The following is a 144,179-nucleotide window of genomic DNA, read 5'->3' on the forward strand; positions in this document are numbered from 1 at the left end:
CTTGGGTCTCAAAACAAACTAACACTCTAGTCAGCATGTCGCAATTATGTCATCAACGTAAACTTAGAATTCTTCTAACATGCTTGCGCTTGAAAAAAAACAAAAAAAAAACGTGCGAAACGGGAGCTGCTTGAAAGAAAAATAAATGAGAAATTTTTGTGACTTTTTGTTAATGTTCATAATGTTATCAAAGCGCGATGTTTCTCTCATCGTAGTTGTTGATGTTACATTTAGAAACACTTTATATGCCTTAGTTTAGATTAAACTATGATTTAACGTTCAAGGTTCTGCAGTTCTGCTTCGAACTGGCTCTAAACGACTGTGTGTGGCTCTGACTTCGAATTGGGACAGTTCTTCCGACGTGAGCCGATGAGCTGATTTTTTTTCGCGATAGTTTTCTGACAGTTTACTAGTTTCAATTCTGCTGAATTGACTGCGCTATAGACATGTAGCACCAGCGCGACTAAACCAGGTGTGCCGTTTGTTTCATCGGACTGGGAATGTGCGTCATTTACGTGCGTGTTTTGTGCCCACTTGTGTTTCCTATATCGTATCGTACACAACTAATGTGCCTCTTCATACGCCCATTTTATACGATACACATGTTGCACTTGTAATCGCGTTTGTTAATTTCCATGGCTCGCTTACACATTTCGAAGTCTATGCATTCATTAAGCTCTTCTCATTGTCGCTTGTGCTTTGTTTCCCTTTTAGATATAACGTCTAATGGGGGAGCCTCCTAAAGTGACGGGACTGTCCCCAGTTGAGGGGCCCCCGGGAACTAAAGTTACCATTCGAGGTGAAAACTTGGGCTTGGATCAAAATGATCTTCTGAGTGAGTTTCACGTGGTTCTTTGTCACCTTTCATTGAAAAAAAAATATAAAAATCAGCATAGGAGGCTGCCTTAAACATTAAATACTCACTTTTTCCTCCTGCAGGTGTTACTATATGCGGGGTTGATTGTTCTATGTACTCCGAGTGGAAATCTTCAAGCAAGATAGTGACGCGGACAAGAGTTTGCACAGGACGAGGTGAGGTGGTTGTCACTACAAGGTCTGGAGGTGTCGGAACGTGCACCGTAAATTTTCGCGGTATACTGGAGGTTATAGGTAAGTACTCAATTTATATTTAGTAACTCAATGCATTGCTGCCGTGTCGTCTCTTGAATTCTTTCGCATTGTCTGTACGTGTTTATGGTCAGCTTAGTGTTTGACAAGTAGCCCTTGACTCGTATGCAAGAAGGTGAAACTGCATTAAAATACACATGCGGCCAGCGTTGTGCGAGCTTCCTTATTGCATTGTAGGTCTACCCAGGCTAATAACTGCTCATAGAAGGTTAAGGTGAATTGACATTGTAAAATGTGCAACCCCACTGTGCCAAGTGGTCAGTGTTCAGCCCGAATTCTCCTGGAGAATTCATTTAATATTCTCCTGGGAAATATCATCAGGAATTCTCCTGGGAAATATCATTTAATGTTTGCAAATACACAAGGAAAGAGGAAAGAACTGACACACAAATTCGTTCTGGTGTCTGTGTGTTTGTGCTGTATTACAAGGCAAACACACAACAACTTACCCAAATAATGCTTGTTGACGAGGACGATTTTCTCAGTGGTGGAAACATTTACTTGTGGTACTATAGCTGCTGTGGGCTGGATTTGAAACACGCCTTCTCACTGCCTTCAGTCTGTTCCAGTAAAGTTAGCATACATCGTCCGCATCTTTGTAGAAGTAATCACATAACTTGTTAAAGGGCCTCTTGGAGGAATTCTAAATTGGAGGTGAGTCAAGAAAGTGTACTTCTGCAATAGCAAAGCAGCCACTCTTATTGTGAAAGAGCCTGTTTGCTACATTCAGGAATGAAGCCTTAGCGCATACCATACAAAACTTTTCCCCTCTTATTCCTGTTTTCTGCACCAAGATTTTCCTTGAGCCTTTTCAAAATTGAGCTTTCAGGCTTCACTTATCAATACCCTGATTAGATTACAGGGCATGTGCTAGTGTGTTACTCTTGATAAATTTTTGCCATCTTTGTTTTTTTCAAAGGGTATCAAATCTCAGTACACAATTGTTTTTTACATTTCATCTCAATTAAAATGTACCTTTCATGGCCCAGAGTGAACCCACAATCTTTAACCATTAAGCAGCTGAGACAGGTTTTTTTGCTACTCGTTCCCATGCAGGGTACCATGTACTGTAAAATCCCAATTATAGTTCATTTTAAGGCATGAAAAAAAAAAGACAATCACAAAAGAGGACATGGGACAGTGCCTCTCTGTGTTTGGCCTCTTTTACGATTGTGTGTTTTTTTCATGCCCTAAAATCAGTTATGAATGTATACCAACTCACCCAGCAAAAAGTTCTCTTATGACGAAAAATTTTGAGCAAGATCCCCCCCCTCCCCCACTGCGTTGAAGGATACTCCAACAAAGTTTATATGAGGGAGCCTTGCTTTGTCATGGATCAAAATTTAAGATAGCAGCGGAAAAGCTGTAAAGAATTGAGAATGCGCTTCTATGCTTCTAATGAAATGTTTTATTGAATACACATGCCACGGCCGCTGGATAAAAAACAAAGTGCGGCGTGCTGTGTCGCGTCGCAGTCAATGGGCGAGGGCATCTGGGCAGAGTTGACAGTTTCGGTCTCTTTTTTTTTTTTTTTTTTTCGAGGAGGGCACTGACGTTCCTCCTATCAAAGCGGGCGGCACTTCGTGTTTCAATGCGGGTCATGAGGATTTGTGCTTGACCGTGTGCTTTCTCTTGGTTTTTTTGTGTGCGCGTGTGCAGATGCTTTTTTTAGCAGTGTGATGCAACGAGTCTGTTGTGCTGCTGTGTGTGCCTCTGTGCAAGTTGAACGCGAAAAGAGACGCTAGCTTGCAGAACCACGAATTCTCCGAAAATCTACAGCATCATGAAGCCTGGCTGACCAATAATTCCGGCTAAGGACTGTCAGGGAGTGGGAGAATGTCATTGCTCCCGTATGTAAAGTAGACGCCAGTGCGTGCAGCATTTGGGTTGCCCCAGGAATCATGAGCGTTTGTGTGCTTTGTCAGGTGGTTTGTTTGTACATGACCACTGCTTTGTGTGACCGTGTGTGTGGGCAGCTAGACACATGTTTTCTGTGTTAGAGTGTGGTGTTTATTTTGCGTGTGTTTGTAGAAGATGGTGTTTTCTAGCAGTGTGATCCCACGAAGCTATTGTGTTCCGCTGTGCAAATAGAATGCAAAAAGAGACGCTACCTTGCAGTACAGTAAATTCCCACGCAATCTACAGTGTTGGGAGCAAGTGGAAGCCGAGTGAGTGGTCGGTAGTGTGCTTCATGTATTTTACTAAGAATGACTATAAAAGAACTTGAAGATTAGCCTTTGCATCCAATGGCGGTCCCTACTGTGTTTCGCGGTTATCCGCACTACCTGCAAAAGAACAACACTCAGCCCAGGCAATGCTGGTGAATGGATCCAGCTGATGACGAAATTAATAATGCAATTGACGCGCAACTGATTTGTCAACTGAGTCATATTTACTAACCTACCCCACCCGCCATAGTTGCCATATTGCCTGTAACAGTGACGCAGAACAAAATCTAATTTCTGAATAAAGGGCGTCCGGGCCCTTTGGCCACTCTCCTCAGTGCTTGCATAGCTTACTGCTTCGTCTTGAAGGAAGAAGTAAACCTACTAACAATTATTTTTGCAATAGCACACTTATTTCCAGTTCAGGTAAAGCAAATGGGCACATCAGGTAAAGTAAACAGGCAGCATTCATTGTGGCCTATATTCTACAAATTATTGGCCTTCCTAGGGCAAACCGTTCACATATGTGGTGCAATAGGTACTCCTAAAAACGAACAAAAATTGAACCAGTGATGCGCAGCTACGAAACACGCTATTTACGGCCTACTGTTCTGCATATAAATGCATGTGAAAGCATTTATTCTGGGAGGAGCAGTGGCGCCAGAGCGGGCGCGAGGTGAACTAGGCCCATTCTGCCGCTTTGGCGGGATGCACCAGGCCACACTTTGTTTTTCATCCAGTGGCCGTGCACATGCATTCAGTTCTTTTATCTGCGCTCGTCAGGCGAGTGAAAATGGTGGGAGGAAAGAAGGGGCCACATATCTGAAATCTCTCTCTCTCAAAAAAAAAGGAGGGGTTGCTTGCTTTTGGTTTTACAGTAGACATTTTCATATCAACATGAAACACTGCATCTCAGTTTTTGTTTATGTTTTGTTACTTTCTCAACAACTTCCTGGACACCCATGATTTCTTGGTGGTTAGCATGTCAGGATGTCAAAGTTGTGTTAATTTAGATGCTTATTTTCGGTTTGGTTTTTGTAGGTCCAACAGTCGAGTCAGCCATTTGGGTGGATGAGTCGCACATGTTCTCTGATGTGTTTGGCCGAAAAGGTCATCCTGCATCTCCTGCACAGCTGCACCCTGAGGACCCGCTTGGCATCTCAGATGAGTCCGTGTTAGTGCTGATTTTTGATAATTAATTATCAATGGCAGCAACCCTGCTAAAAGGTCTACATTTAGTAAGTGGCTCCATAAAGATTTGTGCTCAGAGAAAAAAAATTCCACCAAGTAAGCTTCACATTATGTTTCCCGAAATTTAGTGAATGTACGGCCTTGTCGTGTTTTTTTTTTAGCTAAGAGTATAAAATAATTAGTCTTTCTTTTTTGGCAATACAGTAATAATTTCTGAAGGCATTAAATCTTGTAGCACAGTTACGTGCAACTTTGCCATGTAAACACATTGCTTCATATAAAACAACAAAAGCATAAATGCATGTATGTACACACACAAGCACTCTCGCTGTTCACCTTATGGGACTTGCACCTGTTGTATATTTTACTGACTTACCCAAGAATCAAATTTATGGGTCAGCATTTTAAGATGTGATGTAGAAAATAATTAATTTCTCCCCATTTGTCTTTGCCATTTGCACTGTAGTAGTTATATATATCACCGCTCATCTGCTTAGTATCCTTACAAAATGATTCCATGGCATTTAAGAACATTACTTCAAATTCCTGAAATCTGGCTGCTGTCAAGCAACAGTACATGGAAGAACAAGACACGTAGCTCATTGTAAACAGGATGAGTGCTGACATCGACGTCTTTGCTTAAGATGTCTTGGGTAAATTATGGCAGCAAAAGTGATACTAATATCACAAGACACCTAAAAATATGTCATGCACTACAGACTGTGACAGTTCTGATGTCATCTCATAAAAAAAAGGGGGGGTGGGGGGGTGTTCCGAGATTGCATTGTAGAAATGTTGGATGAGTGATTTGGTTTGTTTGAATACCACAGCCAGTTTTGTTGCTTTCTATTGCATATTCATATGAACTAACCAGTATTCACCCTCCACGGTATTCTATATTTTGTTTCATATTTGAGTTTTAATATGTCACTCAAGTTATTCACTCAATCCGACCATCTTTTTGTCCCACTTGTAGTTTGGGAATAAAATTTGCTGTGTATTTTGACAAGAACAGCTAGAACAGCCGTGTTCATCGTATCTCTAGCACGAATGATCTTGCGATCATTACGTGAACACGCGAGACAATCCATGCAAGCCTCTCTACAGCATAGCCATGGCGGTCAGAGGTTTCACATGCAATGAAACTGAAGCACTGATAGCACAACAATCACCTGAGACGTCAGTAATACAGTTTAACACGCGCAGCCTTCGTAGACACTACGATGACGTTCTTGACTTCATCTCGTTAACCGAGCACAATTTTTCAATCATATATTTATCGGAGACGTGGTTATCAGACAGTAACGGTGATATGTATGACATGCCCGGCTATACAACTGAGTATTGCAACCGCGATTCTCAGTGTGGCGGTGGGTCTGCCATTCTTGCCAAATCTTCTTTTTCATACAAACGTCATTCGGACATATCGCTTACAAACATTCTATGTGAACCGGTATGGCTAGAATTCGACCGCAATTTCATGCCATTGAATAACGCTAACACAATTGTGGCCTCAATTTACCGTTCACCCTCATCTTCCTATTCTGAATTTTGCTGTCAACTTGAAAAAATCCTACACGTATTAAGTTTCAAAAATAAACATACCATATGTGGTGACATGAACGTAAACATTATTGATCTAAATAACCAATTTTGCTTTGAATATGTGTGCTGCTTCCTAGGTTTCGGGCTTACTTCCACAATCAATTCTCTTACTCGATTCGACTTGTCTGGTTCAGACACCTTAATTGATCATATTTTGAAGAACATAATGTACTACACAGCCGGGGTTATCGACTATGCATTTACTGATCACTACCCCATCTTCTTGCTATTGGGCTCTCAAGATCTCAACCGGAACTTAGAGAGCACTAAATCATCCTTTGACGCTTTGAAATTCGTCGAAATGATCAAAGCCATTGATTGGACTTTTGTTACAGAGGAAAAATGTGGGGAAAAGGCTTTTAATTTATTTTCTACTAAAATCTCCTCGTGCACCACCCAGTGCACGTCTGTTAGCACAGTCACGCAATGGTACCGTTTTCCAAGGATCAGCAAGGCATTATTGCGATCGATTACAAAGAAAAATAAAGTTAATAAAAAAGTCGGAAGTCAACCATGGAATAACGCCCTCAAACTGCGGTTCTTTCCGGAAGTATTCCAATCTAATATCTTCCCCACTAAAGCGTGCTAAGCGCCTCTACTATGAAAATGAAATAACTAAGAATGGTAATGACTGCAGAAAAAACTGGCAGTTAATTAAACAGTTTCTCAACAGTGATGACAACCAACCCTCTGTGAAGAAAATAACAAAAAATGGCAACACCCTCACTGATCCTTGTGATATAACGAATGCGTTTAGTGACCATTTTGGTGATCCTGCTCACTCGCAAACAGACGTGCCATTGCTTCCTGTACCGCGTTGTGATCGGTCTTTCTATTTGTTCCCCACATCGGCAGATGAAGTTTTTCAGCTCATTTCATCGCTAAAAACAACTGGCCCAGGATCAGATTCCATCCATCCATCCAGAATAAAACTAGTATCAAAATAAGTATCACCTATTCTAGCAGAAATTATCAACAAACTGTTCAAAGATGGTACATTTCCGAACTCGCTTAAGGAATGAAGAATAACCCCTGTTTTCAAAAAAAGGCACTCATGAATGTATTGACAATTATCGGCCCATATGCGTTTTACCATTTTTAAGTAAAATAATCAAAAAACTTTTGTACTCAAGGCTTGTGTCTTACTTAAATGTAACCTATTAACCTCACGCCAGTTTGGTTTTCGACCCGGTTATTTCACAGAGCTTGCACTTCTTTATCTTACTGATCTAATTGAAGTAGCCATCGACAAGGGCTTACTTTTTGGGGCTGTTTTTATTGACCTTACTAAAGCATTTGATACAATTAACCACTCAATCCTGCTGCACAAACTTGAATCCTTTGGTATTTCTGGCCCTCTCCTTGAACTCGTTCGGTGTTATTTAAGCGATCCATGTCAAATAGTGCAAATTAACAGTCACCTTTCTTCCACAAAAATAATTAACAGGGGTGGTCCTCAGGGTTCGATTCTTGGTCCTCTACTTTTCTTGTTATTTATTAATGATTTGCTTAGTGTGCTTCAAGGCTCTAAATATCTGTTATATGCGGATGATACGACTATATTTACGTCCAGAAGCAATCCGATCGCACTTGAAAATGCACAAAACAAGGACTTTATCAGCATTCTCCAGTGGTGCTTGAATAATCAATTGTAAATCAATGCTACAAAAACAACATTTATGGAATTTTTTCCCGACAGAAAATGGTTACCTTGCCTCTTTCGATTGTATTAAATCATCACACAATACCTGCTTCTGATAGCACTCGGTTTCTAGGCGTCATCTTGGATAAACATAGGAAGTTCCATGCTCATGCGCAGTCTCTTCTTAAAAAGGTTTCTTTCGGTATTCATGTTATTCTGAAAGCACGACCATACTTTCCACGACACGTTATCCTGTCACTATACTATTCTTACATTCACAACCACCTTTCATGTTGCTTATGATCTTGGGGAAACACGTACAACACACATCTTGATAATCTACAACGCCTCCAAAACCAAGCGGTGCGGCTAATGACGTTCAGTCCGTACCTTTTTCGCTCCGTCCCTCTATACGTTGACCTAAACATACTTCCCCTTAATGAATTATTTACTTTAAAATTAGCAGTCATCATGTTTCGCTTTATTCATCGCGATGTGTGTATAGAAAGTTTCTTACCTCAATTTTCGACTAATAATAATAGAAATCGGTTCTCTGTGTGTGAGAATTCCCATTTACCTAAAGCTCCCACAAACTATGGGAAAATGACTGCTAGATTTGCTGGTGTGTCCGTGTGGAACTCAATTCCTTTTGAAATTAAACAATCTTTCACGACAAGCTCATTTTGCCGACGAACCAAAATGCACTTAATCACTGAACTAATTAGAACATGTTAGATATAGGTGCAATTAGAAAATTGAAATTGGTTCATTTTTTTTAACTTTCTGCTTGTTTTACACTGCTTTGATGAATTGTTCGTTATATGAGTAATAACAGTGTCGCTGCTCCTATAGAGTAATTGGAGATGTACACCACCTCTAAAAAAAATGTAGTTTTATGTATGGTTTAGTTCTGCTTTTCTAATTATTGTAGACTTGTTGTTTATCTTCGTATTTTTGAAAATTGAGTAAAGTGTTTTCATTTATTTTGTTCTCACTGCACATTGTATTTAGAACTTTGTCACAACGCCAATTGTCTGCTGCATATTATGCATCATCTTATTCACAATGTGTTAGGAGGTCCCCCCGACAGCTTTTACTCTCGGACCTCCTCATGTACTCTGCTTATCTGTTCATTTATATGTATGCTTACCCTTCAATAAACTTCAAACTTCAGAAGATGGTGCTCATGTATTCAAAACCAGGATATTCTGGATGTGTATGCATTCGGTCGGTCTCTTTTCACCATGAATCTGGCAATGACTGCTCACTTACTCTTGTACAATACTTGAATGTTTGACATTATTCTGTGTTAACCGTTTTGATATTAACTGCAAATTTTTTTGACTACTATTGTTATTCAGTTCAAATAATTCAAATATTTGTTGATTGGAGAATGAATATATGGTTCCTAGGTGTTAGTATGTGTTGACTGTAGAGATACAGCAGTTCAAACTTATGAGTAACACTATACAAACTGCAGGCCTCTAAAGAAACTGAATTTGGGGTTCAGACGTGCAGACTGAAATTGATCAGACTGTTCCAATACTTACATTGCAAGGACTGCACTCCTTAATTTTTGGTTGCATTCATAGAGCAAAACTAAGCAATGATAAAGAAATCCCTGGTTTGTATGCTTTCCTTGGAGGAGTGCCTCATGGCTCATGTCTTTTTTCCTGGGGAAAGATTAGATATTTGTATCTAGCAGTACTATACTGAATCAAAAGAACCCAAATCGTGGGGCATAATAATTCATTGCACACTAAGAAAATGAAATTTCTCAAGAATTTCCAGTAGGGGTTTCTTCATGTGGGGTATTTACATGTTACGTGCATGGTCCTTCATTCTACTAAAAAATCTATTGTGGGTTAGTATTTCTTGCTGAAAAAATTGGTATAAACGTGGCTATCAGTGGTGTCTATAGTAGACATTTATGACGGGGTGTGTTTGCTCTTTGGCCACTCTTGACACTTGTGCTATTCAAATTTCGACATTATTTTACTTGCATGATCTTTCCACTGGAGCAAGTTGCATTATTGCAACACCACATGCTTTGATACAATAAATTATTTCAAATGGCGGAATGTGGAGTTCTTCATCAGATACTTCATTTAACATGAGTCACAAAATTTGCATTAAAAACTATCAATATTTGTTCTACTCTCCATTAAGCAGTCTTAACGTTTTGACATCTTCTAATGCCCATCATTTCATAGCATTGAAATCAACTGCTGGAACCATTAGTTTATGAGCATGATGTGACAAAAATCAAGGCTGACAGCTTATTTTGAGAAACGACTTTTTCAATGCATAGCATTTCTTAGCAAACTTGGGTGCGTTTCACTGTATCTGTCTGTCTGTCCGTCCATCCTTCTGTCCTCCTATGACTTTTAGCTCTCCTGGTTGATTGGATAATGGGATATATACCAAAATTGGCATAGCATAACATGACTATATGATGAGCATGAGTAACTATCTAGTCATAACATGAAAATCATGACATGTCTGTCTTGAATGTCATGGTCTTGGTGCTTTTGCGGTGGTTTCGCTTGCATTACATATCGCGAAACCAGTATGGTGTGGCTTGACTGCATGGCAAACATAACTGATAGGCCCTCACGTGGAAATGATGACATGCGTGTCATGTGAGGACATGACTGCATGCCACGTTCATGATGGCCTCGTGGCCGTTTCGCCAGCTTCACATAAAGCAAATTCCGTATTATTGAGATAGCAATTATACGGACAATCGTCTGCATTTCGCCGTCGACGTCGCCATCACTAACCGTATATGTATACATATATATATTTATATGGAAACACAAGGAAGAAAAATAATCCAGAAAAAGACTCCGGCGCATGGGATCGAACTTAGGACCTCTGAAACGTGAGTTCGAAGCGGTAGCCACTGAGCCATTGAGGAGCTTGTCCTTCAACGTTCGAATGGCAAGCTATTTATGTCTACCACTTAACACTGATGACGGGCATCTCGGGGGGGTGTGTGCAAACTATTGCTATTGTGTTTTCAGCATTACCAGCAAGATGGAACAATGAGCACGTATTGCCACATTGTCACAACACTGCGGCGCGTGCTTTCATCTCTCACATGTACTTTAGCCCTCAAATAGGAGGGGGTGGACGCTCGCTCGAGCACCTTTATCTCGTGGTGAGAAGGATCATACGTCTTGGCTTGCCTTGGTTTTTCACCAGAAGGATTCTGTTGTAGTTACTGGGCGCACAAAGGTCACTGCAATTGTTACTCTGTCTCCGTTTGTGAAAAGAGCTCGCTTTTCAGACACGGCGAAGTAATATCTGAAATGCTTATTCGTATTCATCTGTAGCTGTGATTAAATTTCTTGCATCATTTGTGCGTGAGAAACATGGGGCACGTTTAGATCTGCTTGCCATTCTGCACGGGAGCTTCCAATTTGTTGCTGTCATGTTCATTGATGGATATGTGGAGTTGAACGTCCCAAAACTACCATACGATTATGAGAGACGCCGTAGTTGAGGGCTCCAGAAATTTCGACCACCTGGGCTTCTTTAACATGCACCCAAATCTGAGTGTACGAGCCTACAACATTTCCGCCTCCATCGGAAATGCAGCCGCCGCAGCAGGGATTCGATCCCGCGACCTGCGGGTCAGCAGCCGACTACTTTAGCCACTAAACCACCGCGGCGGGGCACTATCGCATTCATTGCTGTGTCTTTGTGGCAAAGCTGCGATGTTTTTTTTTACGTGACGTGTATGGATGATGTGACTGGTGCAAACATGAAATTCATGACATGCATGTGAATGTGAAAACATGACTACATGCCAAGCTCAAGACTCGCTCGCGGTTGTTTCGCTAGCTTCATATATGTCAAATTTGGTATTACATGACGTGAGTGGATGACGAATGTGTATGACTGGTGCAAACATGATAATTATGACATGCGCGTCATGTAACCACATGACTACATGCCGCACTCGTAATGCACTTGCGCCCATTGTCCTAGCTTTACATATACCAAATTCACTATCACGTGACGTGAATGGATGATGAAAGTATATGACTGGTGCAATCATGATAATCATGATATGCGTGTCATGTGGGAACTTGACTACATGCGAAGCTCACGATGCGCTCGCTGTCGTTTCGCTTGCTTCACATGTCAAATTTGGTATTACATGGTGTGAGTGGATGGCAAATGTGTATAACTGGTGCAAACATGATAATCATGATATGTGTGTCATGTAAGAACATGACTACATGCCACGCTCATGATGCACTTGCGGCCGTTTCGCTAGCTTCACATATACAAAATTTGGTATTATGTGACATGAATAAATGACCCGTCCAAACATGATAATCATGACTTACGTGTCATGTAAAACATGACTACATGCTACTCTACATGAATAAATGACCCGTCCAAACATGATAATCATGACTTACGTGTCATGTAAAACATGACTACATGCTACACTTGTAGCGTGCTCGCAGCCATTTTGCTAGCTTCACATACACCGAATTTGGTATTACGGTGTTATATTATATACATAATACCGTAATTTGGTAATACGGTATCAGTCAGTCAGTCAAGAACTTTAATATATGGTCCTGAGGAGTTTAAGCCACCAGGGTGCCCACGTGGGACATCCTAGCAGCCGCTACCGTAGGCGACGCCCGAGTCGGGGCTGGAACGTGGTGGCGTTCCGCCAGTTCTTGGGCCCTCTGGACTGCCTTAAGTTGGTTTCGGAGATTGGGGCTCCTGAGTGCCTCCTCCCAGTCGGACTCACTGGTGAGAGGTCCCTGAGGTAACGCGGGACATTGCCAGAGCATGTGCGCGAGTGAACAGTACACTTCTGTGCAATCTGGGCACTGTGGTATTATATTATATTATATACCAAATTTAGTATTTCGTATTATTAATGGACGACTTGGCACAAATGCCAGGTGGAAACACGATAATAATGGCGTGGAAGTCACATACGGCATAATTTACGTCCACGTCGTAACGTTGTGATTGATTTTAATGTGAGAATTCAACCTTTCTCATTTGTGCTTCGCATATCATCGATTACCACTGTGTTGGGATCTACCAATTTTTTCTCGCATCTATGCCAAACAATACCATTGTATTGCCATCATTGAAAAGCTTTGTATTGCCTTTCCTTTATATTTACAGTTCTGATATTCCTTCAAACTCACATCAGGTAGTGGGCCATACTCACGAACTTTAGTCCATAAAGGGCTGGTCTAGTGAAGTTTGTAGTGGGGAGAATGAACAAAATGGCACCTCACACAGAAATTTAAAAGAGCACGTTTTTCATATCTCACGTATGTGAATCATTGCTGGTGATGATTTGGCGTCCGTCAGAATTCGAGAAACATATTGATACTGATCTCTAGAATGACTCTTTGGATGCCAATTCTGTGATGTAGATTTTCAGCCATGGTTATGTTTCAACACACGGTGACCGAATGAGTGCCTCATGAAAAAAAAAAAGAAGCTTAAGACCAGTCCCACTCACATGAACGAAGTGATATTAATTGCAAAAAGCCAGTAGATAATACGAGTACCATTAAGCAATGTTGCAAATATTTTATACCTTGTGAAGCCACATGCCACGAGTTTAAAACTCCTGGCTTAAGTACTAATATACTCTAAAAGGGGACCATTTAAATAATAATAAATGGTGATCTTATTTTTCAGAAAACGGTTCCCAGAGGAAGAGCTGAGACAGCTGTTCCCCGAAGGTATGTCTTCGTCATTGTTGTTTGGTATTTTAACAAAATCTTAACTATTGTAAGGCTTATAACGTAAATGCAGTACTATGTGTTTTCTTGAATTGGTTTCGTTATTTGAACATCATCATTAGTATGTTCTTTTTAATGACTGCTGTGCCTGTTAATGTAGAAGCGTCTGCATACTGTATCGATTGTGTGCGTTCAGTTAGAGCAATTTTGGTCAGACTATCTCCAGTTTATTGACGTGTGGTGTGGCAGTACATTGTGCACACTACCCTTACACGGGGGGGGGGGGGGGGGGCAGTGTGTGATAGCTGTGTTGCTATTGTGTGGTGACTCTCAGTTGCACATGGCTGCAGGTGCCCGAGATTGCATTGTAAAGCACAAAGCTTTAATATACTGTGCCAGAAAACTCTAACACAGAAGACTGTTGGATTGGGCGATTTGATACAACATGATTACGAGTGCAAATCAGCACAACTGACAGCTGGGGACAGAACAGAGTGCTGAGAAGAGAGGACACGGCACTTTTTGTCCTCTCTCTTCTGTCTCCTCCTGCTGGTTGTTGCTGATTTGCATTCATAATCTGACACAGAAAGCATCTGTTAGGCTTTAGTTTATTTATAGGTATCTGTCTTTACCTGCAGAATGGTTAGATGATGCTCTGCTTGTCCTAGTCACCTTTACTGCTTAGCTGCATGTCTCAGCTTATCTTACTGATTAAACATTACTGGCAAACTTGATAATCTTTGCTCCTTCCATATAGAAAAATATCCTTTGGCCCCATAATTTTCTTGTCCTTGCACTCATGCAGCATATAGGAGCTTCGTGCGTCGGTATGGTGGCGCCACTGCTTGGCTTGCAGCTTGGGTAATGCGGAGAAAGCGGTTGCAGACTCTCCTAGCCCTCATAGAATTGCATGCATGCATTCTGAATTAAATTTGCGCATCCATTGTGAAAAAACAAGCAAGTGCCACCTCTCGAAAGTTTTTCACACCAACAAGACTGTTCTCCTCGCTTTCATCATCTTGGCATGCTCCAAGTTAACCCCTCTTTCAATTTTTAAAAAATTTCTTTTGGTTTACATCGGAGCGCGCTCTGTGCTCGTTGCAGTGTTCCCAAGATGATTGGCGGCTCATTGCTTTCGTCGCGGTCGCGTCTTCTTTGCACATTACAACATTAAAATTGTATAAAGGTCATAGCCACACATCAAACGATAAGACCTGGTTTCGCTCAGGTGCCATCACATCAATGGAAATGCTTCAGATGCTTCAGATGTGCACTTCTGTTTGTTGGTTGCTGTGCAATATGGCCTTCTACAAGACCACGGTTTTGCTTGACAGTTAATTGTGTGTGTGCTGTAGACCCGTGTGCACAGATTTGGGTGCACGTTGAAGAATCCAGGTGGTAGAAATTTCTAGAGCCCTCCACTACGGCATCTCTCATAATCGTATAGTAGTTTTAGGACGTTAAACCCCACATATCAATAGAATCAAATGTGTGTGTAGCTCTCATCTTCATAGCAGTTTGTTAACCCAAGGAGGAAAACAGGTGCTACATCTTGGGTACCACTGGAATGACAGCATTGTTTGCAGCATTATTGTACGTGCACGATTGTGCTACAATTGAAATACCACGCTCGGCTCAGTGCGTCTACTTGACATCAGTGTGCGGTAACAGGTGCGTTGTTATCATTGTTGCGTTGGTTGATATTGAATCGCAATTGGAATACTCTATTTTCAAAGGTGAGTGAGCCTGTAAGTCGCCCTTCTATATGCTCGTTATCCCACAAACATTAATTCTGGAATCGCATGTCATGTGGAGGATTTTCACCTACCAGAGGAGGATCTAGCTTACGATGTATACATACTACGCGCGGGTGCATTTCTATTTATATTTGAATAATGCGACGGGTGCAAACTTTGTGTATAAACCTCAGTATTTCGTGTTGCTGAACTTGAAATGCATTTGATAGAGAATTATGGCTTCAACGGTGTTAGTGATTAGATTTTAAGAAGTACGTGATTGTAATACAGTTTAAAGTTCTTCATGATTTTTCTATGGTTTGTGAAATAGAAAAAATTGTGAATGTTTGTTACTCATAGTCTCTAGTTCTTTCATACATTAATATGCATCTGTGACGCATGTTACAATGTTACTTGGCTTTCCCTTTGTTGTTTTTATTCATAATTAGCTCTGACGAAGTTGAAGGTGCTGGACGAAGCTGAAAATATGTCTTTTGTGCATTTCCTAAGCATGCATACAACCATTATCTGCATTGTTGTTGTACTGTTCAGTGTGTTCAATGAAACAAGAAGACCTTTCTAGATTGCAAGAGCTTTCATTTTGCTTGTGTTAGCTGTATTTAATGCATGCACGTTAAAAACACATGCATTACACTGCACTCACGCACAGCAATAAAAAAGGGCCCCGTAATTTTCGATCAGATAAAAAAGAACCATCATTGTAACAAACATCATGGCTATCTAAGCAGTGCCGCCAGGGAAAATATCAAATCAGAATATAAGGTCAATTAAAAAAATACGCCTAGTAGTCAGCACTTTGCACAAAGTTGAGCAACGTGATCTGCTTTTCGCCACTGTTCGCCGTTGGTGGTGCCACTAGTACTGCTCAAAGCAGCAGCGCATGAGGCAAATAGGGAATCTTGCATTCTGATATTATTGGGAAATGTGGTTTATTTTTCTGTATATAATTACCCTGTATTGTTACATGTTTGTGGGCTGCCGCAGTGGTGCTTGACTGTTGACCCGTAGGATGGAGGTTCGATCGTAGCCCTGGCAGTCGAATTTTAATGGAGGCAAAATGCATGAGGCCCACATAATTAGATTTAGGTGCAGATTGTAAAGAGCCCTGGGTGGTTCAAATTTATGGAGCCCTCCACTGCAGCATTTCTCATAGCCCAAGTCACTTTGGGACATTAAACCCCATAAACCAAACAGCCAACAAAGTTTGTGCAAACTAGGTTTTACGTGGCAAACATCAGATGTTTGTGATACATAACCGAATCAAGTCAATAATGACCATGTATTACGGCTGTCCTTTTGAAATGTGAGGGGGAAAAGAGGGGGGCATACACCACGATGAATGTTTGTTAAAACGAGTTACACTGAGACCTTTCCAATTATTTTTACTATTTTTACATGCTTATAGGTTCAGGAAACCTGCTTTCTGAGAACTTCAATCCTGCATGCTACCTCCTGGAGAATTACAACAGCACGAGGTAAGGCTAGGCCTTTGGGTGCTTCGCTCTATGGTCTTGTTTACAGTATGGTGGTGGTTTATTCCAGTGTTGTTGCCTCTGTTGCTATGGGCTGCTGTTTTATAGTTTTGCATTCAAATGCAGGCAATAATGTTCTCATGGCTCTGAAATGTGGTTGTGCATTATTGTTACACACAGTGAAAGGGTCAGTTGTGCTGTGCTGCTTATTTGTGGTATATGCTTAGAAAGCAGTTACAAAGGTCTTTATAGCAGTTAATGTACCACTGGCCTAAGTTAGCAGCTGCAAGCTCTTTGCAGGTATCGCAAATGCAGTAGTTGAAATTATGATAAAATTTGTACGTCATGTACACTTTCTGAAGGAGAAACAGTGGAAACTCAGTTTTATTACTCTGACCTTGGCATTTCAGTTTCAGTGACTTGAAAGCTGGGCTGCAAAGCCTAAAGCGGAAAGTTGGCCAGCTACAAGAAGGTCCATCATCATTTCTGAAGTCGAATGTGAATTCCATTGTTGTTTGCCTAGATGTACTTCATGGTGGGTGCCTTAAAATTATATGGATTGAATTAAAACTGTCTGTCTGTGAACCATGAGTTTTCATGGCTTTTTTTTTTTTAAACTTTTGTCACTGAAATCATTAGAACTTCAGAAGGCCATGGAGAAGGATAAGCAAGAGATGGGGTCTGACTTGACTGAAAAGCTTTACGAAGCTGTCACAAGTGAGTATTACGTTGGGTTTCGGTTTGCTTTAATGTCTATTGATGTAATGTTTTCAATTTTAATTCATATTTTGATTTGGTAATGTTTTCCTAATATTTCAATTAAAGGATCCAAGAATGAGGCAGAAAACATCTTTGAATCCATTTTGGCCAGAAAAGATCAAGCAGATTCAACACGCAATGCCCTAGGAATCTTGCAAAAGTTTAGGTTTCTTTTTAACCTTCCCGTCACCATTGAGAAGAACATCCAAAAGGTATGCTGGCTCAGCTTTTTTCTGTATTTTTGTTTGTCTAAAATGGCCAGGACTTGTGGATATAAGTTGAAATGTCCAACATCACACTGATGTACTGATATTGTGGGTCATAGTCACTGTTTTTTTTACTTTAAACTTAACTTTTTTCGATTTTTGTTGTGAACAAAAACTCGCCTAAAGAAATAAAAATACAGTTTTGAAAAAAATAACACACTAATCTAAAGTTGATTTTGTGCTTCTGCTTAACATCCCTTTAGCGTTAGAGATAGTTGGTTATAACTATCGTGCGAGACTTATGTTAAGTATTTAGCTTTACTTTAAACTTAACTTTTTTCGATTTTTGTTGTGAACAGAAACTTGCCTAAAGAAATAAAAATAAAGTTTTGAAAAAAATAACACACTAATCTAAAGTTGATTTTGTGCTTCTGCTTAACATCCCTTTAGCGTTAGAGATGGTTGGTTATAACTATCATGCGAGACTTATGTTAAGTATTTAGCTTCTGTTTGGACTCATGGCATACTCATAGTACATATGGTGGGCAAGTTGCATTACATCACATCAAGCCTACCTACCTATATGCTGTACTACTAAATTGCCATTTAATATCCAGAGACCCAGGCTGGGTTTTTTCAAACTGTTATTATACTCCATTTGAGAAGTTCCCTTCAGCACTATGAAGGCTACAGGCCCCCTAGCCAATAAGGAGAGTGAGTAGCCCTTCCACATCTATTTTCATCAACGTTGCGTAATCTGCTCAGCACTTCTCTGGCATCTGCTCACGTGTATAGGACGAGTGAAACAGACAGCATCACCGAAAAAAAAAAAAAGTGACTGGACCCATCGCAGTTCGTGCTCTTTGCTTTGAATTTATCAAGTCGTAATCGTGCACTGTGTGATGTGCAAGTTACAAACTGATGCTTGTATTTGATTTTAATCAGTGTCGGAACATAATGAAAAAAAAAAAAACAGCAATATTTTTGACCCGAATGAAAAGTTAACCAGAACGTTATTTGTTATTTTGTTCCAGAGTAAAAACTAAATATATTTTATCGTTTTCGGTTCGTGGGAAGACTTCGTGAAACAGAAAAACCGAGGTCATGCAGCGTAAATATCAAGGCATAACTTAGGGTACAGAAGCTGTGCGCATCGCAGACAGATATTTTAAAGTAAAGGTGTTGAATTATAGCGGAAAACTAATAAAGTCGCAACCAGAGCTGTTTGTATTATTACAAGTGGACTTTCCTGTGTCTCTCTCACAGGCCGTCGTGGAGAGGGCATTATCGGCGGCGCAGTTTGCTTGATCAGAACAGCGGTCGTGCATATCAGTGGACAGGCTTCTTCTAAGATCATGCTCACACTCTTGACACAAACATTGAGCCTGCTCTATAAATTTCTAATTTGCTTTTTAGAAAATTACCCACTATAACTTAAAAAAGCACTAGTTTGTGTTATTTGGTTACAAATTGATGGTGCAGTCTGCCTCAGTGGATCAGTGGCTGCGGTGCTCGGTTGCTGACACGACACCCTGCCCCTGACACACAAGGCAGTCTTTGCAGAAAAGCAGAGCCTGTGTCTGCTTTCAATCGTCTGCAAGTCAAGAATGCAGTTCTTTTCTTTAAGTCATCTAAAAGCAATTAATTATTCTTAGCTTTACTGCACAAAGTGAAGCTTTGTGCTTCGCATCACTCGCTTTTTCAAAGAGAGGCATTGGTATGTCTCATGGTACCATAAACGTGGTAGCGTTTACTAAATGTGTGTTAACAAAGTTGGACAAATAAAAACACTGTAATTGTCCTACCTCTATTGTAAGCAAAGCATGATTGCATACCTTCTGCATCGAACAGCGGCAATTCATCGCCAGCATCACTTTTGATCGTGAAGCAGCACCGAAAGCTTGTAGAATTGTATTTCTAATGAGTTTTCAGTCATGTTTGAGCATCTAAATATGCAGCAGTTGTTTCTCAACGCCGTTGAAGGCTGTCACAATTGTAAAATTGCAATAGAAAGATGGAAGTATCACAGAAACTACAGTGCTCGCCTAGATGCTCACGAGAACACTGCTCACTCGAGTGCACTTACACTTCTGAGCTGAAGTGGCAGGTGGCGTCACCCGCGCTTTGCGCAGCATTTATTGTTTCATTTCCTGCTGGTGCAATGCTTCCTCGCTGATTTTTTCAGCTAGTTCAGATGGGACGTGACAGAACAAACCACGCTCGACTGCATTTCAAGTATCGCAGCGTCTCGGATAAATCAACATGTTAGGTTGAGAACTGCCAGCACGTTGTGTCAGGCGACCATGGTGGAAACCTGGAGCGTCATTTGCAGCGGCAAGTGTACAACAACATTCTGGCCGACAAGGCTAGCTCTACAAAGCCTTCTGTGTCAGACGAGGCGGAAGGCTGTCCAGTAGCAAAGCTCAGGCAATGGAATATACAGAGCATTTTTCAACCCACATCTTTAAAGTGTGTTTCGCTGGAAACAACAGAGGACAGCATTATGAATAGTTGCATTGAGCTAGTCACATAAAATGGTCTGCCATTTTGGCCATTTGATGACTCCGGCTTTTGCAAAATAATTGATCCTGTCCTAAAAGTGCTCAGTGCTAAGCGAGCCATCACATTTGAGTCTGTTAAGGACCGGATCCAGGAACAAGCCAAAAGCAAGAGAGAAGAAATTTCGCAGACGCTGAGGAAATGGATGTTTTCTTTGAAAATTGACTGCGCATTGTGACTTGACAGGGCTCTGCTTGGCATCAACGTATGATATGCTTAAAAAGGAAACCTAATTCTTCAACCACTGGACATAAAGGAGCTTTTGCTAGGCACACTGCTGAGTATCAGGGGAAAAACACTCTGTCACGCTATGGCCTCAGTGTCACCCAAGTGTGCAATGTCGCAACTGACAATGGTGCAAACGTGCTAAAGGCTGCTCGTCTTCTCGGTGAAACAGACTATGAAACCAGGGCTTCTAGTTTAGACAAGAAGGTTGATGTGGCTACCTATAATTTGCACAGTGTAGCTCTCTACTGGACGATTCAGAGGATGCGGAGCGCCTTGGTTTTGATGGGGCAGATTTCAAGTTTGGTGTAAGATGTGCTGCGCACGCTCTGCAGCTGGCTGTTAGCAACGCTATAAAGGACACGAGTGTCAACACCCTTATCGCACAATGTCGTACACTTGTCAAAAACCTCCGTGCACAAAGTGCGATGAGTTTGATAAGGAAGCTAGGGCTAAGGAAGCCTATTTATTTTATTTCCAGGTACTGTTGGCCGATTGGGCCGTTACATGAAATGGCAAGGCACATCTTATACAAGCCACAATGTGTCATAACATATAAACAGTGGACAAAATCTGAAATAACAACTATCATGTCAAACATATACATACAGGGGAAAAAGAGTACAAAAATTTTACGCCATTATAATTTTCTGTACCACCTACATTATCCATACATTACATCATCTTCTGCTGAACATTAAGACTCACAATATTAAATTCTACATGTCACATGAAATTTGTGTGATTCGGTACATTCAATCATTAATTAAGAAAAAGAGCTAGCATTCATGAAGATTTACTTAGAAAATATTCTGTAGTTTTGAATTCAATTTCACAATTACACACAGCCTCTCATAAATCGTTTCTCTCTTTTATGATTCTAGGAAAATAAGAGTATGCATACGTGTTTACACGAGATTTGGGGATTCGAAAGTTGCTGCAGTAGTCACTTCGTAGGTTCTGGACGTGTTGCGGAACGAGGTGCTGTACTACATCAAAATTAAATGTATTTCGAGAAGGCAAAAACAAGAATTTTAGTTTGGCTGTACAACGGCGTTCCAAAAGGGTGGAGAAGTTTAGTTGCTGCAGTATCTCTGTCACACAACCAGTTCAAAAGTATCTTGAAAGATTAAATCTAGCCGCTCTTTGTACTTGCTCAACTTTATTGATTAGTCCTTTCTGATAAGGGTCCCATATGATACTTGCATATTCTAATGTAGGTCTTACTGTTGCTGAATGCGCTGTTAACTTTACTGGTGCTGGAGTGAGCTTTCATTTGCGACCTAAGAACTATGGCTTTTTTTCAGGGGTTGAACAAACATTATTGATATGTTGAGTCCAGTAGGTCTTTAGATATTGTCACTCCCAAGTATTCAACTTTGTTAACGGTGTATAGTACAGTAGTACTTAGTTGATAATCAAAATAGAGGATGTGCTTAACCTTGTTTGTGATGCGTACAAGTTTTTTCTTTATTTAGCTGCATTTTCCAAGTTGCACACCACTGTTCATTAGACGTTAGCGTATCGCTGAGAATTTCGTGAGCACTGTGTGTATATATTTCCTGATAAATTAAATAATCACCCACGAATAGTCACACAGCAATATCGTCACTCATATCGGAACAAATGTCATTAATATAAATGAGAAATAATACTGGTACAAGGACAGAACCTTGGGGTACACCAGAACTTAATGTTAAACGATCTGACTGGTGGCCGTTTATGTCCACTTACTGTGTCCTGCATGACAGATATGACCTCATTGAGTTCACTATATTGCTATTTATTCCAAGCTGTTTAAGATTAATAGCTCGTTATGGGGAACGCTATCAAAGACTTTTGAGAAGTCAAGGCATATTGCATCAATCTGTTTTTCGTTATGTATGGCCTTTGAGGAGTTGTGAATGGTTTAAACAAGCTGCGTTACAGTTCACAGTTTTTACCAGAAGCCATGTTAGTTGGAATGTTGTGCTTTCATGTTTTTCTAGATACTTATATATTGATTTCGATATAATGTGCTCATGGAGGTTGCAGCAGACGCAAGTTAAATTAGTCGATAATTTTCAATAATATGCTTACGTCCATTTTTGTGTATTGGAATAACTTTTGCAACAAGCCAGTTGTCTGGAACCTGTTTTGTTGCAAGGATGCACTAAAGATAATTTCCAAGTACCGAGCAACCCATTCAGCGTATTTCCGCAAAAATGCATTTAGAATTCCATCTGGACCGACAGATTTTTGTTCTTTAATGTTTAGAAGTAACGACAGTATACCTTCATAGCTGATTTGTACGTACAATTCTGGCATATCTGACACGTGTGAAAATGATGTAAGTGTAGCAGGAATAGTACAGCTAGAAACATTTCAAGACAGACTGGAAGAACTTATTATGGTAGGAGGCAATCTTTGAACAGTCGGTTATGGCTTCATCATGAGCAACAGTGCTGTATTGACTTGGAGCGGCTTGTGACAAGTGACGGCAAAACTTTTGCGGAGAAGACACCATGAAGTCCATAAGTGTGTACTCATAATATTTCTTTTGACCAAGCTTCATTCGCAGTTGTGCGGATAGGGCAGTTATCTTTTCAGGATTTTTCGCTTTCTTTTGCCTTCTTATTTTTCGCTTTGGATGAATAATCTCTCGTGTTATCCAAGGATTACGCTTATTTCTTCTCTTTTTTCGTAGTGGTATGAATGAGTTAACACAGTGCAAGATGATGGTTTTGAATCTTGCCCACAAAGCATTGACGTCATCGTAAAAACTCAAACTGTCTAGATGAAACGACAAATAATCTAGAATGCTCGTATCGTCCGCTTTCGCAAAATTGGCGATGTGCACAATGGATTCTTTACATTCGCAGCACGAGCATTAGTTTTGATTTGTACAAACACAAGCTGGGGGTCTGATATGCCATCTTGAAGTTCTACCTGATGATTTTCATACTGTCCATCCAGAAATACAAAGTCCAATATGGACTGCACAGTTTTTGTTTTTCGCGTGCTTTCCTGTACTACTTGTGTAAAATGGTTAGTCAAAGCAATGTGAAACAATACTTTGTAGTCAGCTCGTTCTCATGATTCTATGTTATTTGTGTCTCAGTCAATCTCTTGCAATTATTAACCATTGGTTCCGCGCCTTTTGTTCTAAGTTGTTTTGCAGGGCCTCTAAGTAGTTTTGCAGGGCCTCTAAGTAGTTTTGCAGGGCCTCTAAGTATACGATCGATGCATTAGGCCTATTATGACTAAAGTCATAATAGGCCATAGATCACGCCTATTATGACTAAAGTAATTCCTAATTTGATTTGGCACCAAGCACTCTCGTGATTAAGGATACTATTTAACCTTACGCATTCAATATTTTCCCGTAAAATGAATGCAACGCCTCCTCCCCTAAAGTCTCGGTCATGACGTATCATCTTAAAACCTGGAGGTAATAGCTCGTAATCTTTTGTTTCTGGTCGCAGTCATGTTTCGCTAGCAATGACTACATGGTGGTCATAACTGGCTAGCACATATTCTATATCGCCAACTTTATTTGCAAGACTTCGAGCATTGAGATTTATAAGTCGAAAGTTTCTTTTCGGTAAGACGGTATCAGTTCAGTGGTCACTATCTGTCGGGGTAGACTGACTGTAAAGGTTTGGTTTTCGAGAATCGCTGTATCCTGATATGGCTATTCTTGGAATGATCCCTTACAAAAACATTGTTATCTACAGTAAGCCTGTCGCGATTCAGGTGCACTTGCAAGCCTCCTTCTTTTTCTTTCATCACAGACTTCCAGAGTAGCCTGCGCTTATTAGGGATTGCCTGACACTTTGGATGTCAACGTTGATCATGTTGACAAGGTTGGTTGAATTCAAGGACTTTGCTAAAGACTCTCTCCCTCACGACAAGACTGCCAGTTAGACTGAAAGCATGTGGGCAAAAGTAGATGTGATCACAGAACCTCTTCAGCCCACACAATAAGTCACGAAAATGCTTCAGGCAGAACAACTGACAATGGAAGATTTTTACGGCGCATGGTGGACGTGTTGCATGAAGACAGCAACATCATCATCGCCACTGGCACAGGCCCTGATTCAGTCAACGAAGAAATGAGAGGGAAATCTTTGCAGTACAGTATCTTTTGTGCTGCACTGTACATGGACCACCATTATCGCCACCTTCTGACACCTGATCAAAAGTACCGGGCGAGAATGCAGCTGTGCAAAATCTGGAAGCGCATTACAGGACTTCAGCAGAATCAATGTAGCAGCTGTAATTCAGAAAGCTCCGCTGCACCAACTTCACAGGAGTCAGAAGGTACCCTCGAGGCATTTTCGAAAATGAAGGAAGCTGTAGTTGGCACTCAATTTCATTTGACAAGTGAGTCAGGATCAGCAGACATCGCACGCTTACTGGAAATGCTGGATAAAGAGCCACGCATTCCAAAAAGCACGAATGTTTGGCATTTTGGGACGAGCGCAAAGAGCGGAAACCGGAGCTACACATGTTAGCACACGTGGCACAAGTCAGTGTGAAGAGGGCATTTACAGCATTGAAGTTTGTTTTGTCAGAGCAGTGGTGTCGCTTACTGGCGAGTACACTCGATGACCTGCTGCTTCTTAAATCGTGTGCAGCCTCTTGACGAAAATTCCGGATCCTAAATTGAGGAAAAATAAATATCAAGTCTATGTTGTAGCCTTGCTTCGAAATTTTTTGCAGCTTCCCTCATGATCAAATCGAGGCTTTATGACTTCAACACTTAATAATATACAACACTTATTAATACATTTTTGTTTGGTAGCTCATTTTTTATTTTTGAGTAAGTACTTTTAATATTAAGTATTTTATTACTTTTATTATTAAGAAAGTGTTACGAACAGTTACGGAACATGTTTTTTTTTCAAAAGAAACGAAATGCAACTTTTGTCTGTGGAACAAAACAAAAACTGGAACGAAAAGCATTTTGTTCTGACACCCTGCTTTAGATTGTGTTGATCCTACGACAGCAATGTATTTGGGACTATATTGCATGAATTCTAGCAACCATTACTGAATTCTGTGCATGTTAGGCATAGGGGACAGGTCTAAACAAACAGCTTATCTCGCAAATAACGACGTGTCTGATGCTTTGTCCTCAGCCTGAGATAGCACTAAGTGATGGCCCAATTCGCCATTTATTTGTTGCTGCCGCTGCTGTGGACGAACAGGAAGTGCAAAAACGGATAGAGCTGAGTGGTCGCGTCTGTATAGGTGCTGCCATGTTAATTTGTAACTACAGTTACGGGCGGTTGCTGATATGACAACTAAAACCACATAACATCAATGTGAAGAATAATAATTATACCATCGATCCATCTGACATAACATGTGCCAAACAAGTGCAAACCTTTTAACCCTACCAGTTGCAAGTAACTATAACTGTAACTATGTTTTGCTGTGCAAGTGTGTGGCTTTCTTGCACCTCGTAGCCTTGGTAGTGCTGGAACGGTAGTGGAGAGGTGGGGTATAAGTAGCCTTTTTCCTGACTTTTCAATTTAACTATCGGACGAAATATTTATTTCTTTGCTTATTCAATTATTTATTTATTTACTTCTTAAGTATAGTTTTACGTTCATTCTAGATAGCAATGTCTTGTAGAAATTCATCCTGTACTCCACTATCTTCTACTGTGATGACTTTTAAGATCTTCAAAATATTGTTTCCAATGTTTACCTGTTGACTTTTTATAATTATGTTGACAATAGTGCACATTATTATATTATCACATTATTAGCACTGGGCAACTTCCTATCTCCTGCTTCAGCTGAGCCACAGGACCAAGCACTATGCACAGCACTACCATGAATGTGAGCTGTTGAGAACTTGACAAACAACCACTACACAATTGTATAGCATTCTCTCTTGGTAATTTGTTTGGGGATCTGTGCCCACCAGAGACCTTGTGAATGGTGGCATCTGTACATGTTTTTCAGTGGCCAACGGCAACACTGCAATAGATGGAGAGGGTTGTGCATGTTGCAGAGTATTTGTTGCATGATATCTTATCATTCACATGCAAATTGAAAGCAAGTGTGCCAACTAGGTTAAAAGACTGGGCCATCAAAATAATTTTTTCTCTATCCCCCTCCCTTTCATGTTATTTATATTTCACCTTACTAGGGAGACTATGACATCGTTATCAATGACTACAATCGAGCAAAGTCCCTATTCCAGGACACCGAAGTGGCTGTATTTCGCAGAGGTTTGGCTGTTTATATTTGTTTAAACTTGTGTGCCATATTTATGTTGATTGAGTCATGGCTTTCTTTGTTCTTTGCTTCAGTTTTCAATGATGTGGAGCAGAGAGTTCAGAGGTTTCGCAATTCACTCATGGACAGTCTCAAGCAGCTACCAATGCCTGTTGATGAGCAGAAGCGTTTGATTAGGTGAGATTCAAGAGGATGAAACCTATAACTATGCGTTATTGTGCTGAAATCGAAGATTGGTACTCACGGTAAATTTGCTGGGCCAACTTTGAAGATGGTTTCTTTTTGAAATCAACAAATAAACAAAGGGTGGAGCCACTTGATGAACGGCTAAAGGCATTTTAGATCCAGTACGATTTTCGCAATGTAATTCAACTTTTCGTTTATCTGTTGATTGCAGTAACTTTTTAATTTCTCATGTGCTGCCTGTCTTCATGTGCATTTCACTTTTTACAGCAGAGCTATTATGGTTGAAGTTTTCCGTGTGCCATAGATAGAAAACTATCAGCTTAAACTAGCATGTGCTCTCTTCATCCCATTCTGCTTCGCTCTCAGAACATGTGCACAGATTTGTCTACCCTGAAATGCAATAACTCCGATGGGTGAGAGAATGAGTTGAAAGGGAGAAACGAAGGTAGCGAAAGAAATTCTTGGCAAGCTGAGGCTCAAAACCTTGTCCCCACAATCCAAAGGCGAGCGTTGTAACCACTTGGCAAACTAGGCACACTAGCAGAGCATAACATAGCCTTGCAAAGTATAGTATAGTGTAAACAAGGGGCTGGGAAAGAGAAGTGTGGGTTAGGAGGAGAGGAGAATAAGTGCAAAAAAAAAAAAAAGAAAGAGAAGGCAAGGCAACAGTTCAGCAAGAGAAATAGAAAAACAAAAAATGGTAAAAGAAAGGGAAGAAAAAAGAAAGACAGACACAAGGAAAAAAAAAAAAAGATGGGTAGAGAGCAAGAAAAGCCATGTATGGATTTGTCTTGCAAAGGGTGGGAAAAAGAGACCTTAGAGGGTAAAAGCCTAGCCGAAGCAAGACCAAATAGGTGCCCACCAACTCTGCTTTGACTCAGCCTGTGCGACCTAGTGCAAGCTGCATGTTTTTTTATATATACTTTTTATTGCTCATAGCAAATTACCAGTAAAGGGATGGGAGAGAGCGCCTGGAAACAAATTCGTATGACGCCTCACATTGATGTGTAAACTAAAGCTCTCTGGATGCTTTTGACAAACAAGTGGTTTTTATTATTTTTGTTTAAATATATTGTCATAATTGTTTCTTTTTGTAACATGAGTGTTTTCAGCTCCAACTAGCTTGATATCCTTCACTGTTTGTTTTCCAGTTTCCTTTTGCATTTTGGATTGGTGCTTATTCACTTTGCATACTGGATAACTGTGGGCTAAATTGATTGATTAAATTACAAGGTTTATTAGAAATGCTGTAGTTAAATGCTCTAGGGCAGTTTGGTCCAGTTTAAATTTTTTTAATGTGGACTTGATGCACTGTACACAAGCTTTTGGAATTCTTCACACACCACAATGCAGCTTAGGCATTTATGAATTGAACCTGCAACATTGATCTCAGCTGCATGAGTCCTCTATCATTGTGGCAATGGTATACACTGTACCAGGTTAATAAATTCTTTGAAACTCGAAAATTGAATTAAACCTTTCAGATGCTGCTTGATGTTTGTAGAGAAAAGCTTTATTTCATAACAAGCCACCGTAAGAGAAAAACTATATAGGACCACAGATACATGCGAAATTGTGTACAAGGTATACAGTGGTGATACAAATTAGCAGTTCATCTAATTTCAGGAAACTGTCAAGTAAGTTTTATCTTGTCAAACACATTAGGTGTATCCTTAGTTAAATAGCACTGAGCTGGCTCTGCTTCAAGCAGGATCACAAGCTTCTAGCTATATATATTCCCTTCTCTGGAAGTCGTATTCTCGCTCGAATGTTTTATGTGAACAGTGTGGGGAAATTTGTCACTTAAAAATAATTTGTGAGATAAACCGGGGCACCCTCACAGAAAGTGTGTTTCGTTAGATTGATAGCTGTTTTGTTTTGTTTGTAATCGTGCATCTCCATCTGCATGTTTAGTGCATACAAAACTAGCAGAATCAATTCCACCAGCATGATCTTGTTTGACATGACTGTAGCTGAAATATTTTTTCTTTTTTTTCTCAAGGCTCTTCTCCAGAATTCTTGTGCACATTGCTGAAATTGTTTTTACAGAGTGAAACTAAGCATGACATGACAAAAGCAGTAGTGATATTTGCGTAGCTCATTACACAGAGGTGTTGAGCCTTGCTACAAGTCACTGAGCATGTTCTTCACGACGCTCTTTATATGCTTGGGGCCATACTCAATTTCTGGCACAGAGTAGATGCTCAGTGCTTCCAGGTGTTACTACCCTATTTACTCGCCTTATAAAGATACTCGCATAATAAACGCACCCCCAACTTCAGTCGACAAAATTCGGATTTTCTTCTCCCGCATTAAGAGTGCACCCCCTACATTCATTTGCTGCAGTTTTGCCAGCTGACACCTGGCACCTCCTTGCCTGTTGGATCTTTAGTTATGTTTTTCTTTCTATCTGTGCACGGCACGTCTCCTGTTTTTTTTAATTATCCATATGCTACAGCGGGGGTTCACTAATTGCGCAAGTGTGGACATCGCAGCTAACAAGTGCAGTGAGCAAAGGTCATGAAACTGCCTGCATAAACCAATGTGTGCTTCCTGAAAAAACGAAACTTTATGCCCAATCACATGACCACGATTTTCGAGCAATGGCAACAGGATTTGCTGCTGCCATAGCTCTCGCGATGGGCCCTCTGTTGTCGTCGCGTCGCAGGCATGTCACAAGTTTCTGGAAAATCAGGAAAAATCACTTGTTGCTAGTGAATTTCCTCCTCCTCGACTATCTTCTACACTAGCCTAGGAGGGAAGATGTTTGAGGTTCGGAATGGGTCCCCTCGACTCGAGTGCACGGTGGCAGCGCGAAGGAAGAGCCGTAGTCCAGTGAAGAGATGCTTCATTGCAGCCTCAGGCTACTGCCCGAGTCCAAGCCCGAACATCCGCTCTCTCATTTCAGATTCAAACATCCTCTTTTCAACCCTCGGTTGAACAAAGGTCTTCACACAAGCCAATCACACGTGTGGGCTCGCATTGCCACAACCAATTGCAGAAACACTTTCATAATAGACACTGCATTGGTAAAAACCACGTTACCAAATACCACACGCAAAGGGATAGGTTCTCCGCGTGTGACACTCTCTCTCATGCCAGGCCGTGCTGCCTCTGTCGGCCGACTTCCGTCGGTGGCCGTTCTCACGCTCGAGCCCCGTCGGCTCTCTTTTGCTTCGTAGAAGCCTCCTTAAGAACTGTGAGTACACCGTTGGGCTCCGTGCGCTTACCAGGTGTGCATGCGACAGCGAGGCGCCCCGACATCCTAACAGCACTCGGTAATGAAGTACAGCGGGGGAGGTTATGCTCGTCTCCCTGCCGCCACTATGTCTTGGTCAGCCAAGTGGTCGCGTCCCCGCGTCATTCTCAATGGCATGCGTGCATGCCAACAATGGCTTAAACTCAGACGATGGTGCCTGACCTGCCTCTTGCCAGACGCTTTTCCGAGTAAGCCTTCTCCTTCTAATCCTGAACGGGGGCAGCCTTGACGGCTCCGCTGGTGAACTGTGCGAACAAAGAAGTCTCCTTTTTTTCCCGTGCTCGGATCTTCCGCGTTCGCTTCCGGGGAACCGATCAGCTTCGTTAGTTGACGGGACGGGAGCTGGCTACGCGCTCTGCATCAGCCGCATTATTTGCGCTACATGCAACACGCCGGTAAATGGTGCCTCATTCTAACTTTGCTCAAAAAAAGAGTGATGATTTTTGTAACATGGTAGCACCCTGATCAATGCATTGGTTGCAATTTGCTCTTCATGCTTGTTATCTGCGCGTACTTTAAGAAATGTTTTTACCATCTCTTCTCACGCGGACAGCGAGGCAGCGGGTCGTTACTCTTGTTACTGACTTGTTTTGATGCTTCGGTGGTAGCTTGCAGCAATGATGGTTACTTGCTGCAATGTCAAAGTCGTGGTCATCATGCGAAGTTGCCATGGAGTTTGCAAAGTGCATCTGTAGCATCGTAGCGCAGGCTTCCAGGCGCCCCTCGGGATCACAGCAAATAGCACTGTTGTGGTTAAACGGTTGCGAGAAATGAAAGCCATGAAATGCTTTTATGGATAGAGTGTGCGAGCGGGGCAGGGACAGCTTGCAGACGATAGCACCATAAACCACCGAAGATAGTGAAATGCAATAAAAAAGATGTTTCAAAACAGTGTACGCGTATGTCAATTGTGAAAAGTTAAGCTGCCTATTGTTTTTTTTTCTTGCATTACTGCATTTTTTGCTAATCCTAGTAAAAAAATTTCATAATTTTTACCCCACATAATCAATGCACCTCCAACTTTGCTTCGAAATTTCGAGAAAAAAAGTGCGTTCATTATGAGTGTACACGGTATTTTGTCCAGAGATATCTTTGTAATTGTTTCATAGGGGATGTAGGGAAAGGGGTTTAAATTAATGCTGAAAATGCAGAAAAAAGAAAGCATATTCAGTAACTGCACATCACAAATTAGGTATGCTGAATATTCTGCAAATGAGATAAATTGGCATTGGCTGCATGACACTCTGAACTCCACAGTTGTAACATTAACAATGGACGATTTCCTGTTGCTATTGACTTGTTTTTTTGATGCACTGTCTTGTGTCTTGTTTTTTTTTTTTTTGCCTTTTGTGTCTCAGTAAAAGCAGTATTATCTCTTAATTAAATTTTATACCTGCCTTATGCCTTTGAAGTCTACCAGTTGTAAAGCAAACAAACAAACAAACAAAAGATGAAACCCTGATCCAACCTTCAACATGTTTCTTGCTTATGATTTTAAAGCATGGAGTGTACAAACATTTGTGTGCCGTGAAATAAAATGTCTTTACAATCCCATTTAAAATTGCTGATTGAACCATAACCTATGTCATATTAAACATTCTGCAAACCTTGGGTATGTATGTTAAGAGTAATGTAATATTATTAGGATAAAACAAGTCTTCTTTTTCATAGTAGTTTCCATGCGTTTTGTTCCACTTTATCACTTCACTAAAGTAGGACTGAAATTTTGGTGAGTATGTGGGAATGTTTAAATGAATTGAACATTCTATCGTACAGAGTTCTATTCAATTCAGCAGTCTAATGGAATATCAGTGATTTGTAAATATTGTCAGTTTTCAAACATTTATGAACTTTAGACGAGTAAAAGTTTAGACCTGTTACTGATGCATACTTGGTGTTTTTGTTGCTGGTCATCAAATGTCTTGTGCTCATGTGCATGTTAGCTAGCATCACCAATGCTTTTCAATAAATGTTCACAGTTGTTAGTAGTAATTTTTGTTTTATGTTTTTTTTTGTCCCATATGCTTTATTGTGCTTCATTTTACCGAGTTACAGCATTTTTATGAATATTTAAAAATGTCAAATGCATCCAAATAGACCCAATGTTCCTATATGTGTAGTACATTTCATGCCCTCACTCAAAAATTTTAGTAATCCAGCAGAATTTAGAATATGTAGTCGAACTTGACAGGCTACAGAGTGATCACTGGCTTTACCGGAAGAGCTCTCTCTGAAGGGCTTTGTGCGTGGGAAGAATCTGTTTATTTCTTCCTGGTTATTCATTTAGTGGTTTGCCTGTGATTATTATGTATACTAGAATCTTCACATCATTTTATATTAATTTTAGAAACTGTCATTCAATATTTGAAAAACTACTTAAAGTGCATTCAATATGCGATTTGATTCACTTCTGGCACTATTGAACTTGCTTTTGATTCAGACCGTACAATAACTCTTCACAAAGCCTTAATAAGGGTAAGGGTGGTTAAAATTAATGTGTTGCCAAGTACTTTTTGAGGAGCTAGTTGGTGGTGCATCTTGAAAAGCACAAATTTAAACACCAAGCAAGAGAGACAGGAAGGAAAATACCCAAGATGTGTTCAAAGTGTGTTGCCAAGAACTGCCTGCTGATATCACGCGTGCTTGTTCGCAAAAGTGTTTAGTCGGCCGCGAAAACTGTTCCCACCGACGGTGGCATATAACCGTATCGAAATCACAGCGTTTACAGGAGAACAAAAGACCGGGGTGATATGCTGGAAAAATAGAGTTCTGTGCTGTGTGTCTGCACATTTATGGTTGATGATGGCAGAGAATGCCGCGCTATGCAGCCATTCACTTCATAGATTTTCATGAAACCTTCCTTATAAGATTGACAGGATTTCCTCCGAATGGCATATCTGACTCAATGGATCGGTGACCAGGGTGCTCTAATGCTGACCAGAAGCTCACGTGTTAAATCCCGGCCACAGTGGTCGCATTTTGATGGAGGCGAAATTGTAGAAGCCGATGTACTGGGCACTGTCAGTGCACATTAAAAAAAAAACCAGGTGGTCTTGATAAAATGGATGCTTAGGCTATTTGGTGATTTATAATCAACATATTTGCATAGCGCAGAAAAACGAGTAGTTAGTTGCTCCGCCGGGGTGGTCTAGTAGCTAAGGTACTCTGCTGCTGACCCGCAAGTCATGGGAGCGAATCTCGGCTGTGGTGGCTGCATTTTGAATGAAGGCAAAAATACTGTAGGCCCGTGTACTCGGATTTGGGTGTATGTTCAAGAATCCCAGGTGGTCGAAATTTCCGGAGCCCTCCACTACGGCGTCTTATAATTATATGGGGGTTTTGGGATGATAATCCCCACATATCAATCAATCAATCAATCAACCAATCAATCAATCAATCAAAAACGAGTAGGTACAGCATAACTAACGAAGGAAGAAACATGAACAGGAAAGAGTGATTTTTCCTCTCCATGTTTAACGAACTCGAAAGTGGCGCAAAAAGTAGTCTATCAGTAGTTTGCTGTATGTGGACGCACCTTTAAAAACGTGCACTTGGAGACCAAATCAGTTTTTCATTGTGTATTTTCATTAAAAACTGCTAACAACCTCTTTGGTGACAGCTTAGTCCTTTTTGCTGGTTAAGAGACTCTCGCTGTGTGCTCACAAGTGAATTAAACCACGTTCCCCACAAACTCGCACCGGTTAACTAAAGCGTGGTATCGCAACCAATCATCCCTGGCTAGTTGCATGCAGTAGTTCGCTTGCTCGGTTTACACCATCGCATGCCGGGTCATTTGCAGTCTAATGTATACACGTTTGTGTGTTCTCCGCACATGCTTCAGCCTGTATCATGTTCTGGTGCGGCGAGTAGCATTTTTGTTCTACACGACGAAAAGACTAATTTTGCAAGCAATGTGCAAGCATCCTCACACGATGCTGCGGTGGCGAACGACAACATATGACGTGCTTATACCGCTGTCACTCTGCGTGGTTTAAACACACGCAGCTGAGCAGCTATCTACTGGCGACTGTGTTAAGGTTGTAGGCCACGAGTCAGAATGGCATGTTTATCGCCCCTGACCACCTTGCCTTCGCTCTTAAGGTATGCTCATCTATCAAGGCACCACGGCAACTGCGGCGTTGTCATTACTGATTAACCAGTCACTACTATCACCGAAAGGCAGAACACCTTTCGCTGCACATTGTGGCATCAGCGAGTGGAGTGTCACAGTAAACTTTAAACAACAAAAGTTATCGCTTCTTGCATTTACAGCTTCTTGCGTGCGAAGGCATTGTTTTGTTAGTTGTCAGCGGTTGTAGGTGCGGAGAACGGCATCAGAAAAGTTTGCCTTGAAAAAACTGACTGAGTTTTCATGCTGCCATCTTTTTATTTTTCGCTTTACCACCATTCTGCCAGTGAAGAAATGCTTGGAAAGTGAAGAACATCGCTCGCAGCATCTGAAATCAGCGTGCGGTGCTCGTTGCGGTCTGGGATATCTTCGTCGCAAGTAAACTGCAGTGGGGCACGCGCGAGCGCCGGCCTCTCACATGTTCTAGAATGCCTGTTTTACTTTTTTTTTTCGTTTCATATGGCACCATAATTTTATCATGACCATGTCGGAAGTGTTCATTGTAACAGTAAGGGGTCTTGAAAAATGTTCTCTATATGTGGACACAGTTCCAATGGGTAGCATAGGAAAATCGTGAGCGCACTGAAATATGGTTGTTATAGTCAACAGATCGTTATATCTGGGATCAATATAAGTGGGTTCGACTAGCTGTTATAGTGTAATGATATAAGACATTCTGTATACCAGGTGTCCCAGCTAACAATGCGGTATGCAATATGTGCAAACAATATACAATACGTGCAAATATGTTGATACCAAATGGTCGAAATTTCCAGAGCTCTCCAGTATGGCGCTTCTTCGTAATCGTATTGTGATTTTGGGATGTGAAACCCCACATATTACTGTATATTATTATCCTCTGAATGGCAGGATGTTGCTTTCCACGTACAATCTTTTTCAGATACTTGATCAGCCTGGAAGTTCCTGGCAGTCCAGCATGGGACGCCGTGAGGTACAACTACAGCTGGTTGTACAATTCTGTGATAAACTGCAAGCAGAAGCACATAGCTAGCTGTGAGTGTTCTGTTTTCAGGTCTTTGTGTTCATGGCTTTCTAACCCCATTCTTGTTCCCTGCCACCAGTGGCCACTGACAGTGAAGATGAACAGCTTGTAAAGTCTCAAGACGAGTCACAGCCAAAGCAAGTGCTCTTTGTGGAAGAGGTTACAAAGCTGTTTAAGGAGCACTTATGTGATTTCTGGAAGCTGAGTCAAGCCTACTTTGCTGGAGATCTTTTTGTCTCAGAGGTATTATTCACATGATTTTTCAGGCTTCGTGCAGAAATTTCCTTTGACGATACTTTGTTCCAAGCTATTATAGAAGCTTCTCGCTGCTGCTGCAGCAGCAATTAAATTTAACAAAAACAATGCAGACTCGTCTGTAGCATAACAAAAAGCAGAGGCTTAAGAAGCCACCCAAATGCTTTGAAGGCTAATGCATTTAACTATCATATTCACAATACCCATTAAGAAATAAGCAGTGCTGTCTGTTGGAGAAGCAAGCAAACTATTTAAGGGTAACTCGCCATGCTCCATTACAAGTTTTAGTTCTGTACTGGAGTTGTAAGATGCTGTCTAGGAAGCATTTAGCCAAAAATATTCTTTAAACCAATCCATTGTTGGTTTGGAAGAAATTTAGGTGACTTGTTTCCATGCTTCAGGGGGTCAGCCTCCCAGCCAAAACAGTCTCTCTCTTCCTTTGTCTCAGCTAAAGTCTGCAAGTTGCCTAGTTGCATTCTCCCCACTGCCAGGAGCGAGAGAGGACATGATGTTCGTGTGATGAGCCCTGTCTTCTTTTTTACTTCACACACCAATTTGCTCTGCAAAGCATTTTTAATTATGGCATTGCATTGGTGGCACTCTGTGAAAGGGGCAGTAAAGAGCCCCGTGGTCCAAAAATTGTTAGGAAAGAATATGCGCAGTTTTGCAATGTTAACATATATATATATATATATATATATATATATATATATATATATATATATATATACACACACACACACTTCACTACAGGTAGAGCATCAAACGCGTTATTCGAAGGTCGCAGGTTTGGTTCCTGCCCACGGCAAGTTATCTTTTCACCCACTTTTTTTTCTTCACATTTACATTTACATTACCATTCGGTCTAATAACTTCCCCTATACTTTCCTTGGCATTCTTGTCTGTTAGATCTCATTAATATTGTGTCAAACACGGAAAAACAAGCCCTTAAGTATACACTTGCCTTTATTACGTACATACTTACATACATACAGTTAAGTCTCTGTAAATGAGACTGCTGCTTAAATAGAACTACCTCTGATATGATTGGTTTCTTATGTGTAATCTGCACTCGTTTTCATCCTTCAGTAAAAAGAACTCTTCTTAGGTGACACATACTTTTATGGTTCCTTTCGATGATCATTGCGAGTTTAGTGTATAGCTGTATTGGCAAGTCAATTCTGCGGAAGCTTGCTGTGTAGATGAAGGTTTATGAATGGGGAAAATTATCTAACCTACAGTAGCATGACAACTAACAGACAATGATGCCAAGAGAAGTATAGGGGATGACATTAAAAGTAATTGCAATGAAGAAAGAAAACGGGCGAAAATATTACTTGCGACCAGCAGGATCTGAAGCTGTGACCTTCGAATAATGCATCTGATGCTCTACCACTAAGCTACGGTAGTGGTCCCCCACCCGTCCCAATTTATAGTGTATATATGTGCATTTAAAGCGGGAGGGTCAGTCAGCGTCGCCTGTTGCCATTGCGGCGAGTGTGAAAGACTCTTGATTGTTGGCGGCATGTAGCACGTGATCTCATGATCTCATTACATGCTGGCAACTGACCAATAATCCCTCGCATACTGCCTAAAAGTATCACGTCTGCCAAAACGATACCGCTGCTATGAATTGAGGGAAGAGTTTAAATCTAAGGGCTGGCTTTTTTTTTGTTGTGTAACAAAAAAAAGTGAGCTCTTACATTTACCCTCTTTCCCTTCTGTAGCATTGAGGTACTGAAAAAGTATATCTGCCAATTCTCTTGAATCATCCGGGGGGACTCCAGAATTTCGACATAATCTCCAGATTGTACGAATGTCACCTCAAATTCCCCCCCCCCCCCTCCACTGTCTCCCAAATTTTTATGTTGCTAGGTTCGCAAATATGAAGAAGCCTTATGAATTTCCTGTGTAGCGTCGTGCTACAGTTGGATGGATCAGGTTTTTTTTTCCCAAGCAGCATTGTAACAGAAAGCGGGAAAACACTAATTCACATTTAGATTTTTTTTTTATAGTGCTTATATAGTAGGCAAAATGGAAGGTCAGAGTAAGCCTTGTGCTTTTGCCTAGGAAGATGAAAGATTTAAAAAAAATTGAGGATGTGGATTACGAAATCAGTAATATTATTTTAAAGTAGTCGGTTGCCTTTCTTTTTTTTTTTTTTCACTATCGTTTTGGTGGTGTCAAGCTGAGTTTCATTAAGTACTTCAGAATATAGTAGCACTTTTCTTAACAATAACTGCTGCCCTATCCATACTGTTATAGATCTCAATTGATTAAATTAATTTGATGGCGGTAAATGTTGGGAGCTTGTTTGACAGTCAATGTTGTATTACTGTCAGTCTATGAACCTGAATCCAAATTTTATGTGGGTCATTCTTTGGAGCTGCTCTTAAAATAATTTTTTTTTTTTTGCAGAATGTTCCAGTGAACCCCAAAGATGAAAAAGATTTCAAGGTATATATGGTGATGCGCTCTTATCATTACTTCATTTTGTAGTTTTAGTCGTGAAAAAAAAAAAAAAAACCCGGCTAATTTCACATGAATACCGAAGCATTGACAGCTGTAGCAAGGTTCAGTGTCCTACTTAGATTTTTTCTATGTTGTTCATGCTGTACACAGGTGTGACATGCTTTTTTTAGCATGCTAGGCAGTTCCTTTCATGTCCAAAGAGCAGCACAATGGCAACTACAAAACATCTTTCAGTACTCTTCTTATCAAGAGCACTGCAAGTGGTAGTGCAAAAATCACACATCATTGGCCCGCGAGATAAGGTCATCAGAAAACTGTCAGTGTTCTGTAAACTTGCAGATCATTGCATAAAAGAGGGAGTATTCGTTATATGCTCCGAAAATTCCAAATTCAATTCCACTTGCTGGGCATTTATTTATTTATTTATTTACTTAACTTTACTTCATTACACATAGTGAAGCCTCGGTTATACAAATCTCAGGAAATATCCCTAAAAAGTAAACAACCCGTTTAGACAAACTCTGTTAAAATAAGCTCTTGTTTAAGCCGAACAACATGGGAATGTTTTGTTTGGTTTCCTGTAGACTCAATGGAAAGAAAATATGCTTCAGACAAACTGCATACCCGGCGTCTTTGTTACGACGAACGCTATTAGTGACCAACGACGACGGCGATTCTGCACAATGAACATTGCAGTTTTAGTGGAACATTCAGATGAATGAGAAAAAACAAAAGGGGGGGGCTTCGGCACTTGGGCTCTAAGCAAATTGCAACCGTGAAGGGAGGAAGCGAGATAACCAGAGTAGCAAGCTGTAGAAAAGTAAGTGCATATACCTAGTATTTTTCTTACCTCTAGCCTGTATGTGGAAAATGGGCCAGCTTTATCAAGAAGAAAGCTACAAAATGCGTTCAGGAGTTTCGCTTATATAAACTAAGTGCATAGAAAAGAATTCTCTTAAGGCGAGAGGCCTAATTACTGATGTCCTCAAATCATTGTGTCCTTTTGTAATCTCCCGATGTTCTTTGGTTTTCCAACAGAAGTACAATGAAGAACAGAAGAACATGAGTTTGGCTAGAGGGAAAAATGCAAGTGAGGTGGGGCGAAGAAAAATTAAATGAAAGTGAGAACGGGAACAAAAACTGTGTGTAATAATTGCATATGAACCCGAAACCATGTTTGCAGCGTCTAGCATTCCCATAAAAGAAGTCGGAGACATTGTCAACCTGAAGTTATCGAAAAAATGTATTTCGATTAACTAGAGTTTCGTATATGTTGTATATAGTTAAACCTGCTTACAACGAACCCCCATATAACGAATTCCTCTATATAACGACTTTTTTCTATTTGCCACCGTTGCTCCATAGAAGCACATGTATTTACAACCTCTGTGTAACTAAGTGACAACGGGAGACAACCCTTATACAACGAATTTCCCCCACGGAAAATCTAGAAACTTCGACCTGGATTTCGGCATTTTGGCACGAGCTTGCATTTTCCATGGGTGCCTAGCCGCCACCAAATTGGTGGCGGCGTGCACCACGCACTAGATGAGAGAGAGCGCTCGTTATTGCGTGCAGATGAGCGCGAGGCGGGCATGCGCCCTACGAGCCACCGTTTTTACCTCTGCGGGCGCATGCACGGTAGTGCCCCTCCCCCTCGAAATCAAAAACAGAAAAAAAAAAACTACTTTTGGGTTGTCAGTGCCACGCTTTTAGTTAGCGTCATATATGTGGGGCTATGCTACATATGGAGGGCGCCTTACTGAAAATAGTTTCCCGCGGTACCCTTGTCTGTGTTGTTTGCTCTTCGTTTTCGACGCTGTGCGCAAGTGCATGGTTTCACTGCGTGTGCATGATGTGGCCCCCAACAATCTTGAGCTTTTTGTTTATTTGTTTATTTGATACCCACAGCGCCATAAGGCATCACAGTGGGGGGAATACAACATGATTACCTGCGATAGCCCCATAACGGAGCTGCAGTATTTGAAAATAAATAAATAAATAAATGACAAGACAGAACAAAAGCTCAATTTGCAGCAAGTACAGTACAGCCTATCCAGATAGTAGGAAGTACACTGAATGCACAACATAATGGAGATTGACAAAGATGTACGAAAAATGCCAGCGGGTAACATACAGAAAAACAAATACATTATGTATACCGCACAACATAACACCCGTCATCAACTGAACAATTCACTTGATTCTAACAAAGGAAGAAATTAATCACTACCAACAGGGGGAACGATCGGTGAAGGTAATAGATTCCACTGGGAAACCGTTTTAGGGAAAAAAGAATTCCTGAACGCTGCTGTCATGCATTGGTACTCCCGCACTTTGTAAATGTGATCGACTCGTTCAGACACGTAATGAGGTGGAAAGATGCAACTGTCACGAGGAATACAAGTTCGAGATAAATATACATCATGGAAAAGCTTCAGGCGCTGCTTAGCCCGGCGTGTGACCAACTGTTCCCATCCTAAAGTTTTTTTTTTTTTTAATGCAGACAATCATGTCTTCAGCGCAGAGATGTCAGATTAGTTGCAGGTGGAAACTATCCGAGACCACGGTGACAATAGATTTACAGAGGATGTTGACTTGTCACGCGCTTCTGTCTTAATCAGTGATTAGCAGATTAGTTCTGGCAACAACACGACGGCACATTGAATGTGATGCAATGAACGCCATAGCAAAAATTGTAATTCAAAGTAAGGTTGGCAGCCAACTCTTTTAGATCCAATGTCAGGGAACTGCTACAAAATGCTGGTGTGAGCAAATATGGCTGCTCCAGGGAGAAGTGCTCTTTTCACAGTCTACTTGCGTTTAATGTGCACTGTTGCTTGACGAGATAGCACGGGCGGCAGCGGTCGTGACCGGGCCTTTAAAATCGAAGTTCGCCATTGCTACTCGAGTGACACCCTCACCCCCCTCACCCGTGTTTTTTCATGCTCGTTCCAGGCTGGTGGTTTTCTTTCTGTTTGATCATTCGACGGCAGTTCTAACATGCGGGAGACATTATCTTATGCGCGCGCCTTCCAGGCGATATAGATAGGCAGACTAATTTGATCTCGGCTTCAGCAGTGCTCGCGCGCCTTTATCCGCTCATGAAGAAGTTACGATGCACGGGGGCATGTTATCAATTTAGATTTGTTACGGAACATGGCAGTGACGGCGAAAACCCGCCGGGAGTGTTGATATAATTGCTATCGCAATAACAGTTTTGCTTACAAATCTCTATATAACGAAATCCTCTTCATAACACATTTTTTCCGGAATTAATCAGTTTGGTTATATTCAGGCTTAACTGTATGTTACAGTTGTCAACCATCCAGAAATGTGCATATTTACCATGGAAGCCAGGGATGTATTGTCGGCTGCAAGACACATCAAGGAAATAAGACTCCTCAAAACAAGGAAATTCCTCTATATACCAAACTCTATTCAAGTATTGACTCTATAATGAAGGAATGATGACAACAAAAGGGAACAGCAAGCATCATTGCAGAGTAAGGCAGCACGAGATCGGCGCTCGAGCTCCTCCATCTTCCTCGTCCTGTCGCTATCTCGAATCTTTCACCTGCCCGTTTAGTTCGCCCAATAAACCTTTTTACATTTGGTGGATCGTGCTGGGTAACCACATCGCCTACAACCTGGAACTCCGATCCCGCACCCTGCCATCGACTATGCAAGTTGACGCTGCCCAACAAACAATACCTCTCGCGGCCGCTAGTTGCCCCGGCCCGGTTCATCAGCGAGACCCCCCGATCTTTGTCGGCACCGAAGACCAGGACGTCGAGGACTGGCTGTCGTCATACGAGAAAGTCAGTGGACCCAACAGGTGGGATGACGCTGCTAAGTTAGGCACTGTCAATTTTTATCTCACCGACGTGGCCAAGCTGTGGTATACGAACCTTGAAACCGAGTTTGTGAATAGGTCCGCCTTCAAGGAGGCAATATGTGCCGTTTTTGGTCGTCCTGCCTTACGGAAGTTACGCCCCTAACAACGTCTGTGCACACGGGCACAGGAGCCAGGTGAAACTTTCACATCATATATAGAAAATGTGATCGATCTCTGCTGGCGCGTCGATGCTTCCATGAGCGAGAGTGTGAAGATACAGCACATTATGAAGTGCGGCAACGATGACGTTTTCCTGATGCTTCTCGCGAAGTCTCCTAGCACTGTGGCAGAAGTAGTGAGTTTGTGCCAAAGCTATGATGAATTGCAAGGCAACGAGCTCAGAAGCGACGCTCATTCCAGACAATCCAACCAGTGACTGCACTGGACGTTATGACTGACCAGACAAACCTTCTTGCACAAATAAAAGACTTCGTGCGAGAGGAAGTGGCTCAGCAGCTTTTTCTGCTGCCTTTTGCTCAACGCCAGGAGCTCTCGCACCAACAGCCACTGCGACACCCACCACCATTGGCTCCCATGCTCCGACATGTGGTCCAGGAGCAGATTTCCGAGGCTATGCCGGTGCCCTTGCAGCAGCCCCCGTCACCGTGCCTCTTACTTACGCTGAGGCGCTAAAGTGGCAGCAGCTACACCAGTCCCCGTCGTTCCAGGGACTGCCGTATACCTCAGCCCCGACTCAGCCGTCCACCGCCTGGGTTCCTCCCATTGCCACCACAGCCTCAACTCACCCGTCTGCCGCATGGGCTGCTCCCCTCGTCGCCAATACTTGGAGAACGCGCGATAACCGGCCCATCTGTTTTGCTTGCGGCGGCGCTGGCCATATCGCCCGTTACTGCCGTCATCGCCTGCCGGGATACACAGACGCCCGGACACAGAACAGCTTCGTGGACCTTCCTCCATCCCGTCTGGAAAATTCTGACCCTCAGTCAAGCTCGTCTTCACGTGAATGTCCGCGTACTATGTCTAGTCGCTCACCTTCACCCCGTCGTCGCTCCCTGTCACCCATGCGTCGTCGGCTAGCTCCTGAACACGAGGGAAACTAACCGCCGCAGTTCAGGAGGCAAGAACTGCGCTGTCGAAATGCTCAAGTCCTCGGACATCGCGGTCGAATATTGTGGAAGTTTTTGTAGAAGGTATTCGAGCATATGCTCTAGTGGATACTGGTGCTGCCGTTTCCGTGATAGACGCTAAACTTTTCCGCAAGCTCCGAAAAGTGATGACGCCTCTTAATATGATGTCCTTGCAAACAGCGAATGGGGACCCGGTTCAGCCTGTAGCCGCCTGTACTGTCCGACTGATGATCGTGAAGGACCACTACACTGTTGAGTTTATTGTCCTTTCGTCATGCTCACACGACATCATACTTGCATGGGATTTTTTATCGCGTAACCATGCCGTTATTGATTGTGCAAGATCGGACCTTGAACTTTTCCCGTTTTACGACCAACCAACCAGCCGCATTCAGCCCGCCGTACAAAAACTCGTCGTCAAAGAAGGCACTGAAATTCCTCCGACAGCAGCTGTGTTGCTCCCCGTGTTCTGTGACGGCATTAGGAACGAAGCTGCATTCTTTGAACCATCAAGCCTCTTCCTTAGACGAAGATCACTTCTTCTGCCTTATTCAACCCTCTCTATTTCTGAAGGAAACAGTGCTCTTTGCCTCATCAATCCCCTTCCGTATCCTGTCGAACTGTTTCAAGGTGAATCTCTTGGACACGTGCATGTCATTGATAAAGAACAAATTTTTACCATGCCACCAGATTGTTCCGGTGACTACGACGCCATCAGTGCCCTCAACCCTTTCAATATACCACCTTCCGAGCTTTTCGATTCATCGATTGCCGACGGACTATCGCCATCTGAACGCTCTGAGCTCCTTCAGCTGCTCTACCAGTTTCGTGAATCCTTTGACGTTGCTCAACCTACCCTTGGCCGAACTCCCAGTTTTTTTTACTGCATCAACACAGGTTCCAACGCGCCAGTACGACAGCGACCATACTGTGTTTCCGCCACGGAACGTCAGGTTATCACCGAACAGGTTGACGATATGCTCAAGCGCGACGTTATCCGACCTTCCCAAAGTCCATGGGCATCACCTGTCGTTCTTGTTAAGAAGAAGGATGGTACAGTTCGCTTCTGCGTCGATTACAGGCGCGTAAATAAGATCACTCGCAAAGACGTATACCCTTTGCCCAGGATTGATGACGCCTTTGATTGCTTACAAGGTGACGAGTTTTTTTCATCGTTAGATTTCCGTTCGGGGTATTGGCAGGTGCCCTTAGCAGATGGTGATCGTCCAAAAACAGCCTTCGTGACACCGGACGGGCTATATGAGTTCAATGTCATGCCCTTCGGCCTCTGCAATGCGCCGGCCACATTCGAGCGCATGATGGACTCGGTTCTGCGGGGTTTGAAATGGAACATATGTCTCTGCTACCTCGACGATATCGTCGTCTGTGCACCCGATTTCGCAACACATCTTGTACGCCTGAAACATGTCCTCACGTGTCTGAAGAATGCGCAGCTCCAACTGAATCTCAAGAAATGCCACTTCGCTGCTCGGACGCTCATCATTCTCGGTCACGTCGTATCAAAGGATGGTGTTCTTCCCGACCAGGCTAAACTACGCGCTGTCGCTGAATTTCCCAAACCAACAACTGTAAAACAGTTACGCAGCTTCGTAGGATTGTGCTCCTACTTTCGTCGGTTTGTGCGCAACTTCGCCTCCATAATTGCCCTTTTGACCCAACTTTTAAACAGTGCCAACGACATCTCATCATGGTCTTCCGAATGTGATCACGCATTCACCACTCTGCCTATATTGCGCCACTATGATTTCACGGCTGCAACTGAAATCCATACAGACGCCAGCGGTGTCGGTCTCGGTGCAGTTCTCGCTCAACGCAAGCCTGGATCCCCTGAGTATGTCGTCGCCTACGCCAGCAGAACGCTCAACAAAGCTGAAGTAAACTACAGTGTTACCGAAAAAGAGTGCTTAGCCATACTTTGGGCAATTGTGAAATTTCGCCCATACTTATATGGCCGCACATTTGCTGTAGTTACAGACCATCATGCTTTATGTTGGTTGTCGTCGCTGAAGGATCCATCAGGTCGCCTTGCTCGTTGGGCTCTGCGACTTCAAGAGTATGACATCCGCGTCGTGTACCGTTCCGGCCGCCAACATGCCGATGCTCATGCGCTCTTGCGATCACCACTGTCCACTGAGGCTGCCTCTATATCTTCTATGGAACACGCGCTGTCCGCTCTTGACATCGACACAATGACCTCTGCACAGCGCGACGATCCATGGATAACTTCGCTTCTGGACGTCTTATCTGGGGTACCGACACTTCCCACCACTCGAGCAATGCGACAGCAGGCTTCGCACTTCACCATTCGAGGTGGCCTCTTGTACCGGCGCAATTACTCACCAGACGGCAGGAAGTGGCTGCTAGTTATTCCCCGAAAGCTGCGCTCTACAATCTGTGCATCATTTCACTCCGACCCACAATGCGCTCACGCCAGTGTCTTCAAGACCTACGAACGTTTAAGGAAGCGGTACTACTGGCGTGGGATGTTTACTTTTGTTCGACAGTTTATTCGCGGCTGCCACGAGTGTCAGCGATGAAAACGGCCACCGAATGCAGGAGCAGCTCCACTACAGCCGCTTGCGTGCCCTGACCACCCATTCGATCGCGTTGGAATCGACCTTTATGGATTACTGCCATTGACCACAGCAGGTAACCGGTGGGCTATCGTTGCTGTAGATCACCTGACACGGTACGCCGAAACCACTGCTCTTCCTACGGTGACCGCTCAGGACGTCGCATCTTTCATCCTCCATCGGTTTGTGTTGCGTCACGGCCCTCCTCGCGAGCTCCTCAGTGACCGGGGCCGTGTATTTCTATCCGACGTAATCCAAGCACTTCTCCATCAGTGCCATATTGTACACCGGATGAGTACTGCTTACCACCCTCAGACGAATGGCCTGACTGAGCGGTTTAATCGGACCCTGGGTGACATGCTCGCGACGCATGTGGCATCTGACCAAACGAACTGGGACCTGGTTGTTCCGTTTGCGACCTACGCGTACAACACCGCTACCCAAGTCACCTCAGGCTTTTCCCCATTCTACCTTCTATACGGACGTCAACCATCGCACACAATTGACACTTTGCTGCCATACACACCAGATGTATCTGAGTGCACGACCGTGTCTGAAGCCGCCCGTCACGCCGAAGAATGCCGCCAACTAGCGCAGTAGTTTACTGCGGCTGACCAGCAACGCCAGAAAAAAGCCCGTGATGACGACCACCCTCCTGCCACTAAGTTCGCCCCTGGAACCCTTGTATGGCTGTATGTACCACCCTGTGCACCTGGTTTGTCTACCAAGCTGCTTTCAAATTACCATGGTCCATACCGCGTGGTAGAGCGCACATCGCCCGTCAATTGCACCATTGAACCGCTTATGCCACCCGGTGACCATCGTCGGCGTGGACACGATATTGTTCACGTGGACCGCTTGAAGCCATACGTCGACCCGCTCGTTACCACCTGTTAGATCGCCAGTATGGCTTGATCTTTCTCGAAGGGGGCAATTATAATGAAGGAATGATGACAACGAAAGGGAACAGCAAGCACCATCGCAGAGTAAGGCACCACGAGATCGGCGCTCGAGCTCCTCTATCTTCCTCATTCTGTCGCTATCTCGAATCTTCCACCTGCCCGTTTGGTTCGCCCAATAAACCTCTTTACAACACTAATGTGTGCTGTGTGCCTGGCCCTTGGGACATCAAGGGTAATGTGCTAGCTCACTACGTCATGACGGCCATAACAACTCAATGAAATAATCTATTCACAACATTCTCTGCCATCGATCTAAAGCCTTTCTTATAGAATAGGCTGAGGAGCTATTCGGAGTGCATGTGGGATGCCATAACATCTGAGGCACTCCACTTAAGCCTGTGAGGCAATTGGCTATCAATAACAAGACAGACAAATCGTTTTATTCTGTCAACTGATAGCTAAGTAGTCTTGCGACGTACATCATTTTGAGTTTTGTATTTACTGGCAATGATGTTCCTATCCTCAGTAGATGTGGCGAATGGCTGACCATTCTTCTGCCTTGCTGGATTATAGTGTAAGGAGACAGATTCTCAAAACAAAAGTAATTTCCAATCAGTATATCGCCAACATATTCCTCTACATTTGGCACTGTTTTTGACTCAAGTTCGGCCATGCTTTTTAGAGAATACAATTTATTCTAATTATTGTCAAACCAGAAGATTCTCACCACCATTTTCACCAAGGGGTTGCTGTGGCAAAGCTAATTATATTAGAAAAGCACATGCCCCCATATCCTTGTGTGCACATGTCCTGTAGATACACAAATACCATTGTCAACAATCATACTTCTCAGTAATACCCCTTTGCTTTATTTATATTGCACACGCAGGTGCATAGGTAATTGCCATAATATTAGTACTAATATTATTTTACACACATCGTTACAATTCACTTTTAGGCCCCTATACAGCCATCTTCGCAGCTCTTTTCTGTCATTGGTCACATCACTCCTTACCTATTCCACAGTTTGCTGTCACTATTTGGCCAGACCAAGCCCCTGCATGACTAAATAGTACTAATTAAAATTATATAAATAATGAATTAGGTTTGGCTAGTTCTTGTTTCAAGAAAGTGCCATTGACAAAATAAAAAAACATAGCTCTTGCAGCATCAATTAGTGGCAAATAAGCAGCTACGCAGAGAAAATTATGTTTTTGTCTGTTAAAAGGGCCCTGCAACTTTTTTCAATGCTGCCGATCTGTAAGGCAAACATTATAGCGCTGTATGTGGCCTGGAATCTAGAACAATTCTTAGTCGGCTAGAAACCATTCTCTCTTCTCTTGTCAAATGATGGCACAGACATAAAAATGGCTTTGTCATTTACACAAATTCATGGATATTGACTGATTTGAGCATCATGAGCTCCGCGTTACTGCAGCCGTCATGGTGGGATGGCACGCCCACGCGATCAAACTGAAAGTGAGTTGCGCGTTCACAAAAAGAAAAGTTCTCAAGGTCATGACGCGCACGGGACCTACCTTCTTTCTTCGTGCTATTCCTTCTTGCTTAGCTTCCAGCGCTTTGGTCAGGAGGGAGGGCAGAGAAAGCAATTACAGGGTGAGACAAATCCCTAGCTCTGCTCGTACTTGACACATTTTAAAATTTTATGCAGCAGTCGATTCGTGAGGTGATAAACTCCTTCACTGAAGTCATTCCATGGTGAAGGGTTGCAAGGCCTCTTTAAGAGGCTGTGAATAAAATACAGGTGTTACAAAAACATATTTCAGATTGCCTCTCATGCAAACAAAAAATCTCTCGGAGCTTGTTTTTGTGTGGTTCACAGAAAGTTGCAAAAATTTTGGTTCTGAATAATTAAAGTTCTTTTTGTATTACTTATTACCCAAAATTAGCACCAGCCAATGAAGAGACTGCTGTAAAATTCTACTGTTCGTGCATATATACAGATTCAGTTTATCAAGAACATTATAGTAACAGTGATGTTGATGCCACAAATTATCCTGGGGTGTCCCTGTAATTGTTCTTGCTTTAGTATACTCATTGCGTGTCAAATTTCAATGATTTACTTCTTGCCTGATGGTTAAGCACAAGCATAATGATTGCTCAGGTCTTGCTATTTTCTACAGTGTCTGCCACATTTATTATATTGGAAATTTGAAATGGACTTTGCTTTCAAATGTATTATACAATTTCTTGTAATATACAGGGAATGAATATTGGTGCCTATCTAGTATAGTAATATGTTGTCTTGAGTTTCTGTTCTTTTGTTGTGTTATATTGTTCCACCAGCACAAAAATATTAAAATGAAAAGACCATACACACATTTGCGTGACATGTGTTTCTGGTTTTTCCATTTTAGGAGCAAAGCACTTTAGGCTTTGACGGAGCCCCCGTCAAAGCTTTAATGTCAGATGTTTAGTTTAGATAGTGTTAAGACCGCTAATAAACATGCAGGAAATTTTGATATTTTATGAGAGCAAGACGATTTGAATTGATGACTGCACAAAAGCAGCTGCATATTCTTCTGCATAATAGTATAAGCCAGAGCAAGTTAAGAAATTCTCCCACTGTCCACTGACAGAGCTTTCATGGAAAAGAGACTTGATGCTGCAGTCCTCGGACTGCTCAGCACAGCTGCTTAGTTCAATCAAATGTAGGGTTGTCGCAAGGGCTGTGATGGACCACCCATGCCAGCAACTAATTGCAGTAGTTCATAAATTAGAAGCAGTAAAGTTATCACATTATTAAGCTCATCATGAACCTAGGAGTTATGTGCTCGAGCATGATGACAGAGGAGTCATTGGGAATGATGAGGTCACTTGTGTTTGAGCAAGTAGGAACACGATATGTACAAACTCTGGTCAAAGTAAAGCAGGGAAAGTTTCATCGGATTAAGGGACTACAGGCACACACGTTGGAAGATGAGCTAATGGGCAGCCTGGACAGTCCATGTAGATGGCTAAAGCAGAAAGATTGGAGATGCTCTTCGTATTTGTTGACCTAAGCTTGTTTGTGGTGCTGGAGACACTAGCTCAGCCAAGGTTAAACACCTTCATTTCATGCACAATATGTGGGTAAGAGGGAGGAGCTCTATGTGCTGCTGTGCACAGGTGGGATCCTGCAGCAACTTTAGGTCACGAACTTGGCAGGCTGCTTTTCTTCAAACAGCCCTTTGAAGGGTGGCCTTTCTCATGCTGTTTTGCCAAATAGTACAAGCTTCTGTTGTTGCCTCTGATAGGTCGTGCACACATTCTTTGTTGTCTATTCACTCATAGACAACACTCTGTTTCACACATGTGACAGCAAAACCATGAATTGGAAAGATTACATCACTTTTAATTGTGTGATTTTTTTTGTTCTCTTGACAGAGATGTGTCTGTTATTTTATCATTACTAAGAACATTTTTATAGCATTCATACAGCCATCATTTAAAGTTTTGGTGTTGTGCAGGACATGCTGGGACGACTTGTAGCCAAACTGTGCTGGGAGGTGCGTGTTGCCCTACTACCACCATCACACCACTCATTGGCTGGTGTTACTCTTGGTGAGGAGTCTGAAGGGTTCAAGAGCATTTGGCCTGGCCACACTCAAGGAGAACGTCTTGGTCCATGGTTGCCTCAGTGCCTTCGCTGCATACGGTATACATTATACAAGAGCTTTGGTTTTTATGGCAAGCTCTTAGTTTTATGTTGGTTAATAGTTGATTGAAACTTCAATATGGAACATTGGCTTGAACTGGTTCTCTAACTACTTTTAAGGACAGTTTGTTGCTCTAAAACAGGGCAACGTAATCTAGTAAAGGCCACAACAAGCTTCTGTGGCAGTTGCTTAGACCACACTTAGGTGAAAAACGTTTCCCATTTTGCTTGCGAAGGTGCAATCCACTCAGTGCCATCACACTTGTTGCTGCACTCAGTATGTCTTGTATACGATATCTATCATTGAAGGAAGGAGGCTCTTGTTTAAATTTTCAAATCTGCTCACAGATGCATAGGTGCTTCCAGGGAAAGATGCTATATTCCATGATTATTTCACACCTGTGTCTACAAAGTAAAGAAGGTTACATAAACGTGCCCTGTCCATCAGAAGGTACATATCGATGCAGGAGGCCAATAAGCGCCATACAGAAGGGAATGGCAGCATTTATAAACAATCTTAAAGTATCAATTTAACCTTTTAAGCAGACAGTGGTCATATGAAATCTACAATTCTCTCGTACATCTTCCAGAAGTCCTTGTCTATTAATGAAATTACACACGATTTGAAAATCACATAAGTCGAGTTTATAAAACTGGAGATGAAAGAAGGGTTTGTAGTTATTGCCCAATGTTGCTGGCAAACATTTATGCAAGTTACTCAAAAGTATCATCATTTGAAATGTAACCAGCCATGTGAGATCTAATTCTTTTTTAGCAACTAAAGAAGGGAACTTTGGGGCGTTATCTGGGTCAGTAGAGCATGTACTCGTTATTTGTGGGTTGCAGGTTTGGTCTCTGCTAGCAGCAAGTTATCTTTTTGTCCACTTTTTATTCATTCACATTGACATCATACTTACTACATACTTTCCTTGCCTTTTTTGTCTGTTCTCATTCATTATTCAGGAATTGTGACTTGTTCATAAAAGGCTTCTTATGCAAGACAATATAGCTTACTGGCGATTTATTACATAAAAATGATCAAAACTATCTCACCAACTTCATACTCATGAGCTTTTGAAATCTCACTCTGTTGCCCATTTGGGCCTAATATAAAAGCAGTGATTCCACTCCTGCACCAACTGAACCAAACCAGATTTACTGCATCATCCTGATAATATAAATTTAAATCGCGCCAAGCAGTGCTAAAGCCGAATTTGAGATGCCAGCGCATCAAATGATGTGCAGCTTGTTGTCGAGGGCACCAAACTTGCAACCGTGTACCTAGAATTTTTTCACTGAATAAGCAGTGGTCGCATGTGCATCCCAAGTAATCCATGATGTTATGTGCCGACGCAACTTCTGATGAGCAAGTCGTCTCAACGGGAAACGCGCTCTCCACAGGGGCTCATGATATCTAGGCCAATCGGTAGCATGTAACTGTAGTGGCGATTCATCGGTGGACGTCGTCTGTTATGCCACTGCTGCTGATAGCTGATTTGAAGAATGTCACTATGCGTAATTAAAGCAATTTTTACTAATAACTGCACAAGTGCAACCCTAACGTGTGTCACATCTATTTCTGGACATTGCAATCAAATTTTTTGTGCTTCACATCCACAGAACACGTCAACGGTGGGAATGCGTTGACAGTTTTTCTCAAATATACTTTATTCATGGATCTTCACCCAGAAGAGATTTCTTGTAATTCCATCCACCAGCACAACGTCCGCGTTTGTAATCGCTCTTTTGGTAAATGCCCCTAAACGACCCTGCCTTTTCGGGTGTTCAAGTCCAAACTCAAAATTTACGTGTGCTTTTTTAAAAAAATGTCATCTCATTAATAAATGTATGCCGCCTGGTCGAAGCATCTGCAATTCGGTTTTAATACGTGCAGCTTTTAGTATGCGTTCTAGTAAGCTTTCAGTAGTGGGCCCCTCGCTGATGGCCTTGGTGTCTGAAGACCCACTGTGAAGCAGTTGGGCTATGTTACGTCTACCCCTCGCTTCCTAGGGTCAATAGCTGACAGTTAAAAAAAAAAACATCACCCTATTTTATTTCTGAATACTTTTCTGAATACAGTTTGGATTATTGCTGAAAGTTCTAAAAAATGCAGTTTTCTTTCTGCCCCTTTTGTCTTACGGGCACTGCAGAGGGTGCAGTCTTTTCTGTTTAGATGAAAGCTTAGAAAGCTTGTAGATAAAATTAGGCTTTTTATTCGGTGTTTCTTCTCATTTCAAATATACATTCTGTTTCACACGGAAAATCTTGTCATATAAGCATATGTAACAGCGCGTAAAACTAGAAGAGACGGTACTGGCAGAAAGTAAATAGCGCTCTTTACTTGCTGTTTGTGCCGTCTTTTCTACAGGGGTGAAAGCACTGCGCCAAATGCACCATGCTGCACCAAGCCGCGCCTAAACAGCGATTTGCACGTGCAATGCCAAATTTAGTCTTAGAGTTTTATCATCGACCGAGCAACATGCTTGGGTTTTATCATCGACTGAGCAACATGCGTGGGCTACACAAAGGACGCAAGCGCGTTCATATCAATCGTCGTATTTCGAATCATGCATGAATCCTGCTCCACGTGAACACAAGGCACGATTCTTGTCAAAGTAGCGTTTTCGTGCATGTCTTATTAGACAACTCATATATGTTTCAATAGCAAATCTGTTTGCTAAACTATAAATACGGCAGTGGTGTTGCAAAAAACTCGCCGCACTATTACTGAGCAACCGCCGAGCGCGTGCTGTGCTTGGCGGTTGCTTGGCAATGGTGCGGCAAGTTTTTTATCATATAAACATGAAAGAAAAAAGTAAAAATCGGTTTCACCGGCGAATTCATGACCACAATAGCAACAATTTGTAATATTGTAATGGTGATGCCGCATGCGCTTCTTTCTTTCTATTTTCGTTACCGCACCATTATGAGTGTAGTGCTGCCTTGCACAAACCGCGCCCCATAAACTGGGGACCATCTAGATAATCTGAGAACATTCCGATAAGATTACGCGCACAACGCGTACATTACAGTTTGTTCTGAAACTTACCTGGCCGCTAGCGATAACGCGAGAATCTTCAATGGCACATATATAAATTCTGACGCACTTTGCTGCTTGGCAGATTATCGACAGCCACCACTCTACGTTCGCTGCTATCAGTCTACAGCATGCATTGCTTGTAGAGTGATGTTTCGTTTTTCGGGCACAGGCTAGCCCAAATAAAAAGTTCACTCAAGAAAACAGTGGCTGCTATCTTCCGTCGACATCATGACCCCGGGACAATACGAAGGCTGACAGCTAACTCTTTTGAATCCGACATGGCAACATTCAGTACTACAAAATGCTGGTGTAAAAAAATAAGTACGTCCGCTCCAGGGAGAAATCCTCTTATCGCACAATCCCTTCTCGTTGAGAGCGCACCATGTAGAACGGTTTACGATCCGTGCGCTGATGCTTGCCAATATTTCACGCGCCAGCTATCGCTACCACGTCCCCTGATTAGAATCAAAGTTCACAGCTGTGGTTCGAGTGAGCCCCCTTTTCTCCGCGCCTTTTCATGCTCGTTCAAGACGGGCGGCACATTCCTCTCTGCTTGAGCATTCGATGGAATTTCTAACACGCGGTGAGACACTAATGCACGTGCGCTCTCTGGGCGACGGAAATCGGCTCTCTTATTTAATCTCTGCAGCTTGAGCAGCGCTCATCACCCTATCTTGCGCAATTTTACGCGCGGTACGAACCTACAATGCGCGTGGAATGGTGCCAACTTGTAGTTTATGCGGAACATTGCGGTGATGGCGAAAACCCGTCGAGTGTCCTTATATAGTTGCTATGGTTCTCGTGTCGGCTTGGGCACTTTAATGACCGGAACATATGCTTTTTACATTTATTTTTTTACAGCCCTATGGGTTTAGTATGAAGACAACTCTTATTATATAGTAGCTTATCTCTAGTCTTGAGTTGCTTTTCATGTTGAATGCGTTGTTTTAATCACATTTTGAATGTTGCAACATTTTAACATTAATTTTTTAAACTCGTCTAAGGTCTAGTAGCTGTCCAGAACGCCGCTTATGTTTTTCCTTTGAATCGCCACGCTTTCTCCTTTAATGTTGTAAAGTTTAATATACAGTAGACTCTCAATAAATGGAAATCTGTTAAACAGAACTAATGCTTAAATGGAACTAGTCTTTGCAATGCTTTGTTTCGGGCTTGTATTCTGCACCCATGTTCACCTCTCAGTAAATGGAACTCCTGTTAAATGGAGCATATTTTCTCGGTTCCTTCAGGTTCCGTTTACTGAGAGTTTACTGTATATGAATTTCAGGTAAGTCTGGTTGCTTGATCAGCATTGCATGCTTAGTAAAAACCACTGAAATTTTTGTGTTTATATGAAAGCAAAAAGTTAATTAACAGTGATGTGTGGCCCGAGAAATCTGCTCCAAGATATCGATGCTCCAAAAAACACCTTTTGCTGCTCCAGAGCTGCTCCAAAACTCCCTTTTTACTGCTCCAAAGCTGCTCCGAAATCGCATTACTCTTGCTCCCAAAGCTGCTCCATAAGACTGAAGCCTGCTTCCATCCCTATTTTTAGGTTTATGCATTGTTACGTATGTTGAAATGAACCAACTAGCCCAGCAAGCAATCATCCTTGAAATCTCGTAGCTCGTGGCATCGTGATACGGCCATGATACGGCCAGTGCAGCAGTCACGCGCTGGCACCAGTTCGCACGAGCACAGACGCTTGAGGGGTGTAGTGCTGAACGGTTGAACTGCATCGTCGGCTACGGCAGGGCGTGCTGGCCACATTGTCGGGCAGCGGGCAAATTTCATCCTTACTGCGGGAACTCGGCCGATGTCGCTCATTACATCACTATACGCCTCACTGCCATCCAAAATGAGCGCCGTCATCGCTGCCGCTAGGGACATTACGATGTATTAAGTGAAGTTGGAAGCTTCATGCGTGCATTTTGGCGCTGGTGAGTGAATTCTGCCTCATTTAATCAATGTCATTGAAGAGAAGCACGTTCAGGTCATTATCTTAATCTCCGGCATTCCTGAATTCATTCTTATTTGTTTTTGTTGTGGTGAACCCGCAAAGCTGCAAGGCAGTCATTGTAGAGTACTTCGATTTTGCTTAAGCATGAAATAAATATCGCAAGCTACGTGCTCATTATGGCCTTCTGCATCACAGTGTACTGCAGTGTGCACATAAAGAAGATATATTCGTGAACACACTCACTACTACGACGTTAACGAAAGAGCAAACACGATATGCTATCAAATATTGTTTCTAGAACGCTATTATCGCCAATTTAGGCTGATAGGTTGACATCGCACAACGTTTAGTACAGAATATCGGCCTACCCACTACGGTAGTCAAGTGGCTAAGGCACTCGGCTGCTGACCCGGAGGTTGTGGTATCCAATTCCCGCCACGGCGGCTGCAATTTTAATGGAAACAAAAATGATTTATGCCTGTGTGCTTAGCTTTAGGTGCACATTAGAGAATCTCAGCTGGTCAAAATTTCCGGAACCCTCCACTATGGCATCTCCCATAGTCATATGGTGGTTTTGGGATGTTAAACCGCAACAATTATTATTAATAATATCAGCCTAGTTCTTGTAGCAACAATGAAATCAGCAGGCTGCCCGACAATTTCCTGCTTTTTGGAGTCACACTCAGTGCTTTCAGCAGCTCAGCATGGCTTTAGGCATGGCTTTTCCACAACAACACAATTGGTTGAAATTGTTCATGACTTCGCACTAGCCATAAATACATAAATCAGTAAACGGAACCTGAAGGGATCGAAAAATTATGTTTCATTTAACCGGAGTTTACTGAGAGGTGAACATGGGTGTAGAATACAAGCCCGAAACCAAGCATTGCAGAGGAAATAGTTCCGTTTAAGCAGTAGTTTCGTTTTAGTGAGAGTCTGCTGTAATTAGTCACAAATAGATGCTGTTTTTTTAGACTTTGTGAAAGCCTTTGACAAAATTTATTATTTCAGACTACTTATTAAACATTGGCACGTATTAAAGGTGTATCCAGAGAAGCTGATTAAAATTGATTGATTGATTAAAAAACCCACAACTTTATCAATAAATAAAAGCATACCTGGGATCTTGCAAGAGGTATGTTTTTTTAATGAATAGTTCTCAAAAAAGATACCTGTCGATTCGGGTTTCCCCCCGGAATAAGTCCTGGGTTCATTATTGTTTCTTCTTTTTATCAACGACATTGGGGATGACTGTGGTGGTAAAATAAAACTATATGTAGACGATTGTGTTTTGTATAGTGAGATTAATACAACTGCTGATCAAAATGCACTAAATTTTGAGTTAGATAAAGTGATGCACTGGTGGAGGACAGGGCAGATGGCTGTGAATTGCAATAAATGTGCTGTAATGACTGTAAGTAACAAAAAACCCTTTTTTATCTACAGCTGAACCACTCATATTAGAGGCATGCTCCGGGAAGCAATTCTTGTTTCTTATATCAGATGTCTCTATAAGCAGGGTACCTCGTATGCATTTTCTGATTAATCCCTATTTTACTGTAGGCACATTGGTGTCTCTTATACCCATTTGCCTCTTACATCAGTGCCTCTTATAAAGGGGTTTGACTGTACATATACAATTGATCATAAATTATTAAATGGTGTTAATGAGTTCAAATATCTAGGTCTCATTATAACTGATAACATTCACTGGGATAGGCATATCACTGCTATCTTTATAAGGCTTAGCCTAAACTTTATTTTTTAAAGAGGTCTCTCAAGAGTGCATCTACCATTTGTAAACTCGCTACTTTCAAATCCTTAATACTGCCTATTTTAGAATATGCTAATGTTATTTGGGACTAATCACACAGATTAACACACTTAAGCTGTAAAGTGTTCAGAGTAAAGCTGTATGATTCATTTTTAAAATAGTTACCCCGCCGCAGTGGTCTAGTGGCTAAGGTACTCGGCTACTGACCCGCAGGTCGCGGGATCGAATCCCGGCTGCGGCGGCTGCTTTCTGATGAAGGCGGAAATGTTGTAGGCCTGTGTGCTCAGATTCGGGTGCATGTTAAAGAACCCCAGATGGTCGAAATTTCCAGAGCCCTTCACTACGGCGTCTCTCATAATCATATGGTGGTTTTGGGACGCTAAACCCCACATATCAATCAATTTTTAAAATAGTTATGGTCCTCTATCTATTTTTCAGTCGCTTCACCTAGCAGACTTAAAATGTATTAACGGTAAAAAATATCGCTCACCTTAAGTTCATGTCAAGGGTAAGTTATAAAGCCAAACATGTGACTATATTTAATTTTCCAGAGGATATTCTACAAAACTACAACATCCGTACTCATTGGTGCCATTTAAATACTACAAAAATGTTTTTATTTTTTTTTTCTTTGATTGCCCCGCCACGGTGGTCTAGTGGCTAAGGTACTCGGCTGTTGACCCGCAGGTTGCGGGATCAAATCCCGGCTGTGGCGGCTGCATTTCCGATGGAGGCGGAAATGTTGTAGACCCGTGTACTCAGATTTGGGTGCACGTTAAAGAACCCCAGGTGGTCAAAATTTCCGGAGCCCTCCACTACGGTGTCTCTCATAATCATATGGTGGTTTTGGGACGTTAAACCCCACAAATCAATCATCAATTTTTTCCCCTAATCTGTAACTGAGTAGAATGAACTCGATATGCATTTAGTAACAGTAGTTGACAGTGAAAAATTTCAGGCTTTTCTTAAACTGTAACCCTGATGTATTTTGTATTATGAAAGGCTTGTCTGAATTTAATTTCACAATGTTTATTTTGAAAATCCACATTGTTATTGTCAATTGAACTAGTTTGTAATTGTGTGTGTTAAGAAACCTTGTTATAGGTTTCGTACCACCCTGATAGAACCCCTATCATAGGGGTGAGCAGTATTAAAATTAAATATATAAAAAATACTTACATAAATAAATGTGGCCAACACGCACCGCTGTCGCACACGATGTGGGTGAACACCACGCTTCTCAAGTGCCTGCGCATGTGCGAGTTGCTGTCGGGGCTTTACTGCAGTGCAGGCGGCACCACAATGCCATGCGCTCCGAGATTTCCCCCAAGTGTGAAGTAGACTGTACAGGTTGACCGCACATCTGAGAACGGGCAGTCCATGATACTCACAGGCTGCTCTATTGAATTGTAGCATCACTGCTTTTTTTATTCCAGCTTCAGTTGCTGCATTCGCTGCTGAAGGGGCAAAGTCTGGGAAATAATTTGTGTTGACTCTTCATTTGATAATAGGTGGTCCCATGGTGTTGTTGCCTTGTGTATCACCAGAATCACTATCTTCTTAGTCAATATTTTTTTATTTGCTGGGTTAAGTTGTATCACTATATTTCTATCATCCGATGAAAGTGCAGAATCAGTTTTTCTAAAATAATTTTCACTATTGATGAAGCTTTGGAATTATCATCATAGAAGAAACTTGTGTCTTAAAGTGTCCAAACTTCACAGCGAGGGGTGCACCGCTGAGAGCACTGAAATGGTTCTAGGTCAGAGCCAAGCAAGGGCTCCACCTTGTGTAAATAAAAGCATACTTCGAGTAAAATAAATGGATTCATTCTTCAGTAGATAGCTCTTTGTACATAGAAAAAATGCATGCATTACACGTTACTGTATTTACACGATTGTAAGTTGAATGATTTTATGTTAATTTGAAATACAAACTTGGGGAGGTCGACTTACAGTCGAAACAGAAACTAGTAGTGTAAGTTACGGCAGGAAAAACGAGAAATTATGAACACAGTGACACGGTTATGACACTATAGTTGTGTTCTGGCTCTATCTGTAACATACACCGCATTTTCTTGGATATAACCAGCAGTCTCAAGCTACAGTTTGCGGAAAATTGCTGAAGTATGCATCTGCCATCTGGTCACCTTACCATGGTTACCTTGTCAAATTACTTGAAGCTGTGTTACATGCTTCATTGCTTGGGATTACAACACTCTAATATAAGAAAAATAAAATTATCATTTTGCTTCAGTTCAGTCTTGTAGGGGTATATTGCACTTACTTGCCTACGGCACAAACCATGCGGTCATACTCTAGTCGCACTATCACTTGTCGATCACTTCAGACACTTGAACAATAGTATATATCTCCCATGAACATTTAGTTTAGCACATGTATTTAACAATGCTGCTTTGCTTCGTGCATGTAAAATTTTAAGTTAGCTTTCATGGCACATCCCCTTTTAGCACCAACTGGAGCAAGTCACCAGTATAGTACAGTAGACTCTCGATAATTCATACTTTCGGTTAATTCAAACAAAATTAAATTTTTTGGTCGGCCCTCTATTCTTTCAATGTATTTAAAAGCCTCTTAATTCAAACTTTATCATTCGGTTAATTCATACTTTTTGCAGTTTCATAGCAGGAAATATCTGTTGTTTTTCCACTACTATTTAAATATTTGCATTTTATATAATCCTAACAGTCTAAAAATGAAAAATAAGCACCTCTGGCCTTCAAAAAGAAAAAAAAAAGGCTTCGCTAGTAAAGAAATGTTTGCAACAAAGCACACGCATGGTAAACTGTGATGCTTGTCAACTAGTATAGAGAGCTTTGTGCTGAAGGCCCATACCTATATCAAGGAAGCAGTCTGCAATTCACGGTTTTTTTAAAAGGTCTGATCAGCAGTAAATGGCCAATAAACTTGCAGACCTTACTCCTCTGCTTTCTATTCTTTGCGTGCAGTTAGGGTTTAAAAACACTTAAAAAATTTTAAATTTAATAAAATCAATGCCTCATGATAATGTGTGGTGTCACCTCACCCGGACTCATCTAAGAACTTCTGATAATTCAAATGAAATTCAAAGGTCCCTTCAAGTTCATATTAACGAGAGTCAACTGTATATCATTCATGATTGATATGTAGTAATGTTCGATTAGATAATCAGGTTGAACCCCATAGTTCTGAACCAACAGTGTTGTGCTGTAACATGATTAACGGACTCCAACTGCACACAGGAGCAAAACTTATAGCTAAATATTGTTTATATAAGCACAAATTTTGAAAATAGTTATTTATTGGCATTTATAAGCATTTAGACACTAACATCAAGAGAAGGCATTTATAGGCACTATAAAAGCATTATATATGCACTTTTTAATCTCTAATTTATGCTTATATACCAATCTGGCACGATCTGATTTGGGTGCATGTTAAAGAACCTCAGGTGGTTAAAATTTCCGGAGCCCTCCACTACGGCATCTCTCATTATAATATGGTGGTGTCGGGATGTTAAACCACACATGAATCAATGAATTAAGGTGGCATGTTAGGAGTGCAAGAAACAAAATAGGCATTTGCCTAAATCCGGTGTAATCACGAGTGATCTGGGCCAAAAATTTTCAGACGGCCGTTGGCACCAGTATTTTAACTGTGCGCTGGAATGATGGGTAGGAGTTCCTAAAGAAGTGGTGAAATGGGGCAGTGGTTACTGCACGTTGTAGACAAGTTTTCACATATGAAGCTAAAGTCTGGACATTATACGACGCCTGCGGCATACGCGACCAAACTACGCTAGAAGTAAGTGAAGTGTCTTCGTTTCAAAAAGGAACTTGTGAGAGGCTTGACAGTTTCACCAAGCATTTTTTTACTTGAAAAATTACGTAATCTTCTTTAGAATAATAATGTGCCAGCTTTTTGTTCCAGGATATCTGTAAAATATTTAATGAAAAGCCTACTGTAACGATGTTAGCATTGGTTTTAGCCATTCCACCCTAACCAGGTTGCACCATTGGCCTTCGTTGTGTAATGGATATTCTTTCTGTCGAATTATTATAAACTTGAAGTACTAACTATTTGAAAGTCAAATGAAAGTCAAATAGAAAAATTTAGTAAGGTAACCCTTGATTGAAATTCTAAAATGTAGTTAATTAAAATTTGCAGGAAATGTTACTTGTCACTTCTGAAGCTTGAAATACCCGAGGAGTACACTGCCCTGGTTCAGCAACTTATTTTCGATCTTCGTGTGCACTCGATGTCCTGTCTATTTGGACAAGCTGCTGAAGGTAGGACAGTATTTTCCACAATTTAAGACTTATCGAGGCTCAAAACACGAATGTGCTTATGTGTTCTGTTCTTTTCCAGATGTTCGAAATCTGCTAAAATCTGAGGTCTGGCGGCTTGAACAAGATGATCGATGTGGGGGAACAACACAACTGGTAAGTTGTTGACCGATGAAAATAGGCCATAGTCTTCTCAGCAACTCCTTGTAGCCCCCTGTGTGTATCAAATAGGCCTTGGAACAACCCATTGGGGTGATCGGTGAGAAAATACATTTTACAGATTAAAGGCATTTGTGAACATGTCAGCCAAATCTTGGATCTTTGCATTGCTATAATATTTGCTTTGTTTGGAGTTGTCAAGCAGAGTATTAAGTTGAAACACCCCATTTTGAAACAGGATGATGGTGATAGTATTGTTTTTTAGACCTTGAGGAAAAGGTGCTTCAGGGTTCTTGTGTATAGGGACAGTGTTATATTTACCTAAAAGAGCATTAATTCACTGTTGTAGATGTTTGTGTTGCAGATGCCTTGTCAAGTTTAAATTTTGTAAGAACTGTTTAAAAAGTTTGGGTAGTCCAAAAGCTAGTTCTGTACATTATTCTTTACAGCCTGTGACCATAGACCAGCAATATAGAATGAATATGGGGAAAGAAACATTACTGCTGCAGAAGTTCATCAAAGACTTTAGCAGGATTAAAATTGAACTGCTTGAACATCCCAAATGCATTGGATTAGTTTGGAATTCTTCTGGTGTCTTTATTATTGATGGTGTAAAAAAAGTATGACTGCCAGAATCTAGGTAGTGAATGTAGAACGGCTAAAGTCATACTTGACTTGTACAGCATTCTTTGCATTTAGGAGTGGCATGTACTATTCTAGCTCTTGTTACAAATACTGATGAGTAGCAATCATTTTTGCTGTTATTGTAGTTGGAGACCCCAGCCTCATGCCATGGCACCACATAATGTTGCTTTTTTGCCGTTCTTACCACATTGACAATATATATATTATATATTGTGAGCATTATTTATGCGTCCCATCTTTTCATCTGTAGATACTTATCATTACCACTCCAGTTTAGGTTGTGGGACACATACTCGAGACAATAAAGGAGAGTCTTGAGGGTACTGGACGCCATCTTACAAGTGGTAGAGAGTGCTGCCTGGTTTGTGCGTCCTCTCGCTCTCACGGACATTCCCAGCGTCTTCTAGAACACATCCCTGGAGCTCCGTTCATGCCGCCGCTTAAACGACCTGGGTTCGGTAATGTCGCAAGCCGACCAGCCCAGCGAGCCAGCTTCGCTATCGCTCCCACCGCCAAGAAACCCTTCTCACCTGGTCACCAGCCCTCAAAAGGATCCTCCGCTCTTCGCAGGGCTTCAGGGTGAGGACGTTGAAGACTGGCTCGAGGAGTATGACCTCGTGAGTGCCATCAACAACTAGGATGAGCATGTGAAACTCACCCACGTTGCATTCTACTTGAGCGGCGTCGCAAAAGCGTGGTTTTTCAACAAAGCTACAGATTTTCCGACATGGCCTGTCTTTACACATCAGCTTCGCCAGATTTTTGCCAACCCGTCAGTGCGCTCGGATATCACCAAGAAGAGGCTAGGTGCATGTGTTCAACACCCTGGTGAGTCTTACACTTCTTACATCTAAGATGTTCTCGCCCTTTGCTGCCGCATCGACATATATGGCAGAAAACGACCGTGTGCGCCACCTGCTAAAAGGCATTGCGACTGTCGCTTTCAATGCGCTTGTGGTGCAGAATCCCCAGATTGTATCCAATGTTGTCGTTACCTGTCAGCGCGTTGAGGAGCTTCAGACCACTTGGGTGCAACCTGATATGTCTGATCTGAGCTCAAGTCATGACACAACACAGCTGCGTGCATTGATCCGCTCTATCATCCACGAGGAACTTCATGCACAGGCTTCACCTCGCCGCCTTGATATTCGAACGACGGCACCTGCTACTAGTTTACGCGACATCGCGAGAGAGGAACTGGCCCTGATCACTAGCTCACCAGTTCCGAGCTCACATCCAGTGCCCATACAAAGTTATGCTCACGTTGCTGCAACGACACCTGCGCCCCACCAAAGCCTGGCCTCGACTGTCACACCTGTTCCGAGCTCATATCCTGTGGCCATGCCAACTTATGCTCAGGTTGCTTCTAGGACACCTGCACCCCAGCAAAGCCCAATGCAGCTACCAGCACCCGAAGTGCATGGTTCGCTCAACTCACTCGCACCGCGACCGTCTTCCCAGCCTTACAACGCCTGGTGCACTACGCGGCCGACTTGCTTTTATTGCGGCATCCGGGGTCATATTTCAAGGTTTTGTCGACGCCATCAGCAAGACGAAAGACGAAGCTATGATGACTTTGAACGGGACGACTTCTACCCCACTGGACCATCCTATGGCCCACTGTATCAGAACAGCACATGTCGGTCACCGTCTCCACAGAATTTTGGCTCAGTTGACAGTTCCTGTTTCTCACGTCGTCGCTCACTTTCACCTATGCGGCGTTCCTCTTCTCCCCTCTAACCTTCTACTTCAATTCCCGACCGTCAACTGGAAAACTAAACAGTGCAGCTTCGGGAGGAAAAGCTGCATCTTTCGAACTGCATCAAACTCCTTCGGACCGCCCATCAAATGTTTTATTGGTGTATGTTGAAGGTATACAGACAGAGGCACTGGTAGAGACAGGCGCATCACTTTCCGTAAATCGTGCAGACTTTTGTGCCCGCTTTAAAAAAATTAAGGACGCCATACGATGCCCCTTCCCTTCGTTGCGCAGATGGAGTCCCTATTCATCCTTCAAGTGTTTGTACAGTCCGCGTTTTCATAGATGGCATCCTTCACCACATTCAGTTTCTTGTACTTTCTTTGTGCACTCACACAGTCATTTTGGGATGGGACTTAATTTTTTCGGCATCAGCTTTCCTATCGTGTCGTCAGTGAGTAACTCATATGTCAGCTACGGAGAATTCATCTGATGTCGATCCATACAGCTTCTGTTTCATTGCTGCCGCTGATTGTTTCATTTTGCCAGGAGATGAACAAATTCTCACGATCGCTTCGGATACTATAGTTAACGGTGACGTGTTTATAGCATAGCTCCATCAGTTCGCTCCAAAGCTGCGGGGGTTACCATTGCACCCGGCCTTGTGCGATTTAACGACAGTAAAGCATTGGTCACCGCCTTGAACCTAACTTCTTCGCCAGTGATGCTGCCCGAGGGCACTGCTGTGAGCTGCTTCGCTGACGGCGAGCCTTTTTCGCTGGTTCCCCTTCACGTTGAATCACCGCCTTTTGTATGCTACAACTGATATCAAGACTACCACTGTTGCTTTAAATGCTACCATAAGTCTTCACCTCACTGCCGAGCAAAAGAGAGACCTCTTAGATCTTCTCCAAAAGCACAACCTTTCGTTTGACGTACATTTCAAAGTTCTAGGTCGCACCTTCGTTGCAGAGCACAGCATCGAAACCGAAGGCAGCCCCATTGTACGCCACCGCCCATACCGTCTGTCTTCGGCGGAACGGCAAATCATTGAGGAAAACGTTGCCGACACGCTTAAACGGGATATTATTCGACCTTCATCTAGCTCTTGGTCGTCTCCTGTGGTGTTGGTCCGGAAAAAGAATGGCTCTGTTCGCTTTTGTATTGATTACAGAGCGCTCAAGAAGATCACAAAAAAAGATGTAAAAACGTTGCCACACATAGATGATGCCCTGGACTCCCTAGAAGGCGCAGAATATTTCTCTAGCCTCGACCTCCAATACCGGTATTGGCAAATACCTATGTGCGAAGCAGACAAGGACAAAACAGCGTTTGCAACACCTGACAGGCTTTACGAGTTTAACATCATGCCTTTTGGCTTATGCAACGCTCCAGCAACATTCGAGCGCATGATGGATACTGTCTTATGTGGTCTCAAGTGGAAAATCTGCTTATGTTATTTAGGCGACATCGTAATTTATTCTTCTACTTTTCCTCAGTACCTTAAGCATTTGGGCGAGGTTCCAACGTGCATTTCGAACGCTGGCTTTCAGCTCAATACAAAGAAGTGCCACTTCACTAGCACAAGCATCAAAGTATTGAGTCACCTTGTCAGCAAAGATGACGTTCGACCCGACCCCGACAAGGTTGCTGTCGTAATTAGTTTCTCACGTCTGGGCAATTGAAAACAATTGTGAAGTTTCGTGGGCCTGGCGTCTTACTTCCGCCGCTTCATTAGTCACTTTGCTGCCATTGCGGGATCATTACACAAGCTTCTGACCTCAGGAACGGCTTTCACTTGGACTGACGAATGCGAGTGTGCTTTCCTAGCCCTTAAGCATGCTTTGACATCAGACCCCGTTCTCCGTCACTTCGATGAGAGTGCACCCACTTTCCTGCACACAGATGGCAGTGGCCACGTAATCGGTGCTGTCCTCCTCCAGCGCGACGACACTTCATGTGAGCGAGTACTTGCGTATGCCAGCCGCCCACTAACACCTGCGGAGCGGAACTACTCGGTAACAGAGCAGAAATGTCTCGCTGTCGTTTGGGCTATCGAGAAATCTCAACCTTATCTGTATGGGCACCACTTCACTGTGATTACCGACCACCATGCCCTATGCTGGTTGTCCTCGCTGAAGAATTTGTCTGGGCGCCTTGGTCGCTGGGTACTCTGTTTGCAAGAGTACACTTTTGACGTTGTGTATAGGTCTGGCACACAGCATCAGGATGCCGACTCTCTCGTTGCCCTCTGCCACTTTCATCTCCAACCACGCATCCTCAGTGCCCCTCAGGTGATCAAACAGCTTCCTCTTCACTCACATTATCACCCCTGGAAGTTGCTGGGTCACTATCTTTAAACAGCAGCTCTCAGTTTGCCGCGTGCCAGCGTGACGACCTCTACTGTTACCACATGATCGGATACTTGAATGGCTCGCCTTCTCCCCCTAATGCCAGACTATGTCGTCAGCTACGGCAGTTCCAAGCAAAAGAACAATGTCCTGCAGCGCTATACTTACAATGTGGATAGGCATCGGTGGGTGCCAGTACTTCCCCGTTCGCTGCAAAATCAAGTTCTCTAAGCATTGCACGATGACCCATCAGCTGGACACTTAGGATTTCAGAAGACCTACAACCGCGTTAGGAGCCGTTTCTTCTGGCCTGGTCTTTCTACCTTTGTGGCTAATTATGTCGCTTCTTGCGCACTTTGTCAACGCTGGAAATGACCAACATGAGCTCCTGCTGGCTTATTATAACCCATTCTATGTCCCGATACACCTTTTGTCGTCGGAATAGACCTCGTCGGACCACTTCCCGTAACGCCAGCGGGCCACCGCTAGATTGTCACAGCCGTCGACCCTCTCACACGATACGCGGAGACCGCTGCACTAGCTCTGCCTCAGACGTTGCTGCCTTCTTTTTAGAAGCCATTGTGTTGCGTCATGGTGCACCTCGCACGTTGTTGAGTGACCGAGGCAAGGCCTTCCTGTCTGCAATTTTTGACGAAATTCTAAAAACTTGTGGCACAGTTTATAAGACCACATCCGCTTACCACCCGCAGACAAATGGCCTGACAGAGCGATTCCACCGGACTCTAATCGACATGATATCTATGTACATCGGACCGAACAACAATAACTTGGACAAAATCTTCCTGTTCGTAACGTTTGCACACAACACCGCTGTTCAACGAACCATTAGGTATTCACCTTTTTTCCTCGTCTACGGTCATGCGCCGACATTCACCATTGACACCTCTTTCTTCAATGTAACGACAGAAACGTCCACGACTACGCCAGAACGTTTCGTCTCCAGGTTCGCTGACACACGGCAACGTGCTCAACTCAACACGGAGGCTAGTCAACAAGACCGCAAGCAACGCTATGACAGCTTTCGTCGAGATGTCACCTCCGCCCTGGAGATGAAGTACTACTTTGGACACCTGTTTGTACACCTGGATTGTGTGAAAAGTTTCAGTCACGCTTTCTTGGACCTTGCGTTGTTTGTGAACGAACAGCTCCTGTCAATTGCCTTGTCACTCCCGTCGAGGGTTCCTCGGACTGTCATTACCGTGCCTCCGAGATAGTTCACGCCATACTTCACGCCAACCATGCGGACGGCCTCCTCGATACCTGGTAACCTGTCAGTGTTTCAAGCACTGTCCATGTATGACATCAAGGAGGCCTCCTCGGTGGTTCAACATCATTTCATTGATGCCACAGTACCAGTTCACGACTCATCACCTGCGTTCAGTTTGCCTGGGAACATCGTTCCCGTTTCCACTATTCTGACGAAAGCTCGGTTCACAAGAAACACTGTCCATGTATCCTTGGTCATGCATTCTACTACCATGAGGACTGGAGTCACTGTATCGTCCACAGATCCTGCTCCTGTCTCCCAAACCGGGGCATCCGACAATGCCGTAGAGCTACAGCACACCATCACGCAACTCTGCCTCACGACTAACGCCTTAATAGTGTCGAGCTCCAAGCTGGTCACCTGCTGCTTTGCCAACATTGCGCGTACTCAATGCCATGTTGGCTGCTGCCGCGTTGCAAAAACTTGAAGCCAGCTTACCTTAAAACCACTGCAAATTTCGGCGTTCCCTCACGGTGCTCTCAGAGCAACTGGGCTGCTTGGCATTGTCGTTCTCTGAATTTGCACCTGCCATGTCACGATCATCAGCCACCCATGAAATACTGGAGTTTTGCAACTTTCAAGACAACGCCGACAAGTGGGTAGCGAACATTAATGTTCTCGGAGCTTGCGAAGCTTGGACAGACCAACAAAAAAGGTGCGTGCCCATAGACCAAGTCTGAAATTGTGGCGAGCGGGGCGCAGGTATGGAGGCGTGAGGCAGCAGTCCTGGGCGGACTGTAGCACCAGGCTGATCGCTGGCTTTGAGCGGATTTGCTATGAACTTTCTTCCACCACCTATTCCAACCTTGCCACTACAGAGGATGAAGCTCTCGAGAGGCACCGCCTCTAGGTGCTACTGCGCAGTGCAGCTTATGGAGAATGAGCTTCCCACCCGGCCTTCATGCAAACACTTTACTCGGGCAGTTTTTTGACACTGCACTGGTGTTCGACACAGGACCTCAATGACAGGAAGCTGAAATCACATTCCCTTCCCAGGATTTGTTAAAGCGTGGCCCATGTTCATATTCCCTTGGTGACCTCGACATGCCGGCTCCACTCATACCTGGCACAGTGTCAATCGAGAAGCCGGATGAATCAAAGGTCACCATTACTAATGTGTGCGGAGATCCATCCGAGTTTAATCATCCTTGGCTTCAAATGAATTCATTGCGCAAATTCTGTGATGGCAGATTTGCTCTGAATAAGACCAAGAGGGTAGTGTTGACTACGTCTACCCAAGACAGCCATCTGAAAAATGCCAGGAGTACCTGCCTTGCCCGATGGACAAGATAGATTAGAATGCATCCAACATGCAGGTGCTCAGCGAGAAAGTTTCCTGGGATGAGCGCAAGAATGTTTTCACATCGCTATTCGCCCTGCCTGCTGGCACAATATCAGTCACTAATAAACCTGTGCTGGTCTTCAGAACCCCGGCTCCCAAAGAGTCATTTGCACCACTTGCAGAGCTGTCAGGCTATGATGAAAACTAAAAAAGCCAGCATACCGTTCATAGCGTGCAGAACTCGGCTGTAGGAAGCGATTTTACAGTTTCCCCAAACCAGCAGGTCCCTGGCGTGCTGCTCTGACATCTTCCTTTGGACATGTCGCATCCACTGTTGTGCCGCGACAACGCCAGGCCTGGCAGCCCAAAGTATGCCTTGCAGCTCGTATGATGTCGTAGCGTAGAGAAGATTAACGACTGCAATTTAGCCATAGTTGCCCACCAGACCCACTTACGGCAGATTCCCAATCAGAGTGCCAGCGGGGCCGGGACAGACCACTGCGATGCAGCCAGTGCCACCCACCAGAAGCATTGTTGTCAGAGGTGGGCGCTCGCAGTCGTGGCCGAGTGTAATGATGACAAAGCAGTGATCGGGGCATTCTTGGCTAGCGGAGAAAGGGAACGAAATAAGATTAGAACAGCGAGCCTGGGGGCGGGTGCTGTCTCTGTCTCATTATTACAATATATATATATATATATATATATATATAATTTCACGCAATTTTTGTCCTGTTCATGCTTAGTAATAAGGACTCGAGTGGAAAAATTAGTAGCAGCAGTGGCAGCCTGAGAAGTGTAGTTCAACCAACGTTTATTGTTCCGCATGGTGTTGTATCTATAGCTATATCTTGTATCTTCAGATCCGCGATACATTATGGTATGCATTGGAAGTACAGATACCTCTTGCGAGACGTATAGCAATACAGATACAAAATACCCAAAGAGTATCTAAGGTAGTATCTAAGATCCAAGTCTCTTCGATACTGCCCATATGGTGGTTTTGGGATGTTAAACCCCTCATATCAATCAGTCATCATCGATACTGCCCAGCATAACCATATCAACTTGACACCTTTCACCCAAGCACAGAACATTCCTCGATTTTCTCTTATGTTCCTGGCTCCTCTTCCCTACTAATACAAATTTGCTCTTGTTGGGGCCAACAATCCCATGTTCTGTATGAGCTTTTAAAAACTAGTAACGTATATAAACTTGTATAGCTTTAGTTTATATAAGTTTCTACATGTTACAGCCTCTTATGTTCGAGAACAGGGTCATTGAGACTCTACAGCTGGTTCGTGAGAACATTCTGGTGTCTGGGCCAAAGGAAATGGAGGTGAGGCTTGCAAAAAGTTTGCGAAAATAGTAAAGAATTGCTTTCTTTGAAGTTTCTCAATATAATTTTACACCGGTGTCACATGGCCACAATACTTAAAATGTCGCATATTTTCAAATTCATGGGGACCCCATGTAGTTATGGGAGCAGCAGACGATAAGCAGACGACCGTTGTCATCAGCACTTAGTTCAACTGTCACACTGCCGGAACACTTGAAGCACCTCAAAGAAAATTCAGTGTTAGTGTTACCAGCTTTTCGATTACGTCGCAGCATTTTATGGTTGAATGTAGAGACCTGTACATTAATTGACCGTTGTCAGGAGCGGCTGGGATACTTGAGGTGCCTAAAGTGAAATGAGATTGCCACTTCACTCCAATTGAACTGCTACGAATGGGTGCCATGAGATATAAAAGTGAAGATTAACAATCTCATGCAGCTACACAGGTTGTGCAAAGAAAGCTCTATGAAATGATGGATTTATGAAATTACTTTTGTTGAGGCACTCAAAGCTTTTGCCATTTCTGTGTTTCTTGCATTAGTAACGTTGAAGAATAAAGTCTATAAATATCATACACTCACATTTTTCAGTGACATGGAAATGTTCAGTATTATTTTGAATGTTAGAGTATGCGCATATATACCCCCAATAATTATGCTCAGCAGTCAGCAGATGTTATTAGGAAAGCAGCAGTTGTGCACTTTTCAGTGGCACTCATTTCACATTTCGCCTGGCGTAAAAAGTTGGTGACAGATAGCGTGACTGCCCACGTTACCAAGTGTCGATCATGCCTCACGTCGTAAGCAGAAGTGCAACAAGTAAGTGTAAAACGATTTACAAAGCTGCCGCTTGTAAACAAGCTAAATACAATGTAAAAAAATAGTGCCATATCAGTGGGCAAAGCTCCGGAGGTAAATCTGGTAGTGACCACTTTAGGCGCTTGCCTGCAGCTTCCCGTGCCTACACCACCTCCGTATCCGCTTGTTGCCACTTCTGTGCCCCCGCCGCTTCGCAGGCCCTCAGCTCAAGATCCGCTTCTCTTTGTGCCCGTTTCACTTGAGCTCCGCGAGTCCTCCACTCTGGGTTCACTTGGCGAGGAGCCCGTGATGCTTCTGCTGTGTGAGCCCTCGCTGTCTCTGGATCAGTGGCTTGTGCTTGATGCTGGCACTCGCGTCTCACTTTGGCTTCGCGAGCTCTCACTTCCGGGTCTTGATCAGCGAGCCTGTGGTGCAGCCGCTTTGTGAGCCCTCCACTCCATCTACCTCTTTCAATTTCCCCCTTCCCGTTCCCACGTTTAGGATAGCAAACTGGCTTTCCTGAACTGGTTAACCTCCCTATCTTTTCTTCTCTACCATTTCTTCTTTCTCTTTATTCTACTGCTGCCTTGTTTTCATTGTTGTTTATGCTAGTAGTAGTAGTAGTAGTAGTAGTAGTAGTAGTAGTAGTAGTAGTAGTAGTAGTAGTAGTAGTAGTAGTAGTAGTAGTATAGTATTGCAGCACACTTAGTGAAGACCGTCGAAACACAGCATATCAAGGAAGTAAATGATGATAAGTGGGTGCAGCACTTCATCAGCGTTATCGTCATGGCATCTAGTGGGTACCTTGCATGTGCTCGAATACGGTGAATGCCGCCAATGGACCAGCCTTGACATGAAGGATCTTCGCTCCTAAAAGAAAATGAGTTGTATAAACAACTTGTAAATCGTGTCATATGTATTCTACAAGATTTTGGGCACGCTAGCGCCACCTGGTGCACTTCATCTGATACAAGCTCGAACCAGATTAGCTTGGACCATGTAGCAGCAGTCATAAAGTTGATTGTGATCAAGAAAGCCAATCCGGATTGCCCCGATCGTGATGAAAAGTGCCCTTGAGACACCGGTGTTACATACTGTATGTAGGGATTTACGTGAGCATATAGAACTTATGACATTTTTGTCATGCTGTAGGTGTTCGAACAAATCAATGTGCAAGGAGCCATCAAACAACTTGCACAGGGTGTGCTTCTGGCCTTTGTTGAGACACTGGAGAAATGTGCCTTGAGCCCCGACCGCCTTTCACCTATGATTGATTCTATTGGGTGAGCACACAATGATTTTCCAGTACTGTGTCTTGCCATTGCTACACTTCTTTAGCTGAGAGTGGCATAGCATCTAGCCACATAATTATATCTAAGGTTTCAATCTGCTCAGTGTTCCAGGTAAAATAAATAAATGCAATGCTCTTAAGTGTATACAACCCACTTTGTGACAAGTGTAATGAGTATACATTTTATGAAAAGTGTGATGTAATTTTAGTAGTCTAATTTGCAGTTACAGCTGGTTTTATTTAATTGAACTCATTGTGCAACAGAAAGCACTGGCACTTCTTTTGCTTTTCAGGAGCCCTGTTGAAATAACGCCTCCAGGTCAACGAGCCAGGAACTGGAAACAGAAGCGAGAAGATTCTTTGACAACTCCACCATTGGTATGCTTATCATATCTACATTCTGAATGTTTGTAACCCGATTCTAAAATCTTTCCAACAGGAAAAACGGCTGCTCATAGTGCTCAGCAACTGCAGTTTCACATCTCGGGTTGCGATTCCAAGGTTACAAGAAAGCTTCAAGCGACATGGTTACCCTGACATGTCCCCTGTCATAAAGGTAATTAGTTCAAAGATGGACTGTCTGCGGCAGGCCACTTGGATTATCACGCAAACATGTTAGAGCAAACATGTTGGAAAGTTGGCATGCAAACTTGGCAATTACCGAAAACTCAACTTCAGCATCATTCATTTATTGAAATTACTTTTTTTAATACATTGGGAGCACATGGGCAGTACAGAAGGGAATGGGAAATATTGAATTCATACCATAAAGCTCTAAAACATATGAAATCACAACATGCTCTGCAAAAGCATTTTTAAAATTGCTCATATCTTCAAGGACTGCAATGAAAATTGGGAAGCAGTTCCAATCCCAATGTTTTTGACGAAATAATATAAATGCTGTTTAGCAACAATGAAGAAGGTACACTCAATTACAGTGGTCGACATGCAACAATATAAACGAACGATGAGAAAGCAACTCTTGCTTCAGATGTGGCTTATCATAATGAGCCTTGGCTAATAAGACAGGATTTTTTTACATGAAAAAATTGTGGGAAGGTATGATGCTGTTTGTGTTGATGAAACTAGAAAAGCTACATTGAAATTCTGTTTGTAAAATGCTCTAATACAAACATGTGTACCCGCCGCGGTGGTCTTGTGGCGAAGGTACTCAGCTACTGACTCGCAGGTCGCGACATCGAATGCCGGCTGCGGTGGCTGCATTTTTTATGGAGGCAGAAATGCTGTAGGCCTGTGTGCTCAGATTTGGGTGCATGTTGAACACCAGGTGGTTGAAGAACACTCCACTACGGCGTCTCTCATAATCATATGGTGGTTTTGGGACGTTATATCTTGCATATCTATCAAAACATCTGTGGAACTGTTGTTCAGTAGGTCTGCGAATAAACGAATCATGTGCTGCCAGTTTAAATGTGAGAAGAAAAGAGTGATATTCCTTCATAATTCCCATTATGTGCTATACCAAACATGTATATAGGACACTTATTTAAAAAATAATTATGGAAGGAATATTTAGCCATTGTGGTAACGTAGAAGCCATGTCAAATGTTTTTACAGAATTTCTTCGCTTTAGTAGTTGTGCCTCTTCTTTTTTTTTTTCACGATGATTCTTCTCGACAGAATGAGATTTCATCAGACTCGTAAGTTCATGATCACAACTCTGATGACGCAGTATGTATTGAGCAGTCTGTAGCAGCAATTTATTGATAAACTCCTCAGGCCTAGTAGAAGCTTTAAAGCACGTGGTTAGAATCTGTGATTTTTACTTCTTCTAAATGATGCAATGCATTTCAGATAGTCCAGTCGAGACTTATGGAACTTGACAACAAGCTGTTTCTAAAGCTTCTTGAAGCCAAGTGTGACCCCATTGTGGGGGCCATTGAGCCCAGTATGTATGCTGGTGCCTTTGACTGGAAGCGGTGTCCTGAACCTATAGGTCTGTATGAGTTGTTTTCTGACAGTAAGTGCTGTATGCTGCACTCTGTCCGTTTTATCAATTTCACACAGGCTCTTTTGACCGCAGTCAAGTTCAACCCTTATTACAGTGTAGACCACTTAAAACGTAACCGTCTCTAGTGCAGAACTGGTTACAATGCGGTCTTTTTCTATTCGTGTTCGCCTTCCCGTGGAACCCCATGCATATGCATACCGCTTACTGTACAGTCCTCTAACATGAAAGACCAATTATAATGCAGTTGTCAGAAAAATCTTTGTTACAGTCGCGGTAGCGAGTGCGCTTCTAAAAGGAGGCATGTTGGGTGCGCTGCTGGGGAGCGGGCGACGAGGTGGTTATGGAAGAGAAGGGGACGCGGATAGAATGAACAAAGGGCGGAGGGAAGAAAAAGACCGTGGCATGCTGCAAGGGCTCACCAAGGGCGGTTGCCTCGGTGACCGATAAACCATCACGCCAACGCGGATTAGCATCGCTAGCGTGGGTCCAGCTGCGCGCGACTCAACATGGCACGTCGGTCCCGTCTTCATCAACTGCGCTTAGCAGTTTCCTGTCGAGAAAAGCATTGTCGTTATCGTGCTTGCTAAAGATATTGCGTTTGCTACCACGTCCGTAAATTTAAAACCTTCTAAGGCTTCGCGACGCGAACTTTCGCCTTTCCTGCTAGTGTGCCGTCTTACGTCAGCTTGGCGGGTTTTCATTGTTGATCCCACGGACACGTACGTGAACTTCGTATCGGGCACACTGTTATTGGTTCAGTGCTTGAGTGCAGTTTTTTTCACGCTGTATATTCATGCCTTGGACAAACTTTTCGCGACAACATACCGAACGACAGGCTAGGCCTAATCGAAGTTGGTTGCGTTTCGGTAGCAGTCGCAAGCTAAGTTGCGGTTTGGTGCGGAATCAGCGGAACTCTTTGATGGGAAGGAACACATATCATTAATGAAAACGAGTGTGGCACGTGTATAGCTTGAACGGAGGTTCGCAATTCAGTAGCCACGTCTTTAAGGGGGGGACATGGGTCTTAGGGCTCTCATTTATTTTTGAACCGAATGTGACAAAAGTTGGCATGCTTACTTAGTTTGTTCTCCTGATTCTAAGAATGTAGTTTTTTCTGAAGCTTCATTAGTTAATTAAATAATCAAGATAACAATTTCTATTGTTCTTACCATAATAGATAAATAACCACCAGTCAAAAATTTATAAATAACATAGGGATCGACAGTAGAAAGCATAAGACATGCAACATAAGAAGCACTTTTTTGAATGGGTCATTATTTCTTACTTTACAGTACACTAAACTTCAAAGTCCTAAATATGGCCATTGTGTGGTCACACAAAAGACTAGTTTGAAAAACTTGCGTCAAGAGGAATCAAAATCTGCTTCCTATGTTGTGTGCTCCAAACATATAGCTTCATGCTGCAAAATAAAGTATTATGCTATCTATAATAGTTTCAGATATATCGCAGTAATTTTCATGCAGGGTGTATAAAATTGCCATTTTGAGAAAATGAAAACAAAGAATTCTAACATTTTTAACTGTGAAGATGTATTCACTTATAATTACATAGCCATTGACATATAAATGAACGCTAGAAAGCCTAAGGAGTGCAATGCTGCAAGCTGATCGCAAATTGAACAAGTACTTTTAGAATTACAGCACAGTAAAGTTAATTGCATGTAACCAAATACAGAAATTTTTATATTAAAATAAAAAAAATGAAGCTGCTCATTAAAAATAGGCTCCCAGCATTGTTTTTTGTGCACATTTAGCCGCATTGTGCAAAAACAATTACAGCTCTAGCTGTCCTAGGTCCACTTTTACCGAACAAGCAAAAGAAAGTGGTCAAAATCTGTGCTTCGTGAATAATGCTGGTAAAACTTATTCTCGCCGTTCCGAGGGAAAAATATCATGGCACACATACTTTTAGTCAGTTAATATGCACCGGGAATGTAATAGGACTGATTGTTTGTATGAGCGTGTCGTTTCTTCTAGTCCTGTAGCAAGTTGTCGTCGTGTGCTCGTCTGCCGCGAGGCCGCTTGTCAGTTCGGTGACTGTACTGACAGCGATGTGCGACAAATGTGCGTGCATCATCCACGATTCGTCGAATAACGCGGCGATGTTTTCCGGCTTGTCCAAAATAAGTTACCCGTATGTGTCGCGAACCAAAGTTGCTTCCTCGCTCATCAATTTCGAGGCTACACGAGTGCCGAGGTGTTAGTTTCCTTTTCACGTAAGACTGTCGCATTTTCGAGCGGAGATCACGATAACGTTGTGAACACGTCGTTAAAAGCAGTCTACCTGTTGCCAGTAGCCTCCATTGTGGGGGCCGCGAGCATGTTCACTGCGAGCAAATTGCCTTTCTGTTGTTGGTCGACGCGCGGCGTACTCCACTCTGACGACCCGTCGCGCAGTTCAAGGTCCTTTCGTCAGGCAGGGGGAACCACGACATTGGCGGGTTTAGCGATAAGACTGCGCTTCCGTTCCGTCACTACAAAGGTTGATATCTCTTGTAGCTTCACTTCTGCTTTTTACTTGCCGTCCTCTAACTGATGAGGCTGCAAAACACAGCCGTTCTCAGTAACGTTGTCGGCAACCAACGGGCTCGTACGTGAGTTAGGCCTACACCGGTGACTCGGCGACCGCCGTTGACGGCGTCGAGTTCGTTATCCTCGTTGTCCTGAGCCATAGCGGGGATCTTTCTGAAGTTCACAGTGAACGAACGACCGCCACACCCGCTTCACAAATTACTGTAGCATGGAACTTCTTTACTGCCGCAAGCAGTCAGTAGCACCATCACAAAATGGCGCGTGTCCGTGCGCGTCACGATGAAGCAGACCCTGAAAGCGCCCCTTGGCCAATCGGATGCCTAGGTTTGGTCACGTGCCCCAAGCAGCCAATTGAATCGCGCGCTAGTGCTTCTCGATGACGCGTTTTTGCTAAAAAACCAATGAGCAAGGTGAGCCAGCGGTGGCGGGAAATCGAAGATGTAGAACGATCCTTCCAAAGGAGACCAAGATGAACATGATAGCTCGTGTGTAACGGCAACAGTTTGGCACGGAAAAAGCGCGATTTTAGCGTTAATTTGCGCTCACATTCATCTCACAAGAATGTTATAAATTGATTTTGTGCCAGAAGTAATGACGCGAGAAGCTAGAAACTTCTCAGATAAGTGCAAAAATAGGCGCAGATTCCGAAAATGTCAGCTTCAAAAAGTCGATTTTTTGCGATTTTTGGCCTTCTAAGACCCGTGTCCCCCCTTAAATCGGGTGCTCAACACGTTTTGCGCAATGGCGGCCTTTAAAAAAGGTAGTTTTCGTTATAGTGTGGATATTCGCGACTTACGTTATAAGTGGTCTATACTGCACCTAGTCTTGATCTGAATTAGGTGCTGCTACACAGTCACTGTTAGTTATGATCGCTACATCATGATCTGGCTCTCAGATAGTGATTTGGCTTATCTCTGCACCAAACTTTATTCGAATTGGTTTCGGCCTTGTTACAGCCCATGTTACACTGGCATAAACAAAGGAGAGAAGTGGAAATTTTAAGGACTCTCATATCCTATACTTTCCTTGGCATTATTGACTTGTGGCAGATGTCAGTTTTCTTAGCTGCCATTAGTTATCATGAAATCGTGGTACGGGCATCTGAAGCACCTCTTTTGAGTGCTCATAGAATGACCTCACTATTGGACTACATTGCCTCGCAAACATCCTGTTGCAAAAATATTTTGAATCCTTCAAGTATAAGCAGGGTTCAACATTGCTATAACACCAGTTCACAGCTTTCTTTTTTCATGTTTACTGGTACACTATAGATGGTTTCGGTGTTTGTAGACAAACTGGTTCATGTCGAACGGCTTACCCTAGAAGACTTTCGGTGTGACACTTCCGTTAATGCTTTTGCAATGGTCCCGGCAGTGTTTTCGTGGTGTGTTTGAGTTTGCTGCTGTATTATTTCTGGCGCATTCTGATGTGTTTAAAGCAATGTCTAGCAGCTACACGAAGGGGCTTATTTGTGCCGGATGTTGTCCATGCACCACGGTCGATTTGTTTGCAGCAGCAGATGACGTGCTGCATGCATTGCCGGTTGCGCTATCGGAGCCAGAGCGTAATCCTGCAGTGCTTGTCTACTGGCCGTGGCTGGTTATTTTATTCACCAATAGATTATGCTAAAAGGGAACGCGTTTTTTCACTGTCGATTGATGGCACTGTAGGTGGCCGCCGCAACGCCGGCCACGTGCTCCCGTGTTCCCTTTTATAAAGGACAACAGAGTACCATGTTTATTCTTTCATTCAAAAGAAGATCATATGTTCTTTTACTGAAGGTACTAGTTGTCTGTTGAGGGGGGCTATTTGTTTAGCAGTTAAATATAGTACTGACTTGTCAGGTTTCCAATATACTAGAGCTGCTTATTATTGCAATGTAGTTCAAGCTGTGACATCAGTCCTCCCAACAAGATGGCGGTCACATGTGTGCACATTTATAATGCTGTTGTGGCGAGTTTTATTGTCTGATTCTGATTATTTTTCCCTCAGGTGTTAGTCCATACATTAAAGAGGTTCTGATGAATTTGATTGAAGTTCATGCTGAGGTAAGCTTACACTCTGATATTGCTCTTTATATCCATGCGGTTGGTTTCTTTCATTCAGAGGTTGAAGGCATTGCAGATCAATTGCAAAAAACTTTTCCTAAGTCATCTGTGGCTAAACTGGAAGGCTGTTGACTCTTGTTATGAAGGAAGCACTAAAACTATGCACAAATTTAAGTATTTGCCTCTGTGGCTCTTGCACGTTGGTCGATATGCTCAATGCGGTTTCAGCTATGTTCTCTTTATTTTGAGGTGAAAGGTGCATTCTGCAGGAGCACAACAAATGTTTTTGCAGGAGCACAACAGAAAGTTAAGCTAGTTAGTAGTCATGCATTGTAGAAAAGTTAGCTGTGCAGACAGAAGTTATGCAACGCATAGGTGTTACGTGTTTTCGTTAACTTGTGTGAGTGTCTGCACTGTTACTGTTTTTGGTTATAAATACTGCACTTGCTGGGGTATGGCTGTCTATATATAGTATGCTGGTGCTGAGTGTAAGGTCACAAGTTTGATCTGGCTGTTGCGGCTGCATTTTGGTTGGGACGGAATGCAAAATGCTCGTGTGTCATGTCTTGGATGCACCTTACCCTAGGTGATCACAAATAGTTGAGAGCTGCCCAATATGACACTCCTTATGGCACTGTGAAATTTTAGAATATTACATCTAATGTTTTTTTTAATATATCAGTGTTGTGCTTTCTAATCACCATCAACAATTGAGGCTATTTTCGGGCACTCAGACCTTTTTTTTTTTCTGGTTTGAATTGCTGTTTTTTACTTTGCAGGATGTTCGGCAGAACAAGAATATATAAAGTGTTTTTTGCTCGTACTGCACCGTATCTATTTAGGTGTAACATGTGCTTAATTATGTAATAGTTTGTGATGAATTTAACTTCAAGAAGTCAAACAGGTTTGTTATATATATATATCTATATATGCACAGATGTGCGTGTGCATGCATGTGTTTGTGAACATTTTGCTTAGCGATGATGATATGCTTACATGTCACTTTATATGTATGAATAACCTAGATAAATTTCATGTATTATATTTTTATATTGTATCTTTTGAGTACAGCGTGCAGTTATCTAATGGTATAGAGCTACATGATTTTGCACAGTGTATTGCTAACTTGCTGCCCAAAGATGATTTGAGCTCGTAGGTGTGCTCTTTCGGCTTACCTGTCATTCAGACAGCCCTTGTGCCAATATAGGTGCATCCATAGATCAAAGAGATGATGTAGATATCTTTGACATGACAGCACAGATGTAGCGTTTTGTCTTACTGGTGCACCAATATAGCGGCTATAATGTTAGTACAGTGCATTGATGGCCATGGGTAACCTGCTTCAATATTGTCGAGGCAGCTGCAGGGCTAATGGTTTTTGTGCTCAAGCCATAGTACAGGGTGATTTTTGTAGAACTTGCTTCCTTCGTCGGGCTGTAGTTTTGTTAGAATATCCAATTTTGATGCAGTTTGTAGCGAAACATTGTGAAGGGATGAAAATGTATTAAGCCATTCTGTTTTTTTTATCTGCAATGAAAAAAAAAAGAATCAGAAATAACAGATTCCAAAGTGCCACACCAGAAGGGATGGCTTGCATCTACAAAATGTTGAAAACTTTGATCACCATGTGGCATACCAAACATGACTAGTAAAGGTTTATAAAGGTTATAAATGTTTATGATCAGTTACCCTACAGCAAGTGTTGAAAATTACCGCCTTCCTGGCATAGGCATTATTTAACTTGCCACTCCATGCTGGCTGCAAGAATGCAGAACATGTTGGCAGCAATATTTAAAATTTCCCTAGAATTGTTGTCCTTTAATTCATCTAGTGTCCATGTTTTATCGTGATAGGTGCAATCCTTCAGTAAACCCCATAAGAAGAAATCTGGGGATGATGGCAAGACATGAAACTGTGCTGGCTTCAACTGTATACACTTCTTCTTGTATGAAATTTCTGTGGAATGTTGCGGCTTTTGTAATTTCTTACCTATTACCTACTTTTTTTTTCCAGAGCAGCACGTCAAACAACAAAAAAGAATGTGCTATCAAATTTTCATCTTTCCTGAGTATTTTGCTGTAAACTGCATTAAAATTTTGTAATTTATAACAAAGCTACAGCCAAATAAATAGGTCAGTTTTAAATGATTCGCTCTGTAGAACCACTGTGTTTAGTTGGGTCATAAAGAATATACCCTGCCTTACTCAAGTATCTCTTCTAATTTTGGCAGCTTCCCATGCTGGAGTGCTAAGATGAGAGCTACATTAATATCCATGCTAATAATCTCGCCATCACTTGATTATGGCAGTTTACATATTTGTGCATTTGCCTTAGCCACGGCCTGTACAAGATAATTTTTTAGCTAGAGACCGGGAAACTACTCTTTATTGTTTCACACAAACATTTTGTTTGTGTGAGACTTTATGCATATTCAAAAAACCAGATGGAGAGATGTTCCAGGTGACTTGTGCTTCCAATGCAGGTGTACACTGTTTCACCACCACTGGTTGGCCGCATTATGACGCCCTTAGTGCAATTTGTGGCAGAAGAAGTAGCTCGTATCTATGAGTGCACAGATAAGTTTACTAAGTACGGAAACATGCAGGTAAGTGTATCACTTCTGTTGCTCAATAGGGAAGCACTGCACAGTGTTATTCACTTTGCATAGCGAGAATATGTAGCCTTCTAAAATTAGTAGAAAAAACAATATATATATTTACAGCTTCCTGACTATACCTCACAGTGTTGCGTAGGTTGGAGGTGGGTAGTCATTAATTTTCATATTAAGAACAATATCCTTTTCTGAGTCCCAACATAAATAAAGCTACTAGACTTAAGTAAATGTCGTTCCTAGTGCAAAATCTGAAGCATGACGAGGGGACGGGAAGGAAACAAGAGTGCCATCTTTCCAACTAGCACAGAAACAAGTTTTTCTTTAAGAACCATCTTGGGCTATTGTGCACATGAGGCTTGTATCATGTGCCATTTGCTGCTAAAATTTATCATGCTTGTGAATGTCATCAGTTTTAAAAGGTCAACCCAAAAACTCGAATCTGGTCATTTTGTTGCTTTGTCATCAAATAAAATAACACTAGGTGAACATGGGCACAAAAAAGAAAGTGTACAACAAAGAGTATTTAATTACTACTCTAATTACTCGGCAAACTATATTCACAGTGGAACTTCACGATGGAATACGTCCTCCGGTTTCACGACGACCTGCATGTTACGACGAATCAATTTGGGTCGTGGCAAAATTCCCATAGAAATAACGTATTAAAAACCTTGGTTATATGACACAGCTTGAAACTGACCCCGCATTCTACAAGAACTTTCAGATTTCGTTCGAAAGAAAAAAAAAAAAACACCTTTACTTGAATCGAATGTCCACCAAATATTTACCAGTGCAAAATATGAACTTGTGTTTCCCTAGGTTGACGATCTTAAAAGTAGGGTAAGACTACTACTATATTGGGTAAGTAGGGTCTTCGTATAATAGAAAATTTATTCTTCTGGGAGTACTTATTCTCCTAGCAGTTCATGCGCTTCTACATACGCTTCGATTGCATGGTACGTATTCTGTATCGTTACCTAGTCGAGCTCTATCCACATAGAGTAGCTTAAGCTGGCCAAAAAGCTGATATTTTCACGTTCTTGGTCCATTGAAACTTTTCCTGGTCAACATACAGTTGAACTTCTGCTTTTGTCACACTCACAGTCACAAGATTGCGCATGCATAAGGGTGCAACACAGTCCTCAGGTTCACGGGACGCTCCCTTGCCTCTGAACACTCTCACTCTGCATTTCTACCTTCATGTCGCCACACCTATTCCTGTATTACAACGTTTATTAAGCTCAGTTAATTCCTGTTAACAAAAGCCCAGTGTTTTATCGTCCGCTTGAATCAGGCCAGTGCCTCCTTTATAACTTTCAGTGCCCGGTAAAAGCAGAAGAGAACAATGGGACTACTCCGTCGACGCGAGTGCGGTGCCTTTCCACCAGGTGCCGCTGCTTAAACAGGGTGCCGGAGTTCGCTACGTGCCGCAGCCGCCGTGGTTCTGGCTCCGCGCTCAAAATGAAACAGATTAAATACTTAATGTTCTGCGCTCAAACCTCAATATATCGTGGCTGTAATCGCTGAATTATGTTACCGAGTGTTTCAGAGATCTGGTTGCCAGCTTTCACGCACTAGCCGCAAGCGAAGAACGCCACGCTAAATGAATAGCAAAAACATGCCGCGTACGCACACACCTACATGCTTGGACATGATGTACATGAATTTCTAACGTTGACTTGCCATGCATAGTGACAGGGGCTTTTTCTCGAAGTACTTGAAAGCATCATGCTTGTCACTGACAGTGAAGGCATAGTTCACCAGCAGAGGCTGCAAAAACCAACAGATATCAGCTCCATGAGCTTAGCTCTGTGACTGTCATCCATCTCCTTGCACTTGAGCAGGTTTGAAGCACACAGTGCTGGCACAGCATACTTAACCAGGGTAGACAATGGCTTTTTTAGAGTCGGATTGTCCTTCAGAGCACGATCCGCAAATGCCCTCAGCACGTCAACGACAAACCGCAACTGGTCTGACGGGTAAAGTAGCCCACCTCGGTCCTGGCTGCGAGTGAACTGCAAGATAGGCTGATTGCTCGCTGGCTTTGTGCAGACTGCAGTGCAACTTCCACAACACGTGTGCTCGTTTATGACGTGGGCAATATAGCCCCCAACATAAACAGTTGCAGAAATCTCAGGTGATGGCAAGTGCTGAGGCAAGACTGTTGCAATGAGCCGTTGCAATACACATGCAGCTCTCTGTAGCGGAGGCGGCTGCTGTGCTAGCGAAGGAGAAGCTTCAATGAGCAGTGTGCCTGTTGACATTTTGGCACATTCTCTGTGTGCAAGGTTTGATGCCATGCTGGATGTGGCAAGTCCAGTTTTTAAAACCTTCTCCAGCCCTTGCAAAACAGAACAAACATTCAGCATGTCATTGCAGCGAGAGTACATCCGCAGTGTTCCAAACAGCGACTTGATGGCGTCACTATTAAACTTACGAGTGAGCACAAACAAGAACTTCTCCTCTGTGAGCAGGTACTTGATACAGGCAACTGTGGAATATGTGGTCAGGAGGAATGCTTCATACATTTCTTTCGTCTAAAATTTCTTTTGACTTTGACAGCTTTTTTCCAGTTCATCCAAGTACATGAGCAGCGTGACCTCGAGCCACTCCTGTCTTGTATCTTCAGCATCGTCAAACTGCCGAGTGTCAGGCCATTTTTTGTGGATGTGCTGGGTCGTATTGCTTGTATCATGCAGCACGAACCAACGATGGATGTTTTACATGAAAATGATGGTCTGGCCTGCAGCTGCGAATGATACACTCGATGTATGCCCAGCTTGGTCTCTGAGATGCTCCAGGGCTGCAGTAACATCAGGCGAGAAGACCTGAATTGTCCTTGTGACATTCATTTTTTCTATGTTATTCGGATAGACATGTTTTCGGCTGAGGTAGCGGACAGGCTTTACAACCAGGTCCTTCTGTAGGTCGTAGAGCTTCTTGATGTAGCAGGATGAGACCTCTCCTTTCGGACTAATGTCGTGGGCCAGAAACTGCGAGCGCAGGTTTTTTTTTAAATGTGGCATGGATGAAAACTTACAAAGAGGAGCCTGTTGCAGTCACAGGGATGTTCTGTCCGGTACGTAAGAAGACCATCGCCCAAAAGTGTCATGCCATTGACGTTCACTCTGTGGTTATCACTCACTAAGCGAACTACCCTGACATTACTGGCTTCTACTTTTTCAAGCACAAAAATCAACAACTAGTGAAGCTGTGGGCCTGTTAACCCCTTGGTAAAATAGTAGGCCACTGGGATGCGGTATGACGTCGAGAGTCCTGTAATTAGGAAGCAGAGTTTGCTAAGATGAAGTCCCCACCATGTGTTCCCAAAGAGACATCTGCATGCCCCACAAAGCAGTCCTACTGTTTGTTGTACTGCAGCTTTTCCCTGATCTTCATTTCGTCGACTATGAGTGAACACACCCTTGACTGTGGTACAGTCAAGCTTTCGGCTTCTACTCTAAGGCGAGCTTCGGCGAGTTTGCTGAAGCCTGTTTCTCCACTGGTGGTTCCCAAGTAGTTGCTCAAAGTCTTTCTGCAAGGAAGCTTCAAAAGCATTTCACCGCGGATGTGTTCGTACGCCCTTGTCGACAATTGCCTTAAAACTACACAATGTCGGGTTGTCTCCTCAGACCAGCTCGGCCTCTTCTTCTTGAAGTTCTTAATCTGATCAATCAAGAATAAAGCTGCAGGTTCCTTTTTTTTCGCCCTTTCCTTGATATAAGAAACATTCGCAACCAGGGCGTCCTCGTGCAGCTTTTTCAATTCCATTTTGTACTTGTCGACGGTCTGTTGCAGTCGAAGCAGCTGGCTCCTCAACTCCTTCAACTCCTTTTCTTTTCTTCTCCACTTCGCTTTTTCAGTGACAAGCACACTTGAAGTTGACCTGCTATCTACCTGGATGCCTTGATCACGCAAGTTGGCCTTCGACGATGTGTCCATCGCGCAACAATCCGACATATCCTCCGCTGCTGAAGCAACGTTGCCGCTCGCGGAGTCGCTGTGTGCCATTGTAGCACTCACTCGTTTGTCGATGCTTGCTGTATTTCGCGCTGGAGTTGATTTTGGCTGGAGATGGGGTGGGTATTCTTCAAAAACTGACAGCACAGCCCCTTTCTTTAGGCGTCGTCGCTTGCCTTCGATGAAGTCCTCTTCTTTAAAGTGGCGACTGCATACTTTGGTGTAGCATGAGGTGGTGTTCGGTGACCGCTTGTCTCGTCGTATTGCGGCAAGCCAGTGCGCTCGAACGTCTGCGTCAGCGGGTAGTTCATGAAAGGAAAGCCCTGCCGGTTTCTTTTTCTCGTCCAATTTGCACAGTGGAACACAGCAGTAGGCCATCGTAAAGCATTCTACGCACGCACTTGCCGAAAACTGTCCCACAAAATGAAGTTGCGCACCACTGAACGAGCTGCACGCAACACCCGGACGGAATGGCTGCAGCGGCACTCTGTTTACCCAGCGCCCCTAGGGGCAGTGGAGAAAAGTGGCGTTCGACGGCCCCCCGATGGCGGTGTGCCCGGCACAGATTTTTATACAGGAGGCACTGATCAGACATAAGAAAACACATTTGATTCGATTTTCTTTAATGTTGAGAATAAAGATTCACTCGCACCTCCTTCAACTAAGTAGTGCTGTCATTAGCTGGCACTGGCAAGAATAAATTAACCCACCTTCCTTGCAGAGGCATAAGCTTGGCTTATTCAGGCAGTCTGTACCTGGTTTTTGGGCAAGGCTAAGTGTCACGGCATATAATTTTACTTTTTCGATTATACAAAGGTTTTGCGTGCTCCCCTGAAAGTCCTATAATCGGGGTTGCAGTGTCATTACAAGCTCACTTGATCTTTCTAGGCTAGATACAGCTCTGGTTGCAGAACTGTTGCATAGCAGTATGGCAAATTGAATCGTACTTGCGGTCATACATATCATATCAGCTTTAGCCTTGAATGTTATCAGCTGTAGCAGTGAATGCTTGCCATTTTCTTCACTATGTACACGGTTCACTGTGATCAGTTTTTAGAGAAATATAGCATGTGTCCACATTCTAGTCCTCTTCCTCTGTAAGCTAGTTGGTCTATAAAGTCTGTCCTCTCCTGCCTTTGCGGTTTATGGTAAATAGCAGATATGAGCTAGGAAATGCACTGCTACACATAATTATTCACTTGTTCTCACAACTTTCTTCAATCTGGTAACGAGATAATATGGAAAACAATATTTAGGCTATTAGAGCAGCAATCAAACTGTGAACTAAGCATTTGTAAGCCAAGTGTTCTATTGCAGCATGGTTGCTTCATGCAAGTCAACAAATACTGCTATCATACCTTGATATAGTGACTTATTGTGTTCAGTGAAGTAACGATAGAGTTTCGTCAGTTATGTGTTACTTCAGTGGAATAGCCTACGACTACATTAATATTGAATCTATGGTATCAAATGGTTTTACTTGAGCAGGTTTTTATTTGCAGTTGTCTCAAGGTACACTATATATATTTTTGTAATAAAAATATAAGATACTGTTTCTAACCGTTTTTAGCCTTCTAATTTTTCACTTTTTTTGTCATTGCCACTTACACGTAGCACGAGAATAATAATAAAAATGAAATTTCGGGATAGTACTTGACATCTTGGGCGTGCACTTTATGCACAATCTTGCAAACAAGGCAGTCTTAACAATATTAGCATTATGTCAGGTAGTTGGTGTTAGCGTTTACAAAATGCCACTGGTTAGTCCTAACACTATTTCAATGTGCTCTGGCCAGCAGTCTGGCTTGTTGAACTGTTATCGCCGAGCCAACCTCCCGGGCTTATGTTATTACTATGGCACAAGCTGCACTGTTGCATACTGATGATGCTGCAGGGCACATGTGAGAACCATATTTTTAAATGTGTAACCTATATTAAGTAGCTTTAAAGGGGCCCTGCAACACTTTTCCATGTTGTAGATTCACCAATGGAGATTATTGGGTCACAAATTGACCCCCGCAAAAATTTTTCCCTGCAGTGCTAGCGGCGCTACAAAGATTTGTCGCATGCTGCAAAAATTTTTAGAATCCGTCTAATACAAGCAGAGTTACACATATTTGTCGCATGCTGCAATTGCATTCTCTGTTCTTTCATCCTGACAAAAGCACCAGAGCAACAAAAGCTACACAGGTAGACATGGAACAGGGGCAGAAAATGCGTTACGTGTGCCTTGTGACTTTGAGCACTTTTTCTTTTTTCTTTGATTGTGCGGCTATTCAGTGCAATCAGCACGCACGCGTGGACAAGTCACGACCTCCCGTAGTAGCCCCAGTAACGACCGAGCGCGTGCCATTCTCAAATCAGCTAATGGCTGATACGTGACTAGTGATGCAGTGATTTCTGAGTATGTAGCATCATTTGTTGAGAGAACAGAAAGCGATTTTCAGCTGACTTTGAAAGTTGTGTATTCCAGGCTGCATGCTGCTCTATAATGTTTGGTTCGTGTGTTCTCAGTAGCCGGAACCTCCAGTCGGCAGTGCTCAGGGCCCCTTCAAGTTGAACAGTAAACTCACTGTGGGAACATCATCTAAATGTCGCCTTGAGTGGATTTAGGACAGTGTACTCGGTGTTCAAAGTGTCCTCTGTGAGAACCTGAGTTTGGTCAGTAGTTTACAAGGGTAACAAGGCTACTTTCACCAAAATGCTGTAACATAGTTTCTAATTGTATTAAAAAAAAAGAAGCGGGATACTCAATATTTATTATATTCAAGTTATGAAAGTGAGCTGTTTGTGTATAATGATTAATTTGTAGCAGCATAAGTGGTTGCATCTGACTTCTCCAGCTACATCCTAATACCCAAGTGGTCTCTAAAATATCCAGGTGATTTTCATGGTAGCACTCTTTTACAAGGACGCTTCTTTCAGGCTACACTTGATCTTCGAGCACTTGAGGAAGCCGTGGATTTCTACAGAAACCAAAGTACAGGGTACGTTATATGTCTAGGATTATTTTTTTCTTGATCTTCTACCTAATTTTCAAATGCTATCTGAGCAATAATTGTGTTTCTCTGTGCTTTTAGAAATCATTTTATGATATGCAGAAACAAGTTGGACCCCTTTGGTAGCACAAGAGAAAAAGAGTAAGTACAAGCTTTTCTTATGGAAACAATGGACCTTCTCTTTTTTGCTGAGGTGCTGCTGACAGGTTGCCTTTTTCTGGTTGTTTGCAGGCTAGTGGATGAACTTCTAAAAAAATTTCGTGCTCAAATGAGGATTCAGTTGCTCTGCTTCAAGGAAGATGTTGTGGTTAGTGTGTAACATATACCACTGGCATAATTATTTATTTCTTTATTGGCAATCAATGGACGATCCTAATCAAAGACGTATTTGTAACTTGCTTAATTGCGAGAGTTCAAAGTACATAGCTAAGAAGTCGTAAATAAAGTATTTTGAGTGACATATAAGCCCCGTTCTTGTGTGTCATTCGCAGACTGACATTCATACGTCATACTTGTCACCCATGACCAGGCGTGTAGCCAGAAATTTTTTTTCGGGGAGGGGCACCACATTGATTTAGAGAGGGGCACCCCCTTATAATGGCCATATTTTGCTCTCTATGCGATGGTGAAAAAATTGGGGAGGGGGGGGGGGAACACATGCCCGTTGTGCCACCCTCTGGCTACACCCTTGCCCATGTCCCTCGTTAAAATAGATGGGATGCTGACCTTGGCAACAGTCCATGGTGCTTGCTAATGTGGAAATGATGCTCCGAAAGGGAAGTCGCATGTCTTCCATATATACATGCAGGTTCACGATAAGGGTATTGCATGCAGAAACAAAGTAAACAAGGGTGATGATGATGGAAAAACTTTATTTAATTAGCAGAAAGACCCTCCTCCCCCTTCGGGCACGGGGGGGGGGGGGGGGAGGATCCAACCTAGACGACGGCCATGATCCCGTGGGCCTTGGCAGCACCTTCGGCCTGACGTATTAAGCGGGCTTGTAGTTGAGAGTCAGGGCTGAGGAGCGCGGTATTCCATCCTCTCCCATCTGAGGATTCGCCTCTCATGGGGGCCTGCGGGCATGTCCATAGAATGTGGCTCAAGTACACCTTGTGGACTTGAGCAAAATTTGCAAAATTTGCACTTGTCCGAATGAAGTTCCGGCGTGCAGTGTTTTTTTCTTTTTTTTCTTTCCCCACACACCTCGTGATATTAAAGGGGTACTGACACAAAATTTCGGGGCCGAGATAGCCTGAGGAGTCCATTCTCATGAACATTCATATATTATCTGCAAGATATCAACAGTGAATGTAGCTTGGAAGGTATATTAAATTAATTTTGAAGTTTGCATGAGCAACCGACACTGTAGTGCTATTCCCGGCGAGATCGGGCTATATGTGGCAGCATCGTCACTGCGAATCTGTGGTTAGGCGGTCGGCAGGGTGCATACAAATACACGCAGCGGCGCTTCATTGTGTGCACTCTGAGCCGATTGTTGGTTGATAAAATGCTTTGACTACAGTTTACTGTTAATATCTATGTTCTTCGTTACTGGATGTGCACAATGCCTAGGTAATGTTAACATACCCGTGAGTAAAGTGCATTCTGCCTTTCATAGAGATGCTCGCCCTGGGTGACTCTGCATGCTTTTCCACTAAATCACGTCTTTGCTGTGTTGTTTGTAGGTAGCTAGCTTGTGTTCCGCCTACTACGCACTACACTAGCGTGACTGCACTACTTATTTACATCTTTGTCATCTGCATACTACAAAAAATAGAGGAACAAAGATTGTAGACAGTCTGCATATCTGTGCGATTCGTTCAGTGCCGCTGTTCGCACCTTATACGCATACGATTTTTTTTCGCTCATTCTGTTCACCATCAAATGGGGGACAGTCGATAAGTTTAGTCAGGAAAGCTTAGTGGCTGACGATGCTTTGCCCTGGTCGCGAGATGGAATCCCGGCTGCGGCAGCTGCATTTTCGATGGAGGGGAAAATGCCATAGGCCCATGTCCTCAGATTTGGGTGCATGTTAAAGAACCTCTGGTCGAAATTTCCGAAGCTCTCCACTACGGCTTCTCTCATAATCATATGGTGGTTTTGGGATGTTAAACCCCACATATCTATCTATCAGAAACCCAACCGAACTCTCTGTCTGTGTATTACTTACTATTTGGTAGAGCCGGAGGTCGTACACTGGTTTCGCTGGCGCGAAGTATAAAAACTGCAAAAGCCAGTCCAGCGAAGCACCAGCCAAACACTACAGAGGAAGGATTTCCGTGCTATACCCATGCTATACCCGGGCCAAACACCGCCGCCGTCGCCTTGTGGAAAGCACAATAAACGCTGTAGCGGCCAAAGTAGCGATGCCATCGGCTGCATCACTTTCATTGACATGCCAAACATGACGTTACACAGAAAGTGTTGCCAATAATTCTGGCAAGTGAGGCGAGATTTTCGAGGACATCTTTAAAATTTATTTGCAAATGATCAGTGCATCACTCAAACCTGTGATCACTCAAACACTCGCACTGACATGATCGGACAAACCACACGTTGAGAACGTTCATGGCATACGCGCGATTAGACACACAGCGTGGCTAGCAGACGACGCAAGGAGCAATCCACACTTTACCGTTTCGGCCAGTTGCCGCCAGGCGGAGACCCGAGCGAACCCCCTACTTCCCCACGTCACCACGCTACTACAGTGTACTAGAAGAGGGCAGTGGGCTTACTCCTCGGCGGAGGGTATGCGGTGGGGTGGCTCCAAAAACGTCGCCTGTGTGTGTTTTTCTCTTCGCCCAGGCGGTGGCGCTGGCATCGCCATCGGACTGTCACGGTGGATGGACGTGTTTTTTTAGCGCTCCCGATCGACTGCGCAGATAAATGGTTTTGCATGTTTTGAGCTTGTCTTTATAATTATAAGGCAGCAGGTAAAATCCCTGTAGCACTTATTTTATTGTACGGCTCTTTCGGGAGTCAGTCACCAGGTATTTATTAGTTTGTGCGTGTGTGTGTGTTTGATTTTTTTGTTGTTTTTTTCTTTTGCCACCCCGTGGGGGAGGTGCAGGTACATTCAACACGCAAATTTTTGTAGTAGAGCTTAGACTTTCTCTTTTTCGTAACGCAGGGCTCGAGTTTTGTAATTATGGAGTGAGACAAGTTATAGGGACAACAGGTGTCAGAAAGACATGGTTAAAAAGACTGTGAAGTGTTCCGGATGTGGGGTGTGTTTGAAAGTGGACCCAAGTGTAGAAGCAGATGGAGAAGAGGCTGATGCGAAGTGTAGGCAATGTGAGGTTGAGGAAAAAATGAAGAAGATGATGCTTGCCCAGAGTGACCTGCTGATGGGACTCGCCGAGCTCGAGACTGCGTTGGCGACAGAGCAAGAGAAAACGAGGGCAATGGGAGAAAGGCTGAAGTCTGCCGAGGAAGCACTAGCCAAGGTGAACAGAGGAGCGGCGTACGGAGAGAACATAGGGAACCGGCAACCAGAATGGCGGAGAAGAAAGAGCAAGCAAGTTGGGAAAAAACAGGTTCAGCCGGTTCAATTGTCGCAAGGCCCAGCTTCAGCGAAGTAGTGGTGGAGCTGGGAGGGGACAAAGCAGCCGGTGTCACAAATGCAAGTAACCCCCAGGTGCCGTATGCTCCAACCGAAAAGTCACTGCATGTGATAATCGCCGGAGACTCGAATTTAAATCGATGCACAGAAGCCATCAAAGAGAAGGTAAGAGGTGACAAGAGGGTTGCAGTAGGGGCGTTCCCAGTACGCAAGCTGGAAGCAGTCATGAGGCAAGCGAGCGCAAAACTCAAAACTACAGCTGATAGACGAAATCTTGTGATAATTTCAGGCGGTTTAAACGATGTCTTAAATGAAGATACAGCAGGACTAGCAACCACACTCGCGAAAGGCGTCGATGACATGCGCGCCACTTCTCCTTAGTAACAGGTAGTGATATGCACGATACCGGAGGTACCGGTGTGTGATAGCAACCTGCAAAGAACGGTTGTCAACGCAAACCAAGAGATATGGCGGATGAGTCGAGAGAAAGGCTTTGAGGTGGTGGAAATAAACAGAGAGATGCATAGGTGGGGTGGTTTTCAACGAGACAGAATTCACTTTGATGGGCGGCTAGGTCATGAGGTGGGTTGGCGAATTGCAGGACGCGCAGTAGTTTTTTTGGGAGGCAAGCAGGCCCTTCGGGGTGCAGGATAGCTTGTAACGAGGAAAACTACCAGGGAGACTCTTTGACAGGTGGTATGGACAGATATGATTCCAAAGTGGCACCAGTATATAAGATAGGTAGAGTCTGGGGCAGAAATAGACGTAGCCACGAGCGCCAAGCCAATTCAGACATAGGGTATATTAACATGCAGGGTGGTAGGAACAGGCTGAAGTGGGAAGAAATAGAAGAACAGCTAAGGGAGGAGAGGCCGATGGTATACGGTTTTGTAGAAACACATCTCAGGGTCATGGAACAACCTCCTAACAATGCAGACTACGCGTGGGAATATTGTAATAGAACAGAAAGCAGCAGAAAGGGGGGTGGTATTGGGGCATTCATTCATAAAAGTACAGACTGGAAAAGGGTCAAGTAAGAGTGCAAAGAACATTTATGGCTAAAAGGGAAAGTAGCAGGGCAAATGACACTCCTTCGTTTCGTGTAGTTGTGGACGGGAGCAAAGGCCAGAGAGGAAAACCAAGGAATGGTAGAGTGTATAGCAAATGACATTGAGGAATTAGGAGGAGAGTGCGAGATAATTATACTAGGAGGTATGAATGCACATATAGAAGATATAGCTGGGTATACTGACCCAACAGGCAAATGATCATTAATATATGTGAAAGGCATGATTTGATCATTTGCAACAGGACGGAGAAGTGTGAAGGGCAAATAACATGGGAGGTAGGAAGGCTGCAGTTGACGATAGATTATGCACTGATGTCACATATGATGTGTAGTAGACTCAGGGGAATGCACATAGATGAATGTGGCTCCAGAAGTCTGGATAGTGATCACAAACGTAGCAAGCTAAGTTTTGGAAGAGTAGTGAAAGTGGGAAGGAGACAAGATGAGCAACTACAGGAAAATTTTCATTCAGAAAGGCAAATTGAAATAGCCACTAAACAAATTGAGAAAGTAATCACTGAGGATAATAAAACAGTGTGAACATACACGAATCTAATTAGACTGTTTGAGCTAGAGCTTGCTAAGGCACGTGACAAGTCAGCCCTGAAAAGAAGACACAAACCCAAAAGTTGGTGGGATGACGAAGTTAAGAGAGCCATAGCAAAAAGTCAGGAAGCCTCTAGGGAACACAGACATGCTAAGCAGTGGGGTGAATCGACAGATGATGTTGAAAGAAAATGGGAAATCTTTCTGAGCTGTAGAAGGGATGTATCCCTTCTGATCAATGAAAAGATTAGAAGAAAGGGAGCTCAGTGGCTGGCAGAAGTACATAAAAAAGATAGAAAGGCAGCTGCGAAATTTTGGAACCATCTAAACTCCCTAAGAAATGAGACGAGCCTAGAGCAAAGGTTTATAACTACACCTCAAGGTGCTAGGCTAGAAGGGGACGAAGCTATTGAATATATAAGAACAAGGGTGACAGAAAAATTTCAACAAAGAAGTGCTTTATGCACCACAATAGACAAAGATGAATCAAGTGGTGCAATGGCTCCATTTTCACAACGAGAGTGGGAAAGGGCTGAGAAAAGGGTTCCTAGTAGTACATCAACAGGCCCAGATGACATTCCAATTATGCTGATCAAGACATTAGGCCCGAAGTCTAAGCAGGCTTTGAGAGAGGCAGTGAGCAAAATAATAATCGGTGGTGAAGTTCCCGATGGATGGAAACTTAGCAGGATGAGCATCATCTATAAAGGAAAGGGGGACAAAGCTGACATAAACAATTACCGTCCTATAACAGTGACATCAGTGGTCTACAAGCTGGTGATGCAGGTTATAAAGGAAAGACTGCAGGCATGGATAGAGGATGAGGGGGTGCTGGGGGAACTGCAGAATGGGTTTCGGAAACACAGGAGGTTGGAAGACAATCTGTTCTCACTGACGCGGTGCATCAAAGTACCAGAAAAGGAACACAGGCCCCTGTGGCTAGCATTTTTGGATATCATGGGAGCGTACGATAACGTGGTTCAAGAAGAATTGTGGGGAATACTGGACACACTAGGCGTGGAAGATGTAGTCACTAATCTTTTAAAGGATATCTATAAAGGTAACAAGGTAATTATAAAGTGGGAAAAACAGGTATCCAAGCCTGCAGAGGTAAAACGGGGGCTTAGGCAGGGGTGTCCCCTGTCACCCTTATTATTCATGATGTACCTACAAGAATTAGAAGCAAAATTAGAGGGAAGTGGACTGGGCTTCAACTTCTCTTTCGTCAAACAAGAAAAACTCATTGAATAGGCACTACCAGCATTGATGTACGCAGATGATATAGTGCTAATGGCCAACAACAAGGAAGATTTGCAGAGATTGGTGAACATCTGCGGTAATGAGGGAGATAGGTTAGATTTCAGATTCAGTAAGGAAAAATCAGCAGTCATGATTTCTAATGACAATGAAGGTGAGCTTGGAATACAGGAGGTCACGTAAGAGATAACAGATAAATACATATATCTGGGCGTATGGATAAGCAAAGGGGTAGATTACCTAAGGGAACACGAAATATACGTGACGACTAAAGGTAATGGGAATGCAGCGGTAATGAAAAACAGGGCACTGTGGAATTACAATAGGTATGATGATGTGAGAGGAATATGGAAAGGGGTCATGGTTCCTGGTCGGACGTTTGGCAATGCGGTCTCGTGCATGAGATCAGAAGTTCAAGCAAGATTAGTAATTAAGCAACGTGGAATAGGTAGGCTTGCCTTAGGAGCTCACGGGAATACACCAAATCAGAGAGTACAAGGTGATATGGGATGGACATCATTTGAGGGCAGGGAAGCTAGCAGCAAGATAAAGTTTGAGAAGCGATTGAGAGAAATGGGGGAGGAGCATTGGGCTAGGAAGGTGTTCAGCTACTTGAACATGAAGAATGTCGATACAAAATGGAGGAAGCGAACCAGAAAATTGACTGTAAATACTTAGAAAAGAGCAGGGGGCCAAACCAAAAAGAATTATTGGTTAAGAAAAAGGTGAAGGAAGCTGAGACAGATATGTGGAGAATTGGCATGATTAAGAAGTCCGCACTAGAGACCTATCGAACTTTTAAGCAGGAAATTACAAAGGAAATGATCTATGATAATACTCGGGGTAGTTCTCTACTGTTTGAGGCCAGGACGAGAGTATTGCGAACCAAGACATATAGGGCCAAATACAAAGGGGCAGACACGGTATGCAGTGCATGTGGAGAGAAAGAAGAAACTGCCGAACACTTGATAATGTTCTGTAAAGGGCTTCACCCTATAGTTCAGGATGATGGCGCAGAGTTTTTCAAAGCACTGGGGTTTAGGGACCGGGAGGGCAAAATAAACTTTAAGCGGGTAGACTTAACCAGAAGGAGGTTATCTGATTGGTGGCTAAAGTCAAGGCACGAGTAAAAATTAAACCCTTCACTGCAAAGTACGAATCCTCAATCTCACTATTGAAAGGAAAAAAATAAATCTAGTTTTTGGTTCATTAAGTATTACGGCTTTGTGGCACTAGCCACCGCCCGATCTAAAGGGTACAGTCATATCTATCCATCCATCCATCTATAGAACTTTGGGTGAGCGTGATGGCTGAAAGTGCTGGCCAGCTCTTACGCAGCAGCAGTTGTCGATCGACGTGCTATTGCTGTGGCCATTGTAGCGCCGAGTTTTTCCCGTCAGCTGTGAGCCGTACGCACTACTCGAGAAATCGGTATGTGCTTTAGTTCCTAAGCCATGCCGCGATATCGCTAAAACCACTGCTCCGCGCCTGGGTGCCAAACAGGTTATGTGTTCGTGAAGGGTGGGTCGAAGCTGTCGTTGTTTGGCATCCCGAAGGATGAGAACAGGCGGAAACAATGGGAGAAGAACCTGCGCAGAGCGGACAAGCCCCTAGAAGACACCAGCGCACTGTGCGAGCTTTACTTCGAGCCGCATTATGTGCTCAGAAACTATGTGCATATTATTGAGGGACATAAAGACACAATGTGAATTATGTCCTCGAGCTTAGGCAAAAGATGACCCGTATGTCTCCTGACGAGGCCTTCACCCCAGACAAGACCGTGCCCCAGACTAACCAATCTCCCTACAAGCCAGCTTATGGAATGTTTTTAGTAAGCATTCTTTAAAGTGAAAATGAAGGAGTTTGCAGTTTTTTTGCCCGACGGCATGATGGTTGCTGTAATCCGAGAGGTTATGTCAACAAGAATTGAAGCAATATTGTTTTATTCTATTTTTTCAACAAGGTGAGCCAGTTGATATCAGTGATTACATCATTGTATGCTGCTGAAGCTCTCCGGCCAGGCTCTTTGAAAGAAAAAACCCTGAAGGACTTCCTGTCGTACCTTGATCAGTGGGAAAGGCATGCCAAAGGAACTGGTGGATTTTTTAGTGACTCCACAGCAGCCGGCTTGCATGTCACCATTTCAAGCACTCTCGAGTTGCTTGCCTACTTGACATCCAAGGTTGGATACAAGTGCCTAATGACATCAAGGACCAGCCAGGGACCCACTCAAGAATTTCTTCTGAATTGCAGACAAGCTTCTGGCAATAATGATCACCCAACTCCAACACAGTTCCTAATCACTGTGAATTGCCTCTCATTTTATGGTCTGATTAGGTCTAATAGCAATGGAAACTACGAGGAGGGTACACTGGCCTCCTTGCTGGAAGTTGACTCGCTCGAATCATCAACTGATAGAGAGGAGTGCAGTCAAACTGCTGCTACCACTGCAGCTGAAGAGAAAAAAAAAACATGGTACACCAGCACAATGCTGGCCTGCAGGCTTGAGATGACCACAACCAGCACGTGGTCAGAAGGGACTCCAGGCTCATTCACCACATTTCGGGCTATCTTGCAGGAAAATGCGTTGTTAATGCTAGAACAAAATGCCAAGATTGCGTCAAGCTGCTCACCATAACCTCACCCGATGAAAGTTTTCAGCTTGCTCGGCTAACAAACTATTGTGACCGAGAAGGCCTCCTCCATCTCTCTAGTCAGCTGTACGGCTTTGTGAAGAAGCTTGGAGATATATTCACAGATTGTTTCTGCGAGAGCGAGCTGCACTCTGGCAGCATTATGGGCATGCTGGCAGTTGTTCAGCACAGTCTTTACATCAAAATTGGTTGCAGTGTGCTTGCAGCTACTCCCACAGCGAAAGTAATTAGTTTTTACGTTGTCACACGTCTTTATTTTTATGTGAAAGGATTGTACAGTGACAAAGGAGAAAAGCGGCAGAGGGCCAAGCAGCTGAAGCTGAGCCGTTGCACATGATGAAGTGAATAAAGTGTGTGTAAATCAGTTGATGAATATTGTGCTTCAGTTTTGAAAATAAGAGATTCATGTCAAGAACAGGAGCTTGTACATAGGCCTAACAGATACTGCGTAATTATAGTTATTAAAAACCCCGACAAAACTACTGTGCCATGTGCAACAAACGAATTAGAACAAAAGATATTTCAGCTACAATTTGATTTCATCATAGCAAAGGCACAGACTCAGCCAGCACGCCTGCATGTTAAAGCTCAGCTAGGAAGCGAGCGTGCACTGTTTTCTAATTATCTGGTGGAAGGCAGGGCACAATCTTGCTACAAAATTATTTTAGTTTAGGTCTACGCAGCATGTAACCGTATATCTGGTCACTGTAATAATTATAATATTTAGGGTTTAACGTCCCAAAACCACTACACGAATGTGAGAGACGCCGTAGTGGGGGGCTCTGTAAATTTCGACCATCTGGGGTTCTTTAACGTGCACTTAGATCGAAGTACACGGCTGGTCACTGTACGAAACCGTATATCTTGAGGGGTACACCGTCCAATTGGGCTCGGCGAGGTGTTATATTGGGGAAAATACGATGTGGCCTGAACAAATGTAGTGCTTGTCAGAATGTGCAAAGAACTCAAGATCCCCCGTCCCCAAGAAAAAAAAAAATAACTGCGTCGCACTAGAAAGGAGCAAGCATATCTGCATAAGCTGCCGTCAGTGTGACTTTCGGCAAAGCTATCGCACAAAAAAAAAAAAATAATGGTGAACCGAGAGCAACATACGCTCTCGGGACAGTCAAAGGGAAGTCAATACAAGCAAGTTTATTATAAATATCGAAGAAACGCGCGTCGCAACTTGTACGAGCGGCCATCGGCGAGCAGCTTCTGCAGGCGAAGCTTCCATTGAAGATGCCTGTGGTAGAGTCAAGTCTTCTTACACCGTGGGTAGAGTGTATTAGAAGTGTTGAGTGGCGAGACCGCGCCTCGCCGCCCGTCCCCTTCCGTGTTGCCAAGTGGCGGCGGCGCAGCAGTTGAATAGTACTGAAAGAGCCACCCGCCACGCGCAGGAACTGCTATGCGATTCGGCTCCTCCGGCGCGCTTTTTTGATGCAGATTTCTTCGTACCTGCCCATCATTCATGTCTAACACATGATTTCATAACCCTTGAAGTATGACACGCCAACCTACTGAATGCGAGCTCCATAAAACCCTTGACAGAGATCGAAAATTGTTTATTTTGTTGCGGTTAAACCGTTAAATTGGTTATTGCAGGTATGAAAACGATAAGAAAAAAATATGATCGGCACAGTCATGCTTTATAGCCTTTGCATTATTACACACGTTACCTGAAGTTAAATGTGCTCTTCAAATTACTTTTGTATTGTGAACACCGGTAGGAGCGCATCGCCTAAAACAGCTGGTAATGCATTGATTAAAGAAAACACGGCTTCAGAGATGTGAAAGATCGTCATTATTCGGAGCTTATCACAAGTTAGTTGCACTACATCGTAATAATGGTCCTATTTGCACGTAAACAATATTTATTATACAAAAACTTGTTTTCGTAGTCCGCTGACTTGCAGTAAAAGTAATACTTATAATTAATGGCCGATGAACCACTGCTAGAAGAAATAAAACACAGAAGAAACAGAAAGGGTATGTCTTATTCTGATGTCTTCTGTCCTGTTTTCTTTTTGTTGGTTAGACGTCTACAATATTCAGAATAACTGAGCGGATTAATTGGAAGTTAGATGCACTCAGAAACCTGTGAGATAAAAAAAATACCGTGTCAAATGCTCGCACAACCAGGAGGCCGTAAGTAGATAGGGGAGAGGAAAGGAATCTGAACCCCCAACACCACGAAATATTTCGTAATTTAACTTTTTAGGGTATACCAAAATATTCACTCGCATTTACAGTGACCCCCAATTGCCAAAGTTAGTCGTTCTGCTGCACCCTCCCCCCCCCCCCCTCCTCCTAAAAAAAAACCCTGGGTAGCTTTGCGCCAAACGTTTAGCGTGTCTCTGTACAAATGCGCACTGTAAATGCCACCTTTTCGGCAGTATGAGGTCTCAAAACTACTTCAAGTCCAACGTAGTCGGACGAAAAACGCACCGCGCAAAAATAGCGGCCGTATGGATATTGTGAGTGGGGCGTGACGTGTGACTTATGTGCGTATACTTGCGGGCTTATGTGCGTATGAATTTGCTGGGCTTACAATGGCCATACGTCAATAGAATACTTGGAAAGCAGCACAATTTAAGCTGTGAATACAAAATGAGAACTGATTACAGTGAAGTTATGAAGCGTGCATTTGGTTACAGTGAATTTACGCAGATTAACAGACGGTCTATATATACAATGGATACTTTTTATTATGTTTAAGATAACCCCGTTCACGTAGAATTTATGACTCTTAGGTACACGCTTTCCTTCAGATTGGCCTCCCGGTATTATAAGCACTTGAAGCTTACATAAAAGAAGCAGCGGAAGCGCGAAAGCACGCGGTTTAAACAGTACGAGCTTTTCAGAAAACATTATTTTTTTCCGCAACTCTGACATGACAAAACTGAGTCATCGCCGATATAAATGTTGTGACAACATTAGTTATACTCGGGTTTCTCATGAAACAATCGAGCGCATGTGGGCTCATATGAGGAACAGTGCTCTGGATATCGTAGACATTGCAGACATAGTGAGCATATGATTTATTCGCAATATTGATACTTCTCCTCTCTTTGTAGTTCGCCAATAGCCACTAATGATGTCGCGTAGCTCAAAGGGCTGCTTGAGTAAGAAGCTAGGCGGATCCGCTGAAATTACGGCTTAACGTGTTCTTTCTTTTTTGTCGGTAGGTTTTTGAAATAGTGAATGTCTTGACGCAATTTCGGCTTGCTTGCGTATTTATTCGTTCACCATGGCGCGTAGCAGGTGTGCATACACTTGTGAAGGCTCGAAAACGCATTAAACGCGTTAAAAACGAGCAATTACATGCTTCCGCGGACGCGCTCCCAATGCAGACGCTCCTGAGATCTTCAATGGATGGATGGATGGATGGATGGATATGGCTGTACCCTTTAGATCGGGCGGTGGCTAGCGCCACCAAGTCGTAATACCTAATGAACCAAAAACTATATATTTTTTTCCCCTTAAAAAGTGAGTTTGAGGATTCGTACTTTGCAGTGAAGAGTTTAATTTTCACTCGTGCCTTGACTTTAGCCACCAATCAGATAACCTCCTTCTAGTTAAGTCTACCCGCTTAAAGTCTATTTTGCCTTCCCGGTCCCTAAACCCGAGTGCTTTGAAAAACTCTACGCCATCATCCTGAACTATAGGGTGAAGCCCTTTACAGAACATTATCAAGTGTTCGGCAGTTTCTTCTTCCTCTCCACACGCACTGCATACTGTGTCTACCCCTTCGTAGTTGGCCCGATATGTCTTGGTTCGCAGTACTCCCGTCCTGGCCTCAAACAGTAGAGAACTACCCCGAGTATTATCATAGATTCTTTCCTTGGCAATTTCGTGCTTAAAAGTTCGATAGATCTCTAGTGCGGACTTCTTAATCATGCCCGTTCTCCACCATTCAGTATCATGGAACTACAGCGCCGCCGTTACTGTCACCCGCCGGAGAATCAGCCGAGATACGGCGCGGCCGCTTCGTTCACTCAACTGCCCCCTTTTAGTACACTGTACTTGTGGCGCCACCTCTCCTATGCGACACCAACTGTGTCAGAGGAGCGCCGGAGAAAGCCCACTGCCATCTTCTAGTACACTGTAACGCTACAAGGCCTACACCATAAACACGCTGCCGTCAACAATACAAGTTGTGATGACGTCATAGCTGCCATTTTCTTTTGCCGCGTTAGTTCTCAAAGTCTATATTTCTCGGTGGCTGGTTGCGAGTGCGTGGCTGTGGCGCATGCTTAGAAAGTTTTGTGTTTGGCGACATTCCAGTCCCGTTTCCTATTCGAAAGTAATTCTTGATGCGGACCGTACAGAAGTGCGTCACAGTTCTGCGTGCCGATGCGGTCAAAAGCTGCACACGCTAGGTGGTGACAGTTGCACCCAGTTTTTGGAACTTTCTCAAACCGAAACTGATTGATTATGAGGGGCCTGTAATTAATTATCCGTCACGTGCTGTAGCAAACGATGTGTCGTGTCATGACTAACAGCCCCCCAGACGTATTGCAGCAGAAAAACTTGAGGCCAAAGTTTTTGTGTCAGTGCCCCTTTAAGATTGCTAATTTTAGGCAAATTTTATTGGACTCTCAGTTAATGACATTACTGTCGTCGTTGACATACAGCTTTTATATTTAACTGCAACACTTTTGTGAGTTCAAACGGAATAATCTGAGCTATAGTGCAATAGTCCTCAGTTAAAATGGAATTTCATGCACAAAAATTTTTAGAATCCGTCAACTTACGGTAGTTGCCAGTAAATGTGCTGGAAGCTCCGCATGGAGGGGGATGATAAGGGGTGTTGTGATCGGCCCCCATGTTTTGGCCCCGCTTGGACGCAGCTGTTGTGTTCGGCGCCCGTGTCCTGGCCCCGCTCGAACGCTTGGAAGGTTTTGTTCTTTGCCGCGCTTCCTGAGGGTCGAGAAAGCGAAAGCACAGTGATTTTTTTTTTAAGTTCGTCGGCTTACCGGGCCGATGGCTTACCTGGAAAGGGCTGTTTTGCTGTCTGGGCAGAAAGGCTGGTCCCCTGTGCGTTGTTGGAGTCGTCGGAATGCACGAGTGCCGGAAGAACCGGAGTGCCTTACGAGTGTTCTTTTTCTGTGCACCATGGACTGCTCGACAGCAAGGCCTGCTCGATGAGTCATGCTTGAACCTCGCCAAACCGGAGAGATCGACTGTGCGTGTGAGCGCCGCCGCGGTGGTCTAGTGGCTGAGATACTAGGCTGCTGACCCACAGGTCGCGGGATTGAATCCCGGCTGCGGCGGCTGCACCTTCGATGAAGGCGAAAATGCTTTAGACCGTGTGCTCAGATTTGGGTGCACGTTAAAAAAAAAAAACCCCAGGTGGTCAAAATTTCCCTACACTATGGTGTCTCTCATAATCAATGGTGGTTTTGGGACGTTAAACCCCACATATCAATCAAATCTACCTGCGTGTGAGTTCAAGGTCAACGCACTGTGCCTGCTGTGCCGTGCTTTTTGTGTGTACTGTCCCCTTCTTGTAAGACGATCGGTGCGTGTCTTTCCCTTTCCTGGGAGGGGTTGTGACTACCTCTTCGTGAGCGCAGTAAAAGACGACAATCCTATTGGAGGATCCTGGACTCCATTGACTTCCCTCGCAGGGGATCTTGGGAAGACGGAGGGTATAAAACGCAAGTGCAGAGACGCTAAGGTGTGATTTTCCATTTTGTCATGTATCACGCTACCTGATCATGTAAATACTGTAAATCAACGTTTCAGTTTTCAGCTCCGTCTCCTCGGTTCATCTTCGCCCTGACCCTTCGATGGCTCCGGATGCCGAATAGTCCCCCACTCACAACAGGAGCAAGAAAATTCGACCCTTCATCAACGCGCGTCATGACCTTGAGCACTTGCTTTTCTTCCTTCAGCTGCGAAGCTGTTCATTCGTATGTCAAACACTGGTAGGTGCACTACTCACGACTCTCACCACTACGTACACTACTACTCCTGCCACTTCATTCTATTTCATTCAAGTATCACTTCATTTAACTAGCTAAAATCGTAGCAACTGCAATACTTCATGACACGAGCCCGCGCGCGTGGTCGCAGCAGCCGTGGGGGTGGCAGTGCCTGTTTTTAATAGGGATACACATAAAATGTTGGAGAAACTTCTCGCTTCTGTGACGCATGTTTTCCCGCGGTTGGTCATCGGTTTTTAAGCGTTTGTCGCGGCGGAAGGAAATGCTACAGTCTCCGTGGGCGTCGGCTCGGGGGTGCAAAAGGGCACTTGCCCCCCTCAAGCCATTCAGCACTTTCTCCAACCCAAGCTACACCAGTGCTCCCTTCCCAGCCCCCAAGCCGCAACAGAACTTAAGTTTGCTCCCCTCCACCCCTCACCCCCTCCGGCTGACGCCCATATGCATGCTGGCTGCTGCAGCAGTGAAGGCTGTCGTAACAGCATCGTCGGTCGTGACACACGGTCGACCTGGGAACCCTGAATATTGGCATCTGCAGCCACTGCCACACCCGAGCACACCTGACGCACTGCTCGACGTACTGTGGAACCAGGCAACGGGTCATTGCCACAATCCCACCGGAGTGCATGGCGCCCGACTTCACATCCTAGGCGCATCACCGGCACCGCCTGGACGATCCCAAGGCTCCAGCCATGGGCTCTAGCCGTCGGCACCAGGCTACGCGTGGCCGTGACATCCAGAACTTCAACTCGCAAAACGCTCATTAGGACTGCATTTTGGGGGCGAAGCTCCTTATGGCGTGGGTCTGTCACTCCTCTGTGTGTATGGAGTAGTACGTATAGCCACCGGTGGCACATACCCGCTCTAGAGCGGGTACAGCGGGTATGTGCCACTGGTGATGGGAGATGGCGGTTCTTGGAGTGCTCACTAGATGGACGCACGGACAGACAGACTAGAAGTCGGACGGACGCGTGGACGAATGGACGCGCGGACGGACGGACATATGCATTGATGGACGCATGGATGGACTGACGGACGCTTCGCCCCACTCATCATCATTAACTCCGTGGATATGCTGTGTTTTTTGTGCCTCCCCCCCCCTTTAGATGCGAAGCAGCTCTTTGACTAGCCTGTGTAACGCTGTCCCTCCGTCCGTACCGCGCTCCCTTGGCCGCAGGTGTGGTGGTGGTAGTGGTTAGAAGATTAGAAAAGGCACCTAATTTCTGCAACCCGGTCGGGAGCACGGCGCAGTGCCTGTGGTGCCAAGTATGTCGCGGCTTCCCTAGCAGTGGGCGCGCGTTGACGTCATTCTCCCTAGCCTGCAACCGCTCGCCGCGTGTCATCTCTTTCGCTTCACCCTCTCCATTGCTTGCAACGTTCGAACGCACATCGAGCGAACAGTCTTTCTGTGATGAAACTTACACGACACGCAACCCGCCTCCCGTATCTTGGTGGTTGAAACAAACGTTCACTCTAGAAAAGGCGACACCGAGTGTCGCTTGAAGCCGTTCTTCCAGCACCCGCGCCGACGCCCGTTTCAGCCGGGTCAACGTCGTGCGCACCACTGCTGCTTCGCGTTCCATCATGGTTCCCTTCGGGGAGATGGTCCATAACTGTTTCGTTTTGTTTTTGTTTTCTTTTCTTTTATTTAATCCCGTCTCTCCCCCTGGACCACAAAACAAATATTCGTTTGCTAGCTCATCTAGCCGTAATGCGTGCAGACGATTCTTGCCTTCGAGTGCAGTATGCTATTTAACGCTAGAAATTATTTTCAAAGCAATACTCTCTGAATGCTTTATTTCGTTTTTTTTTCATTGTCGCGTATATTATTGTATAGGTTCATGGAGGCGGACTTTCAAAACATATCTGGGACCCACAGGCATTCTACAAAAGCGAGCACTTTGAATTATAAACAATGCTAGACATGATGATCACAGCGCGCCCTTGTTTCATAAAATGCAAATAATAGCATTCGACCATTTACGAGAGCAAAAGACTGCGCTTACTGTCCATAACAACATAACAATGTGCCCTTTCATATATCGTTATTTTCTTCTTCCTCCCGCCTTACCAGACGTGCCACACTAAACAATTTCAATCTTCCACCTACTAATAATGTTTATGGACAACGATTAATACAATTTCCAGGTGTCATGATCTGGAATGATATTCCGTTCCAAATAAAAGAAAGCAAAAGGTTTTCCTGTGCGCTAAAGAAGTACTTTCTTCAAAAACATTTACAGTTACACTAGTATACGCACATTTCCTGTGATGACATATTGATTGTATATCGCACTTGACTTTCTTATGTGCCACTTTGTATTTATATTTGATGTAACGAGTAGAAATAATATATTTCATGCATATTCATGCCATGTTGCGCGGCATTGCTATTGTCCTCAGAGCGTGCTCCTAGGGCAATGGCAATATGATTCCTTTTTATGTTTTGCATCATTTTCTTTTTTGTTACGACTGAAGTGTACTATTAACAGCGGCTTTGTTTGAACATCAACCTGTTCCTTTAAATGTATATTTTATTAGACCCCATACTAGCCAGTGGCTAAGGGTCTAACAAGTGTTGTGTATTTTTATGTACTAATAAGAACTTGAACTTGAATATTCAGGGCTCTCCATGGTGGCGAAGTCGACCGATGTTCAATAATTCAACCATGTTAATGACATAACTGTAGTTGCGTGGATGTGACAGGAGCTGCCTTATGTACAGAGTTATGAAACGGCTGAGAAATTCCACGCATGCGGTCCTCGTTGCGCAAAAACAAACTGCGCTCTGATTGAACGCTGACTGCGTTGTAAGTAAACACAGGTAAACAAAGAAGTTGCGTGAAGCGGAGTCGTCCTTGCCGTTGCCTCTGTTTGAGCTCGGTGCAAAGCAAGTCGGCGTATAACTAACTGTAGATAAATCTGCTTCTCCTCGCTACGCTTCATACATGACGAACGCGTTATCGTACAAGAAACTTCGCAGTGCCAAAAACACTCCAAGAAGTGACGCATCAATACAGTGCACCATTCGCGGTAATCGCTTGCACGTCGCCGCCACCGATCACAACACGCGCTTTCTAGCCATCACTGTAGTCCGATGAAGCTAGGGTACCTTGATGCCCACGCGCTGCTCGAGGCACTCTGGAGGGAGCTAACGTCCCTAGATAAAACAAGTTTCCTTGTTTTATCTAGGGACCTGAGAGGGGGCCAAGTAGGTTTAAATAAAACATTACTTTAAGCTTTCTGGAGGAAGCAATACTGCAGCGGCACTCGCTCTCTGGATTTCGTGCCGACCGGTTGTGCCCTCGGGATCTCTGACGACAGCGCAGCTCTGGCCGACTGGGCTCGCCCTACGCCATCTCCTGACGCCGAAAAGAGCTCTCGCCGAGTGGTGCCCCGTCGTCGGACTCCTGCGACCGCGTGTCCATCTTTCCTATATTCTCCTTACTTCAGTCGTTCGCTGTCCCTGCGCCTCGCTCTCTCCTTCCTCTCTCTCTATCTCTTTACCTTTTATTCCTATCCTTTTAATCCCTTCTTTACCCCTTCCCCTCCTGAGCTACTGTTGAGGTGTCCTCCCCCTGAGAGACAGTTACGGGGCTCACTTTTCTTTTCTTTTCATTTAAAATCACTCCCCCCCAATAGTGCACTGGCACCAGTTCTCGCGACCGCCACGCGCCCGCCTCTCCGACGGAGCTTGCCACCGGAACTGCTTTTAGCTCTGAAACCGAAGCTGAGGCTGGACGCTCTAAAATCGTCTAGAAATAAATACCCGCCGCGCACTCGCGCAAACGAGATTTCAAGCCGTGATAAGTGTGTCATGACTCATATGTCACCTATCGCCAAACAACAACAACAAAAAAAACAACGTTGTTTGATTGACTGGTTGAACACATTTATTTCAAAGCAAAAGAGAGGTGAAGGGGTAGTGCCATCGAATTTCAAGGTGGATTTCCTATGTATGCAAGGACCCTGCACACGAATGGTCAGACACAGCAAACGTTTAGAGTTTAGTGCAAATTACCTACCGGTGGTCAGTCGTTGTCCTGCGCCGATTATGTACAAGAAAGAGAGCACGTATTTATGAAGAGGGAAACGACAAAAAAAAAAAACTAGGTGCATGAGTAAGGTAAACAAGGCGAATAAAGAGGGGCATAAAGAAAACGGACATATACACCGGAGGGCAGAAAGTTTACATTCTTGCTTTTCAAGGCAAGCTTGCGGTGGTCGTCGAAAATCTCCTCAGAAGAACAGAGGTTCTACAGGCCAGATGTTAGCGGAGATAAACGTCTGCTACCGTCGGATGAATGTATTTTATGCACCCGTTAGACGACGTTCGTTTCTAATTGGCTTCGTAATAGTTTTGTATCGCTTTTGTGCTGGCTCGGATTTTATTCGGTTGAAAATCAAGATATCTCTTATCATGCAAGCACTGAAGAATCGGGGTATCGAGGAAGCCTATATAAACATACTGAAGGAAATCTACAGCGGGTGCACAGCTGCCATATAGTGCTTCATGAAGAAATCCACATAATCCAAATAAATAAGTGTTTACGGCAGGGATCGAGACACGTACAATCTCTTCAATATTATACACCGCGTGTTTACAGGTGGTTTTCAGGGTCCTGGATTGGGAAGAGATAGGGAAAAGACTTAATCGAGAGTATCTTAGAAACCTGCGATTCGCTGGTGACATTGCATTGATCAGTAACCTAGGGGACGAATTACAGCTAATGAATACTGAACTGGGCAAGGAAACTAGAAAAGTGGCTTTGAAAATAAAATATGCATACAACTAAAGTAATGTGCAATAATCTCGGCAGAGAACAGCGCTTTGTATTAAAGCTACTTAGGACAGGTAGTAAGCGCAGAGCTGAACTTTGAGAGTGAAATGACTAGACGAATAAGGATCGGGAAGGAGCATGCATTCGGCAAGCACGAAATCATGAATGGGAGTCTACCACTATCCCTCAAGATGAAGGCATGTAACAGCTGCATCTATGGTACTCCTACGGAGCAGAAACATGAAGGTTACAAAGAGGGTTCAACTTAAGTTGAGGATGACGCAGCGAGTGATGGAAAGGAAAATGATAGGAGTAAACTTAAGGCACAGGAAGACAGCAGAGTGGGTTTGGGAACAAACCGGGGTTAAGGATATCATAGTTGAAATCAAGAAGAAGAAATGGACATGGGCCGGGCATGTAGCGCGCAGGCTGGGTAGCCACTGGTCGTTAAGGGTAACTGACTGGATTCCAACAGAACGAAAACGTGCGAGGGGTTAACAGAAAGTTAGGTGGGCAGATGAGATCAAGAGTTTGCGGGTATAACGTTGCTGCATGCAGCATGCACTGGACAAGGTTGATGGCGGCATTTGGGAGAGGCATTTGCCCTGCAGTGGGTGTATTCGGGTTGATGATGGAGCGCACTACTCAGATTACACAATGACGTCAATGCCAATCCGCGATGGTGGGTTGCGCCAGTTTAATAAGGATTATCAACCAGCCAGCCACCTCGAGAGAGTGGCGTATCTCTTTCTCTATGAGACTTGACTTAAAGTGTGGCATAGGCAGCTGCTATCTGACTGATTCGCGAGAAGTCCATAGTACACGCGTATCGGAAAGTTTATGCCCTTGCTTTGTATAGTATCTGGGTATTGCGTTCCAAAGCCACGATATGATTGGGAGGCAGGCCGCTTCGGAGGGCTCTGGAAATTTCCCCCGGTGTTCTTCAACGTGCACTGCTCTTCTTTAAAACAACTGTTTCTTGTGTCTATTCTTCGGCCTTTGCTCAAGACATTATGCGTTTACCGCTTGATGGCCTACTCAAAACCGATTAGTATATATGTTCTGTCACCATTTTGATTTTTTATTTGCTCTGGCTGCTCATATCCCATGCATTTATTCATTGCTACGCAAACAATTATGCAAATTGTAAGCGCACTCTTTCTGCTCAATTTCACCTTTACTAGTATTCCCCGTCCTGTGAGCGTTAGGTTTCTTGGAATGTGTCCCGCTATGGGTATGTGCCAACGTGAAAAATCATCGTCATCATTGCCAAAGGGAGCCAGACATGATTAGGCCGCATATCTACTAAATTGCTCCCCGCCGGCTCGAATCGGGTACAAAATTTGGGCCGCATGTCCGCGCCCAACGCAAGCGGTTCTGGCCCACAAGAAGTCGAGAATGCGTCGTCAGCGATCGTCGGCACTGCCCCCAACGACAGCACGGTGGACCCTTCCGTCGCATGCTCGTCGTCCGCCTGGGGGCCGACGCAGAATTGGTCGACGGCGCGGCGCGGCCACTCAGACGGACACATGATGGCTCGTGACGCTGCCACCAGCATGTCGCGCGAGAACAATGCGGCACCGAGCCGGCCGGCCACCGTGAAGCGCAAGCGCTTCGTCGACGTTGGCCAGAAGACCGTGAAGCAGATGAACGAGCTGGCGCGCTACGTGAATGCCAAGGGTCCGTGCGCCATTTGCAGGACTCCGGGAGCAGTAATCACGCTTACTCAGATCAGGAGGCGTCGGCGCAAGTTTCTGCGCTACTTGAAGAGCCACGAGGGTTCGTCGCTGTTGTGTCTATATAGGGCTAAGCTGCTCTTGAAAGGGGCGCTGGAACATGTCGGCATCCTCTGCGCAGGTCGCAAAGGAGCAACCAAAGGATCGGCGGATATTTGGCCGCCGGAGTCTACGCCACTGCTGACGCCCTCGGCCAAAGCTCAGAAATCAGTGTCCTGGGTCGAACATCCTCCTGAGGTCTGCAGCGCGTCGTACGCAGGACAGTCGTCATTAGCACTTGGGCAGTATGAGGGTGGCATAACGAGCGTGCTTGATTAATTATATTGAGACATGGCTGCAGGGACACAAGTTAACGACAAATATCCCATTTCAAGTATTATTGCAGAAAGAGAGATGCCGAAATGTACCGCCAGCAATCAAAGTGAGGTATGATAGATAGATAGATAGATAGATAGATAGATAGATAGATAGATAGATAGATAGATAGATAGATAGATGAATAGATAGGTAGATAGATAGATGAACCCCTGTGACCCTGAGGGGGATCATGGATACCACAGCTAGATGGCTCTGGGGGAGGGATAGGCAGAACAGTGTTAAGTTTAACATCGTTTCGCTGCTTCGGAAGAGCGAGAGAAATGGCGACCTCTTTCACAGCTATATAAGAATGGGATCAATGGGTAAGCTTCAAATTTACTTACACTTCAACTCATATTCTCCCTTTATGAGTGCAAGACAAAGTGAACAAAATGAATTCGGATTTACATGACTATATATTACACGAACGTTACGAGGCAACAATGCGCAGCTATGCAGCTTAGAGATTGGACTGATGCGGGAGCCCGGAAGTTAGCCTTTCTGCAGTCCAGCACATGCGTAGGCCTTTTATTGGCCCTTTTAACTTAGCACTTTTCGCTTGGCACAGACACGAAAGTTTTGTTTCAAACATCTGAGAGCGCACTGACAAGTACGGCGTGGTGCATTGGCTAATGCGGGCCCAGTGCATGCTCGGGACGCTCACCGTACAACCATGAGAGCCGCTCCACGCCTGCGAATGGGTACTGCCCTTGTTTTGAATGACGTGTTTGTGTGTTTGTGGTGTTTCTCTGCGGACCATGCAGGCACAGAGCGACGCGAGGCCTGACTATCTGACCAGTGATACTGGCGCTTTCCTGCTGTTGCTGAGCCTGGTGGCGCTCGTCATAGGCATACTGGTCATCTTCAAGGCGACCGGAAACAGCCTGAAGGAGTACCTGGGGCTCATAACGCCCGCGACGTCTGTGTCGAGTGCCCTTCCCGGTGAGCACCTTGTTTCTGGGGGATACCGTAAAGATTCCTCTTCTTCTGCTGCTAGCTGGTCCTTGTATCCCATTGCAATGGGGCGTATAACATAGATTATTAGTACGTTCGTCGTGTTTGTTGGTCGGCTATCGGGCCCTGATAATTGACTGTGCATGGTGAAACGTTTGAAGAAGCATTTACCTACACGCGTTTTTACTTCTGTTTGTTTTAATAATCAAATGTCGAGCATGCTTGGGGAGGGGGAGGGGGTGAGCTAGTATACAGCGTCGACGAAAGCAACTGAGACACTGGCTCTCGTGTTTCATGTGCTCCTGCTGTTCAATCCTATATGTTGCACTACCATTTCATTGAACGATCGTCTTACGAGATGTAAGCATGGCAGACAAACAACCGCAAGACGTAAATCATGCTTCGACGAATGTGTCTGCAGCATATACGTAACTGTTCGGAGCATGCCGCAAAAGCAGGTGAAAACACAAATGGAGGCCCACACACGGGCCATCGTCCTCAGAGGTGCCCTCGTATTCACACGCTAGCGCAGACTCGTCGCAGCGAGATTCTCGACGTCATACATACCGTTCCTGCAGCGTGCGATAGTCAGATACAACTTGAAATTCCAGAAGGAGGCCTTCTCAGATAAACTAAGCACGGCAGAGAGGGATAGAAATTGTTAATAAAAGAAATTGGCAGATCCCACGCACAATGGGAATCGATTAGATGTGAAGCACGAATGAGGAAGGTTGATATGTCACTTTAAAATCACCACAACGTTACGAGGTGGGCGTAAATTCCATCCATGACTTCCATGTCATGATTATCATTTTTGGACGTGTCATTTACCTCCGTAGTCTATTCACGTCACGTGATACCAAATTCTGTATGTCTTGAGCTAGCGAAACGGCCACGTGCGCGCTATGAGCGTAGCATGTAGTCATGTTTTGCATGACACGCCTAACATGATTATCATGTTTGGACGTGTCATTTACTTTCGTCGTCCATTCACGTCACGTACTTAATACCGAATTTGGTATATGTGCAACTAGCAAAACCGCCGCAAGCACGCTATGAGCGTACCATGTAGTCATGTTTTACATGACACTCATGTCGTATGATTATCATGTTTGGACGCGTCATTTACATTCGTCGTCCGTTCGCGTCACGTAATACCAAACTTGGTATATGTGAAGCTAGCGAGATGGTTGCGAGCGCATCATGAGCGTGGCATGTTGTCATGTTCTTACATGGCACGCATGTCATGATTATCATGTTTGTACCAGTCACAGACCTTCGTCATTCATTCACGTCCCGTAATACCAAATTCTGTATATGTGATGCTTGCGAAACGGCCACGAGCGTATCATGAGTGTGGCAAGTAGTCATGTTCTTACATGACACGCATCTTATGATTATCATGTTTGCACCAGTCACGTACCTTCGTCCTCAATTCACGTCCAGTAATACCAAATTTGGTATATGCAAAGCTAGCGAAACGACCGTGAGCGCACCATGAGCGTGGTGTGTAGTCATGACTTACATGACATGTATGTAATTATCTCCATGTTAGGGTCTGTCACTTGTGTTCGCCATGCAGCCGTGTCATACCATATCAGTTTTGCAACATGTCATGTGAACGAAAACAGCAACATCGCAAGAGCATGAAATGTAAATCATCACGTTTATGACATGCATGTCATGATTTTCATGTTATGACTAGTCACTTATGCTCGTCATACAGTCATGTAATGCCATACCAGTTTTGGTATCAATACCATTATCGAAACTGCCAGGAGAGCTAAATGTCGGAGGTGGCTGGATGACCAGACGGACGGACGGACGGATGGACGGACAGACAGACAGACAGACAGACAGATAGATAGATAGATAGATAGATAGATAGATAGATAGATAGATAGATAGATAGATAGATAGATAGATAGATAGATAGATAGATACGCTCAATGTCGCCGAAGTTCGCTAAGAAATGCTTCGCATTTAAAAGAGGAAAAGGTGAAGGTGAGAACTGTAACGGTCTATCGGTTGAGGACACCTCAACTGTAATACACTGGGGAAGGGGAAAAGAAGTGAAAGAGAGCAGTAGTGAAAGAGAGCAGCAAAAGGGCGTTGGAAAAGCGGAGTTCTACATTGCGATATCGAAGAAGAGCAGGACGGTGAGGCCAGCGCGGCGGTGTTGCTTAGCAGCCGGGTGGATGTAGGGTGTCCAAGCATGCAAACTCCTCGCTAAGCTGCTTAAGTGTTCGTGCCTGGCAGGCGGCAGCCAGTATCCTAGGGACCATATTGCAGCAACGACAGATGCACTCACGAAGGAGATGAATGTCTTGGGGAGCCCGGCAGTCGGTGTGGTTCGGCGAGCCGATCGCCTCAGTTACGTCGCTTGCGAATGCTGGTCTTCGATGCATTTTAAGAGAGCCTCTGCTTCGTGGATCGAAGCTCGCATCCTCCCTGCACTCATACAAACAGCTCATTCGTCTTAGCAGCTTTTGCAGTAGATGATTTCTCGGTTGTCACTTGACCATTTCAAGTGTATATATAACTACAATTTGCAATAAACTGCCGTAAAAACAAACAATAAACATCATGTTCGTCTATATGTCTCGTCCACACTGAAATAAAGTTAGATAATCTACTTTCGTTCTTGTTGGAGAATCTAGCGCGCAGCGCACGCGCTTGGTTGAAAAGGCACGCGCAGCCAGGCGACGGCTGCTCTCAGCCCATGGTCGTGCCCTTGTCTTCGACGTCATGTACACTGAAAAAACTAAACAAAATCTACAGGCTCTGGATTGAAAGGCGTCACGGTGGGACTATAGATGTAGCGCATTTTTGCTTTGTCATTGAGATATTACGAATGGGTGAACTTATCTGATAGAGCCGTGTATTGTTGAACTATTGGCAAATTACTCTCTTGTAAAAAAAATAAAAAACAAGTTCTGATAAGTTGCATCTGTGTCTATAGTAACGGTAAAGTTAATCATGGTTCCTGTACCAGCTTCAAAATTTCTTGATCAGTAATTAAAATAATATATCAGGTTTTACGTGCTTAAACCACGATATTATTATGAGACCCGCCATCGTGAAGCGCTCCGAAGTTTTCAACATGTGTTCCTTGATGTGCACTGGCATCATCCAGCGCCTCTAGCATTCCGCTTCCATCAAAATACGACCGCCGTGGTTGAGCCCGCCGCTGTGGTGTAAAGGCTGGTGCACACCGGCGACTAGCAGCAGTCGCGCGACCATTTGCGACTGGTCGTAAACAGTCGCAAACGGTCGCAAAGCGACTGCTTTGGCTAGTCGCTTCCTGGCCGATTTTTTAGTCGCACGACTAGGGTAGCACGACTGCAGTCGCAAAGCTGCTCGAACCAATCAGCGATGCTCAATTTTTGTTTTTGTTTTTTTGTTTTTTAACGCTGTGCGAGAACGGACGAAGACAAGAAATTCGGCTTGCTCGAGAAAGTGATTCTTAAGAGAGAAAGGAAGAGAAAAGTGAGCCCCGTAAGTGTTTGCTTCAGTGAGCGACACCTCAACAGTAGCTCACAAGGGATGGGGTTGAGGAGGGATAAAATGGGTAGGAGTAAAGGTGTAGAAAAGAGGAAGAGACGTGAGGTGGTAAGCCAGAAGGAGCGACAACAAACTGAGGGGATAGGAGAGATAGGAAAGATGGAAACACGGTCACAGGAGTCCGAGCGTGGGGCACCACTTGCGAGAGCTCTTGTCGGCGTCAGTAGATGGCGTAGAGCAAGTCCAGTTGGTCAGACTGTCGTCGAAGGTCGTCGGCGTCAGGAGGTGACGTAGGGTGCCCAGTCGGCCAGAGCTACTCTGACGCCGGAGATCGCGAGGGCACAACCGGTCGGCACGGAATTAGTACCCTAACGGAATCCAGCTCGGTTCGCTCCGTTCACTCAGCTGGCGGCGATCAGCTATCGGCGCCGGTCTCCAGAATTCTTGCTGATAACGAGATCCGGACGTGACTCTCGAAGTGTGGCAGCTTGGGCTAGTTGGTATGGCATGACGATAGTTATAGCGCGAGAACAAAATGACGACACAGAGACAAGAAGGACCTTCTTGTCTCCGTGTCGTCGTTTTGTTCTCGCGCTATAACTATCGTCGTGACTCGAGTTTCGCGACTTCCGGTCGCTCGCATGCAGCCTCTGCCGGTGTGAACATCAGTCGCTTTTTGGTCGCCAGTCGCAAATGGTCGTGCGACCGCTGCGCGAGACAGACGTGCGATTTTTTTTTTTTTTGCGATTCGGCGTGCGGTGCGACGATGCGACTTCCGGAGTGGTGACGTTTCGTGACGTATCATCGCGTCGCACCGCCGCATAGCCGGTGCGGCGAGCATCAAACCGGCCAGATATTTTCGTCGCAGCATCGCACCGCCACGTGGCAGCAGCCAATCACAGCGCGAGCATACGATTGGCGTCACGATGCTAGTGGCGCCATCTCCCTGTCGCCGCTCCCATCAACCGTGGTCCAAGGCTCCAGGCGAGTCGATGGAGCGGTGCGAGTGTGGATTTGCTGACATCGCCGACTGCGGCAGCGTGACAAACATCGAGTACATTTCCCTGGTGACGTGATATTATTCCGGACTGAATAAAGTGATGCTTGAAGTGTGCCTTTTCTGCACGACAACGCCCGTTTTGAAACCGCTAGCGAGATCGGAGATCGTGAGCAGCGCTGCAAGGTCATTTCGCAAGTAAACACAGCTACCGGTGTGTCTGCGCTGGCTCGCTTCGCTTCCACCTTTGCTCTTCACATCGATGGCATCGATAAAGTAGTAATGTATGCTAACACATTACATCCGAGCGCAATGCTTGATAGCGTTGTCAAGAACAAGCGCTCGATGACGATCTCGCGTGTGAACGGCGTAGGTGACGGCCGGCGCCCGCGATGCTAGGCCTACCTGTTGGAGTCGTGAATAATCAGCTGTTGCCGTGGTTACGACGTGCTTCTCGTTCACGAATGCGATTTATTAATTACTTTTATAGAACGAGGCGTGGCTGTGCAATGTTGTTTGTTTTGAGCCTCATTACGAGGATACCAAGTCGTTTGACCCTGCATGCCGAGGCACCGCATGGGGGCGGAGCCAGCCGCTGATAGCTCCTTTGCCCTCGTGTGTCCCGAAACGTCGCATGCGACGCCGCACGCCGCATCGCACGGAAAATCGCACGCCTTCTAGAGCATAACTTCTAGAGATAAAGTCCGACTGTGCTCGGCTGTTGAGAGGAAGGTTGCGGGTTCAATCCCGACTGCGGCGGTCACATTTCGATAGAGGTGAAGAAGCCCGTGTACTGCGCGATGTCAGGGCACGCCAAAGAGCACCACGGTCGAAATTTCAGGAACCCTGCCCTACAGCGTCTCTCGTAATCATACCGTGGTTTTGAGGCGTTAAACCACGTGTATTATTATAGTCGGGATAGAACCCGTGACCTTCGGGTCAGCACCCGAGCACTGTCACGACTACACCACTGCGAACTTTTCAAGCGTTGTGAACGTATCGGAATTACCATTTTCGAAAACGCGAGCTTGTATCACCCTCTGGCCCAGCTGAACCGCTCGTATGTAAAAGTGTGTTCACGAAAAAAAATGACAATACGGGTGATCCCATTGTGTGCGAAGCCACCGATTTGATCTGAGGGGACCTTTGCCGCCTCAGTTTCTCGAGACTCGAATTCCTTGTCATGTATTTGCGGACACTAATTTTTGCTATATCAATTAGGTATTGACACATCATTGTCGTACGAAGGTCTTCAAGAGGCGAATATCTGGGAAATACTGTATATGCAGCAATATACCCCATAAAACATGTTATAAAATTCATTGATGAGAGGTTACTACGTATCGATATATCTGTAGCCCATGTGATGTGATATACGGAGATTTGGGGACCACACCTTCTGTCCATGTATGTTATATATATATATATATATATATATATATATATATATATATATATATATATATATATATATATCCTCAGCCTGACTACGTCCACTGCAGGACAAAGGCCTCTCCCATGTTCCGCCAGTTAACCCGGTCCTGTGATTGCTGCTGCCAATTTATACCCGCAAACTTCTTAATCTCGTCTGCCCACCTAACCTTCTGTCTCCCCCTAACCCGTTTCCCTTCTCTGGGGAATCCAGTTAGTTACCCTTAATGACCAGCGGTTATCCTGTCTACGCGCTACATGCCCGGCCCATGTCCATTTCCTCTTCTTTATTTCAACTATGATATCCTTGACCCCCGTTTGTCCCCTAATCCACTCTGCTCTCTTCTTGTCTCTTAAGGTTACACCTACCATTTTTCTTTCCATTGCTCGCTGCGTCGTACTCAATTTAAGCTGAACTCTCTTTGTAAGTCTCCAGGTTTCTGCTCCGTAGCTATGTACCGGCAAGATACAGCTGTTATATACCTTCCTCTTGAGGGATAGTGGCAATCTACCTGTCATAATTTGAGAGTGCTTGCCGAATGTACTCCACCCCATTCTTATTCTTCTAGTTACTTCAATCTCGTAGTTAGGCTCTGCGGTTATTACCTGCCCTAAGTAGACATAGTCTTTTACAACTTCAAGTGCACTATTACCTATCTCGAAGCGCTGCTCCTTTCCGAGGTTGTTGTAGATTACTTTCGTTTTCTGCAGATTAATTTTAAGACCCACCTTTCTGCTCTCCTTGTCTAACTCCGTAATCATGAGTTGCAATTCGTCCCCTGAGTTACTCAGCAATGCAATGTCATCGGCGAAGCGCAGGTTACTAAGGTATTCTCCCTTAACTCTTATCCCTAACTGTTCCCATTCTAGGCTTCTGAAAACCTCCTGTAAGCACGCGGTAAATAGCATTGGGGAGATTGTGTCCCCCTGCCTTACACCCTTCTTGATTGCTATTCTGTTGCTTTCTTTATGAAGCACTATGGTAGCAGTTGATCGCCTGTAGATTTCTTCCAGAATGTTTATATATACTTCATCTACGCCCTGATTCCGCAGTGTCTGCATGACGGCTGATATTTCTACTGAATCAAACGCCTTCTCGTAATCTATGAAGGCTATGTATAGTGGTTGGTTATACTCTGAGCATTTCTCTATTACCTGATTGATAGTATGAATGTGGTCAATTGTTGAGTAGCCTGTTCGAAATCCTGCTTGTTCCTTTGGTTGATTGAATTGTAATGTTTTCTTTACTCTGTTAGCAATTACCTTTGTATATAGCTTGTATACTGCAGAGAGCAAGCTGATCGGCCTGTAATTCTTCAAGTTCTTGTCATCTCCTTTTTTATGTATTAAGATGATGTTAGCGTTCTTCCAAGACTCTGGTACCCTTCCCGTCAGGAGACACCTCGTAAACAGTGTGGCTAGTTTTTCTAACACAATCTGTCCTCCATCTTTCAGCAGATCTGATGTTACCTGATCCTCACCAGCAGCTTTGCCTCTTTGCATGCTCTCCAAAGCTTTTCTGACTTCTTCTATCATTACTGGTGGGGTGTCATCTGGGTTACTGCTAGTTCTTATAGTATTAAGGTCGTGGTTGTCTCGGCTACTGTACAGATCTCTGTAAAACTCCTCCGCTAGTTTAACTATCCTATCCATATTGGTAGTTATTTTGCCTTCTTTGTCCCTTAGTGCATACATCCGACTTTGGCCTATCCCAAGTTTCCTCTTCAATGCTTTGACACTTCCTCCGTTTTTCAGAGCGTGTTCAATTCTCTCCATGTTATACCTTCTTACATCGCATACTTTACGTCTATTAATCAACTTCGAAAGCTCTGCCAGTTCTATTTTGTCTGTTGTACTTGACACTTTCATGATTTGACACTTCTTAATTAGGTTCTTCGTTTCCTGGGAAAGCTTGCCAGTGTCCGGTCTAACTACCCTGCCTCCAACTTCCACTGCACACTCCATAATGATACTCGTCAGATTATCATTCATTGTATCCACTCTAAGGTTGGTTTCCTCACTAAGAGCCGAGTACCTGTTCTGCAGTGACACTCTGAATTCCTGTACTTTCCCTCTCAGTGATAGCTCATTGATTGGCTTCTTTCGTATCAGTTTCTGTCGTTCCTTCTTCAAGTCTAGGCGAATTCGAGACCGTGCCATTCTATGGTCACTGCATCGTACCTTGCCAACCGTTTCCACATCCTGCACGATTCCTGGGTGTGCAGTCAGTATAAAGTCTATTTCGTTCTTATTTTCGCCATTAGGGCTCCTCCATGTCCACTTGCGGTTTTCTCGTTTTCGATAGAAAGTATTCAAAATCCGCAAATTATTGCGTTCTGCGAATTCTACTAGTAGCTCTCCTCTGGCGTTTCTAGTGCCGATGCCATAATCTCCTACTGCCTGGTCTCCAGCCTGCTTCTTCCCTACCTTTGCATTAAAGTCGCCCATCACTATAGCATACTGTGTTTTTACCTTACTCATTGCCGATTCCACGTCTTAATAGAAGCTTTCAACTGAAGCGTCATCATGGCTGGATGTAGGCGCGTAAGCCTGTACTACCTTCATCTTGTATCTTTTATTCAGTTTAATTACAATACCTACCACTCTTTCATTATTGCTATAGTATTCCTCTATGTTGCCAGCTATGTTTCTGTGAATTAGGAACCCCACTCCCAGTTCTCTTCTGTCAGCCAAGCCCCGATAGCAAAAGACGTGCCCATTATGTAGCACCGTATAGGCCTCATCTGTCCTCCTAACCTCACTGAGCCCTATTATATCCCATTTAACACCCTCTAGCTCCTCAAATAGTACAGCTAGACTTCCCTCACTAGATAATGTTCTAGCGTTAAACGTTGCGAAGTTCAGGTTCCAATGGCGGCCTGTCCGAATTCAGAGATTCTCAGCACCCTCTGCTGCGTTGCAGATCTGACCGCCGCCGTGGTCAGTTGCTTCGCAGCTGCTGGGGACTGAGGGCCGTGAGTTATTTGACATATGTATGTGGGAGGTAGTGGCCAGATACTGCACCAGGGTGGCCAATCCTTCTCTGGTGAGGGAGTGCGTTCCCGGCGGTGGTTACCGGTGAGGCCGCACCTCAGGCCTCTTAATGCAGTTCCATCAACACGCGGATTTTTTTTCCGGTTGGAAACTGCGAGGCACCGGGATTTTAACCACGGACCTCTTGCATGCGAGGCGGATGCTCTAACCACTATGCCATCGCCGCACCCATATATATATATATATATATATATATATATATATATATATATATATACATATATATATATATATATATATATATATATATATATATATATATATATATATATATATATATATATATATATATATATATAAATAGAGGTGTTGTACGTCGAGAAAGGTTCAGACGCAGCTTGGTAAAATGTGCTTTATCAGGCAGGTCTGGCTAATGGTGAGCGGCGTGCGCGAGCTACTACTACAGCCACCGATCATCATCGTCTTTTTCATTACCAGCAGAGCATCCGTTATTCAGATTCATTACAATTACTCCCTGCGAATTAAGGAGCCATCCTGGCGACCTATGGACAAGTAAACACGGCAGGGTCGTAGCAGGGCTTAAGTCTCGAGACGTGGACAATTTCCTGGCCACGAGGACGTTGGTCAGAAGATGGTTCCAGTGGCTCAATGAGGTAATTCACTGGTGGCGTTTTTTGTTAGCACACGATATGGGCCGTGATACTTGGGGACCAACTTGGTAGAAAGGCCAGGTGTAGCAGAAGGGACATGCAGCCAGACGAGTGAACCTGGATCGTAGGAAGTAGTGTTATTCGATGCGTCATGGTGGTGCTTTTCGCGTCCTTGGTCTTGGGTTGTGAATGATCTTGCCAGTTGGCGGCATTCTTCAGCGTATGTAGCGGCTTGAGACAAAGTCGTGGACTCTGAGGAGTCAGGTTTGTACGAAAGAATGGTGTCCATAGTGCAAGAAGGTTCGCGTCCGTAAAGGAGGAAAAAAGGAGAGAACCGAGTAGTGCTTTGAATGGCGGTATTGTAGACGAACGTGATAAACGGGAGCACTCGGTATCCAATTGGAGTGGTCTGACGAGATATACATAGACAGCATGTCACCAAGGGTGCGGTTGAAGCGCTCTGTCATTCCGTTGGTCTGGGGATGATAGGCGCTTGTTGTGCGGTGAACGACGTGGCACTCACGCAGCAATGCTGTGATGACGTCTGACAAAAATACGCGACCACGATCGCTCAGTAACTGCCGAGGTGCTCCATGACGTAATACGATGTTGTGAAAAACGAAAGTCGCAACGTTTTTTGCTGTAGACGAGGGAAGGGATGAAGTTTCGGCATACTGCGTGAGATGGTCGACAGCAACTATGATCCAGCGGTTACCGTCAGCAGTGTTGAGAAGGGGACCATAGATATCGATGCCGACGCAGTCGAATGGTCAGGATGGGCATGGTAAGGGTAACAAGGTACCGCTGGCGTGATAAGGGGGAGTTTTTCGTCTCTGGCACGTCGAGCAGGCCCGAACGTATTGTCGTATAAAACGGTACATGCCACGCCAGTAATATCGGAGACGTATGCGAGAATAAGTCTTCAGGAAACTTGCGTGGCCACATTGGGGGTCGTCATGAAACGGGGTACAAATTTCGGATCGCAGATGACGTGGAATCACGAGTAGCCACTGACGTCCACCGGGTGCGTAGTTGCGTCGGTACAGCACGTCGTCGCGAATGGTGAAGTGCTCGACTTGCCGACGTAACGTGCGAGAACGGGGGAAGCCGTCCGCCCAGCCAGGATGTCTAGAATCGAAGCAACCCAAGGGTCCTTGCGTTGCTCAGATGGCATGTCTGCGATGGTGACGGCAGTGGCATTACAGGTCAGACTTTCGCAGCAGTCCGGGTCAGGTGGTAGGGGCGAACGGGATAGGGCGTCTGCGTCCGAATGTTTCCGGCCGGAGCGATAGACCACGCGAATATTATATTCTTGGAGGCGTAATGCCCATCGGGCGAGGCGACCGCTTGGATCCTTCAGTGACGACAACCAGCAGAGGGCGTGGTGGTCAGTCACGACGTCAAAAGGGCTCCCGTACACGTAAGGTCAAAATTTCTCTATCGCCCAAATAATGGCGAGGCATTCCTTTTCAGTGACGGAATAGTTGATTTCGGCTTTGCTAAGAGTTGGGCTTGCGTAGGCAACCACGTACTCTTGGAAGTCGTCTTTCTGCTGTGCAAGAATAGCGCCTAGCCCGACACCACTAGCGTCGGTGTGGATCTCTGTGGGTGCCGATGGGTCGTAGTGTTGCAGAATAGGCGGCGACGTGAGGAGGCGGCGCAGTTCATTGAAAGAATCATCACAGGTGGCAGACCAGGCTGAAAGGTCTCTAGAGCCGGCGAGGAGCTTGGTCAAAGGAGCGATGACCGTCACGAAATTGCGGACGAAGCGCCGGAAGTAAGAGCAAAGGCCTATGAAGCTTCGGAGCTCTTTCATGGTGGTCGGTTTGGGAAACGCTGAAACGGCTGTAAGTTTGGCAGGGTCAGGAAGAATGCAGTCTTTTGAAACCACGTGGCCAAGGATCGTAAGCTTTCGAGCGGCGAAATGGCACTTCTTCAGATTCAGTTGCAGCCCCGCGGCAGAAATACACGCGATGACTTTCTCGAGGCGGGTTAAATTGGTTGCAAAATCAGTTGAAAAGACGACAATGTCATCTAAATAACAAAGGCAAACGTTCCATTTGAGGCCTCGAATGATAAAGTCCATCATTCGCTCGAAAATAGCTGGCGCGTTGCAGAGGCCGAAGGGCATGACTGTGAATTCGTAAAGCCCGTCGGGCGTGATGAAATCTGTTTTTTCGTGATCGGCCTCTGCCATGGGTACCTGCCAGTATCCAGAGCGCAGATCTAAAGAAGAGAAAAATTCGGCTCCCTGTAGGCAGTCCAAGGCATCGTCAATGCGTGGCAGCGGATAGACGTCCTTGCGCGTGATTCGATTGAGACGTCGGTATTCCACGCAAAACCTGATGGATCCGTCCTTCTTTTTCACCAATACAACTGGAGAGGCCCAGGGACTGCTTGACGGTTCGATTATGCCACGTGTTAGCATGTCGTCAACCTGTTCATTGATGGCACGGCGTTCGGTATTTGACACACGATATGGACGCTGCCATAATGGCGTCTCCTGACCGGTATCAATACGGTGAACAACAGATGACGCTCGACCTAAGGAAGGCTGATTGTGGTCAAACGAGGCTCGAAAACGCTGGAGGAGCTTGATCAGCTGTCCCCGCTGCCCAGGCGTGAGGTTGCAATCAATGGACTTGCGGAATACATCCATAGGTTCTTTGCGTCAGTTGCGGGTGTAATGGCACAAGTCGGTAAAAATGGCTTGTCTGGATATATCGGGTCTTCGAAAATACAATTTAAGGTCTCGAGGCTTCGCAGACACTCGCCGCGTAGCAGGATGTACGGACAAGCAGAAACGTTGCACCCATAAAGTACCGCTGAACCATTGGAAAAGTTGATGACGGCAAACGGGAGGACGATGGTTCGGTGTTGCACACTAGCTATAGTTGGTTGGAACAGGAGCGTCGAGTAAGTGGCAGCAGGGGAAAACACAGGCACTAGGACGGCGGACAACGGTGCGATGCGGACGTCAGCTGCGGCAAACACTTTCGAGGGACGGTGGTGGTCGATATCAAGGCACGGATTTGTCAACGTGAGTTCAGCACGAGCGCAGTCGACGAGGGCCTGATGGGTAGAAAGGAAATTCCATCCTAGTATGACGTCGTAAGATGAACGTGGGAGAACAACAAAGTTGATGGCGTACCAAACATCTTGAATAAGAACGCGTGCTGTGCACTGAGCTGTCGGCGTGATGAAATGGGAGGTGGCTGTACGCAGAGCAAGATTCGTAAGCGGCGTTGTAGCTTTTCTCAAATCGCGACACAGTTTTTCACTAATTACAGAAACGACAGCGCCTGTGTCGACAAGTGCACGCACAGCAACACCTTCTACTAGCACACAAATTTCGTTGGTCGGACAAAGAGGAGGTCTTGGAAAGTTCGACGACAACGCAGTTCTTGCCTCCGGAACTGTGGCTGTCAGTTTTCCTCTCGAGCGGGGCTCGTGCGCCGAAGCACCGGGGAGACAGATCGGCGACGGTGTGGTAATGACCGGCGAGAATCGACAGGGCGTCGTGGGGACAATGAGTCGGTGATAGGAGAAGATGGTCGCTGGGGATTCTGGGCAGCCTGGTAATTTGCAGAATTCCCATGATCTGGAGGCTGGAAGCTGCGACGGCGACAGTAGCGTGCTATATGTCCCACGAAACCGCATGCAAAACAGATGGGTCGATTATCCAAGGTGCGCCATGGGTTAACGACAGAAGGTGCAGGGGGCGAAATGAGATGGGGTGCCGTGTATATAGGCAGCGTCGTAGGGTAGGAGGACCCGGTGCCCCGGTATGCACGAGAGACAGGTGGGGCTGGGGGTCTAGCAACGACGGCAGCGTAGGTCAGCGGCGTAGGGACAGATGGCGATAGAGGCAGTGCCTGCGTGACCTGTGTCTCAATGACCTGGCGTAGGCGTGGGTCTAACGAGGTCACTGGCGCGGATGCTTCGGCCACAAGAGAAAGCTGACGCGCAACTTCTTCACGATTGAATTGTTTGATGTGGGGCAGTAAGACAGTGTGATCAGCAGTGACGTCGTGCACGAGGGCGGAAACTTCAGCCGTATCTTCAGCGGCCCTGCGCGTCGAGACACGCTGCTTACGCAACTCGTCATACTCCTGACAGAGGTGGACAACATCGGTGACGGTCTGTGGATTCCTAGCGACGAGCATCTGGAAGGTATCGTCGTCAACTCCTTTGATGATGTGCTTGATTTTGTCACGTTCGGTTAGAGATTCATCGACGCGCTTGCAAAGAGACAAGACATCTTCAATGTAACTTGTTAAGTTCTCGTCCCTGCGCTGGACTCGACTACGGAGACGCTGTTCCGCGCGAAGCCGGCGCACGGCGGGACGACCGAGGACCGCGGCGATGGTGGTCTTGAAGGCGGATCAGTTGGTGATTTCGCCTTCGTGGTTCTTGAACCAGAGGCTGGCCACATCAGCGAGGTAAAAGCGCACGTTTGTGAGCTGGTCGCAGGCATTCCACTTGTTGGAAGCGCTTACGATTTCTTACTCGACGAGCCAGTCCTCGACGTCTTGTTCGTCATTGCCGCGAAAAATTGGTGGGTCGCGTTGTCGAGGCACGCCAGTACAGTAGACTGTCGTCGGTAAGGCAGCTTGAGAAAGGCCAGGAGCAGTCATGGTGAACGGTGAGGGTAGCGTTTGATTGCGAAGTTGCAGGTTGATGGGAACCCCGGCTCCTCCACCACTTAAAATAGAAGTGTTGTACGTCGAGAAATGTTCAGGCGCAGCTTGGTAAAATGTGCTTTATCAGGCAGGTCTGGCTAATGGCGAGCGGCGTGCGCGAGCCACCGATCATCATCGTCTTCTTCATTACCAGCAGAGCGTCCGTTATTGAGATTCATTACTATATACATACATACATACATACATACATACATACATACATACATACATACATACATACATACATACATACATACATACATACATACATACATACATACATACATACATACATACATACATACATACATACATACATACATACATACATACATACATACATACATACATACATACATACATACATACATACATACATACATACATACATACATACATACATACATACATACATACGGAGGAATGACAGACCCATGCTTGTAGTCGTATATTTCTATAGCTTTGTGTATTTACGAATGCGAGCAACAAAATAGTGCATAAATTCAGACTAGTGAAAGGTGGCTACCATTCGGTTGATGTTTCGCGTATATTACCGTCACGCAGCGCAATGCGCCGCCGGCAATATGAGGTAATATAGCCGTTACTAACTCAACTCGATTGAGCCCTTAAAGTTACTATAGTGCAAGTTCATAACAAGCTTTTCGCTGCCTCTGAGACGTATTAACACTTGCTGTTACAAACTTTTTGCTTCCATTTTTTACTAATTTTTTAGTAGAACAGAGGCGTCAGAAATCGCAACGTTTAATTAGCTAATTCCTCAAGGCATCGATGAACTTTATTCGTTTTGCATGGCGCATTATAATATTTAGTATATATTATCATCTGAGATCGACGGCTTTTGCAAAAAGCTGAGGCTACAAAACGGAAACGAATACTTTCTCAAAAGGAGGTTCATATATGTCAACTGGGTTGGGTTAATTTTCGCAAAAATGCTGAAAATAAAGTGTTTTAAATCAGTGAAAAAAGTCACAACCTTGCCAGAAAGGCGAAACAATGAACGCGATAGCAACAAATTGAAAGGTTACGCGCAGAATGGAGAGCATATCGAAACGTGCCCCGTGTTTCTCACGCACAAATGACGCATGAAACGTACTCACAGGTACAAATGCACTTGAATAAGCGTCTCACTTGTTACTTCGCTGTGTCTGAAAAGCGCGCGCTTTTCGCAAACGGAGACTGCAATGGCTGCAGTGACCTTTGTGCACCCGGAAACGACAGCATAATCGTTCCAGGTAAAACTCGAGGCCAGCCAAGACGTACGATCCTTTGCTCCTCCCCATCAAGAGATAAGTGTGCGCGAGGGAGCATCGCTCCTCTTTTCTAAGCGGGGCAAAGTACGCTTCGGAGATAAGAGCGCGTGCCGCCGCGCGATGTGGTGACGCACGCTCATTGCGACATCTTGCTGGTAATGTTGAAAACATGATACTTCCCCCCGAGATTCTCGTCAGCAGCGGTAAGTGGTAGATATAAATAGCTTGCCGTTTGAACGGTGATGGACGCGTGCTCCTCGCTGGCTCAGTGGTTAACGTCTCAGTTATTACATCATTGCACTTTGATTTTCTTGATGGATATGTAAATCCAGTTATTATTTTGCCTCGGTTGACCGTGGCGTCTGTCGCGGAATGACATTCGTGACTTCGTTCATTCTGTGAACGCGGCTCAGTTGACTGCTGTGTCTTAATCTGAAACGTGCCTTGTTACGCACCAGCACAGCGATCTTGGGTGGTGACTACACCTTTCTGAAAACCCGTCGGCTGTCTGCGAACGTTGTTTTCGTTCTTTTTGCGGCGCTCCGCGGTTGTCGCGCTTCGAGAATTGTCCGAGTCAATCGGGTTGCGGACAAGTATGACCGAAACAACGAGAGTTTGATGCCGTTGAAGAATGCATGCACTGACCCGGACCTAAAATCACCCTAAATAATGAAGCTTTTACTGTATTTCCTTTGCTTCTGACGTTCGATGTTTTTTTATGCGCCGAAATAACATTATATATAAAGCACATGATTGGGTATTGGGAATGTTGGAAAATAATTCTAGGCAGGGCGTCGACAGGCACGCACTCCTGCGTTTGCATTTTTATATCCACGATATGAACACACGCCCACAACAGCTGCCACCGCGTCGTGACTGCTTCTCTGGTTTTACGCACGAGCCACTCGGTAGGCGATCGGTCACAGTTCGTGCAAGCTCTCTCCGCGCCTGCTTGCAGGAACTGTTGATGAATAACATCATGCAAATCTCGGAAGGGTCAAATCGTGGACATGAATGACGAGAAGAGCGTAACACGCTAACGCGTTGTATCCAGAATGGTCTCGTTGGTTTATTTGGTTGATTTTCGCGCAAATTTTGCTTAAGATATCCAACAAGCACAAAATCTTGCGACCGCTTGACTGCTGCACTGGGCGTGGCACTTTGTGATTGATTGATATGTGTTGTTAGATATCGTCACATTCGTCACTATATGTAACACCGGCGATTTCGCTGAGCGCGTTGCGGTATAGAAACACACATAGGCATTTATGTGCACCCGCACAATTTAATATATTACGATACGTACTCAGCCAATTAATAGATCAACGCGCAAAATCTGAAGGCAGATGAGTGGTGCCGTTCAAAGGGAGAGTAAAATATTTAATAAATGAAGATGTCGCTGCTCGCATGTCATGCATGCAGGGCTAATTCGAGCAGGGCGTTTTAAGCATATAGATGCACCACATAAGAAGAACTTGTATTCAGAGGCACTAACTCAAATTTCAGTCTGTAGCCTACATGTTGAGAGCGTAGAAACTGGAGGAACAATCAAGTTCTTCAAATCGGAAACTGAAAGTTTCGTGACTGCATGTGGCTTGCACGATTCACACTTGATGAAGTTTCTAAAACCTCGTGTTTTTGGCACGCACAAAACCATATGGAGTCGAACATGGACATAGCCATACGAAAAGCTTTGGACAGCTTCAGTGTTCTGCCACTGAGTATCACTCGAATTGTGGTTTAGTACAATGATTGATTTCTTCTTCCATTCATAATTTACCTGTAATTTCGCCTGATGAACTTCGTGGCTCCTGTTGCTTTCAATACGTTGCGATTAGAATGCAGCCTCTATAGTTGTAAATGGCTTTTCATTACTATTTTTATTAACTATATTCTCAAGAATTGCCTTTCTAAAAATTCTTAATTATTAACGTGTAAGCGATGATACAAAGTTACTCCTATATAACTAATGTTTTATTGTACTAATCCTGTTTATACCTTAACAAAGCACAAGCTCTAACTCTAAGAAGATTGCAAACACGTACGTACATAACATCATCCACCTTACACAGAGTCGACCCGGACACACCGCCTACATGCTCCCTTTGCAACCACCCCTATTGCTATTTCGAACACATGCTTTGGCTGTGCCCTGCACAACTGAATACCCAAGAGGCTTGGCAGGAAGCCCTCAAGAGCAACGAATACAAGCAGCAACTACAGGTGGTCCAGAGGGCCCGGAACATCACTACAAGCCTTCGGCTGCCAGCGCCATCCTGGGCGGAGCCTCAAGGTTGAATTATGGGTCAGAATGGCCCTTTTTCAACATCCTCAGGATATGTTTAAATAAAGTCAATCTCTCTCTCGTACCCGCTTTTGCATTTGAGCGTCCGTGTTGCAATATGCGAAACAGTTTCAACGATAAGCGCGTTGGTGTGCCCACGTGGTCTGTCGTTCGGGGGCTTCAAGTGCACACTTGCGTTGTTACAACGCGCCTCAACTTTCTTTCGTTCATTTAATGTGGCGGAAGTTTCTTAACGCATTTCATAAAGGCGTTAAATTTTGTGGTTATAGTTTGCTGTCTAATGAATGACGTTTACGCAAAAAGGCGCCTATGCGAAATTACCTTTGCAATTTTTCTTGTTAATGTATTTTCTCTCTCTTTTATGCATCATGTAGACAATCCTTATCGCTTGCATGTGAAGGAATGCCCTATAACTAATATGGTACGACATCTGAAAAAAAAAAAGCTTTCAGAGTCCGGTCTTCGGTTGTAGCCGTTTGGGAATTGCGGATCTGTCCTATTTCTGCCTCATTGCACAACCGACGTGAAGTTGCATGGTAAATACTATTATTATGCGAAACTCAATATGCGGCGGTAGCGCGTATGTACATTGGATTTAGTTTAACAGCAACATTGTTTAAAAGCCATTTAAACATTTTGGGATGAATTTCTATTTACTGTATTCAAGAAATAATACTTTATAAGACCTAGCGAAGTGTCTTCAGTGCATAAACAAAAAAAAGAGCTTGTGCTGCAGTCAGTATTCAAAGGGATGACCTTTAAGTGACGCGACGTCATACAGCTAATTCCAACTCATGATCGTGGGTATATCATATGTGTCATATGCGCGAGCTGTGCGCGGTCGTCGCGCACTACAAGCACCGTAGAAACTTCCACTCTGGAAAGTGAATATATATATATATATATATATATATATATATATATATATATATATATATATATATATATATATGTGTGTGTGTGTGTGTGTGTGTGTGTGTGTTTTCACGTAGTTTATTTACGTATAGACCTACTGGAAGGCCAAGGAACGCCAGAAGAGCGAGGAACATCAACAGGCCGAAAATACAAAACAAGCGCAAGCTCGGGTCGCGCGTGTGCACCAACGCTGTGGCTTGCAGTTTCCTGCTTCTTCGTCGTCGTTCGCATACTTCCCTACATTGGCCCCCGTTGAATAGCGTAGCCAACCTGGCGACTTAAGACGTAGTCACTATAGCGGGGTCGTAATATGGCTTCAGGCGACTCACATGCACAATTTCTCGGCCATGACGGCGTAAGTCATGAGACTGTGTCAACGGCTCAATCTCATAATTGACTGGTGACGTACGGGCGAGAATGCGGTAGGGTCCGTGGTATCGTGCGAGTAATTTCGAGGAAAGGCCAGGAGTACTCGGTGGAATCCAGAGCCAAACAAGAGCACTAGTCGTGAAAGTAGAGAGATGTCGGTCGGTGTCATGCCGTAGCTTCTGGTGGCCTTGGTCCTTGGTTGTCAGTGAACGGGCCAATCGTCGGCAATCTTCTGCGTACCTGGCAACATCAAAAATTGCAGTGTACTCAGAGGAGTCGGGCGTGTACGGGAGGATAGTGTCCAGCGTGCACGATGGTTCGCGTCCGTACAACAGAAAGAAAGGGGAAAACCCTGTTGTCGCGTGCGTAGCGGTGTTATACGCATACGTGACGAATGGAAGGACAGTGCCCCAATTGGTCTGGTCTGAAGCTGTGTACATCGTCAACATATCACCGAGAGTGCGATTAAATAGTTCTGTGAGGCCATTCGTCTGCGGGTGATATGCTGTCGTCATGCGATGAACCATGTTGCACTGAGCGAGCAAGGCTTGAATGGCGTCAGACAAGAAAACACGCCCCCGGTCGCTCAAAAGTTCGTGGGGAGCACCATGGCGCAGAACGAAGTTGCGCAAGATGAAAAACGCAACTTCCCTCGCGGTTGCTGCGGGTAGTGCTGCCGTCTCCGCGTAACGCGTGAGGTGGTCCACGCCGACAATTATCCACCTATTTCCAGAAGACGACGTGGGAAGTGGTCCGTATAAGTCAATACCAACGCGGTCAAATGGACGCGTTGGACAAGGCAGAGGCTGAACTGTACCGGCAGGGCGTTGAGGTGGGGCTTTACGTCGCTGGCATGCAGTACAAGCACGTACGTACTTGCGAACAAATGTGTACATGCCGCGCCAGTAGTACCGCTGACGTAGGCGGTTGTACGTTTTGAGAGCGCCGGCGTGAGCGCTTTGCGGGTCGTTGTGGAAAGCTGTACAGATTTCCGAACGCATGTGGTTGGGTATCACTAACAGCCACCTCCAACCTTCAGACGTGTAATTCCGCCGATAGAGGAGGTCGTCTCGAATAACGAAATGTGTGGCTTGACGGCGGATAGCTCTTGAGACCAAATTAGCTGACGGATCAGTCAGAAAGGCGAGGAGTTGGGAAATCCACACGTCTTTGCGTTGTTCCTACGCCATGTCTGTGAAGTCGATTGGTGTTGTGACAGCTGAAGAAGGTGACGAGGAGGTTGGGTCAGCCGGTAGCGGCGAGTGGGATAGCGCATCAGCGTCGGAGTGCTTGCGGCCGGATCGGTATACAACACGAATGTCGTATTCCTGTAGGCGAAGCGCCCAACGACCAAGGCGCCCCGACGGGTCTTTAAGCGATGATAGCCAGCATAGAGCGTGGTGGTCCGTAACGACTTCAAAAGGGCGGCCATAAAGGTATGGGCGGAACTTAGTCAAAGCCCAGACAATTGCGAGGCACCCTTCCTCCGTGACGGAATAATTACACTCGGCTTTCTTGAGGGTTCGACTCGCGTAAGCGACCACGTATTCTTGGTATCCTGGTTTTCGTTGAGCCAATACAGCACCAAAACCGACACCACTGGCGTCGGTATAGACCTCTGTAGGCGCATCGGGGTCAAAATGACGTAGTATTGGAGGTGATGATATTAACCGCCGAAGCGCGGTGAAGGATTCGTCGCACTCTTTTGACCAGGCAGAAATGCCTCTGGAAGTTGTCAACAGGTTGGTAAGAGGCACGATGATGGAAGCGAAGTTCCGCACAAATCGACGAAAGTATGAGCACAGGCTGATAAAACTTCGAAGCGTCTTGATGGAATTGGGCTTCGGATAGTCGGCCACGGCGCGGAGTTTAGCCGAATCCGGGAGAACACCGTCTTTGCAGACGACGTGACCCAGTATAGTGAGCTGACGTGCGGCAAAATGGCACTTCTTGATGTTAAGTTGAAGGCCAGCAGAGGTGAGACACGTGAGAATAGCACGAAGACAAACAAGGTGAGTCGAAAAGTCGCGAGAAAAAACGACGATGTCGTCTAGGTAGCAGAGGCACGTGTTCCACTTGTAGACACGAAGGATGGTGTCCATCATCCGTTCGAAGGTAGCTGGGGCGTGTCAGAGTCCAAACGGCATGACGTTAAACTCATACAGCTTATCAGGTGTTACAAATGCAGTCTCCGATCGGTCAGGATCAGCCATTAGAACTTGCCAATATCCTCAGCGTAAATATAAAGAGGAAAAATATTCTGCTCCTTGCACGCAATCGAGAACATCATCGATGTGTGGCAATGGGTACACATCCTTCCGAGTTATCTTATTGAGCCGGCGGTAGTCGACACAGAATCAGATAGACCCATCCTTTTTGCACATCACAGTAAAAATTTTTGCACCCAAAAGGGCGTAAAAAGGGTGCCTTTACGAGAAAGCACCCTTTGTAACACCCTTTAACACCCATAAATGGTCGATTGAAAAAAAGCACCCCTTTGTTTGGGTGCTTGCCTCAATAGCACCCTAAAATAGGCTGTAAGGGTGCTTTTGTGCCTGAGAAGAGTGTAGGTGCCGATTCCTCAGATGGAATATGCAGCATAAGAAGAACACATAATTATAATATTTGGGATTTTACGTCTCAAAAACCTCGATATGATTATGAGGGTCGTCGTAGTGGAAAGCTGCAGAGATTTTCACCATTTGGTGTTCTTTAATGAGCGCTCATATTGCACAGTGCAAAGGCTTCTACGTTTTCGCCTCCGCCTTAATTCGACTGCCACGGCCGGCATCGAACCCGCGACCTTCGGATTGGCGGCCGAGCAGCGCAGCTACTGCACGAATATGTTGACCTTGCGTTAAATGACGGCCTAATTGTCTTAGAATGTGTGAAGGTGCTCTCCGAATACAGCAGAATGTCAGGAGAAGCAAATCGTGTTTCATCTATAATGGCAATTAACTGCAATCCATGTTACGAAAGCTTTCCTTAGCGTTGGTTATAAGCTGCATGTTTGCTATGGATTATATACACACAAATAATGTTCGCCCGAGTATGGGTGTGTGTGCGTGTAAGCGCGATTGTGTGTACACCCGTGCATGTGTGCGTGCGCGTGTATGTGCGAGCCCGTGCACATGTGTACGCCCATGCATGCGTGCGTTTACGGTCACGTGTGTGTGTGGCCGTATGTGTGTATACGTGTATGTGTGTGCGCCTGTGAATAAGTATGCGTGTGTATCAGCCCGTGCGCCCTCGGATTTCGTGTGTGTGTGTGTGTGCGAGGGGGGGGAGGCACTGCTCCTTATTGTTTAAGGTCCCACACCTGTTCAGACTGGGAGTCTATATGGGAGGTGGCTTAAGGAATGGCGGTTGTCAACGCACTGTACATGGACTATTCAGTACATGGAAAACAGCTGCACATTTTCGTACCTGATCGTTGCTTACGAACTTGCTGTGGTAGCTGATTAGGTCCGCTGAGGTGCTTCTACGCTCGAAAACGTGGGTTATGACCAATTCCCACGGAAAGCTGTCACTGCACTTATGCACAACCATCGTTTATATTAACAACGTTTAACAAGAACGTGCCCTGCCTTTGCTACAGGTGCTTAGCTAGCTCATTGGGTAACCATACGGAATTATGTGCTGATCATGTGGTCAGCAAAAAGTTTGTTATAACAACCTCGGCACGTTTCGTGGTGCGTGACAAGCCTTCTAAACATCCGTGACTGTGGATTAATTTGTTCCAGCTTCGACTACGCATTCAGTGTTTGCGGCATCATACGCGGAAGTGCCAGACACAGACAATGCAAAAAGAAATTCCTCTGGAAAAAGGTGTAGCGATGCTCTCCCGCTAATGCCACCGAGGTCGAAATAATTATTGTTTCTGGCCATTCCATGGTGCACTTTGTTTTCCGCAAGTTTTGCTTCACTATTTTTCGCCCACTGCAATCACATTCCGTCAAAATACTCCAAGAACCCGAGGCTGGTAAATAACCTGCGTCGCTGTGCGACTGGCTGGAAGGAGAGTTGCCATTTACAAGGAGTCATTCCGCGACGAACGGCCGACCGCCGTATGCGCCATAGCGTTTGCTCTTCGGCGCCGTCCTGGCGGGTTTCCCGCTCCTCCCCCCCCCCCGCTCACCCCGGCAAGCGTTGCTCCCACAACGGCGGCGTAGATAAGCGAATAGTTGCGTCACCGAACACCTGCGTCGACAGCTGCCGCGCCGCCGCCAGTGCCTCCTCCTTCTCTCTCTCAACGTCGCTCTCTCTGGCTCATCGTCTTTCAAATGCGTTGCGTTGGTCTGGGGTCTTGGTCGCTGTGTGTGTTCTAGCGAACAGGCGCATATTCAATGGTGGTCACGCATGACATCGTGTTCGAAGTGACGCTCGGATTAAGGAATATTCATGGAGTGGCGGACACGGACAACGTGGGCCTGTTAACGGTGAGTGTACTGTTTTCGTAAATAGTAATCATACAGCGTTAGCTGGGCGCCTGCAGTAGCTCTGCCGAAGTAGGCTGCCAGCCATTTACAACAGCATGCGTTCGCGGGCCTGTTGCAGATGCCTGATTAAACGTGTGACTTAACGAGTTCACACTGCTATGCGCGATGTTGTGTAAGTGCCTGCATCACTCATACAGTGAGTGATGTGATCACTTAACAAGGGCGGGATTAGTTGCTGATCGCACATTGTCTCTACACTGCACAAAGTGATTGATATTGTTTTAAGATGTGCTTTGGGCTACATTGTAATAACATTTCTATTAATACTCAAATGTGCAACGTGCTTCTTTAGGTAAGCGCAAAAAAAGAAAGAAAAAGCAAAAATTATGTACAGAGGCGCACTGTACGAAATGGCTTTTTTTTTTTGCTTAAAGACGATATAGTTGGAGGTGCTGATATGCCGCGATGCTCCCAGCACGTGCGCCTCGGTCTTTTAAGCTATTTAGGACAAGTGCCACCAGCAACAGGGAAAGATCTAGCAGACTTCCAAAGGCGCGTTGTTGTGGCCATCGCCGTGCGTTGTTTTCCCTCGTTTCTGTTTGCTGTTTTCGTGCTTCGCTTTCATCTGCGATAATGTTCGGCGTTATAACAGAATCGAGAGAGTATACGTGACTGTCGGAGCTATGTGCGGTAGCTCTAGCATAAGCCATGGCTGCTGCAACGTAGTCGGCGTCCGCGCGCGTTGGTGTCGTTCGAGCGCTCTTACTTGCGTGATTGTGTTTAACTGAGTATTTAGGCACGGGTTACGTTTGTAAATCCCGTAATCAATAATCGCTAATAGCGTGCCCCTGATTGCCATCAGAGGATGGGCTTGGTTGTCGAAATATGCCAGACGCTTTTTCTGAAAGCAAGCTTTGAATTTTTTTTTAAAAAGAAGTACTTTCATACGTGCAAGGCAGTGCCTATTGCAGGCCCGCAACTCTTTAAAAACTGGACGAGCTATCACATCTTTTATCAAATTACAATGAATTAATATGATTGAATTATAGATGACGAATTTCTGTGCTAGATTAGGTGCACAAAACAATGTTCGCAGCCCTACGTCTAGAAAGCAGGCAAATAGGAAGCACAGCGTCAAATTTGGATTAGATTCCATTGACTTGTGAGAGTAGAAAGAACGAGAAAATTGTTCATTTTTGATGCCCTTATAGAGGCAGTCAGAATTGCACTGATTGGTGACTTGTAACAATTCCTCAGATTGTTAGAGGCGTGATTAAAGTCAGTAAATCTTTTACTTTTTTTTGCAGACCTCTTCGCTAGTGCCACGCCCAAGATCATTTGTTCTCATGTAAAAGAGAAAGCAGAGATGTCTTCACTGTTTGTACATGAAGAGGTAAGTTTCTTGTGCATTTTGATTAATGTTACATGTTCTGAACGTTGTACTTTAGGAATTGTTTTTCACACTGGCTCACTACCCTAGAAGGAATTTGATTCTTAGGTGAGTTCAGGCTTTCGTAAGTGCCATTTTTGAGCTGTAGTCTTACACTTCACCTCATTTCGGGAATTTGCTGTATGCTGGAAAACTCTTATTTTTATCATACGAAATTATTGGAATGTACGGGTTGTATGCTTCGAGTTCAGTGTAATGTCAATTACACGCCATTTCGAAGTACACACTACACATTTATTATATATGGTGCTGCCTGAACAGCACGAACATCCTTTTATGAGAAGTCATATTTGCTCTTATTACAGGATGAGAGGGTGCCGCTGACGTCCTGCGTAGTCTACCCCCGGCCCCAGCCTAGAGCAAGCCTACTTCCTGAACCTCCACATGGATAACCGAAAAATCTTCCGTGTCAGTAATGACGAAGGAGTGACAGCACTGATGAGTTGATTTTTTTTATTTTCAACATTGTCTACGGCCGCAAGGCCTTTAACATCCACCGTGATTGAGCGGCTTTTTCTCGGCGTGAGTTTGGAGTTTATCAAAGAAGTTGTTCAGGCAGTACGACGCTGAAAATTTTAGTGTCACAATGCCTGAACAACTTTTTCTAGTGTGGTCATGGTAGATGAACAAATATTGTTATTTGTGTAAGTTATTTTGCTTAAATATAGCTGGACCATTCCATGCCAAACGTCCCAGCCACTTTGGCGACCATCTGAATTGTATTTGAAAAAAAAAGTGCTGACTTACTGCGTTGAAAACAGTGAACTGCTAGAATATTTGAGCGAGAAAAAAAAGTTTTGTTCATGTGGCTGGCTTATAACTTCCTGGCATAATGCCGTCCGTGTGCTGTTTGTGGAAAATTTAGTTTTAAAACTACCGCTTATTTTTTCTAAAGCAAATTCGGTCTACCTGTTAAGTAAATGTGCTTCTGTAAGGTATTTGAAGCTCAATAATAATAGTGCAATTTTTTTGCCACATTCGCTTCCAAGAATAAAGCCAAAATGTGTTATGTTTGCATTTTTTATTGCAATATTGCACTTTGTATGAATATCTGAGCAGTGAACAATTACTCCACAGAAGGTATATTTTGAGGAAAAAATATCTTTAGTCCTCTCAAGCTGCTGAAATATACGAGAAAATATCACGAATTTCACAAAATTGTGATTTTTGTCCGTATTGAGATGCAATTCGCTCCATGTTGTGATACAATGAAAACTCATCATTAAACCTAAATTGTAAGAAAATGAAATTTTTTCTGTAATAAAAATCTTATCGCAAAAAGGACAGGAAAGAGCGCTGTCAACTGAATTTTATTGAAGGTGCTACGAGCGTTTTTATACTGAGCACAAGACCAGGGCTCATCTGCAACAACACATGTGTGACCATCACAAAATAATTTTAACCGAGAAAAGAATACTCTTTTCCGGAAAAGATAAGTGAAGGTGTACTGATGCATTGATCCTTGGCCTTCCTGATAAAGAGTTCTAAAATCTCTCATTTTTCTGCTTGCTTTTTTTTCAAAAACCGTGTTTTATGAAACCTAGGACTACACTTACATTATTTACGGTGCCCGGCCATGAGACTTCTATAGCCCTTCTTAACATTTAAAGCATGCTTTCTTGCTTGATCATTGAAGCATTGCCCAGTTTGTCCTATGTTTACTTTTCCACATGTTAGCGGCATCTTATACACATTAGATTGGCATTCAGTAAACCTATTCTAGTGACGAATGGTGCAAGATTGACTATTCCTGTTGCTGTAAGTACATGCACTTTTGAAAGCTTGCAAGGGGTGGAAAACAACAATGTCATATCTGCTGGCTCTTTTCCTAAAATTGTGAGACACCTTATGTACGTAGTACCGTGTGACATGCAAAGGTGATTGGTCATCCTCTTTTTCTTTTGGTCCTGTTTCCTTTAACTTTACTTTCTGCAGGAGGGTTTCACAAACAAGTGTGATGATGCTGTTGGGGTATTGACTGGTGCTATCAGCCCAGGAGTGCTAAGAATGTTCTGCCTTTTCATAGTGGGCATTCAAAATTAGTAGAAAGAGGAATTGATACCACATGTACTCAGGCCACCCTTCAGAAGCCATGTTAGCACAAGGGTGAGGTCAAGTTTAAAAACCAGATTAAAAGACTAAAAGATGCTGGGTATCCCAACAGAATCATCACACCCGTTTGCAAAACTCTCCTGCAGAAAGTAAAGTTGAAGAAGACAGGACCAACAAAAAACAATGACCAAAACCTTTGCATGTTATACCACATCATGTGTCTCACAATTAAAACAATAGCCAGCAGATATAATATTAGCGTGTTGTTTTCCACCCCTTGCAAGCTTTCAAAAGTGTGTGTACTATGTACTAAACAGCAACAGGAATAGTCAAACTTGCCCCATTCGTCACGAGAATAGGTTTATTTAATGCCAATTTAACGTTTGTAGAAGTATTTTTATCAGGTAAACCAATGATCAGTGCATCACTACAGGTTCACTTATCCTTTCCGAGAGGGAGTATTCTTTTCATAGTTAAGATTATTTTGTAGTGCTCACACGTGTCGTCGCGCATGAACACGGTTCTTGTACTCCGCATAAAAGTGCTCGTAGCACATTCATTAAATTCAGTTGACAGTCGGTGCTCTTTCCGGTCCTTTCTGTCTCTTCCTAAAGTTGTCACGCTGTGACTAGCACACAAGATCGATGAACCAACTCTCCCAAATTAAGCTCTTGTTACGTAACACGTAGACAGAGTTTCGTATGGAAAGAAGGAGCGGTGCTTTTAAAATAAAATTTTTCACATACAACACCTAGACGGCATTCCAGGAAGTTCAGAGGGCAGCCACGTGACCAAATATTTTTCTTCTCCTAAATATTCCAGAAGTTCACTATTTTCAATGCAGCACGAGTTTTTCGAATACATTTGAGATGGTTGCCAAAATGGCTGGGACATTTGGCATAAAGTGACCCAGCTGTGTCATTAGCCATAATTATGCATTACCTCTTTTGTTTTTTGTGTGTTTTGACTCAGTTTTGTGTTCGTTTTTAGCTTATTGTGTTTCTGATCATTGTATTGGTTTCTTAAGTATTCGCTAAAGTTATATGTGCGAAAACCCGTATATGTTTGCATGTACATCATTTCTCATAACCAATTGTTATACATCCAGGAATACAAAGCTTAATCCACTGTGATTGTATACATTTGAAAACACTATCCATATATATTTTTGTGTGCATCACTTCTTGGGAACGATTGTGTAGATGAAGCGTATATAGTGAAATCATGGTGATTGTATATATTTGAAAGAATCATAAGTATATATTTGCCTGTATTTCATTCCTATTAACCGATTGTGTACATGAAGGAGTATTAAACTGGAAACCACTTGGATTGTAGATACGTGAAAGAATTATAGGGATATATTAGCGTATATTTCATTTGTAGTCTCTAGGTACTTGAAGCAGTATACTAAACTGAAACCAGTGTAATTGTATGTTGCAAAGAATTGTCACTGAAGTGAAACTGAATAAATATAATAAACATTTGAGGTGTTGCATGTGTAGTTGTGATGCGGGTTCTTGTTGCTGATTTGTTTTTCTCCCGGGCTGAGCCTCAGAGAGTTTTGTTAATAAGGACAAAGCCGTTCGGTTTCCAAGAAACACACAAAAAGTTTAATTGAAAAGTAAAAAGGCAAAGATTCCTCACAAAACAAAACACTTAATAAACAGTTGACTGGACATGACGAAACACATCTGTAAACACCCAACAAGAACGTTCAAAGTCAGTAACTAAACCTAACGTTCGAAAGGGGCTGCGTGATGGGAGTAGCGCAAGAGTATCGGTGCAGTCTCACCCACCAGTTGGTTTTCGGCGGTGATGAGAAACCGGAACGCCGTGACTCCTGCGTCAATGCGTGGGCTGGACGAGGACGAGGGAACGCTGGCTGCTGGCGACACGTCGAAAAGCCCTACCAAATCGTGATGGTTTCGGCTTGAGGAGCGTGGACACGTCGGAGACGGGAGAACGCAGGCTGGTGGCGACGCGTCCGGGAACTAGGGTCGACCTAGTCAAGCAGCTGGGCGCACAGCTCGGGCCCGGAGCCCGACGGCTGTAGCTCGCCTGCCGGAACCAAAGTCCGCAGGCCCTGGAAAGGAGTTCAGGACCGGATGGCCACGGTCCTTTGGAGCGGGAACCCGACAGCAGGAGGCCCCGGCCGGTGGAAGTCCTGTAGGCTCGGGTCCGGAACCCAACGGCCCATCTTCAGCGCCCGGTCCGGTGACGACCTTCCGCTTGCACTGCCTGCCTCGAATTCCCCTTGCTCTGGTCCCCCCAGGCTCCTGCTTCAGCTCTGGCCCACTTGTCTCGTTCTGATTGGCCTTTCAAAACTCCGTGGTGATCAGCCATTGGCCCTTGTTTTCTTTATGGTCTTGGATGCTTGCGCTCCACGCTCTCACGTGTACCGGTCCTCGGCGTCGTCGTTGTTCAGGCGACCCAGCACGTGCACTCGGTCATCCTTTAATTTCGCGCACTTTTCGAAGGCGCGCACTTTGAACGCGCACCACACATCACATACGCCCCCCTTTTATTCAAGTTTTTTTTTTTTTTAGAAAAAAAAACTGCCGATGAGCGCGCGTTCTGCACTACGTCACAATTAAACCACATATTTGCACCACGCAGTTCAACACATCACCGATGGCACCACACTGCTTCTTCGTTGACATGTCTCACGTCGAAACACCGAGTCCACAGAACGTAACATTCAACCAACAACAATAAGAAAAGTTTTTTTTTTTTCGAGAAGAAAAAAAAAAAACTGCCGTTGAGTGCACGTTTCGCACTGCACCACAATTTACCCACATATGTCCGCCACACAGTTCACTGCATTGCCCAAAGGTCCACATTCACTAACCTCAAAATACGCAAGAAGTGAGAAAAAGTATGGACACATCTAGCGGATTGTGAAAATCCCCAAATTAGTATTACACCACCCCTTTTTTTTATCATATATACCCTATCATCTCAAAAACTATACATCATGTTAATGTTACATTGCATGTAACTTCTTCAAATATTTACAAGCAACACCCTTCCATGGTCCGCAAGCAAGATCCAAAAGAAACCAGCGGGAAATCGAATTTGACGCTTAAGTTATAGCGTCCCATACAAGACGTTTAACTGCTCTAACCATTTGACAAGAGTAAGGAATCGGAAGCCAGTGGAAGAATTCTCGACCGTAAGCTCGTATGAACCTAAAGCTGTGTATCACCAGGTTCCCAACCTCGAAATCACAAGCATACACGCTGGAATGTCTGTATGCCAGTCGGAGGCGTTGCCTCCAGGCGCACCAGTACAACCACGCCTGAATCATTTCATCCTTCCCACGAATGCCTTGCTTGAGCTCGTAAGCCGCTAATCGTTGAGACATCTTAACAGAAGCGACCTCTTCAACCGAAGATGCCAAAGAGCACCAGTCGGCGTCCTTCCTCGTACAATAACCTGCTGGACCATTACTGCCTTCTGGTTCACTTTCCATCCCTTCAGCTTTCTGTATTGCTTGTTCATCAATACTTTCAACCCTTCTGCCTGGGTCATCGTGATTACCCTCATTGTCACATATAGCTGACCTACATCGCAACTCTACTCTCTGTTCTTCAACAAGTGCTTTTGCATTTTGCTCCAATATTCTTCTAAAAGCATCATCTACAATTTCCCGAGAACACAAGCCATCTCTCTGTATGGGCAAGTTATAATCATGGTGAAAAACCATGTCCGTAGCGTCTGTTGCTATCTCCAGTGGCCCAAAACAATAGGTAGCTGCTACATCAGAGCTTTCATTATGGCATTCGCCGGCATTACCTAGGAGACCTTTTATTGCTCCTTCAGCGGAGCTATTCAGAGGCAATCCTACCTCTGAATAAAGTGCGCTTGACCTCTCACAGGTTTCAAAATACCCTTTACTCTGAATGGAACGTTCTTGTTCCATGCTCACGAAGCATTCCTGCGCTTCAATAAGCTTATCGAGTCTCCTAGTCTTTTGACTGTTTACCTCCCTGTCATACTCTTTCAGAGTTTCTTTCTCTAGCGAAAGGTCATGACGAGGTACAGGGTCAGTCTCACGTAAATTCAAATCGCTCCCGATGTAACTGCTTTCAGAGCACACCTCATCCACTGGTTGACTACTCTGGCTCTCAGACCACGTATATTCAGCGTTTTCCCTCTCAAGCCACTGCTGCAAATCCTCATATTCTAGTTCCAACAGTCTCTTCTTTTCGCGCATCTCTATCTCGAGCAGCCTTTTCTTTTCACGCATTTCTAGCTCAAGCTGCTCCTTCTTAGCGCGTGTCTCTCGCTCGAGCTTCTCTCTCCTAGCCCGTGTTTCTCGCTCGAACTCCTCTCTCTTAGCGTGTGTTTGCAATGCAATCTGCTGCTTTTTAGCGTCACATATCGCAGCCCGTTCCTCACGCTCCCTCTCCATCCGCTCCTCGTACCATACTCTAAACTCCGCTCCCGTCAGTCCCATTTTATCCGCCAACTCAATTAACTCCCACGTGTTCGTCATCGTGTTAACCGCGTCAAAAAATCTACTGGAAAAACAAACGACTTTGTCCTGTCGCGGACGCCAATTTGTGATGCGGGTTCTTGTTGCTGATTTGTTTTTCTCCCGGGCTGAGCCTCAGAGAGTTTTGTTAATAAGGACAAAGCCGTTCGGTTTCCAAGAAACACACAAAAAGTTTAATTGAAAAGTAAAAAGGCAAAGATTCCTCACAAAACAAAACACTTAATAAACAGTTGACTGGACATGACGAAACACATCTGTAAACACCCAACAAGAACGTTCAAAGTCAGTAACTAAACCTAACGTTCGAAAGGGGCTGCGTGATGGGAGTAGCGCAAGAGTATCGGTGCAGTCTCACCCACCAGTTGGTTTTCGGCGGTGATGAGAAACCGGAACGCCGTGACTCCTGCGTCAATGCGTGGGCTGGACGAGGACGAGGGAACGCTGGCTGCTGGCGACACGTCGAAAAGCCCTACCAAATCGTGATGGTTTCGGCTTGAGGAGCGTGGACACGTCGGAGACGGGAGAACGCAGGCTGGTGGCGACGCGTCCGGGAACTAGGGTCGACCTAGTCAAGCAGCTGGGCGCACAGCTCGGGCCCGGAGCCCGACGGCTGTAGCTCGCCTGCCGGAACCAAAGTCCGCAGGCCCTGGAAAGGAGTTCAGGACCGGATGGCCACGGTCCTTTGGAGCGGGAACCCGACAGCAGGAGGCCCCGGCCGGTGGAAGTCCTGTAGGCTCGGGTCCGGAACCCAACGGCCCATCTTCAGCGCCCGGTCCGGTGACGACCTTCCGCTTGCACTGCCTGCCTCGAATTCCCCTTGCTCTGGTCCCCCCAGGCTCCTGCTTCAGCTCTGGCCCACTTGTCTCGTTCTGATTGGCCTTTCAAAACTCCGTGGTGATCAGCCATTGGCCCTTGTTTTCTTTATGGTCTTGGATGCTTGCGCTCCACGCTCTCACGTGTACCGGTCCTCGGCGTCGTCGTTGTTCAGGCGACCCAGCACGTGCACTCGGTCATCCTTTAATTTCGCGCACTTTTCGAAGGCGCGCACTTTGAACGCGCACCACACATCACAGTAGTGTACGTATACGTGAACGTATATCTGGTGAAAAAGTTGTGTGGCAGGAGAAAAGTTTATGTTTTATTTGCCTACTAAATAAACGCAATATGCAAGAGCAGCAAGGCTTCATTTTCTGTAACGCGCATCATGCATATACTGTGAAGTATATATAGATCCAGCACAAGTTCATACACGATAGTACGCATTTATATTTTTGCCCAGACGCAATGAATGGAGCTCGACAGGTGGCGCACCATTGATAATCAGGACCACTTTCTTCAAGTAGTGTGTAATCAGTGCATACTGATATCTATTAGTGCAGTCTAAAAGAATACTGGCACCCCTGCCATGGGCACTCAACCCCCTTGTGCACCCTTCTCGCACCCTCCTCAGAGGGTGCTAAAAAAGTGATGGACATCGAAGGCACCCTTCCTTAAGGGTGTTTTTGTAACACCCTACAGTTTTTTTACATGTACCCCTATTCTAAGGGTGCATGAAAAA

General features: G+C 44.3%; 2 protein-coding genes and 3 pseudogenes across 6 annotated transcripts in view; 4 read left to right on the forward strand and 1 right to left on the reverse strand.

Annotated features, from left to right (window-relative positions):
- Positions 1–333: 333 nt before the first annotated feature.
- On the forward strand, positions 334–88,641 carry Sec5 (exocyst complex component secretory 5). 5 transcript variants are annotated; one of them, XM_075877777.1, is made up of 28 exons: positions 334–472; positions 715–835; positions 940–1,110; positions 4,335–4,467; positions 13,429–13,472; positions 16,635–16,704; positions 17,112–17,236; positions 17,341–17,418; positions 17,527–17,672; positions 26,595–26,676; positions 26,758–26,860; positions 35,159–35,271; positions 35,340–35,503; positions 37,934–37,972; positions 49,940–50,127; positions 61,065–61,186; positions 61,266–61,339; positions 69,860–69,943; positions 71,893–72,023; positions 72,325–72,409; positions 72,471–72,587; positions 73,847–73,988; positions 78,548–78,603; positions 81,086–81,208; positions 82,037–82,078; positions 88,103–88,164; positions 88,258–88,317; positions 88,408–88,641. In XM_075877777.1, the coding sequence occupies exons 2-28, from the start codon at positions 727–729 to the stop codon at positions 88,493–88,495; spliced, it is 2,751 nt and encodes a 916-aa protein (XP_075733892.1). In that variant the 5' UTR covers positions 334–472; positions 715–726; the 3' UTR covers positions 88,496–88,641. The 5 variants fall into 5 exon arrangements, with proteins under 5 accessions (XP_075733892.1, XP_075733893.1, XP_037283721.1 ...); XM_075877778.1 differs by having other exon boundaries at positions 88,279–88,317; XM_037427824.2 differs by lacking the exon at positions 82,037–82,078.
- LOC142775768 (uncharacterized) lies at positions 19,720–21,294 on the forward strand (annotated as a pseudogene).
- On the forward strand, positions 24,127–25,203 carry LOC142775769 (uncharacterized; annotated as a pseudogene).
- LOC142776890 (uncharacterized) lies at positions 82,886–85,555 on the reverse strand (annotated as a pseudogene).
- Positions 88,642–109,257: 20,616 nt separating the features above from the next.
- LOC119176506 (uncharacterized) overlaps positions 109,258–144,179 on the forward strand; it is a 140,086-nt gene continuing 105,164 nt past the window's right edge. Inside the window, exons 1-3 of the mRNA XM_075877781.1 lie at positions 109,258–109,772; positions 109,851–109,966; positions 110,851–111,028. Of these exons, the coding sequence (XP_075733896.1) occupies positions 109,346–109,772; positions 109,851–109,966; positions 110,851–111,028 (721 nt within the window). The 5' untranslated portion in view covers positions 109,258–109,345. The remainder of the gene's footprint in view (positions 109,773–109,850; positions 109,967–110,850; positions 111,029–144,179) is intronic.

This window comes from Rhipicephalus microplus, chromosome X (assembly GCF_043290135.1).
Source record: "Rhipicephalus microplus isolate Deutch F79 chromosome X, USDA_Rmic, whole genome shotgun sequence".
In the NCBI taxonomy this organism is placed as follows: domain Eukaryota; kingdom Metazoa; phylum Arthropoda; class Arachnida; order Ixodida; family Ixodidae; genus Rhipicephalus; species Rhipicephalus microplus.

Bases quoted from the DNA above. Each gene is read 5' to 3' on its own strand.
- Sec5 (XM_075877777.1), top strand. From the start codon at position 727: ATGGGGGAGCCTCCTAAAGTGACGGGACTGTCCCCAGTTGAGGGGCCC. The intron at 1,111-4,334 runs GTAAGTACTCAA...TGGTTTTTGTAG, and splicing joins CGGTATACTGGAGGTTATAG to GTCCAACAGTCGAGTCAGCC. The intron at 69,944-71,892 runs GTGAGGCTTGCA...GTCATGCTGTAG, and splicing joins CTGGGCCAAAGGAAATGGAG to GTGTTCGAACAAATCAATGT.